We start from the raw sequence: 124,327 nt of genomic DNA, 5'->3' as shown, positions 1-124,327 counted from the left end.
TTAAAATATAGGTGTTGCATCCCATACCCTAGAATAAAGGACACACCTAAAGGCTGTTAGATGAGATTATTCATTGGCAATCTCATTCAAATGAGATTATAAGGTACTCAGCAAGGTGCTGGTCTTCTTAATGTGGTAGTTGTAAATGTCACTAAGCTTTATGTCCAAGCTTGGGGGCAGATGCCTTTAATCCCAGTATTCAGGAGGCAGAAAGAATATATCTGTGAGTTTGAGGCCAGCCCGGTGTACATAGCTCCAGGACAGCTCTGACACAGGGAGACCCTATGTCAAGAAAAAAAAAACAAAAACAAAAAACCCAGTGTAAGATTTTAGATTAAAGCCGGGCGTGGTGGCGCACGCCTTTAATCCCAGCACTCAGGAGGCAGAGGCAGGCGGATTTCTGAGTTCAAGGCCAGCCTGGTCTACAAAGTGAGCTCCAGGACAGCCAGGGCTATACAGAGAAACCCTGTCTCGAAAAACCAAAAACCAAAACAAAACAAAAAAATATTTTAGATTAAAAGTCTAAAATTGTTTGGTTTTGTTTTTTTCCAGACAGGGTTTCTCTGTGTAGCCCTGGCTGTCCTACAATCCCCTGGGCGTGCACCGCCACTGCCCAACCAAGTCTAAAATTGTTAACTCTGACCTATTTGGGAGGCTGAGAAAGAGTTCAAGACCATGTTGGAGGGAAGATGTAAAAGTAATTGATTCGCCTGCTGTAATTGTCATCTCTGACTGAGGCTTACTGCCCCAGTCTGCTAACCTAGGCCTAGACCTGGAAGCCTCTAGTCTCTGGACAACCTTATCTAGGCCTAGAATGAATGTTTTCAGCCTCTGAGATTTACTGCTGAATAAGCTCATTCTTTCTAGTTCTTCCCAAGTTTCTTCCAAGTTTCAGGCTAGTCAACTCAGCTGTTTGGGCTCAAATCTGATTCAATCTGGATTGTTTCTGAGCCTTTGAATTGCTCTGCTTAGCCTCATACTAACTTTGACAATATGTTCTAATTTTCTGGCTCCTTCTCATTGTCTGGCTTGTTCCATCTTTACCCATGCCTAGCCTTTTCTTTCTCTGCAACCTGCTTCTGTCCAACTGTTCTGGTAAATCTGCCTCCTCCCACTTTGTGCTGCTCCCTCTCATGTTGCCTCTTTCCTCTCCTCTGAGAGATGGGCAGATCCTGTTCTGTCAAATCTTTCTCTGATTCATCACTTTGTCTCCCACTCAACTAGACATCACTTTCAAACATGGGTCCTTTTTTTTTTTCCTTGTTTTTCGAGACAGGGTTTCTCTGTGTAGCCCTGGCTGTCCTGGAACTCACTCTGTAGACCAGGCTGGCCTCGAACTCAGAAATCCGCCTGCCTCTGCTCCGAAGTGCTGGGATTAAAGGCGTGTGCCACCACCGCCTGACGGGTCCTTTCTTCTACAAACTAACTTTATCTTCATTGTTTGGGAATTAAAGAAATGTACTAAGGGTGTGTCTGTATTCCAGCCAGAGGGATTAAAGGTGTATACTAAAGGCTGAGCCACACCACAACTAGAAGCAGTTTTCTTTCAGTGAATAACACAATCTGAAGTTTGACAGTGTGATCAAATCTGCAAAATTTCCTTCTCTATGAGTAAGCAAAAATTGTACACAGTTCAACTTTCTACAACATAAACAATTATCAGTCCCACAAACAGCAGCCCCAGCGTCCTTATGAAGCTCCATGGATATGATGATCCTTCATAACTGCAGCCCTGATCATCTGTCCTTCAGCAAATGTGAATTTCAGCAGCAAGGTTTTCAGCCTGCCAGTCAGAGAAACTATCTGTCCTTCAGCTGGTTCGTTGACCTGTCTCCACGTGTGGGGCGCAGGGAGGGTCAGCTTTCTGTGTCACCTGCGTTGCTGTCTTTTTGAGCCTCTTGAATCCTGCCTTTCTCCTGGAAGCCTCTCTTGCTCAGATCTTTATCAATTTTGATGGCATCCATAGTCTTTCATAGGCAACTTAACACGTTCCCAGAGTTCCATTCTGATGTTAAAATATCAATACAGGTTGATCAAATTGTTAAAACATCATCAATACAGGTTGATCTAATGGAGCATTTTTTTTTCCCCAACAGTCCAGTGTCTTTCAGCAAATCTTACTGGCCCTATTTATCAAGTTATGATTAGATTTTTATGAATTCACACATGAACTAGACATTTAGGCAGTCTCATTCCATGCCCAGCTCCATACCAGTGAGCTGGGCCTCTTACCCATTGTCAATTGGCTGTCTGTCTTGATCCTCAATTTCATTAGGTACCATAGGTTCACAATTAAGCACTTAACTTTTTAATGTTCTCTTAATTTTTGCCTCTTGTCTCAAGCCTTTGTATTATCATGGCTAATTTTTCTTGTACAGCATTTTTCAGTACTTTTCACATTGGGTTTTTTTTCAAATCTGATCGTTCTCAGTTTGTCTACAGCTGGAGTGATTTCTCTGACCTGTGCGGTTGTGCCACAAGTTGGAGTACCAAAATATTGTTTTTAAAACAAAATCCCAGTCATTTGATTTTACCAAATGAAGACTAAGGAGCTGAATGCTGGGTGAAAGCCTACTAGCTCAGAAAGGCAGAGAAAATACCCAGCTGGCTGCCTTCCTCAACTCATGTCCCAGAGGAAAACTCCTCACTTCCTTTTACTCTTTATAATTTTTGATATGTTCATTTCCTGTCAACTGGTTGCATGCTCTGCCTCTTGACCTATGATTGACTTTATTTGATCTTCATTACAAGCTCTTGGATTAATTTAATTAATTAAACTGTGTTAAGGGCTGAGCCAAACCATAACTAAACCACATTGGCTTGGGTCTTTCTTTTACTTCTTTTCTTTCTTTTTAAAGATTTATTTATTTTATGTATATGAGTACACTATAGCTGTACAGATGGTTGTGAGCCATCTGCTCACTCCAGCCTGGCATGCTCCAGCATATGTAAGTACACTGTTGCTATCTTCAGACACACCAGAAGAGGGCATCAGATCTCATTACAGATGGTTGTGAGCCACCATGTGGTTGCTGGGATTTGAACTCAGAACCTTCAGAAGAGCAGTACCGTGCTTTTAACCGCTGAGCCATCTCTCCAGCCCCTTGTTTGTTTTTTAAGACAGGTTTCTCTATGTAGCCTTGGCTGTCCTGGAACTAACTCTGGAACAGGCTGGTCTCCAACTCACAGAGATCCTCCTGTCTCTGCCTCCAAGTGCTGAGATTAAAGGTGTGCACCCCTACTGCCCAGCTAAAGTTTTTGAGGGGAAGCTGGGAGAGGGTCAAGACAGTGTCTCTGTAGTTCAGTCTGGTTTCAAACTCCATATGTAGTTGAGGGTGAACATTTAAAGGGCTGAGATTATAGACTTGTGCCATCACTCCTCAGAATTGTCCTGGTTGCTTTAATTGACGTGAAAAGACCCACTCCCACCCATTTTAAAGGGTGTGGCAGTTACTCTGCTCACTGGGCCTTCCCACTTGTTGCTGGGTTGGTTTATCCTGCTGCTGCTGCCGATTGCTTTGCTGGTGTCAGACTCAGCATTACCAGGCTTCTGTCACTGATTAAGGATCAATGGCTCTCCAGGAACCTTTCAGGTTTTCTATGCTAGGTTGAAACTGCTGAGACACTCATCCTTGACTAATCAGCTATCAACCTCTCTAGCCTGAGAGAGCCCCAGAGCGGCAACTCCAATGGCAAAGGCCACCAGCCCCAAAGACCAAGCAACTTTCCTGTTCTCAGCCTCTCAAGTGTGAGCCAACTGTTGCTACTTTTTAAAAAATGTTAACTAATTTAATACATTTTCTTAATGTATTATGTATATATTAAATTATATATACATTTCCCTTATTCTGCCTCTCTATAGAACCCTATTAAATGTAACTAAAGCCTGAGGCATAGGGTTGAATGTGTAAACTGCGGTATGCTGTGGTGTGGTGGCACACATCTGTAAGCCCAGCAATTGGGGATGGGAGCAAAGGGATCAGGATGCAGCTACTAGGGACTTCAGTATCATCCTGGGCTATAGGAGTTTGTCTCCAAATTACTATTTTGCTTATATGTAGCAAAATGTCCTGCTATATAGACCAGAATGGTCTCAGACTTACAGAGATCCTCCTGCTGAAAGACCCACAACGTGAGGACTCCCCCACGTTCTGACTCAGGAGAGGCGACACCCCAAAATCACCAACGAGAAACGGTCTTGCTGCAAATTGCAAGAGGATTTTTATTCAAGAGCGCTCTCGGGCCCATGGTCATACACCACGCAGGGGTAGAGGACCGTGGCGCCCCGAGTAGCTGAGTAAGGGGGTATTTAAAGGAAAAAACCACAACTCAAGGAGGTGGGAAGGGCGTTGTTGGAAAATACCAAAAATACCAGTTAAGAGTCACAAGGAAGTACAAAGTCACAGGTGTCACAAGGAATACCTGGTAATAGTTAACTCTCAAGACAGTTTCTAAGAGCCCCTAACAATAGCACATTTGCATTGCAGGTTCCAGTATTGGTCAGGGTGAGTTTCTTTGAATTAACACTCTTTGAACCCAGGAAGCGGGTGGGTGGAGGAAGGAATGTGCTATCTGCTTTATGATTAGCATACCTTGGAGCACTGAGTTTACTCTTTCATTGCCTCTACCTCCCAGTTGTGGGATGCCTAGCTCACTTTGCTTTTTTGAGATAGGGTTTCTTGAGGCACAGAATGGCCTTTAATTCACTATGCAGCCAAGGTTGGCCCTTCTCTTCTGATCCCATTCTTTCACTTTCCAAATGCTGAGATTAAAGGGACGGGTCCCTCACTATGCTAAGCTCACTGATTTGTATTATGTTTTTGTATTAGTCAGGGTTTTATTGCTGTGAACAGACACCATGACCAAGGCAAGTCTTATAAAAAAACAACATTTAATTGGGACTGGCTTACAGGTTCAGTGGTTCAGTCCATTATCATCAAAGTGGGAGCATGTCAGTATCCAGGCAGGAGGAGCTGAGAGTTCTATGTCTTCATCCAAAGGCTGCTAGTGGAAGACTGACTTCCAGGCAACTAGGGTGAGGATCTTATACCCATACCCACAGTGACACACCTATTCCAACCAGGTCACACCTATTCCAACAAGGCCACACCTTAAGATGGTGCCACTCCCTGGTCTAAGGATATACAAACCATCACATTCCACTCCCTGGTCCCCATAGACTTGTTAAAAAACATGACTCTATGGGGGCCATACTTAAACACAGCATGATGCAAAATGCATTTAGTTCAACTTTCAAAGTCCTCATAGTCTATAGCAGTTGCAACAATGTTGAAGTCCAAAGTTCAAGGTCTCTTCTGAGATTCATTCAACTTAATTAACTGTAATCCCCAAAGCAAGGCAGGAAACCAGCTGGGCAAACTCCAAACTCTGCATCTCCATGGCTGATGTCAAAGCGGTCTTCAGATCTCCACTCCTTTTTCATCTTTGTTGACTGCAACAAACTGCTTTCTCCTGGGCTGTTTCCACTCCCTGTTAGCAGCTTTCCTCAGCATGTATCCCATGGCTCTAGCATCTTTTTTTTTTTTTTTAAGATGTATTTATTTATTATATGTAAGTACACTGTAGCTGTCTTTAGACACTCCAGAAGAGGGAGTCAGATCTTGTTACAGATGGTTGTGAGCCACCATGTGGTTGCTGGGATTTGAACTCCGGACCTTCGGAAGAGCAGTCGGGGTGCTCTTATCCACTGAGCCATCTCACCAGCCCCCGGCTCTAGCATCTTTAACATCTTTGAGTCTCCAAGGCAATTTCAATGTTACAGCTTCTTGTTTCAGTGTCTGGGATTCCACTTCATCTTTTAGATTCCTCCTAAGAGCTGGCATCACTTCTCCAGCTCTGCCCTCTGTAGCACTCTAAGCTCAGGTTGATCCACTCTACTATGGCTGCAGTTCTTGGTGATCACTCCATGGTACTGACATCTCCAATACACTGGGGTATTCCACTCCAACTAGGCTTCACCAATAGCCTCCTTTGCATGACCCCTTCAGTCCTCGACCATCAACTACAGCTGAGGCTACACCTTCTCCGGTGGTCTCCATGATCTCACAGTGCTAAGCCTCAGCTGTTCTTCATGACACCTTCATGCTTTCAAAACCAGTACCACCTGGGTGATTCTTACACATTACCAAGTCCAGCTGCAGCACGAGATAGCTACAACCTTAGCTATCTCTGGAACACAGCTTCATTGTGCTCCCAGAAAACAATTCCCATAAAATTTCACCTCAGTGATGCTGGTCTCTTCTTTTTTTTTTTTTTTTTCTTTTTTGGTTTTTCGAGACAGGGTTTCTCTGTATATCCCTGGCTGTCCTGGAGCTCACTTTGTAGACCAGGCTGGCCTCGAACTCAGAAATCCGCCTGCCTCTGCCTCCCAAGTGCTAGGATTAAAGGCGTGCACCACCACGCCCGGCTGCTGGTCTCTTCTTAATCACTGCTAATTCCTTAGCTCCAGCTAACCAGCTTCAATTGTCCCAGTAGTTCCTTCCATTCTTAACTCTAGAGCCAGAGCCGCATGGCTGAAGCTGCCAAGTTCTGCTGCTTACAAGATCTAGAACATGATCCCCTTGTACTATTACATTAACACTGGCTTTATGTTTTCTAAATCCTTCACTGCCTAAGCTTGGCTATCCTGGTTCTTGCTCTGTAGATTGACCTTAAATGCAGAGATCAGCATTCGATTAAAGGTGTGTACCAGGAGTTACAGAGACAAAGTTTGGAGCTGTGACAAAAGGATGGACCATCTAGAGACTGCCATATCAGGATATCCATCCCATAATCAGCTTCCAAACACTGACACCATTGCACACACTAGCAAGATTTTGCTGAAAGGACCCAGATATAGCTCTTTCTTGTGAGACTATGCTGGGACCTAGCAAACACAGAAGTGGATGCTCACAGTCAGCTATTGGATGGATCACAGGGCCCCCAATGGTGGAGCTAGAGAAAGTACCCAAGGAGCTAAAGGGATCTGCAACCCTATAGGTGGGACAACATTATGAACTAACCAGTACCCCGGAGCTCTTGACTCTAGCTGCATATGTATCAAAAGATGGCCTAGTCGGCCATCACTGGAAAGAGAGGCCCATTGGACTTGCAAACTTTATATGCCCCAGTACAGGGGAATGCCAGGGCCAAAAAGTGGGAGTGGGTGGGTAGGGGAGTGAGGTGGAAGGGTATGGGGGACTTTTGGGATAGCATTGGAAATGTAAATGAGGAATATACCTAATAAAAATATTTTAAAAAAAGAAATGTAAAATACATTAAAAACTTTAATTGCAAAAAAAAAAAAAAAAGTGTGTACCACCATGCATGGATCTAATAAAGCTGGGTAGAATCTTGTCCCAAGGTCCCACTCCCTTAATCTGTTATCTCCTAGAACACAAGATTTTGCTCCATTTTACTTCCTGGTACTCCTTTAATACTCGAACCATATATTTTATATTTTTCCTTTCTAAGCTTGCTATGCCTGTTCAAACTTCTCTTCATAAGACTTAACCAGAGAACAAAGTCTCTGCTGGGCTTTTTTGAAACTTCCTTTGACAATGCAATTAATCTGAGTCTCTTCACCTTAGCCTCAGGCAGACTTTTCAGACAAGGGCAAAAAGTAGCCACATTCTTCATCAAAATACCACAAAAACAGTCTTCATGCCACATTCTGAAATTCTTCTCCTTTGAAATCTCTTGGGCCAGGTCAATACAGTTCAAATCACTCCCAGCAACAAAGTCTTTCATATTCCTACTGGGATGACCCATTAAGCCCCATTCAAAGCATTCCACTGCTTTCCAAACCCAAAGTCCCAAAATCCACATTCTTTCAAATAAAAGCATGGTCAGGCCTATCACAGCAATACCCCACTTCTGGTACCAACTTCTGTATTAGTCAGGGTTTTACTGCTGTGAACAGACACCATGACCAAGGCAAGTCTTATAAAAAACAACATTTAATTGGGACTGGCTTACAGGTTCAGAGGTTCAGTCCATTATCATCAAGGTGGGAGCATGTCAGTATCCAGGCAGGCATGGCGCAGGAGGAGCTGAGAGTTCTATGTCTTCATTCAAAGGCTGCTAGTGGAAAACTGACTTCCAGGCAACTAGGGTGAGGATCTTATACCCACACCCACAGTGACACACCCATTCCAACCAGGTCACACTTATCCCAACAAGGCCACACCTTAAGATGGTGCCACTCCCTGGTCCAAGGATATACAAACCATCACAGTTTTCCATGTATTTGAGTGCTTTGTCTGCAAGCATGTTTGTATACCAGAAGAGGACACCAGATCTCATCATAGACAGTTGCAAGCTATCATGTAGGTGCTGGAACTCTGGAAAGGCATCCAGTGCTCTTAACTGCTGATCTCTCCAGCTCCTCTTCATTTTTTAAAAAATGTATTCTTAAATAGGTTTAAATTGTATGTGTGAATATTTTTTATTGGAAACAGGATTTTACTGTGTAGCTCTTGGAATTAACTATGCAGGCGAGGCTGAACTCAAACTGCCTCTGCTTCCTGAATACTGAAATTATAAGCATGCACACCACCACCCACAGCCCTAGTCACTTCTTAAAGTTATATTTTTACTGCTTTTACATTATATGTGGCTGTGTATTATTTACGTTATCTGGTATGTGCCTATGGGTGTAGGTGACTGAGTTCTGAAAAGGGTAACAGATTCCTAAGAGGTGGAGTCACAGGCAGTTGGGATCTGGCCATTGTGGCTGCTAATAACTATCTCAGCTCTGTTGGAAGAACAACAAGAGTACTTAACACTGAGCCATCTTCCCCAGACACCTTAGCTAGTTTTGTTGTTTTGTTAACTGAACACTGTAAGTAGGAATATTACTGAGACTCTGGATTCTGTTCCCATCTCTGAAAAGTGCCAATTCTTGTTTCAGCAGCTTTCCAATGAGCCTGCATTTGTGTCTGGTGTGTGTGGAGTGCAGAAGAGGACACTGGAGCCTATAGAACTGGAATTGTGTGAACCAACATGTAGGTGCTGGGCACTGATGCTGGGTCCTCTGCAAAAGCAGCGCGTGCTCTGAGCCACTGAGTCATCTCTAGCTCCTGACCTTGGCTCTTTTGAGGATGCTGTGGCTCCAAACTTGTGGAGCAGGCACTTTGCTGACTCAGCCAATCTCCCTAACTCTCAGTGTTAATTCTTCTGTGTTTGGTTTGTATTCTTAGCTGGCTTTGAACTCTCTATATTGCCTAGAATAACTCTGAATTCCTGATCGTCCTGCTCCACTTCCCAAGTGCTGATCTTACAAATCATGTCTGGTTTATGAAGTAAAGGGGTAGGGGTGGGGGTTAGGGAGAGGCAAGGCCCCATGCATGCTAGACATATACTACCAAATGAGCTACCTTCTCTACTTTTATCTACAGAGTTCCAAGAGTTTTTCAAGTCCTAACTTGGTAGGATTTAATCTCCCTAGTGTTTCCTCTGACAATATTACCAAGGGCTTGATGTCTGGTTGTATCAGAGCAAGGAGAATAGATACTCCCAAAAAGACATGCTGTTAGCTCCCATCCTTCCTTCCTTCCACTTTCTTCCCTTTCTCCATTTTATTTGTTTCCTTTTGAGACAGGGTCTCTCTAAATGCCACTTGGTCCTGGAACTTACTGTGTAAACCAGGCTGGCCTTGAACTTGGAGATCTGCCTATCCCCTGCCTCCCAAGTGCCAGGACTAAAGGCATGTAGCACCACTCCCTGATGAATACATTTCTTTGTTGCCTTCCAGCATTACGTTTTCCAAGGCCAGACCCAATTTGTTGGGAATTCTCCAAAGTCCACCTCCTTGGAGCCACAGGACCAGCTGAGGAACAGAAGTTTCCAGTGTCAGCCATCCTGGAAGTAACACCTTCCCTCACAAGTTTTATTTGGTTAAGACAAGGTCTTACTCTATGTCTGGATGGCCTGAAACTATATAACCCAGTTGGCCTGGACCTTGAGTTTCCCTTACCTCAGCCTCCCAAATGCTGGGACTACAGGTATGTATTCTCTGTTCTCATAGCAAATTTTGTTACATGAACATACAAATGAGCAGGTGGATACACATATCTATTCTTCTTTTGGAGAAATACTTTTCCTTTTCTCCTTTGGAGACAGGTCCCATGTACACCAAGTTAGCCTTGAATTCACTATGTAGTGAACCTGAACTCCTGATTCTCTAGCTTCTACCTCCCAAGTGCTGGGATTTCAAGTATGTAGCACCACGGCCAGTTTATATGGTGCTGGGAAAGGAAACTATGGCTTCCTGGAGTTCTCTAATCTTGGATGAGTACTATGCAAGCATTCTACCTACACATGTTCCCTGTCCCACATATGTTCTACACATGTTCCCAGCCCCACATAACAATCTTTTTAAAAAGAGATAAGATGATATACTTCACAAATTATTTAGTTATGTTTGCATTTTACTGAAAATATGTTGTTGATGTTCTACATTTATTTATGGGCCATTTTCTTCCCCTGCTCATTACACTCCAGCTATGCTGGCTAGTTTTATGTCAACTTGACACAATCTATAGTCACCTGAGAGGCAGGAGCCTCAATTGAGAAAATGCCTGGAGAAGACCAGGCTGTAAGCAGGCTAGCCTGTGGGGCATTTTTTTGTTTTTTGTTTTTCGAGACAGGGTTTCTCTGTGTAGCCCTGGCTGTCCTGGAACTCACTTTGTAGACCAGGCTGGCCTCCAACTCAGAAATCCGCCTGCCTCTGCCTCCCAAGTGCTAGGATTAAAGGCGTGAGCCACCGTGCCCAGCTCTGTGGGGCATTTTCTTACTGATTGATATGGAGAGCCTAGTCCCTAATCAAGACACCAGTCACAGGAGTGGACTGTTCTGAATAAAAGCTTTGGAATCTTGAAATTATGGAACCTGACCCGATGTGTGTATACTTATGTTGGGTGTATACACAAATGTGTGCATGTAAAGGTCAGAGGTCAATATCCAGGGTCGTCTTTAATCACTTCCCATCTTATTTTCAGCACAGTGTCCCTCACTTAACCTGTCATTCCTAGATTCCGCATGGCTGACTGGCCAGTGAGCTCTAGAGTCTGTCTTTCCTTCCCCAGGGCTGGGATTTCAGACAGGAGCTACCGCACTTGGCATTTACATGTGGGCACTGAGAATGAATCTGCATTCTGGTCCTCATGCATGCACATAAATAACTTTACAGCCATCTCTTCAGACCTGCTGAACTTTTAAGAATAAATTTTAAAACTTGTGTGTTTGATGCCAGAGAACAAATCTGTGGTTACTTCTTCCACTTTTACATGGTTTTCAGAGGTGAAATTCTAATGTTAGACTGGCGCTGCAAACACCTTCCCCTGCCTAAGCCATCTTTTGGCCTTTTTTTTCTTTTTCTTTTTGTTTTGTTGTTTTGAGGTATATCTCTCTATATAGCCCTGGCTCTCCTGGAACTTACTATGTAGACCAGGTTGGCCTCAAACTCACAGAGATTGACCTGCCTCTCCTGAGTGCTGGCCTGACTTTTAGTAACTTTTTAAATCTATCTTTATTTTACAATTTTTTAAAAGATTTATTTATTTTTATTATATGTAAGTACACTGTAGCTGTCTTCAGACTCTCCAGAAGAGGGAGTCAGATCTCATTACCAATGGTTGTGAGCCACCATGTGGTTGCTGGGATTTGAACTTCGGACCTTCGGAAGAGCAGTCGGGTGCTCTTACCCACTGAGCCATCTCACCAGTCCTACTTTACAATTTTTAATTAAAGTATACTTACATCATTCCTCCCTTCCATCCCTACCATATTCCCTCCCAAATCCACAGGGCCTCCTCTTGTTTAACCATTATTGTTATATGGAAATACAAGTGAATACACATATAAAAACTGCCTACAGATTCAGTTCAGTGTTGCCTGCTCATGTCTCTGGGATTGACCATTTAGTGTTGGGTAGTGTCTTAGTCAGGGTTTCTATTCCTGCACAAACATCATGACCAAGAAACAAGTTGGGGAGGAAAGGGTTTATTCGGCTTACACTTCCATGCTGCTGTTCATCACCAAGGAAGTCAGGACTGGAACTCAAGCAGGTCAGGAAGCAGGAGCTGATGCAGAGGCCATGGAGGGATGTTCTTTACTGGCTTGCCTCATCTGGCTTGCTCGGCTTGCTCTCTTATAGAACCCAAGACTACCAGCCCAGAGATGGTCCCACCCACAAGGGGCCTTTCCCCCTTGGTCACTAATTGAGAAAATGCCTTACAGTTGGATCTCATGGAGGCATTTCCTCAACTGAAGCTCCTTTCTCTGTGGTAACTCCAGCTGTGTCAAGTTGACACAAAACTAGCCAGTACAATTGACCCCTTGTCAACTTGACACACAAACACATCACTAGTAAGCCTCAACCCTTACAATCTTATTCATCCCCAATATCTAAATAACTTTAAAAGTCCCACAGTCTTTACATATTCTTAAAATTTCAAACTCTTTAAAATGTCCATCTCTTTTAAAATCCAAAGTCTTTTTACAATTAAAAGTCTCTTAACTGTGGGCTCCACTAAAACAGTTTCTTCCTTCAAGAGGGAAAATATCAGGGCACAGTCACAATCAAAAGCAAAAGTCAATCTCTAACCGTCCAATGTCTGGGATCCAACTCACGATCTTCTGGGCTCCTCCAAGGGCTTGGGTCACTTCTCCAGCCAGGCCCTTTGTAGCACACACGTCATCCTCTAGGCTCCAGATGCCTGTACTCCACTGCTGCTGCTGCTCTTGGTGGTCATCTCATGGTACTGGCATCTCCAAAACACTGCATGACCCCTTCAGTCCTGGGCCTTCAATTGCAACTGAGGCTGCACCTTCACCAATGGCCTTCCATGGCCTCTCACAGTGCCGAGCCTCAGCTGCTTTGCGTGACCCCTTCATGCCTTCAAAACCAGTACCACCTGGGTGACCCTTACATATTACCAAGTCCCGCTGCAGGAGGAGTACAACCTTGGCCATCTCTGGAACACAGCCTCTTTGTGCTTTCAGAAAACACTTCCCAGAAGATGTCACCTCAATGATGCTGGTCTCTTCTTAATCATCGCTAATTTCTTAGCTCCAGCTAACCAGCATCAATAGTCCCAGTAATGCAAAGTTTTTGCTTTGGTAGTTCTGGTATCTTGTTAATCACAGCTGATTCTTCAGCCCCAGCTAACCAGAACTACAGAATCTTCACAATCAAAACAGCAATGGCCCTGAAAAGAGTCTTTAATTTTCCCTCTGAAATTTCACAAACCAGAGCTCCATCTTCTGTGGTGTTCTCAACATTATCTTCCAAGCTCCTACACGACATCCGACAGAGCTCTTAACAATGGATGGATCTTCAAGCCCAAATTTCCAAAGTCCTTCCACAGTCCTCACCAAAACATGGTCAGATTGTCACAGGAATACCCCACTCTGCTGGTACCAATTTGTCTTAGTCAGGGTTTCTATTCCTGCACAAACATCATGACCAAGAAACAAGTTGGGGAGGAAAGGGTTTATTCGGCTTACACTTCCATGCTGCTGTTCATCACCAAGGAAGTCAGGACTGGAACTCAAGCAGGTCAGGAAGCAGGAGCTGATGCAGAGGCCATGGAGGGATGTTCTTTACTGGCTTGCCTCATCTGGCTTGCTCGGCTTGCTCTCTTATAGAACCCAAGACTACCAGCCCAGAGATGGTCCCACCCACAAGGGGCCTTTCCCCCTTGGTCACTAATTGAGAAAATGCCTTACAGTTGGATCTCATGGAGGCATTTCCTCAACTGAAGCTCCTTTCTCTGTGGTAACTCCAGCTGTGTCAAGTTGACACAAAACTAGCCAGTACAGGTAGTTACCAGGGTGACCATTCCTAGGGACACTATTTCTCCCATTCATAGCAGTTGTTAACTGCTTATAGTTCTTTATCTAGGGTTGGCATCCCATGAGATTGCTCCCATCTGCATTAGGCTATCAATTATTACTATTCAGGTCTCTTTTGTTGTTGTTGTTGTGTTGGTTGGTTTTGGTTTTTCAAGATAGGGTTTCTGTGAGCAGCCCTGGCTGTCCTGGAACTCACTCTGTAGACCAGGCTGGCCTCGAACTCAGAAATCCACCTGCCTCTGCCTCCCAAATGCTGGGATTAAAGGTGTGTGCCACCACTGCCCGGCTCTATTCAGGTCTTAAAAAAAAAAAAAAAAACCTCTCATATATTACCTGGTCACAGTTTCCCCTACCTCCCCTCTCGCCCAGATCCACCCCCTACTACCCTGCCTGAGAAAAAAAGAAAAAGAGTAGGCCCCAGGGGCATCAACCAAACACGGCACAAGAAGCTACAATGAGACTAGGCACATACTATCACATCAAGGCAGCCCAGTAGGAAGAAAACGGTCCCACAAGTAGACAAAACTTAGGGCAGCACCCCTTCCCACTGGTAGGATTCCCATATGAACACTAAGCTATTCAGCTATAGCATATATTCAGAGGACCTAGGTCAAAACCATACAGGTTCCCTGATCTCTGCAAGTCCCTCCGAGTCCCAGTCCGTTGATTCTGTGTGCAGTGTTCTAGAGATGTGTCCCTGAGCCCTGTGGTTCCTCTGATCCTTCCTCCTGGTTTTCCACTGCACAACCTGACCTCCACCTAGTGTTTGTCTGTGGGTCTCTGCATCTGATTTCATCAGTTGCTGGATGAAGTCTCACTGGTCACTTTGATGACAGTCCTTCTAGCATCTGGTCCCAGAACACTCTGCAGCAGGACAAACTGAAGGTGGAAAGTGTGGAAAGTTTTATGGCTGAGTTGGTATTCCTATCCCCCACTTGAAGCCTTGCCTATTCAAGTCTTGTCTAGGCAGCCATGTGGTTGAGATTTCAAGGGTGTGGCTCCCTGACATAGCTACAATCTCAGAGCAGACTTCCTGGTCCTCTGACTTTTTTTTTTTTTAAAGATTTACTTATTATTATACATAAGTACACTGTAGCTGTCTTCAGACGTACCAGAAGAGGGCGTCAGATCTCATTACAGATGGTTGTGAGCCACCATGTGGTTGCTGGGACTTGACCTAAAGCCTTTGGAAGAGTAGTCAGTGCTCTTACCTGCTGAGCCATCTGGTCCTCTGACTCTTATGTCTTTCTGTTCTCTCTTCAGAGATATTACCTGAACTTCCAATGCAGTTGTGCTGTGATGTCTCCATTGTGACTGCGTCTTGTTCTCTGCAATTGACTAGTTGTGACTTTCTGTAATGGTCTCCTGCTGCAAACAGAAGCTCCTTTTGATGATAGCTAAACTCATCTGTGGGTGTAAGGGTAAGTATTTGGAGTGCAATTACGAATTATAGTGTTGCTTTTTTAAAAGATTTCTTTATTATTATATCTAAGTACACTGTAGCTGTCTTCAGTCACCCAGAAGAGGGCATCAGATCTCATTACGGATAGTTGAGAGCCACCATGTGGTTGCTGGGATTTGAACTCTAGACCTTCAGAAGAGCAGTCAGTGCTCTTAACTGGAATTACAGTGTTTTAGGTTTTCCTCAGGCCTGTGACCTCGCACAGGTAGATGACTAGATTTACAGGACCTGGAATGATTTCTGTCCTGTTGAGCAAGCCTTCAATATTAGAAAGCTGATGGTAAACCCCAAGATATCTGTTATTATTTTACCAATGTAGATCTGTTGCTGGCCCAGTGCCTGCTGTGGTTCATAGGTTTTACAGCTGGGTAGGACTACCCAATGCTGCCCTTCCTTGACAGCTTGCATAGCACAGATCCTATGAGAGCAACTCTTCAGAGAAACTTCCAGATCAGCTCCAGTTGGATTACTCCAAGTTCTGTCTGAAATGTATCATGTCTTCAGCAATGAGAGACAACCAGGGAAAACAGCCACAGCTTATATTGTTTTGCGTCTCTTGAAGTCTGTTACCCAACAACTTGAGAGGGTGGTTTCTCAGGCATGATATTAGAGTTTTTGTTAGGTAGTCAATGGTTTTTTCAGGAAGCATTATTGCCCACAGTAGTATAAGTTCTTTTTAACAATCTCTGCCTCTGTTACTACCTAACTCTTTGCATGTGTACATACACATACATCTACGTGGTGGTTTGAATGAGAATGGCCTCCACAGGCTCATAGATTTGAATCCTTGGTCACCATAGAGTGTACTTATTTAGGATGTGTGGCTCTGTTGAAGGAGGGATGTCACTAAGGGTAGGCTTTGAGGTTTCAAAAACCTAAATCAGGCCCAGGGTCTGTCTGTCTGTCTGATGTGTACTTAGTAATATTTAACTCTCCTCCCCAGGGTTAGGTCACCCCACACCCACTTTCCCATTTCTCCACTTTATCTCTATTTTATCCATTTCATGCTGACTGCTTCCACATTAATGTAACCTCTAGAAAAGACCTTGTCTATTTTATTTACAATCTCACTACCACCAACTAATTCTAAGGACACAAAAGACTTTCAACCTTTACAGAATAAGTTGGTTCTACAGTAAACAACCCTAGTCTTTTTTTTTTTTTTTAAAGATTTATTTATTTATTATATGTAAGTACACTGTAGCTGTCTTCAGACACACCAGAAGAGGGCATCAGATCTCATTACGGATGGTTGTGAGCCACCATGTGGTTGCTGGGATTTGAACTCTGGACCTTTGGAAGAGCAGTCGGGTGCTCTTACCCACTGAGCCATCTCACCAGCCCAACCCTAGTCTTTTAGTCCAATTTACCTTAAAATAAATGATAACATTTATTCAAGTTTTAATGTCAAGATGTAAATGTTTATATTCATGTAATTATATATATATAATCAAAACTGTGAAACAAGTTTAACTTTTAATTTATTAGAACCCAGAAAGTGATGATTTTTTTAAAAGCAGAGTTCCCATCAAATTAACACTTAATTCAGGGCAAAATATATTAAAATATAACAAAATAAAAAAAAAACCCTAAATCTTAAGGCAGAAGTAAAACACTGTAAACAGAACAAAATAGCATGTCTAATACAGACTGTAGAATGTCACAATTTAAAGAGATTCACATAGTATTTTATAGCACTAAAATGTTAATACAGTCAGAAATATTATCAATTGGTCCAAGATTCCTCAGTTTATAAAATGTCTAGGCTGCTAATTGAAGTTTTTTTCCATATAAAGATAGATAGGTACCATAAAATCAAGTGACTGCTTTTATAACAGAGGAACCAACAGGCATCTTTATGATTTTGTCTGTACAGTTCTACAGTATCAAGTATGGAGTATCACTAGGCATTTGTAGGTTCAGCTCCCCTTTCTAATGCCCATGGTTGTATGTCACTCCCCTTTGACTGTATTTTAATGTGAACCATACTTTTTACTACAGAGGCCTAGCTTTACTGATAACAAAATCATGAACTGTTTAGTTTCTTGGTGTGTGGGTATGTGCGTGTGCAGTTACATGTGTGCACATGTAGGTACAGGTGTTTATGAGTGTATGTGGAAGCCAGAGGGTCAACTTGTTTATATATGCGTGTGTGTGTGTGTGTGTGTGTGTGTGTGTGTGTGTGTGTGTGTAGATGTTCCTCAGGAACAACTGTCCCTTACAGGGACCTGGAACTTGCTAATTAGGCCAGGATGGCTATTCAGTGAGCCTCAGGGACACACCTGTTTCTGTTTCCTCAACACTAGGATTGCAGTTGTGATACATGCCCAGTGGTATATAATCTGAGATAGCAGAAAAAACAAATTTTAATAAATTATTCCATCTTTTCCTGGCCATTAAATAACTTTGGACTGAACTATAAGGACTTCAGATGTCAGCAGGTGAACAATACTTCTGTTAGTATTTGGATTAGAGCCTTAGTGTGGGGACTTTTCATGTCTACTTACTTGTCTGCTGTTTTTAGTGTTTGAATCAAACCCAGGCCTCTGCACATCTGAGCTACAGTCACTCTCTAGTAGTTCATGCTTATGTGTAATTAATAGCAGCCCTTCTTAAAAAAAAAAAAAGGAATAATAGCCTTGGGATTAACAGCCTTATGATCAACACCTTTAATTTTTAGGGAACACAAAAAAATTAAAAGTGCTTGAAATCAGTAAACAAGGATTAGCTAGCTTATATATCCTAATGAATAATGCCAAAAGACACAATGCACTGAAAATAATTCTGTAAGTCTAGCAAATGAGCTTGGTGGGTTCTTAACTAACATTAATTACAAATACTCATTTTTTATTACAAAGTTTTCAGCTATTTCAATAAAATAGCTGCAGACTTCACGGTACTTCTACTCATCTGTTCATTAATAAAAACCTGTTAAAATCCCTTACTTAGTAGTTCTGGAAAAGTCTAATCAAATACGATCATTAAAACTACCAGCAAAGCTTTGCTGTACTGATTGCAGACTCATTTCAAAGTGGATTCAGTCTCTCTCAGGGTCTGACTCTTAACTGGTGAATGTATTCACCAGCTTGAGCTCTGAAAATAGAAAGAATTTTAGCCAGTGCTGACCAGAGTTAAACAGTTCTGGTATTACTTGAAAAATAAAAATACACTGTCAACCATGCATTCCACAACTTCAAGAACCAAGTAAGGAACTACTGATAGATATGGTAAGGATGTAACGGTGACCTAGGCTTTTCATCAGGCCTCAGCACACTCACATCAGGGCCCATGTAAGATAAAGGAGTAGAAGGCCATTCTGTACATTTGCCCACTGTCTGGCATCCAGCCTCCCCACTTCTGTGTAACTATTCAGAACTTCTTCAAGAGTGTTAACTGAGGGGTAGTAGAGGACACCTATGGGGGAACAAAAATGTAGTAATGTGGACTTTTCAGCCGAATAAGTTCTCATTGTGGTTATACTATGTGCAGCATATAACCTGTACAACCATTTGTTCCTGTTTGTCTCTTTGTGAAAAAAAAATTAGGCTCAATAAAATGTGAAATTTACATTAGTTTGCTTTAAAATGCAAAGATTAACTGTTTTTGGCCCAGCTGTGTAGTAACCAAAAAAAGTATCTGCTTTGATAATATAATATGAAAAAGTTCACATATGTACATTGGTACATTCCTTCATTAAAATTTCCTTAAATCTATCTCAATGTATCTTTACAACTGATACAACTGATCTTTACAGCAAAAGTCAAAATTGACAAGTAGAGATGATCTGTTGCACAGCACTTTGGGTTTCGGGAATCCCTTAGACTTAAAGGACATCACTGAAGCGCTGTTTGCCATAGTCTGCAGGATCCATCTGAAGCTCTCGTTCTTCATCATCTGCAAGCAAAATAATATGTATCAAGAATAGAGTTCCAAAGTTGCTGCAAAGAGCCAGCTTCAAAGTGTCTCCAGTTTTTCAGCAATCTTTTCTCATTATCCCATATGTGCTTGTTATCTTAAACAGTGCTCTGTTCCTTAGCCACATGGCTGAAGTGTAAATAGTCTATCATTACTTTGTAAGATTTAATTTTAACAAATATTCTTAGCTGGACATAGTGGCTCACACCTGTAATCCCAGCTCTAGGGAGCCTGAGGCAAAAGGATTAGAAGTTCAAGACCAGCCTGGACCACATAGAAAACTTGAGGTCTACCTGGGCTACATGAAACCCCATCTCAAAGAAACACCAATCATCTCCAACTTTCAAACAGAACAGAGTCACTTCTGACAGGTACCGGGGAAATAGACAGACAGAGCTAGCAAAATGTTAGGAACTCACAGCACTGAAGAGCTAGTGCTGTGCATTATCTTATGGACTGGAGAGATGGCTCAGCAGTTAAGAGCACTGACTGCTCTTCCAGAGGTCCTGAGTTCAATTCCCAGCAACCACATGGTGGCTCACAATCATATGTAATGGGATCCAATGCACTCTTCTAGTGTGTGTCTAAAGACAGCTACAGTGTACTCATATAAATAAAAATAAATAAGTCTTATAAAAACAAAGACAAAAACCCTCATCTTAGCTGGTCTTATGGGGTTTTATGTGCCTGTGAGGTCCTAGTTTAAGGTCATTCCTATCTCCATAGTTTCAAAACAGCCTAAGCTACAGGTGACACTCTTAAAAACCACCATCATCTTTTCAAACTATAAAGGTAATCTACACTCATCATGAAAAAAATTAGAAAATAAGAGAGAATATAAATTCTCCCCAATCTCAATATGCATTTCCAGGAAGTTCTCTACAAATAGCTTACTCATAACTTTCTAATCAGAGCACATGTACCAAAAGTTAGAGCTTTCTTCACCAAAAAAGAAATTATAGCTGCGAGACCCCAAGAGCCTTTTGAGCAGCTGTAGTGAGTGACTCTAGTGAGTGCCTTGCAGTCTGCTCTGCCTACAGTCTCATCTGTCAGCTGCCATTTTGCAAGTTCTGTTTATTTCTCAATAGCCCTCTCCCTGCCCCCCAAATTTTGATATACAACTGTTCAAAATAATTAAGATTATGTTAGAATAAGAATGAAGGGGAGGGGGTGTTAGAGAGCTGGCTCAGCAGTTAAGAGCACCACTACTCTTCTGGAGAATTCAGAGGACTGGGTTTGCTTCTCAGCACCCACATGGCAGCTCACAACTGTCTGTAACTCCAGTTCCAGATGATTGGACACCCTTACAGAGACACACATGTAGGCAAAACATCAATCAATATACATGAAACAAAAAATTAGTAAAATTTTTTTTAAAAAAATGAACGGAAGTTTAATTAGGAGATGGCTTTGTGCATTGCTTCCTTTTGTTACTTATTTCTTAGTATCACTCATAATTTACTGACTACCATCTGAAAATGAAAAGCAGGGTGGCTCTATGGATATGCTTTTGTATGTACTACTGGACTATTATAAATTAGGGACCATCTTTGAATTGGAATCATATTGAATTAACATTTTTCATTAATTCCTGGAGAATTTCATACAGTGGATGAACCATATTGACTCTGACTCCTCCCCTGAGATCCAAGGTGCCCTATAACAGTAAGTTTTTGAGACAACTTCATTATGTAGCTCAGGCTTGAACTCACAATCCTATTTCAACCCTCCACATGCTATTTTGGGCTTTCTAAAATGACCAAACAACCCAACTTTCTTTTTCCTTTCAACAACTTCCCTGTTAAAATCATAGAATTGTGAATTCAAACCACCATTTTGTAATACAATCTGAATATTGATCACTTCTTTTGTCACAGGGGGTGCTAGGGTCTGAACTCTGTCTGCATACTTGTCAAGTGTTGTCCCACAGGGCTCCATCCTCAGCCAGTTTATACTTGTTAGCTCACTTGCTGTTTCATCTGTTTTATGTGGTGCTGTGGGCTCTGACTACCTGCTTACTGAGCCACATCCGTAGATTGCTTTTATTTTATTTTTTTAAGATTTATTTATTTTATTTGTATGAGTACACTGTAGCTGTCTTCAGACACACCAGAAGAGGGCGTCATATCTCACTACGGGTGGTTGTGAGCCACCATGTAGTTGCTGGGAATTGAACTTGGGATCTCTAAAAGAGCAGTCAGTGCTCTCACCTGCTGAGCCATCTCTCCAGCCCCTGCTTTTATTTTTTATTTTGAGATAGCATCTCACTAAAACAAAAAACCAAACACCTCACCAAAAATCACACTTAAAAGAAAAAAAAATTTTGATTTTAAAGGGAGCACTTTTGTAGAATGCTCTCTGGAGAACCTGAGTTACGAAGCTTCAATTTATGCCCATGAGTACATCTTTTAAAACAATCACTTTTAAGACAATCACTATAAAGCAATGGAACATTCTGAGAAATTCAACACAAAATTTAGTGCAGGAAAAATGTTATTACTTTTGTGAATTTTTACATGAATAAATACAAAGACAGGCTGAGATAAAAAACGAAGGTTCTAGGGATAGGGAACACTGGGATCTGTCCCTGGATCAAACGCTACTGCAGGAGCTAGTTCCACCCCTTGGACCTGCCCTGCGCCTTCTCAGTCCAGAACAACTGTCTTACCTCAAAGTGAAACGATGGAACTGCAGTCTCTGGTTGCAAAGTCCTCTATAAATAGAAGGGAGGTTTGGCAACTTCTGTCTACGTTCTTTACTGTGCACATACATGTGTGCTTGTGTGAGCATGCAGCTAAAGACTGATCTCAGGAGCGGCACGTGCTGGACAAGCACTCTACCACTGAGCTATCCAGCCCCAGTCTTCTTTCTTTAGCACAATTTTAATACAATGCTGATATACTGTTTTCAAACATTCCAGAGGACTTTTGGAATACTGCAGTGAGCATCATTCATTTATCTATCTATCTATCTATCTATCTATCTATCTATCTATCTATCTATCTATCTATCTATTTATTTATTTTGGTTTTTGGAATTTGGAGACAGGATTTCTTTGTATAGCCCTGGCTGTCCTGGAACTCACTTTGTAGACCAGGCTGGCTTCGAACACAGAAATCCGCCTGCCTCTGCCTCCCAAGTGCTGGGATTAAAGGCGTGCACCACCACGCCCGGGGCAGTGAGCACCTTTTTAACTAACTATAGTCTGTTTTCAGTGTAGTGATTTTACCCAGATTTCTAGTTTCTATCAACAACTTCTTTATACTTAACTATAAGCCTATACAATTACCTGACAGAATACAACTGACACTCTGACAATAAATACAGAAACTGAGTGTTTAATTTCTACAGAAAGTAGCAGAACCTGTAAGTAGCTAGCCATGAGGAAACAGCCAAAGAAATACAACCAGAGAAATAAGCATAATTTGTGACATCAGTGCTAAGCTTACTGTTAATGTAAGAAAGGACTAGCAACTAAAGAGCTCCTAATACAGAAAGGTTCCCAGAGTCACAAATTACCCTCAGGACACAAGGCATTATCCTTCAAAGGAGGCAATCCAAAGAGAAAATTCTAAAGTTTTCTTTACTTAAAAAAATTATTGAGCAAACACTTAAACAGTGCTTTATAGAATGACATGGTCTGTTTTAAGCGTGGACTGATACCAAATCATGTAGTCCATATAACTTCTGTTAGGTAAGTACATATATGTCTGCCTTATAGTTGTGGGAATTATGGTACAAACCATAGTATTTACAAGCTCACAGTGTCAGCAAGTGAAGGAGAGACAATTCAAATCCAGGCTTTTAGCACTGGGTTGCAGGCTGAACTTCCATTTGCAGACAGTGCCTAATGTTTATTAATATTTAGCAAATAAATGGGGAATTTCTTTGATTTTAAAGAGTAAAGGAAACTTACACATTTCTACCATCTTTTTAAAGAGACTGTTAATTTGGGACTGGGGAGATGGCTCACCAGGTAAGAACATTCGCTGCTCTTCCAGAGGACCTGAGTGGTCAGTTCCCAGCACCCACAATTATCTGTAACTTTAGTTCCAGGGATCTGATACCGACACACACACACACACACACACACACACACACACACACACACGGGGTGGCAGAGACAGACAGGCAGACAGACAGAAAATTAAAAATAACAAATCTCTAAAAAGTTTTAAAGATTTTATGCATATGAGTGTTTTGTCTGTGTACCATCCACATGGGCTGGAGGCAAAAAGAGGGTATTGACTTCCCAGGAACTAGAGTTACAGACCGTTATGGACTACCATGTATATAGCGGGCATCAAATCGAGATCCTCAAGAACAGCTGAGCCATCTCTCCAGCTCCAAGTTTTTACCTTCTTATAACAGTAAAGAACATGTCTATCATGCTTTCAGATTTATTCTTTTCAAATTTTTATATCAACACAAATTATTTCCTTTAGAATACTCTATGAGTTTGAAATAAAACTAAGTCATTATAAACACAGGAAAAAGAAGTCTTATTTAATTTTATAAGCAAACACTGGAGGTAACAGTGTTGAGTCCAAAGTCACAGGGAGCAGAATACGGCCTAATGGCCAGAGCTGCCACTTCACAGTCCTGATAGAGTGTATTTAACTAACAGAATCTTAGCCTTTAGCTGGAGTCTCTAATCCTGTATATTCCACATCTCAAAAAATTGCTTCCACAATCAGCAGAGCAGAGCCTGTGCTTACAGCTTTATTAATGCTTTGAGGTCCTTCCTTCCCCTTTTCTTTCTCTCAAGGTTTTGCTGCTGCAAGATGGTTTAGCAGGGACAGTACTGGCTGCTCTTCTAGAGGACCCAAGTTCAATTCCTTGCACCTACATGTTAACTCCCAGTTTCAGGAGATATAACACTACTTCTGTCTTCCGGCATCAGACACACATGCATCCAAAAGACACACAAAATAATAGGGAAGAATTGTAAAGGAAAGAAAAGGTGTGGCTCTGTAGTTCAGAATAGCCTAGTGCTCCCTCTGTCACCTACCTCAGCTTCCTGAGTGCTGGGATGACATGTGGAGGCTATTATGCCTAGCCACACTTCAGGGTTGTTTGTATGTGTGTTTGTTTGTTTTTATTATTGGTCAAAAGGTCCCAACCAGGAAAAAAAATCATTTTTTCTTTCCTGAGGGTAGATGTGCCTCAGGCATTTTGAAATAAAAATTGTATTTTCCTATAGTATTTAAGTTATACACAGCAATTCCACTGAAATTTCTCGATGAAAAAGTGCACACAGACTTTCTTTTAACTCTAACTCCAATATGTGGCTTTGTTGTCATTCCCGCCCCTATTTGTCAGTTCTAAGGCCTGCTTGGGTTGTGAGAGCATTGTAATTATGTGGGCACAATGACAAAATGATCTCAACTCTGAATTCTGACCCTGCAATAACACCTGAATCTAACTTATTAATTTAGGGCTAGGTCTATCTCCCCACTCTTTGGACAGTTAATAATGGATCTTAAAAAATCTTACAAGTATGTTTGAAATTATTTTAGGTCTTTAAATACTCCTGTTAAAGTCAGTATATCCAATCTATTCCACTTTACTGGGTCTGCTGTCCTTGTTTCTTTCTGTTCTGTGTGAGTATCGTTGTAGTGGTGTACTTCCTGAAACTATTACTAATGGATACCAAAATAAGATAAACACTAAAGAACAACTCTCAACCCAAGCAAGATTTACTTGCAAATACTGAAGTAAAAATTTAGACCTGGGGATGTACCTTATTTATGAGCATGCTCACCCATCACATGTGAGGTCTGGGTTTCTTCCCCAGCACCACATAAAACTGGATGTGGTGGCGTGTTTTTAATTCCAGCACGTGGGAGGTGAAGGCAAGAGGATCAAGAGTTCAAGGTTGCCTTCAGCTATGTATCAAATGTGAGGATAGACTGGGCTATAATAGATCCTAAGGCTCTTATATTCCTTATAACCAATGAATTTATTATTTGTTTTGCAAAAGGAAAAGCAAAGTGGTAATGAGAAATGGCTGTGGGGAGGATACAAGAAAAGGAGACAAGTCACTGAAGATAAACCACTCACTGTGCATAAACTCATACAAATATTAAATGAAATTCTTTAAATAAAAATTAAAAATTCAGGCTTAACACAGGCAAAATGTAAGGATTATTAACACTTGAAATAAGAGCAGTGCGTGGTGGCACACGCCTTTAATCCCAGCACTAGAGAGGCAGAGGCAGGCGATCTGAGTTTGAGACCAGCCTGGTCTACAAAGTGAGTTCCAGGACATCCAGGGCTACACAGAGAAACCCTGTCTTGAAACCCCATGCCCCCCTCAAAAAATACTTGAAATAAACTACTCTAATAAAAACCTCAAAATTATCTAATGATCCTTAGTGCAGGGAGGGGAGACTCTTCAAAGTGCAAGCAAGCAAGCTGTGACAGAGTTACAGAGCATTCACCATGCTCAGTTGTGAGGATAGAGCCAAGGAAAAAGCATGGTATTAATAGCTAATAGCATTGTTTGGGTCCTGAGTCCAAATACTATGGGAGAGTGGACAAAAAAAAGAACACGAATTAAATACAAGGTAAAATAAATGAAAATTCCTGCTCTTCAAGAGCTTACAATCTAACTGGTGATGTGACAGCCATGAATGAGAGGGCCATAAAGTAGTGCAGATAGTGGCGAACAAACGTAGCTCAATAAAATCATAAAAGCAATGAGGAAAGGAAAATTGATGAGAAAAGATGATGTCCTTAGAGAACTCCCAGTATTTATTAATCTTTTCATCAATAACTATATTTATCCTTAAACTAGGGTGGACCACAAGGTGATGCCTAAGAAGTGCGACTGCTGGTTTTCCCTTTTATCCTGACTCTATAGTATTTAAGGGCAGTTTTATTATTCTCTAAGTTAAAAAATATATAACTCTTGTCCTGAACCTAAGTAAATTTTTAATAACTATAAAAAGTAATAAGAAATCAAACTGGTTATAGCAGAAAACTCATGTACTAATATAAAAATCTTACATTTTTCCCTAAGACCTTAAGTAACTTTTAAAGATTCCAAAAATACTACTGAAAACAAGGAGGCAAAAAAGAAACCCGAAGCCCCACTATAGCACAGCAGTGTGGTCTGAGGTGTGTACACAGTTAAGAGTCTGAACTTCTACCAAGTTAAAAGTTCAGAAGCAACAGTTAAAAAATGTGTTGAATCTGTGTATTAAACATGAAGACAAATCTTATAAACCCTTCACGAAATATAAATGTTTAGGTTCTCAGAACATTTGGCCTTCTAGTGTTCCACCAGCAGCAGAGCACATTTCTGTTCATTATGGAGGCCATATTTCAATTGTGGCTTCACTTTAACAACAAGCCTGTCAAGCCAATATCTATACATACTTGTGATAGTAAATGTTTTCCATTGAGATTAAAAAGGATGTTCCCTGAAGGTGTTTGCCTCAAGTGACACCTACGTTCATTTCAAACAATTTAATTCTAAAAATTTTGAGGACTTGGCATTTCATATTATCACATCGATAATATATGTAAGATAATCTAAAAATGGAAAAAACTTAACTTGTACTTATCATAAAATAGTTCTCAAAGCTAAAAAATGACACAGAACCTCTTGAGTTAAGATTAAGATACTACTATGATTACAAGTGGGGAAAATTCTACACAAATTCAACCAAAACCTAAGAGGTGAGTTTCACGGTCACAGCATGGAAGCCAGGCCAGGCTCACCTTGGACGTCTTCCTCTCCACCATCACCATCTTCTTCCTCATTGTAAGCCAGCTCAGCCTGCTTGTCTGCCTCATACTCACCTACGTTACCATCATCCCCATTATAATCCGCCAGTTTAGAGCCATGCTGCGGATCAACAGGGGATTCATTCTCATCAAAGAACCGGCCTGTGAAGTAGGCAGAGGATTAATTCAAGTAAAGAGCAGAAAAGAAGGGACCTAAACTGAAGACAGATGAGAAAGCAGGCAACAGAAACCCAGCAACTTTCAGGGTACTGGTCACAAAAGAACACATTTTATGAAAGTTACATAAGACAAAAGTAATTAAGAATGAAGAATCAAAATACCTTTAAAAAAAGCTTATTCATCATACTACAAAAGAGTAGTGGCCTGAGCAGCAACTCCATCTCTGCTTATACCCCAAAATAAAATTTATTCTAAATTTTCTCTTTTGTGTTTAGTATTTCCTATTGAGATCTAATGTTTTCTGCCAGCCATGGTAATACACGTTAATCCCAGCACTTGGGAGGAAGAGGCAGGTAGATATTTGAGTTCGAGGCCAGCCTGGTCTACAGAGTGAGTTAAGTCAAAAAAAAAAAAAAGTTACTGCTGTCTGTCTTTTTGTTCAAACAAAGTCTTACAACTATGTAGCTAAGGCTGGTTTCCCCAGTGCTCGAGATTTGAAGGCGTTCTTAAAGAAATGGTTTCTTGTTTAGAATCCCTTTTCTACTGACCTACAATTTCTTTAATGTAAGTACTGGTTGATAGTGACACTTTGGGCTGGAGAGATGGCTCAGTAGTTAAGAACACTGACTGAGCCAGGTGTGGTGGCACACGCCTTTAATCGCAGAACTTAGGAGTCAGAGGCAGGCGAATTTCTAGTTTGAGGCCAGCCTGGTCTACAGAGTGAGTTACAGGACAGCCAGGACTACACAGAGAAACCCTGTCTTGAAAAACCAAAAACCAAACCAAAACAAAACAAAACACTGACTGCTCTTCCAGAAGTCCTGAGATCAATTCCCAGCAACCACATGGTGGCTCACAACCATCTGTAATGAGATCTGATGCCCTTTTCTGGTGTGTCTGAAGACAGCTACACTGTACTCATATAAATAAAATATGTTAATTATTCTTTGGGGGGAAAAAAAAAGAACAAGCAAGCTTTTTTTTAAAAAAAAGGAAGTAACACTTTAAAGAGATAAATTATTGTATTATATAGAATATACACTTATATATATAGTCATTTACGGCTATATGAAATACCATTCATGAATAATTTGAAAATTATTTTTAAAGTAATCAAGAGTTAGTTCTATGCAGACAAACTACCACCATCTGAAGGCTACTTCACATTTCTTTAGTAATACTGACTCGCCATAGTCATGAGTTTCTATAGAGGCTTTAGCAGATAGCACAAACTAGAATCCCTACTAGTGTTTGCCTTGAAAAAAATCCTAACTTATCCTTCCTGTCTCCTAGTTCATGGTTTTTAAATGTTAATGGAAGCTTAAAGAAGTTGCTCTATGTCAAACCATTATATACTTTTTATAACAATCAAGAAGGGTAATAAAACTAATACCTAACATAAAAAGGTGTTCAATACCTGCACATTTAAAAGCAAAAATAGGGCCAGTGAGGTGGCTCAGCAGGTAATGGTGAGTATGTCTCTCTGACACACATATTCCAAACTGAAATATATGTGCATCTTAGGTGCACTAAGATCTAATGCACAAAACAAACACTCCTAGCTCTCATTAGCCGGGAACTAAGCTCAGTGGTAGATCACATGTCTAGAATGTGACTATATGCTATGTGCTCAACTCCTACAACTATGACAAACAGAGCAATAAAAATGCCACACAACTACTTTAACATTAAATTTAACCATAATTAACGTTAAGGACGGGAGAGATATTCAGCTGGTAAAAGTGCTTGCTGCGAAAGTCTGATGACCTGAGTCAATCTGGGAACCCACAGTAAAGGTGAAAGGAGCCGGGCAGTGGTGACGCATGCCTTTAATCCCAGCACTTGGGAGGCAGAGGCAGGTGGATTTCTGAGTTTGAGGCCAGCCTGGTCTACAGAGTGAGTTCCAGGACAGCCAGGGCTACACAGAGAAGCCCTGTCTCGAAAAAACAAACAAAACAAAACAAAAACAAAATGTGAAAGGAGAAGCACCACTCCCACAGTTACCCTCTGATCTCTGATTCTCACCACAGCACTGGACAGGGTTTCTCTGTAGAGCCCTGTCTGTCCTGGAACTCTTTGTGTAAACCAGACTGGCCTCAAACTCTCTTTGAGTGCTGGGATTAAAGGTGTGCACTACTACATCCAGCTATGATTTTGTTAATTATTTTCTTCTAACTATATTCCAAATAGGTGAAGGTATATTTGGGATTGAAGTTGAAAGTTAAGCCTACCTGTTTACTTAGAGATTATAATTTATAGGAATACCAGACTTGAATTAAATTTTGCAATTTATGTTTTATTGCACTCTATCTATATGTTCATAAAATTTTGTCAAATCTCTTGCAGAGATAGAAAGCTTATGACCAGTGGCCATATTCACCTAACATGGAGTTGTGGATCTACATGATTTTTTTTAAAATTGGAAATGATTCCCAATATTTTTTGGGAGAAGGAGGTTGTGTTTTTTCAAAACAGGTTTCTTTGTGCAGTCCTGGCTATACTTGAACTGTGTAGATCAGGCTAGTCTCAAACCTCACAGAGATCAACTGTCTCTGCTTTTCAAGTGCTGGGATTAAAGGAGTATGCCACCACCATCCAACAATCCCCTATATTCATTACATTTATTTAGTGTGTGTGTTCACACACCTGCTTCAGTGTGTACGTGTTGGTCAAAGTACAGCTTGGCCCTCTCTACCCCTACCATGTGCCTTTTAGGGATGGAATTCAGGTCCTCAATAAATTCGCCTATTTCATTTCTATTTCTAATTCATTTCTACTTGGGAATTATAACAATCTTTTTTCTGTTTCTGTCTCTGTCTCTCTCTGTGTAGTATGTGTGTGAATGTTTGTGCAGGTGTGTCTTGGTACTCACAGAGCACATAGGAGTGGGAATCCTCTGAAGCCAGAGTTCCATATAGGCAGTTGTAAGTTACTGATGTGGGTTCTATATAGGCAGAGTTCCATATAGGCAGTTGTAAGTTACTGATGTGGGGACTGTAAACCAAATTCAGATTCTCTTCAAAGGGGATATGTACTCTTAAATGCTGAGACATCTCTCCCCTGCCCCTTTTAGATTTGTTTGTTTATTTATTGTGTTTGTTGTGTTTGTGATGTGTGTGTCTGTATGTGTGTGTGGTGAGTGTGATGTGTACAGGATGCCTGTGTAGGTCAGAAGATGTTGGATTCTTTGGAGCTGGAGATATAGGTGGCTGTGAAACATAGGTGCTGGAAAACCAACTCAGGTCTTCTGCAAAAGTGTAGGCACTCTTAACCTCAGAGCTCATCCCTAGCTGTCCCCAAACCCCTCCCACCTTAAGATAAAAGAATCCCCTAACTGCATCTGGAGTTCTTCATTTCAGTTAGGCTAGTCCACTAGTGAGCCCCTCTACCCTACTGATTAAAACACACACACACACACACACACACACACACACACACACACTCATTTATTTTCTTGAGACAGGTTATCTATCTATCACTTTGTAGCTCTGACTGGTCTAGAGCTCACTTGTAAATCAGACTGTTCGGGAACTGTCTGGGCCTCAGGAGTTTCAAGATTAAAGGAGTGTGGGCCTTATAATTTTTAAGTATAAGAGAATACAAAAAGTTCAGGATTAAGAATCTTTATAAAACATATAAAATGAAGACATTAACTATACATTAAGTATGATTATGTTAATAATTTCATTGTTTATCTAAAGAAATAAAGTTAAAATACTGATAGGACATCTTTATGAGTGCTTAAATGCTTGCTAGGCTGGGAAAACAAGAAGTGAGGCACTAATGCTATCAGAGTCACTATTGTAGTGAGAAGACAAAGTAAACAGAGACTTACAGAACAACGTGACAAGCTGTATATACTAATTAAGTATGCTCTATGGCTTGAAGTAGTATGAGAAGAGAAACTGACATGGACAGATAATGTAGACATGAGTTAGGGCTGTACCAAATTCGTGATCATAGAGTGGCAGTTCAAAATATGGTAAAGGCTTGCTAAAAACATAATAAGCACTATTAAAGAGTATTTCCACTTCCAAATGACAGTCTTGGGCTTATGAACTGGGTGGTAGAGCACATGCCTACTATGTGCATGCCCTGGACTCTGTTCCCAGCACCTGAGCAGCAGTCCAAGGTTTAACATGTACGGAAATGAGGTGTAAGTCAAGACCTGCAATCCTCATAGCAGTCTGATGTGGAAGCTTTATCGCTACTGGCTAGCTTGCACAGAGCAGGAAGGTGCTATGCACACTACTGGAGCAGACAAGTCATCACTGGTCTCATCCAGCTGTGAACCCTGTGATCATCAGTCTTATCCAGCCGTGAACCCCGAGAGCTACCATAAGGAATGGTCTGGCAAGACAAGCCCACAGAAGGAGCAGTGACATCAACATCATAGAAGTAACTATTTTCTGATCAGATGTAAGGCCTGTTCCACAAAATGAAACCCATACCTTGCACTATTACTGGAGACAAGAACCTGTGGCTGCACAGGTCATAGGCCCGACAGGAAAAACCATTATTCTCCAAAACAGACATAGTGCTGGACCAACTCCCAGTGGCTTATCATTATATAGGCAGATGATCTGTCTCTCAGCCCTCATCAGTGAAGTACTAAATCCTACGAGATTATGATGAATGCAGATACTCACGATTGGTCAAGGCACAAAGAGTAAGACTGCAGAATGTCTAACCCTAAATGAGGCAATGTATATCAGACCTCCTCATCCTCTCACAGCTCTGGAATCATTGTGGAAAATGGGGAAAAAAGGATGTAAGAGGAGGTGGAGGATGACTGTAAGGACACAGTGTCTTATGAACTAACAGGGCAGCTATATATAAACCTATGAACTCAAACAGTTGTTGACAGCAGAAACAAATCCCAACAAGGAGAGCTGAGACAGGCACCAAGTCACATCCACAGCTAAGGAACTACTGGCAACTGAGAACTGCTGGGGAAGGGAGAAGTCAGGTGTTGTTTGTTTGTTTGTTTGTTTGTTTTGTTTTGTTTTTTTCCTTTTATGGTTTAGGGTTTCTCTGTATAGCCCTGGCTGTCCTGGAACTCCCTTTGTAGACCAGGCTGGCCTCAAACTCTGAGATCCACCTGCTTCTACCCAAAGGCATGTACCACCACTGCCTGGCAGGAGAAGTCAAAGTTTTAAGAGTGTAGTTCTCTACCAAGTAAACCACACTAAAGTGGAAGGCCACACAAAGAATACATAGGCAACATGAAAGACAAAACTGGGTGGTCAGGAAGTGGCATGAATCTGAAGATTTAGGGCAGGGGTCAATGATCCAAACACATTGTATGAAATTCTCAAAAATATTGAAATTTGTTTTTTTTTACTTATGTATTTATTTAAACAAGGTCTCATTGTTTAGCCTTATTTATTTGTTTATTGATTGGTTGATCGATTGATTGGAACAGGGTCTTACAGTGTAGCCTTGGCAGGCCTAGAACTCACTTTGAAAACTAGGCTGGCTTTGAAACCACAAGATCATTCTATCCCTGTCTCTAAAATGCTGGGATTAAAGGTATGTGCCACTACCCCTGGTTCAAAAAAAGTAAAAAATAAAAAAATAAAAAGCTTTATGTGATAATTTAATTTGACTATTAGACCACAAGCACTATCCCCTTCCTGGCTGCTCTTTGCCAACTTGACAGTTAGCTAGGAAAGGTGAAACACAACTGCTAAAATGTCTCCATTAGATAAAAACGATTTTCTTGGAAAGACCCAGCCCACTGTGAATAGTGCCAATTGTGGGCAAGTGGTCCTGGGGTGTCTGAGAAAACAGGCTGAGCAAGCTAGAGAGAATAAGCCAGTAAGCAGCACACCTCCATGGCCTTTGTTCTAGTTCTGTTCTGACTTCCCTTCAGAAGGACTTGTAAGCTGTTAGGTGGAATAAGCCCTCTCCTTACTCTAAATACAACCATATTTCATCAAAATAAAGTAACTGTTACTAACAATTTCCAAGGCAAAATGAAATTTATTAAGAATGGAGAAATAAACAAATATAGGGTTAGAGACAAAGAGAATCATGGTAAACTTAAGGGGAGAAAAAAGGAAAATCATCTAAGTATGACAATGCACAGCTGTAATACAACCCAGCACTGAGGAAGAAGGCGGGGAGAAGGAGAATCTGAAGTTCAAGGGTCTTTCAGCTAGTGAGGAGTTCTAATCCAGCTTGGGGAAGAGATTTTGTCTCAAAACAAAACAAACACAAACAAAAAACTATTTTAGGGCAATAAGAAGATGGTTCAATGGGTAAAGGAACTTCCCACCGAATTTGACAATTCAATCCTTGGAAGAAGAGAACTGGCTTTGCAAAGTCAGCTTCCGACCCTCATATACAAACTGTGGCACATATGTACACATATACACACTAGATTAAAAAAATGTAAAAATGTGTTCAAGTGTTGCATATTGTGGCTGATGCTTCTGATTCTAATGTGCAGGAGGCTTAGGGACTGCTTTGTAGTCAAGTTAAAGCTACACAGCAACAACATCTCCAACATCAACAATGAGGAGCTGAAATGTCTCAGTGGTTAAGAGCACTTGATACTCTTGGAGAGGACCTGTTCTGCAATCTATCTACTTGAGAGGTTCTGTATCCAGCATCTAAGCAGGCAACTTACAAATGCCTGTAACTCCAGTTTCAGGGGCTCTAACACCCTCTTCTGCAGTCCATGGACAGCTACATTTATATGGTACATATACATACATTCACATATACACACATAAAGTAAATGAATCTTTAAGAAATAAAAAAACTAGAAGACAAAACTGAAAAACAAAACAAACCTCCCAAACAAACAATAACAACAAAATGAAGAAGTGAATTTCTCCAAACAAAAACATAAAAACCTTTTGTATCAAATTCAGCAAAGCAGCAAGAGACAAAATAGACACATAAAACCGCACTGGTTCTAAGTGCAAGCACTGAAGAATATGAAAATTAATACTAACATATGCAGAATAAGATAGGGATAATTTAAACAGAGGTAGCACAAAATTTGTATACAAACACTGCTGAAAGAAATTAAAGATGATGTAAATAAATGAAAAGGCATGATTACTGTGAAGATGGCAATATTCTCAGATAGGGTCAACAGTCAATGCAATTCACTGCTGGGGCTAGGAATACAGTTCACCAGGAAAGATGCTTGTTGCATAACCACAAGAACCCAAAGTGATCCCTAGAACTCAAATTAAAAAGAAACAGAAAAACTGGGCAAGGAGACACATTCCTAGACCATGCCGAGGAGTGGGGATAGGGCCTGGGGTGAGTTAACTGGTCATCCAGTTGTGCCACAGGAGTGCTCCAGGTTCAGTGAGAGACCTGGTCTCAGAAAATAAGGGAGAACAATTACAGAAGACATTAATCTCTGACCTCTACACACGTGTGCACAAACAAACATGTATATACATATACTCCCTAACACACACACACACACACACACACACACACACACACACACACACACACACACACACACACTGAGATAACCAACTGCCTTTAGAGCAGAACAGATCCTTTAAAAACAACCTCACAGAACTGCAATGGATTGTGAATAGCTGAAATAACAGCAAAAGGATTTTATGCTTTTGTTTGGAGAAGTACACTTCTTCATTTTGTTGCTGTTACTGTTTGTTTGGGAGGTTTGTTTTATTTTGTTTTTTTGTTTTTGTTCTAAGGAACAAAAACACTGCTGAATGATTCTCAAGTCACAGTCTCTAAACTACTTTGATGGATTATGATAATCATAACAGTCTGATCTTGACATTAAGGACAGACATGCATACTACAGAACATAATTCATAATCCAGAATTAAACCTATACATTAGCGGTCAATTGATTTTTGGTAAGAATGCTAAGAACATTCAATGGAGTCTCTCCCCCCACCCCCTTTTGTGATGCTAGGGTTTGAAACTGGAGGGATAGTAAGAAAGCAGCCCATAGAAATCAGAAAAATGCTATATGGTGGTAGCCCATGCCTTTAATCCCAGCACTCAGAAGGCAGACAAAAGTGAATCTCTGAGTTCAAGGCCAGCCTGATCTGCAGAATAAGTTCCAGCAGGACAGTGAGGACTATATAAAGAAACCCTGTCTCAAAACACACAGACACAGAGACACACACATACACAGTGGCTCTTGCATCCAATAAACACAGAAAAATAATAGATATAGTATCCCCAATATAAAAACTCTTACAACAACAAATCCAATTTTAAAACTGGGCTAAGGACTTTTTAAATGGACATTTCTCCCAGAGTATATCCAAATAGAACACCAAAAGGAGCTTAGTCTTTAGAGACACAAATCAAAACCAAAAGGACTGAAGAAGCCTAGGATGCCAGTGCAAGGCCTGGGTCTGACCCCCAGGACTGAAAAACACAGAGAATGAGAAATGAAATACCCCATTACATCCAGTAGGTTGGCAGCACAAAGGGATAAAGCCAGTGGATGGAAAAAAGTAAGCATTGCAGGCAGGGCGGAGAAGCTGCAACATTAAAAAACAAACAAACAAACAAACAAACAAAACAAAACAAAACAAGACAGGAACTCAATGTAGCCGAGGCTGGCCTCAAACTCACTATGGAAGCTGAGATTACAAATATGTCTGTTTTTATGTAGTGCTGGTACTCAAAGACAGGACAGGGATTCCTGCATGCTAGGCAAGCATTCTACCAACTGAGTCATATCCCCTGCCTTGGAACTCTTCCATATTTTGGGAAGGAATGTATTAATAAAATGGTGCAGCTGTTATGGAAAACAGCCTGGCAGTTCCTCAAAAAGCTAAACATAGAATTATTATGTGACTCAGCAATTCCACATCTAGGTACATATTCAAAAAGCTTTAGACAGGTGTTAGCAAGAAATCTGTGCATGAATCTTCATGGCAGTACTCCTTAAAATACTCAAAAAGGAGAAGTCAAGTGCCCACCAATAGTTGAATAAACAAATGCATCCATACACTGATTATAAAGGAATAAAACAGTAATACACAAAAAACAAACAAACAAAAAAACCAAACCAGTAATACACTCTATACCACTCTCAGAGCTAAAGCCTTTAAGACGCCTGGAACTACAGGGCAGCTTGAACCTTGCACCCTCCTGCCTTTACCCTCAGATGCTGAGCTCATCGGAGTGTACAACCACATTTGGTCTAAGGCCACATATTTTATGAAACAACTGGAAGAGCAGACTGATGGTTGCCAGGGCTCTAAGAAGAGAACAGAGAAATGACAATTTAATGGGTTCCGGGTTCTTCCAGGGGATGAGACTTCAACTCCCAGCACCCACGTGGGCTCACAACTGTCTGTAACTCTAGTTTCAGGGAACCCAGAGTCCACTTCTTATCTTCTGTGGGGACCTGCACATGCTTCATTCCCAAAATACACATAAATTTAAAAATTTAAAGAAAATACAAAAATAAATAAATAAAGCCCTCTACCAGGAAAGACACTAGAGTAGGATAAACATTTTAAAAGTCATTTATTAAAGACTAATATCTGAACTTTTCTAAAAGATCTAAGTATATACAAACAATTTATAAAAATTTCAGGGTTAGCCAGGCGGTGGCGGTGGCGTACGTATGCCTTTGATCCCAGCACTTGGGAGGCAGAGGCAGGCGGATTTCTGAGTTCAAGGCCAGCCTGGTCTACAAAGTGAGTTTCAGGACAGCCAGGGCTATACAGAGAAACCCTGTCTCGAAAAACTAAAAAAAAAAAACCTAAAAAAACAAACAAACAAACAAAAACTTAAAAAAAAATTCAGGGTAATTTATTTAAAAAACCAATATACAGATTACATACCAGGAAATCATTAAAATAAAATTCCTCATATAAAACAATATAAGTGGTTAGGCTAAAGAGGAGGATCTCTTGAGCCCAGTGAACTGAACTCCTGTTCAGGTCAGCCTGGGCAACATAGTGAGATCTTGCCTCACAAACAATAAAATACTATTTTTAAAAACCAAGGCTATCAGCAAGGCTAGCTCTGAACCCAGGACCCTGTACATGTTAGAAGTGTACTACCACTGAGCTTCACATCCACAGCGACTAATATACCCCGAAGGAACTCTTATATCCTAAATATCCTATAAGAGATTAAAAATGAATGCGGGCAGATCGCAGGGCAGTGGCCCTGAGAGCTACTCTAAGGATGCATGAGCTGCAAGGCTGATTGAGCATTTGACTCAGTAACTTCTTTGATCTACACTTGAATTTAAAGTAGAAGGAATAAATAATCTGGAAAAAAGCATGACAATTAAAAGGAGAAAAATGAAATGATCTAAATAGTAAGAGTAAAAAGCACAATGGAATATAGATATTAAAAATATGTGAGCTGGGCAGATGGCTCAGTGGGTAAATGTATGCTCAAATATGAAGGCCCAAGCTCAAAACCAGGATTCCTGTAACTGCCAGACCCTAGACTATATTCCTATGGGTAGATGGGAGGCAGAGACAGGAACAGCTGGCCTGGCGAACACTGTAGAGAACAACCAATGAGCACCTGTCCTTACCAAGGCAAAGGCAAGAGCCACAGTGAAAGTGAGGCTGTCCTGAAGCTGTCCTCTGACCATGTAAGCACTGTGGCACAGGGCCCACACTCACACACAGATGCACACATACAAACAATGTATGTATTTTGTGTGCATGTGTGTGTATTTTAACGACAAATACAAAATTATTGGAGAGATGGCTCAGCCTTACAATGGTCACTTTTCCAGAGGACCTGGGTTCAATTCCTAGTACCAACATGGTGGTTCACAACTGCCTATAACTCCTATTCCATGAATCTGACACCCTCTTCTGGTTTCCACAAACACCAGGCACATAGGTAGTACAAAGACATACATGCAGACAAAACACCCATACACATAAAATAAAATTAAAAATAAAATCAAAAGGTATATAAGAGAGCTGGTGTAGTAGTATATGCCTGTAACATCAACGCTTAAGAAGCTGAGTGGGCGAAGACCACAAGTTCTAGGTGATCCTGGGCTATAGAGCAAGATCTTGCTCCCATCAGCCTACAAAGGGCATCTAACAAATAATGTCAATTGAAATGAATTTAAAAACAGTACTTTGGGGGCTGGAGAGACATTCAGTGGTTTAGAGCACTTGCTATTCTTGCAGAGAACAAGATTCAGCTCTCAGTACCCAAATAGTGACTCATGACTGCCTGTAACTCCAGTTCTAGGAGGCCCAACACTGTCTCCTGGCTTCCAAAGGTACTGCATGTACACGGTACATATACATATATGTAGGCAAAATACATACAAAAGCATACATGCACCGATGTTTCAGTTCTTTATGTTCACTAATGATAATACATGGAACATAATTTAAGGCTCAGAAGGGGTCCTTCCAAAATAACTTATAGAGAGTAATTTCCCAGCATTATTTACAGACATTCTGTACCAACAAATTAATCTATGTATACTAAAATATAAATCAACACTAGCAAAAAATTCTGTAAAATCAATGCTATGAGAATCTAGGTGACAAACTAAGAGCTTTATTATAATTTTAAACTGCTTTTTAAACATTTGTTTGTGTGTACACATGTGCCTGAGTGCATGTGTGATGTTGCACATGCATGTGGAGGGCAAAGGAAAGTTTGCAAAAGCCATTTGTCTCTTTTTCTTCCACTCTGTTGGTCCTGGGGATCGAACTTGGAACATCACTGTCAGCAAGTGCCTTGCCTCGCTGAGCCATCCTACCAGCCCTATATTAATATTTTTTTCCTTTTTCTTTCCTGTTTTATTTTTTTAAAGAATTGCATATACCCCAAACACAACATGTACCAAGGATGACCTTGAACTCATACTCCTGCTTCTACCTCCTAAAGGCTGGGATTACAAGTGTGCACTATCCCTTCAATCCAGGGCTTCATTCATGGTAGGCAAACACTCTATCAACTGAGATGCATCCTCAGGACACCCCCCCCCCCACTTTTTTGTGTGAGACAAGGTTTCACTATACAGTCCAGGCTGGTCTTGAACTCACTAACCCTGGTTGGCTTCAAATTTGTGATCCCCCTGTCTCAGACTTCAAAGTGCCAAGGACTATAGGTGTGAGCCACTAGGACCAATTCATTTAAACCTCTTGTTTAATGTCCCCAGTCCTTGTTGAGAGAAAAGTTCTCAGTCTGTGATGGTTACTGTCAACTTGAAAAGACCTCGACTCATTGAAGACACTAGCCTCTGGCGTGTAGGTGAAAGATATCCAGGTTAGGCTAATTTAAGTTTTGAGATCCACTCTAACTGTGGGTGGGCTGAGATCCCAGACTGAATACAAAGGAGAGTGTCTTACCTGAGGAGGACTGTGTCAGCTGCCTCAAACTCCTGCTGACAAACCTTCCCCTACTAGATGGGCTGTACTGTGATCCAAAACAAACACACCCTTCCTTAACTTGTTTTCCTCAGGTGCTTTGTTACAGCAATGAAACAGGTAACTAGCACGCAAGCCAATTCCACAGTGGGACTTTAGAAAAAAAAAATTTCCCAACATTTTAAAAAGTGAGCTACATTCTTACAAATAAAACATTATGTAGCATTTTAATCAAGGTGCACAAATACACTTTAAAATATCATGGAAGGAAAGACAATTAATGTCCAAATTATATATACAGATATAAATATATATATAAGTAACTGCTAGAAAACAATAGAAATCTTTGAATAAATGAAATATGCTGTCCAATTCTCAACCTATAATCAACCTGTGTGCAAACAGTACCATGTCTCTGGGAAAGTTGCTGCCCTACCTGGAGCTTTTGAACATTGTCTGCTTAGAACTGAAGGAGAGAAGAAGCCATGAGGAGAAAATGGAATGGAAAGCAGTTTAAGGAGCTGACTTAAGGGAAAGTGCCAACAGCAAATTCTCTCTGCTACCACAGGTTTTCCTTACAGGTTATCCCATTACACAGATTCAGAGAGCTAACTTACCAGAATCAGTGTCTCTGAAGTAACTAAACAACAAACTTCCTTCCACAGTGCTCTGAGTGTTCACACCCACATGGGGCAGAGACAACTGGAAGGGAGGGAGGAGGAGGAAGCACACTGGGCCTCCCTCCCTCCCACTACAGCAGCCTCACCAGGCGCTTGCTCTCCCTCACCCACCCACTTTTCAAAACGACTTTTCACCCTCCTAATCAAAGTCTCTGTCATTAGACTCGCAAACTGTATCTACTGTTTCTCCAAAAAGTTTCAATGCCTAAGAACTAAGCATTTTTTTAGAAATCAACTCACCTGAAATGAATTAACAAGGTGACCATAATAACCTTTTACAGTTTCTTTAGACCATTTTCTGTCCATTTAAAAATGATTTTCTTTTAAATTGTAACAGAACTATACTTTCTCTTACACATCTGTTAGAGCATAACAATGAAGTCACAATTCAGCCTCGCACAGAAATATATGTAAAGAACCCCTGTTAGCATAGCATTCCTGTTAGCATAGCATTCATAGCATTCATCAACCGGTCCTTACTTTGCTTCAACTTGTGGAAATCATTGGCTCTGTCCCTGGTGGCCTGCTTTAACGTGTCTGTTTGAATTCTGGGTTCCCGATCCAAGTTTGGGCCTGGAATTATGTGCTGAAGAGGATTTGAAGGGTTCTGTTTTGAAGTACTGGGATTTTCATTCTGGTTTAGATGTGAACCTGTGGCATAAAATCGAAATAAGAAGAACGTAATTTTTTTTAAATTTTTTTTATTTTTGAGACAGGGTTCTATGTGTAGTCCTGGCTATCCTAAAACTGACTATAGGCCATGCTGGCCTCAAACGCAGAGATCCACCTGCCTCTTCCTCCTGAGCACTAAAATTCAAGGCCTGTGCTGCCACCACCACCTGGCTAAGAATGTAACTTCCCACCCTTCTTGTAGTCAAGTACCAAATCCAGGGCCTGACACTTGCTGAGCAAGCACCCCACTGAACTAGATCTCCAGCCCAAGCACGGAATTCTTTAACAGAACAATTGCATATAACCTGCTTAACAAAAGCAAAAGCTCATGGCCATCTGACATCAGAGGTCACAGAGCTGGCTTGTTACTAAGCTTTACTGTTTTATGAAAGACACTCCATCTGTAGCTAACTATCTCCACCACTGACTACAAGCTTGTCCAACTTCCCTTGTCTTAGGTGTCTACAAGGAGAACTGACACTCACTTCTCCTTCCAAACTCCAAACAGCTGCTAGAGATCTCTAAGCTCTACCAGGGTTTGACACGTTTAATATCTATGTCATCTTCAGCTATGCAATGATTCACAGCTGTTATTTTCTAACTTTTTCATCACTGTGTCTTTATCTCATCAATATCTTGGCTTTATTTTTTCCAGTTGAGAAGAGAAACTACACTTTTAATACAAGCTAAAGGACCGCTCTATTACTACGCTACATCCTGAGCCCACTGGACTCTAAATGGCTAAACATTTGGAAACCAGAAAGTTCCTCAGCCAGCCATCTCCACATTTTTTATGTGTGCATGTGTTATATGCCAATCATTTAAAAAATATATTCATTTCCAGAACAAATGCTATTTCACCACACTGCTAAATGGCATGTTCTACTTACTCTATAGTAACACCTGAACAATAAGTTGGTTCTCAAATGGAATGCTAAGTGAGACTTTATACCTGGAGCCATGTTTGGTGAGAGAGGCTGTCCAGTTGGAAGATGGGAGATTGTCTGATGACTTTCATGTTGAGAAGCTAACACAGGGGGCTTCTTTAAAGCTATAAGAAAAAAATAGATTCACATTATTGCCATTGAAAATACTGTGATTCTGGGCTGGTGAGATGGCTCAGTGAGTAAGAGCAATGACTGCTCTTCTGAAGGTCCTGAGTTCAAATCCCAGCAACCACTCATAATGAGATCTGACCCCCTCTTTTGGTGTGTCTGAAGACAGCTACAGTGTACTTACATGTAATAAATAAATAAATCTTTTTTTTTTTAAAGAAAATACTGTGATTTCTAAAAAACACTATGAATCAGTTTATACTGCAGAAATACTATGTGTATCCTAATTTTTTAATCTTTATCCTTGGCATATTAAAAATTCTTGTATGATTATTAAGTTATACATTGTACTATCTATTCTGTCTTGCTGGCTATCATAATCAAACAGTTCCTGGCACAAAACAGGCACTTAAGCAAAGAATTTATGAATAAACAAGGTAGTCTCTTCAAATATGACTTACAACCATGAGATTCTTTTCTATAAATAACTGCAAGCAAAAATGAGTACTTGCTGGCGAGGCGATTAAGAACAGAGCTCTAGGCTGCTCAATGCCGTCTTTTATGGCATTGGGACTTACTAATTTTGTGTAATGAGTGTGTTGGAAGCAGGTGAGCCAGGCTACCACAAGGTGGCTCATGGGGACATAACTACAATCATAAGGTTTGGTGGCAGGTGCTTTTACCCACTGAGTCCATTGCTGAACCCTCAATTTAAAATAACAAAACAAATCACAACTATTGTGACAATTCTGGAATTTTGATTTCTTTAAAAAAACACAGAAACATCATAAGAATATGTTTTTGTTTTAACCTCAGGTGTGGGATATGGGCTGCTTCAGACGGCCCACAGCAGCTGACTATGATTTGCCTCATGCACTAGCAGACGCATGGTTTTGCCAACTGCAGATAGTTCCTGAGACTGTGTGATGTTTGGAATTCTGGGTACTTTTCAGAGGGTATATAAATGCTAGAGCCTGGCAGGTGTGGGTGGTGGTTGTTCAGGAGGGTTGGTTGCAGTTTGTTAGTAGTCATTCTCAAAGAAGAGACAAAAGGAAAGAAAAAGATTCAGGTATCTCTCACTTTCTCTCCTCTATCATCCTTTCTCTCCTATCTAGTGATGGTGGGTGAAACTAGAAGGATAAAGGGATAAAGAACCCACAAAGTAGCAAAGGCCAGCTACGTATGTTTTATTGTATGTTTAGAACAACTACATACCAGTTTTATTCAGTAGCTTGTGTGGGCTTGAAATTCAGTATTCAGCCCAAAACATGGCTATACCTACAGTTCTCAAACATGGCTATACCTACACTCCTCATGCTGAGATTACAGGCATGAACCACTCCGTTTGGCTCTGGAACATTTACTTTCTATGTCTTAAACATTTATTTAGTTTTGGGTGTACATGTTTACGTGTGCAGCCTGTGTAGTTCAGAAGAGGGGTCAGTTTTCTGGAACTGAGCTTGCAGATGGTTGTGAGCTGCCATGTGGATGTTGGAATCTGAACCTGGGTCCTTTGCAAGAGTAGTAAGTAAGTATTCTTAACCACTGAACCATTTCTCCAGCTCCTGGAATTTTTATTTTTTAAAATGGGAAATGTTATTTGTACAAAGAGCATTACCAACAAGAAGGTTAGAGTTAGAAGTTTCTTCTCTCTTAAGAAACAAAGATCAACAGGAAAGATTACATTTTACACATCAGCACTCACCCCAATAGATCCCTGCACAGAAGGAGACTATGGCAGGAAAGCAGACAGCTCACAGGAAAACTAAGAGAAAAGGAAACCAAGAGGGGAAGAAAAAAACCAGAAGCTCCTACATACAAATATGGGCACATTTTACTTCCTAAAGATTGGTGTGGTAAACTTGATGGAATATGATCCTATTTATTTTTGCTGGATACACAACCAGCTTTCCCTTGTGGTTAGGGGACAAGGGCCTTTAATTCTGACATTGAAGATATAGATGAAACTGAGTATGTCACTTTGTTTGTTTGTTTGTTTGTTTGTTTGTTTGTTTTTGAGACAGGGTTTCTCTGTAGCTCTGGCTGTCCTGGAACTTGCTTTGTATATCAAGCTGGCCTCAAACTCCAGAGATCTGCCTGCCTCTGCCTCCTGAGTGCTAGGGTTAAAGGCATGGGCCTCCATGCCTGGCTTGAATAAGTCACATCTTATTTGGGTCATCAAATACATTCCAATCATACATAACCTCTTTCCCTTCTTGTACAACAACATAGGAAGCTAATATGAACATGTGGAATATGAACATAGGAAGCTAATATGAACACGTGGAGTCATGACAGAAGCCACTCTTCAGATCTGCAAAAGGATCATCAGGCTTAAGATGGAAATAAAGAAACTTTCGTCACTGCTGGATGTTGTAATTTGAAGATGTCTAGTAGGAATTACTTCCTAGTCTATCCTAACTAGCACATTTTACTTGGGTCACTTTTACAGTTTACTTAAATGATTTTATGTCACTTATTACATAGTGTTAAGTATACAAGAAGTCTGGCATTTACTCTGAGAAAAACACTCAAGCACACAGAGCTGTTCTCCGCAGACTTTGTCACCATTACATCTTGTCTCCACTGCCATCTGCAATAGCCAACACACACAACTACACACAAAGCCTTCAATGAATAGCACTTCACTAGAATCAACAGCTTAACTGTGACTTGTTAATGGACGGGGGCAGCTTAGTCTATAGCTCTGCTGGTCAGTGCTGTCCTTAGCACAAGTCATAAGATGGAGGGAGAGTGCTTCTTCACCTTTTGACTAAGATCAAGTGCAGAAGACAAGAGTATCTCCATTACTAAATAATAATCAGTCATGTTAAGATTTATATTATAATGTCTCTTGCTTAAGAACAAGGTGACTTTAAAAATAAATTTGGCTTAGATCAGTGTTTCTCAATCTGTGGGTTGTGGCCCCTTTGAGGGTTGAATGACCATTTCAAAGGGGTCACCTAAGATCATCAGAAAACACAGATATTTATAATTCATAACAGTAGCAAAATTAAAGTTATGAAGTAGCAAGAATAATTTTAAAGTTCCGGGGCGGGGGGGGGGTCACCACAACAGGAGGAACTGTATTAGAGTCACAGCACTAGGAAGGTTCAGAACCAGTGGTTTAGATAGGTAAAACAAGGTTGGGTTAAACAAACAAACCTTTAAAAAATTCCCAGAGAAAGTTGGAAATATAACAACAGAGGAGCAAGGTATGCTCATAGAGCTCTCTCTCTCTCTCTCTCTCTCTCTCTCTCTCTCTCTCTCTCTCTCTCTCTCTCTCTCTCTCTCCTGATTGTATACTTAGCAAAAACTTCATAAAAACTCCATTGAAAAAGAAATCCTGGGGCCCTGGAGGGATAGTGCAGCCGTTAAGAGCACTGACTTCTTTCCAGAGGTATTGAGTTCAATTCCCAGCAACCACATGGTGGCTCACAACCATCTATAATAAGGGCTGATACCCTCTTCGGGCATGCAGGTATACATGCAGATAGAGCACTCATATACATTAAATAAATAAAAATAAATCTTAAAAAAGAAAAAAGGAAATGCTGGCATTGACCAGAGAAGTGGTCCAGTGGGTTAAGGCAGCAGCCACAAAGACTAACAACCTGAGTGTGATTCTTCTCCCAATCCCCACAAGTTGTCCTCTGACCTTCACACATATGCCATGGCATGCACTTAATCTCCACGCACACACACACACAGACACCCCAAATAAAAGCAATAAAAGGTTTGTTTTAAATTCTGGCAATTAATGAGCTGCACCAAACACACATACATCTATAGGTTTTCTAGATTCTACAAAAACTAAAACAAAACAAAACTAAACTAATGGAGAACAGAGAATGGTGGTGCTCCTGTCACTTAGAAAGCTGAGCAGGAAAAGTCGAAGGCCAGCTCGGGCTATACACAGCTGAGGTCTCTCTCAAAACAACAACATCAAAGAGAATGTGGCCACATAAAAACAGTGTCATTAACCTTAGCTCAGTTCTCCAGTAAGCCTCACTTACCAGCAGGAAGCTCGTCTACTTTTGCTAGGTCATTCTCTTCTACTCCAGGCATCCCTGCATCACCAACTCGTTTGAGTTGTTCTGCCCAAGGAACAAAATAAGGTACAACTATGTTTATGCAAATATAAATCAAAAAAGATTTGAAGGAAAGTAAAAATCAGTTTCTAATGTCACAGATTGTAAGTGAACACCTTGCTTGAAACTTAGTTTTGTTTTTTTCTTTTAATATTTTAAAAAACGTACTTTCTTCAGCGTGTATGTGCCTGCACGTGTGCATAACGTGGCAGTCAAGGGAGTCAGCTCTTTCCTTCCACTGCTGAGGTAGGGGCCTCTGTTGTGTGTGCTTTGCTTCACAGACAAGGCTAGCTGGCCTGATCACCTCCAGAAAAATATGTTTCCATCTCCTACCTCACTGTAGTTCTGGGGTTGCGGATATGTGCCACTACATTAACTTGTGAATGTAGATGTGAGGACCTGAACTCTGGTTGTCATTGGTGCACAGCAAGTGACTTTACCATCTGAGCCTACTTCCTGGCCCTGATTTTTAACTAAAATACTTTTTTCTCTTTTGTCACAGGACCAAAAATTTAAACAATACAGACATTAAATCAAATCATCTCAGAACTAGTATCAAACAAGTTTTTAATGATTTGAATATATTTCAAAACAGGAAAAAATGGTGAATCTCATATAAACACAAAACTTACCTTTCCCATGGGGAAGATGATTGCTTGAGGGGTCTTCATTCTTATTTGCATCATTTTCAGGCACATTTGGAATATTTTTAGGTGCTCCATGATCGTTTCTACCCAATTCTTTTCCATCATTTGATTGAATCTTATGAGTCTCCTGTTGTTGGATAAAGATTTGGTAACAATAAGTATTTTTCAGTTTTGAATCATTAAGCCACTGATAAAACAATTAATGTGTGTGTGTCTGTGTGTCTATATGTGTGTTCATGGGCGCAAGCAAGTACAGTTATCCACAAGTTTCTTTCCTTCTACCATGTGGGGAGTGAGGATCAAACTCAGGTCATCATGCTTACTGACAAGTGCCCTTACTTACTGAACCATCTAAGGGCTAAAAAAATACAGTAAAAACAACACAAAACAAACAAGTTAACAAAGATGTTTTCCTTTTAATGCTATCACCTTTGTGCGAATGGGTAACACCACCTCTTTCTTCTCTTAAGAAACAAGGTCAGAGTTTTTATGCTGCCTAGAACTTCCTAGATAAAATAGACCAGGTTAGCTTCAAATGTGTGGTGATTTTCCTGCCTCTGCTTCCCAAGTGCTGGAATTATAGGAATAAGACACCATGTAATCTTAAATATAAAGCATCTTTCTTAAAACAATATTTCTGTAATTTAGTGAGGGGACTTCTTGTTGTGCTTAAGGAGAGTTTTTATTATGAAAAAAATCTATCTATCTATCTATCTATCTATCTTGATTTTCTTTTTTTTTTTTTTAAGATTTATTTATTATTATATGTAAGTACACTGTAGCTGTCTTCAGACACACCAGAAGAGGGAGTCAGATCTTGTTACAGGTGGTTGTGAGCCACCATGTGGTTGCTGGGATTTGAACTCTGGACCTTCGAAAGAGCAGTCGTGTGCTCTTACCCACTGAGCCATCTCACCAGCCCATCTTGATTTTCAAGATGTAGTCTCTCTGTGCAGCCCTGGCTATCCTGGAACTCACTCTGTAAATCAGACTGGCATTGAACTCAGAGACCTGCCTGCCTCTGCCTCTTCCTCCTGCGTGCAGGGATTAAAAGCTTGTACCACCACTGCCCAGCATGAAATAATTTTAGATTTGGAGAAAATTAGCTCTGTGTACCCAGGTTCCCCTAATGTTAGAACTGATACTACTATGATAGACTTATAAAACAAAGACAACAGTTGTTACTGGACTGGAGCGCTGGCTCAGATGGAGGATTGCTTCCCTACCATCCATAAAGGCCCGGCTGGCTTCCCAGAAGCACATAAGCTGGGCAGGTGCCATACATCTCTAATAAGAGCACACAGGAGACAAAGGCAGAAAAATCCAAAGTCTAAGGCCACCCTTGGCTACATAGGAAATTTAAGTCCAGTCTGAGCTACACAAGACCTTGTCTCAAAAGGAAAAGAAAGGAAAAAAATATAATTATTAACTAAACTTTCAGACCTCATGTAGATCTTTTAAACCAGTTTTTCTACTATATCTTTTTTCTGTTCCAAGATTTAACCTAGTATATAAGTATATAACCTAGTATAAGGAGTTTTGGTCTTCAAGTTTTCTTATTCTCCTCTGATCTGTAGTCTTTCTGTCCTTGTATCACAAAAACAATACAAAATGTTATTTATGGATACTAGCCTGTGAATTTTTAATAATATCTCCATGTCATAATATCATATTATTTTGAGTTTTCTGCTATAAATTGTTTTGTCAGCTATTTTTGTCAAAACCATGAAAAATAATAAAGGCTTTCAGTGAATAACACAGCACTACAGCAAGCCTCTCTCCTTCCTTTTCCACACTATTGTACTCCTCTGAACTTTCGGTGTCTTAATACTACCTCTAACTACACTCAGTACCTTCACAGTGGCTGATCATTCAAGCTTTCCACTAGTCCATTCTCACACTCTTCAAAGCAGACCCAGATAAACTGCAGCTGTTTCAAACTGTAGACTGAAAACTGGAGAGATATAACACCCTCAATATCCTGCTGTAAAGCTAAGGAAGAGCTAAGGACAAAAACCAGACAGCCTTGACTTCTAGTCCTTAGAATGTTACCAAAGAACAAAAGAAATGCTCTTTATTACTGAGTCACTCTTTACTTTTAATTACAAATTTTATACAAATCACATTTAACCAAACTAAGATTAAAGAGTATAAAAAATAACTCCTGTCCATAATGGTTAGTGAGCTTTAAAAAAAATTCTATTTCTACAATGGCCTTTATGATAACTCAACTCAAAATAAATAAATCATTTGCTGACCCAAGATGTATCAGGCAGAGTTGGTCATCTAGCTCAACAGAACATATAACTGCACATATGAAGCCACAGATCTGACCCACAGTACTTTAAGAAAGTATGAATCAAAATTACTTATTTAGTATCTAGACATGTTATTTCTGTTTTAAGACAGGTCATCAGACTACTAGAGACTAATAAGAAAAAGCTTGACAATTCTGTTTTCTCAACAGACTAAAATAAAAAAATGAAGCTGGGTGTGGATATTATTCACCTGTTAACACCAGCACTTGAAAAGCTCAGGCAAGGGGGTTGGAAATTCAATGGTATTTGAGCTATATACTAAGAGAATGGGATACAGAAAAGGAAGGAGGAGGGAAAAAGGAAGGCTTTTCGGTAGAAAGTCGTCCACCTTAGAATCTGACATTGACAGCAATAACCACCATAATAACAATTTGCCTAGCCTGTGCAAAGCCCTAGGTTTGATTCTTAACCATAAGAAACAGTAAGTTGATATATTTTTACACACATCCATTTTACTCAACAAATACACATCCTCTTTTAAATCAGGCAGACTAGAATTCTTAATGTGTTATGACAACCATCTACTTCTAAATTAAATGAATTATAACCAAAGCATACATTATTTAAATACTTAGTTTTAATTTACCTTTTGTTCCTGCAAAAACTGATCTGCTAATTTTTTAATATTTTCTTCATGTTGTGCTCTTAACTCCTTGATCTGCTGTCCACACTGAAAACTAAATTAGAAAGTCATTCTTTAGATGCTATTAGACTGAGTGCTCCAAGTCTGTCCAGAAGCAGCACATGTATCTAGGAAGACACAACATCATTCAGTAGGGAAACAGTGAAATGCAGTCAATATCATAAATGTTTGACTCTTTATCGGGGGCAGCTGGAGATACTGCTAAAGTTAACAGAAAAAACAGAAAGCAGGTAGATGCAAGCAAGCCTTCCTCAAGTGTTTTACAAATTATACCTATAAAGAAACAATTGTCAAGGCCAATTTCAATCACAGCAGAGAAAAATGCTGTGATAAAAGGAAAAAATAACAAACAACCTCTAGGTTCTCATCAAACAGATGAAAAATGCTAGAAGTAGGAGCCAATAAAGAATGACAGCTATTCATGTCTTCAACCGAACTTTAAATACCATAATACAAGTGTATACCAAGGAATAAAGGAAAGAAAGAAACAGTATAGTGTCAGGAAAAAAAGTCAAAACATGTAAAAATGGTGACTTTCTGCTGGGGAAGTAGTCAAAGATACAAACAGACATTCTTGAAAATAGAAACAAGAACTTAATACACATATGCTAATGTCACATTATTATTGCAATTAAACTTAATGAATACATAGACACATCTTAATGTTCACATTATTATCACAAATTAAACTTCCTATCTTGATATCATTGTACTATCTTATTCCTACATCTTGAGACCAAATTAAAGTTAAACTAAAACAATGTGGTAGGGCTATGAGGAAACATCTCTGTTATAAGTAAACACAATTATTTAGGAAGCAATCTTTGATTCACATTATACAGGCAGCTAACTGATAAAACATTTTCAGTAAATGTATGTTTATGAATATATACTAGTGAAATATTAAGAGGGAAAAATCTCAAAAAATTACATAAAATAAAAATGATACCATCTACAATTATTTATTTTACTTTAGCATTATTGTTACTATGACATAGCTGTATATATGATGTGTGCATTTATGTATCTACTTGTAGCCATGTGAGTGGCACAGTGTTCCATGGCATACGTGTAGATGTTAGAAGTTAGGTCTGTTTTCCATGGCAGGATCCAGAGGCCACCCTCAGGTAATCAGAGTTGCACAGAAAGTGTCTTTTACCCACTGAGCCATCTTGTTGGTCCAAATAATACTGAGAAAAGAAAATTTCTACAGTGGTCCCACAAGTTGGTAGAATCTAAGTTTTAACAAATTGATATGCTAGAAAAAACACTGAATACTGGCAGGTTAAAAATACTCATATAGTAAGTAGTTATACATAGATAACTAAGAAACAGAAAAACTGTTGAGCCTAACTTCTGGTGTACAAACCTAAAAAGACTCAACCCTTTACCATAAACCTGATTAGACCCTAAGAAGTTCCCCACCTCCTCCCTCTGTAGAAGTGTGAGGGAGGGACAGATCAAGAGCAGGAACACAGTCCTTAGCAATGCTGAGGGCATGCCCAGAGTTGTTTTCATCTTCTGGAAGTCCCTCAGAAAGGAAGTCTGGTTTTAGTTCTTACTGTATCCCATTCAACAAAACTTGTTGTTATAAGATCTTTCTGTTTGACAATCTAGATCATGTAAGAGATGTTTTCATAGTGTTTAAAATATTAAAATAAAAGATTATACTTTTACAACAACCTTTGAAAGATAAAATAAGATGAAGAAAATGAAGAGCAAGAGTAGAGGGCAGATGGGAAGAAGTGCGTTAGTTACAAAGCCTGGACAACAGCTGGAGGCTCACAGAGCTGCTGCGTGTGGCACCTTACCTCTCGTATTCTAGCCGCTTGACAAGGTAGGTATTATTTTTCCTGTAGTCTTGAAGCTGATCTTCCTGTCGAAGAAACTCCTGACGAAGCTCAGCCAGTTGCTCTAGGCAGACAAGGGAAGGAGCCAAAGAAGAATCAATTTACTTACTGCATGACTTTCTTTTGAGAATCTATAGAATGATCTTTTAATTATGTACATTTTCAATTTTTCTACTAAGATTCTCAGGAAGTTAGATAACATGTGTAGTCAGAGGTCAACCTTGAGTGTAGCTCCTTAAAATACTCCACCTTGGTTGTTTTTGTTATTTTTGTGTGCCTGAATGTTTATCTGTGCCCCACATGTGGAGGAGCCTTGGGAGGTCAGAAGAGGCGTTAGGTCTCCTGCATCTGGAGTTACATATGGCTGTAAGCCATCATGTGTGTCCTAGAACCAAACCTGGATCCTTTACAAGAGCATTAAGTACTCGTAAGTGCCACGCCATCTCTCCAGCCTTTTCTCATGAGGTTTTGAGCCAAGGTCTTTCACTGAGCTCTGGGCTTACTGAGCAGGCTCAGCTGGCTGGCCAGCAAGCTCCAGGGATTATTAACACCTTTTGCGTTGTTCAGACTATGGCTCATGTAAGGAACACTGAGATGACTCCAGTTCTCAAAATCAAACTTGTTCTGCCAACCTAGGACCCCGTATTCATACACACTGTAGAAACACACTTTTACTGCTTGTCTATCAGAATACCTCCCATTTGGCTCTACCACAGCTTTAGCTGCTGTTCAACTTCTCAATTTCTAGAAATACCTACACTGCTTCATCACTGGAGCACCAGAAATCTCAAACATCATTTATTTTCCAACTTTGTCATTTTTTTTTTAACATTATTTCTTGGCTTCAGTTTTGAAGTCTGTATTTCCTTCTCCTTTACTAACCGTGTTCTGAGGCAGCCCCACGTTAACAGAACACTTGAGTATGTAGGTAGGGTTAGATGCATCTTGCATTGCACTACAATGGTACTGCGCTCCCACTTTTTTTCTTTTCTTTCTCCCCCCCCCCCCACCTCCTTTCTTTTCTTTTTTTCTTTCTTGGTTTGGGGCGGGAGGCGGGGTTCTCTCCATGTAACTCTGGAGGCCTGGAACTCACACTCACAGAGATCTACCAGCTTCTGCCCTGAGTGCTGGACTGTAGACTTGCACCAAGATGCCTGGTTACACTGTATCTTCTTTTTTTCTTTCTTGTTTTGTTTTTTGAGGTAAGATTTCTCTGTATAGCCCTAGCTGTTCTGGAACTGGCTCTGTAGACTAAAGGTATGGGTCACCACTGCCCATCTGTGTTGTATTTTCTTAGTATGAGCTCAAAGATAATGTTCAATGAAACCGCTCCTATAAGAGTCACTGTAAGTCTGAAGGTAGCCTTGGCTACACAGGAAGACCTTAACTAAAAATCCTATGGAATAGTGACACTCACATTCAGGGTAAGTTTTAGCTCCTCCATTATCATTTCTCTGAAAACACTCTTACAGACACGACCAGAGTTGTTTCCCTCAGGTGATTATAAATCCAGTCAAGATGACAATAAAGATTAAGCCATTACATGCCCCAAAGCTGACAGAGGAAGTGATGTAATCTAAGCGAGGAGCTTACTCTCTTTGCCTATTCTTTTCTGTAAAAGCTTAATCCTTCATGAAAAACAACATGGAAGGTGGTCCTGACCCATGGGAAGCAAGCAAACTGATGTCCTCTTCATCAGTCCCTGCCTTGACGTCCCTGGATAACAGACTATAATCTACAACAGGAAACAAACCCTCTCCTCCCCAGGCTGCTTTTGGTCACGGTGTTTTATCACAGAAATAGAAAACTAACTAATATTTTTAAAGTTAGAGCTTTAAATTTATTTATTATTTCTCTACATTCCAGGTTTCTTTCTATCTCAAGAGAACTTCACCAAAGCATCCTCCAATCTGAATACACAATACAGAATAAGAACCCCATCTTTTTATCCCCCTAGAAACGTAATGGCCACATAATCTACAGTTCAACTTTCTTTGAGAATTTTTTATATGTGTTTATGTGCTTGTACACATGTATACATATGCATTCGGAGTACAGAGATCTACTTGCTTCTGCCTCCTGAATGGTGGGACTAAAGGCATGTGCCACCACCACCTGGCTCAGCCAACTACTATTTAATTCTTGAAGATTTCAGACATAAAGTAGTCCTTACCTTTACTCTATAATTAAAAGTCTCTTGGAGGCTAGAGAGATGGCTCAGAAGTTAAGAGCACTAACTGTTCTTCCAGAGGTCCTGAGTTCAATTCCCAGCAACCACATGGTGGCTCATAAATATCTATAATGAGATCTGGTGTCCTTTTCTGGCCTGCAAGTCTATGTGCAGGCAGAACACTGCGTACATAGTAAATAAATCTAAAAGAAAAATTTCTTACCCTTTAAATGATGTATGTCTGCCATCTGATATGATATGTTGTTTTGTAGCTTAACCTAAAAAAGAAATTGTTTTCATTTTAATAATTATATATATATTTTCTTAACACAATGTCCTATGTAGCTCAAACTATCCTTGAACTCCCTATGTTATTTTTGTTGTTGCTGTTTGTTTGGTGTGTGTTTTTCTTTTTGAGACAAGGTCTTTTTATATAGCCTTGGTGAGTCTGGAACTGCTATGTAGAGCAGGCTGGCCTTAAACTCATATATCTGCCTGCCTCTGCTTTCAGTGCTGGAACTAAAGACGTCTGCCGCCGCCACCTAGCTCTCCTCTGTAAAGTCAAGGACAACCTTGAACCCCTGATTTCCATGCTTCCACCTCTAGTGCTTATATGTGTGCACCATTTTACCCACCAAGAATACGTCATTTCATTCATAGTTACTCATATTCACTTTGAACGTGATCATAAATGTAAACAAAAACTCTATACATCAAAAATAATTAAGAGGTAAATTCTGATTCTGTATGTAATGTTAATTTTCCATGTTTTAGAGTTTGAATTGTACATCATTTATTACTTCCCTACCCCAGATCTTACAGAAGATCTCTCACTAACTCAATATTAGAATAAGATTAACTCTTTGAAACATTTACTATCAAATCAAAAGTGATTCCTGCTTATCAGGCTTTTCCATGGCAACACAGTATCTGTGTTCAGGCATGTGCTCAAGATTCAAAGCCAAGGTCACTGTCCTTTAAAAGTCAGTACACAAGAATGCTAAGAGCATAGATGTACAAAACCTGACTGAAGCTAAGGCTTACCACTGAAAGTAAAAGTAAAAACATGTACTTGAACAATATAATATTTGTTATGTTTTAAATTTTTTTCATTTTCCCCCTTTATACTCTTATTTTTTTCACAAAGATGTTCTTGCTGTAGACAATTTTGCCACTACAAATGGGTATCCTTACCCCAAAGTAGGCCAGATTCACAATGATCCAAAGCAATCATATAAGAGGCAAATGATAAATACCAATACAATTTCTAAATAATATTTTTAAAAAGTACAGACTATTGCACAGATATCTCATTTAACTCTCACATAATTTCTCCCAGTGTGTATAACTATTAGTTCAACTTCAAAATTAGGGCAATAACATAACAACTATGAATAATTTTATGTCATTTCATCATGTGTCTTGGGCTGTGAAACCACAATAATAGTCAAGACACAGAAGGTATTCCATCACCACAAAGACTTCTCTTATACTACATTTTATTTTGTTTTATAATATTTGTGCGTGTGTGTGTGTGTGTGTGCATGTGTGTATGTGTTCACATAAAGTACACAGAGGTCAGAGGACAATTCCAGGAAAAGAACTTTTTCTTCAACCACATGAATCCAGGAGGTGAAACGCAGGCCCATCAGGCTTACAGCCATCCTACCAGATCTTACACTACCTTTATAGTCAAGACTCATTTCCTTTCTCCTACCATCTAGTGCCAACATATTGGCAAGAATATGAAACAACAGAGAAAACATAAGAACAGTGTCAAGGATAGATAGGGTAGTACCTAAAAAGTATAATTCCTATGATAATTCAAAGATGTTACAGGAAGGATTCTGTCTGAAACAGGAATTTAAGGTTGAGAATTTAAACTTGAAGTAAGTAGAAAAGAGCCTTTCAGAAAGAGAGAATAACCAAGAAAATGTATAGAGTCCAGAAGGCCTGAGGTATGTAAGAACAGTCCAAAGTACTATCTGGTGATTCACAAGAAAGACGAATAGGAAAAGGAGCTTGGGCAGGAAAGGCAAGGAATCAAGCAGGGTCTACCCTTTACCTGAGTCCTGATGGCTTAGTTAGTAAGGTGAAAGTCCATCCAGAAACAAAGAGCAGATGAAAGCAGGACTGTTCCAAGAGCAGGAATCTAGCAGTCTCACTGAAGTCTTGGGGGCTTTGAAGAAGGAAGTTTAAATAAGGCCAATGCATAGTTATGAAAAGGGATGAAACACTACTGGTACATAGCATAACACAGGTACTCTTCGAGAACACTACACAGGCAAGTTCGAGAAGACACTCACAAAAAGGCCAAACAATTCTGATCCCACCCACATGAAATGCACAGAAAGACAACGGCTACCATCTGGGGAGCAGAGGTTACTGAAGTCTCTAAGGATAAACCCAGTGTCTTTCACAAGTTCATGTTCTACATCTTAACAGTCCCTAGCCATAAGAGGGACTTCTTAATGTGTACAGGATTTCTTTTTGAGCAATGAAAATGTTTTAGAATTAGACAGTAACAACAGCTCTATGACACTATAAATTTACTTTTTTGTTTGTTTGGTTTTTTGTTTTTGTTTTTTTGAGACACGATTTCTCTGTGTAGCCCTGGCTATCCTGGAACTCACTCTGTAGACCAGGCTGGCCTTGAACTCAGAAATCTGCCTGCCTCTGCCTCCCAAGTGTTGGGATAAATTTACTTTTAAAAAAACCCAATGAATTATATACTTTAGAAGAGTTAATTTTATATCAATTACATCTACATTTTTTACACCATTTTCAATGCACAAAGAAAAGGACCATACGAATGCTGAGTGTGCTCTGGACAGCACACAGACAAATACAGACAGAACAATAAACAAACACTGTGTGCTTGAGGACCTCATTAGTCAAAAGAGACACTGAAGAAAACAGGCAATTATAGAATGGCAAGACAAATGATAAGAGTTTTATACAGGCAAACACAGTAGAAACAGCCTAGAAATCCAGCCTCAGGAGAGAACAGGAGGCTTCTGGAGACGACAGTAATGTCTGACTAACTCCTACAGAAGAGTGACTCTCACCCATGTGGAAGGAGGGTAGATAAAGAGGAAAGAAGACATTTAACGATGCACCAAATCTTGGAAGTAAAAAAAAAAAAAGAAAGAAAGAAAGAAAGAAAATTCACTCAACATTCTAGCATCTGCCAAAAGTCCCAAGGAGCTGGAAAATGCCGCAGAGCCTTTTTGGTCCCTGTCTGCGTAGAACGGGTTTCTAGTTGCAGGTGGGCAAGGAGTTGGCAAATGACAAACAGAAGCGACAGGAGAGATTGTGTAGAATCTGAATGTAATTTTTCAAGTCGAGCATCAACTTTTTATACAGAAGAGCAACAAGAAACCAGGCGAGATACATCCGAGAGTTACAGTGACACAATAGAAAAGGAATGTATACATCAAAAGAAGGTGGGGACGAGGCCACTGACACTAAGAAGGGAGCCAGGTGTAAAGCTAGTCTATTGTTAAGCCCACCACCAGGGGTCCTTAGTAAATGCCTGATTATGCTGTTTCTTTGGGCCTAGGGAAGAAACCTGTCTCAGGGGGATTCTCTAATTCTTTCATGGTAAACCCACCTATATGCCAGGCCATTGTAAATTCCCTTGTCTGAGTAAGACTGCCTATGTCCCAAGTAAACACTCTGCAGACCAGCCCTAAGCTATTCTGGCTCCGCTCTTTGTAATGCCTAATTAGTTTCACAGTCTGTACTAGAAGTAAATTTGAATGTTGAATAGATAACCTTCTTACTGAATTACAAGTTTGTGGGCTTCAAGGATTTTCTAGGATGTTGGAACACTGGCGAAGGCTTAGCTATGTCACAATTCAATCTTTAAAGGCACTTATAATAAAACAATACTGAAAGAGAGCACTTGGATCCATACACCAGACTAATGCGGGGATAGGGTTATGAGAATGCCTGGTTCCAGGAGGTTGAGTTTCCTTGAAACTCCCTGCCTCGTGAGTGCTTCCAGGCCTCTCGGCCTGCCAAGCAGACTTCACTGGAGTGTGAGTAGCAGGAAAATAATGAATTAAGGGGAAATAGTAAGATATATCTCTTTAAAAACAATCAAGGTAGCGGGTGTGGTGGCGCACGCCTTTAATCCTAGCACTCGGGAGGCAGAGGCAGGCAGATTTCTGAGTTCAAGGCCAGCCTGGTCTACAAAGTGAGTTCCAGGACAGCCAGGGCTACACAGAGAAACCCTGTCTCAAACCGCCCCCACCAAAAAAAAAAAAAAAAAAAACAACAAAAAACCAATCAAGGTCTATAGCACAAGGGTCTTACCAAAGATGACAGGCATTTTCATGGATTCTTTACAAGGCTTGCAAACAAGATTATGATATCCAATTTGCAATTTTGAAGTAAATTTGGCTACAGTATGATGGGCAGACCAGAAAGGACAAAATTATACAAAATGAAATCAGATCATTTTATATGTGAGAAAAAAATCTCTCTCAACCAGGCCTGTTTGTACAGGGATGACAAGCTGAGGATTACTGGTTACACTTTATTGGTTGGAGGAAATTTTCCAAGGAATAATATATCATAAAACTCAACTTCCAATGTCTCTAAATAGTTTTGTGGGAAATGAGCTATAATGCCTGTGTTTATGCTTGTGTGATAGCTATGGCCATAGTGACAGAAATTATATGGCCTCAAGAACTTGCTCTCTGGCCTTCTATAAAAAAGGTCCGATTACTCCTAAACTATCAGAATAAGAATAGAAAGGCAGCTCCTTGTGATAGATAAGAGGTTGAAGGTGTTTGCCACCAAGTCTGATCCCTAGAACCCACAAGGTAGGAGAGAAATGACTCCAAAGGTTGTCTTCTGACCTCTATATAAGTATAGTGACACGAGCATGTTCCCCATTCCCAATAAATAAATATAAATGAGATACACACACAAATGGTATGGGCAGGGAGAGGGCAAAAAGGCACACAGACAAGCTGGCCAAGCAATAATCTGCGGTGTAGTAAGATATGAAAAGCTAACTGAAAATCACTGGAGCTAGAGTTACAGGCAGTCATCAGCAACTCAACATGAGTGCTGGGAATTGAACTCCGGTCCTATAATAGAGAACAAGGTGCACTTAACCACTGAGCCCTCTGCTCAGCCCCTGGTTTTGGTTCTTACTACTGATTAATTATAAATTAATTAGTAAATAATTTAGGTTCATCACATTTCCACACTCACTGTTAAATAGGCAATGCTCTAGAAAGTTCTAAAATTACTTAGCTTTTCTTCAAAATATTTTCTAGACAGGATATAGCACAAAACCTCAAAAGTATTATTTACCACTTATCTCACAAAGGGATTCTCATTCTCTGGGTTCTGTGTCACCTCTCTCTCTCCTTACTTACCAGCTTTTGCAGTGATCTTCTTGTTTTTTTCTGGCACTGGGAATTAAATCCAGGGCCACAAATCAGGGAAGTGTTCTACCACTAAACTATAGCTATATCCCTGGTCCTACTTTCAGGCCTTTTACTTAAAATAGGCAAGATATTGTTACTTAAAAGTATACAAGAAAGATAATGTACATGTTTCTTTGCAAGTGAGTGGTGTTGAAGGGTGGCCAGACAGTTAACAGTCACCAACAGCACACCTCTTGCCCAATCACATCTACAATCAGATACTGTGGTGGTTTGAATAAGAATGACCCAAATAGTTGAATGTGTAGTCACCAGGGAGTAGAACTGCTTGAAAGAATTTAAAGGATTAGAAGGATTAGGAGGTGTAGCCCTATGGGAGGAAGTGTGTCACTGGGGGTGGGCTTTGAGGTTTCAAAAATCCATGCCAAGCCCAGAAGTTTCTCTTTCTACCTACAGATTATGATGTAGCTCTCTGCTACTGCTCCAGCACCTGCCTGCATGCTGCCATGCTCCCTGACATGATGATGATGAAGAACTAAACCTCTGAAATTATAAGCAAGTCCTAATTAGATGCTTCGTAACAGTTGCCTTAGTCATGGTATCTCTTCCCAGTAACAGAACAGTAACTAAGAGAGTCACCAATCCAGATTTCAAAAATCTAAAATGGTGGCTGGGAATATTGGCCTTCAGTTATATACTCCTAGCTACTGGACAGACAATAGAAAGACTGCTTGAGCTCAGGAGCACAAGGCCAATGTGAAAAATATAGTAAGACACTATGAAGTAAGGAAGAAGGAAAGAAGGAAGGGAAGGGAAGGGAAGGGAAGGGAAGGGAAGGGAAGGGAAGGGAAGGGAAGGGAAGGGAAGGGAAGGGAAGGGAAGGGAAGGGAAGGGAAGGGAAGGGAAGGGAAGGGAAGGGAAGGGAAGGGAAGGGAAGGGAAGGGAAGGGAAGGGAGGGGAGAAAGAAAGGAAGAAAGAAAGAAACTTTTACAGTGTTGGAAACAACTTGCCTGGGCTCAGATTCTACTAGTAATATCCTCATAAGCAGTTCTTAAAAACAAAACTTTCTTGAAAAGTTATCTAGTCTGTTTCCAATGCTAATGCTACTTCAGAATTTTTTTTTAAACTCTCAATGTTTATCAGAATCAAGAATTCTGAGTATAAGAATTATGTCTCAGCTAGTGGACTGTGACATAAAAGAAATTACATCTTTATTCTTATCCCCAAGTGTTCAACATCTGGCACTTGTAGAACACCGAATGTATGCTTGCTGAGACTCTCTAGATTTGTATGCCCCATGCTCTTTGTACTTTGTACTCTTCCCTACTTGAATTATCTTCATTCATGCTTGAATATTTTTAATTAGCTTTCCAGATTTTTTTTTCAGGGGGGCAGTGGGGAGAAGGGTCTAGTATCCTATCTGGCTTCAAACTAGACATTGTAGGTAGGAATGACCTTGAAACTTTTTTTTGAGGATTTTTTTGTTTGTTTGTTTTTCAAGTAGCCCTGGCTGTCAAGGAACTTTCTCTGTAGACCAGGATGGCCTCAAATTCACAGGATCTGCCTGCCTCTGCCTCCCAGGGGTTGGGATTAAAGGTCTGCACAACCACCAGCCAGTTAACCTTGAAACTATTAACCATCCTGCCTCCACCTCCCAAGTGCTGGGATTACAGGTTATCCTTCATACTCAGTTTATGCAGTGCTAGGATTGAACCTGGAGCCTACAAACTAGTCCAGCACTATACTAAGCTATACTACTTACCCCTCACAGACTTTTGAACTTCCTCACATAATTCCCATCAACACTTTCGTTGTCTTAGGAGTTTATTTCTCCTCTACTTTTCCAGAATACTGATCCCTAGGATTTGGAGTCTCTCTAAAAACTAGGCCAATTCACTGTACTTTCTGGCCTCTGCCCTGTCGATGTCTTTTCCCCCCCCACTGGTTACTTTTCTCACTGCTGTGACAAAACATCAACCTAAGGGAATCTATAGTTATACAGCCCTGAGTGCACAGGATCTCATCTGATCTTGGACACTAAACAAAGTGGGGCCTACTTAGTACTTTCGCTGGAGAAGCAAACTACAAGGACCATGGATTAATGTGACTGTAGTCTAGTTACCTGGCTTTATGTATTTGAGCAGAACATCGTGGCTGCGGGACTCTGTGGAGGGATAGAGCTATTCCAAGGTTGACCCCTTCCTGTCTTCCTCTTTGAAATATCTCTATGGATGCACCCTCCAGACACCTACTTCCTTCAGTCAGGCTCCATCTCCTCAAGTTTCCAGACCTCCCAAAGTAACACCATACCTGGGTACTAAGCCCTAAGCACAGAGCCTTTTCTGAGGACACTTCATGACCAAACAGTAAAGCTGTTCTTCTTATGCCCTCTTTTTTGAAGTACAGGTTCCTGTCTCTTCTTCTCAGGAAGAATTATCTCCTTATATTTTCCAGCATACTTCTTATTCCAAGGATTTCATATACTTTAATTTTTCTTCCTCTACTACCTAAAACTTTGCCTATATTTTCCTTACCAGCCCTTTCTGAAATTCTTTTAATGCTTTCTCCAGCATCTGGTTTGTCTAGATTAATTCTGGCAGCTGTACCAGCTCAGTCGCTCTGCTTTCCTTTTCATCTGGGGGACCCTGAAAATGGCTCAGCTGTGTCTGCTTCATTTTCATTATGGCTTGCTCTTGGGCAATTAGCACAGCTATGACCGACTACTACAGAGGTTACATACACTTAGCACTTAGCTTTTAATAAGCTATTGCCATTTCTTTCTCCTTTGTCTCAAACACCAAAAAGATGACAGTCTTCTGTCTGCCTCCCATACTCACCACACATTTTAAAACTATTTAATGTTTCAGAAAATATTAAAAATAGCAGCAAGTTCCCGCGATATGCAGGGCACTGGGGGCCACATGGCTCCAGCTGGGTGTTCTCATCTCAGAAGACTCTCTGGCCCAGAGCTCCAAAATCTCTCCACCCAGCTCACTAAGTTCCTACTGGCGGGTTACTACCATGCCAGCCCCATATTTCAAAACCCCCAAAAAAGCCTTTGTGTGGTGTACATCTGGCAAACCCACACTTAGCCACCATACCTTTCTCTCTTGAACCCAGTTGAACAGGTGCGTGAAGGAAAACACCTCACAAACTTAGTTCAGAAACAATGGTAACTCAATTGCTGGGCACAACAACTAGAATCCAGTTAATCCTAGCCTGGGAGGCAGAGGCAGAGAGGCAGAGAGGCAGAGAGGCAGAGAGGCAGAGAGGCAGAGAGGCAGAGAGGCAGAGAGGCAGAGGCAGAGGCAGGCGGATTTCTGTGTTTGTGGCCAGCCTGGTCTACAAAGTGAGTTCCAGGACAGCCAGGGCTACACAGAGAAACCCTGTCTCAAAAAACCAACAAAACAAAATCCTCCAGCTCAAGGAGACACTAGCTGGGAGACACAAGTAGCTATATCTTTCCCTCTCTCTATCCCAGTCCAAAAGGCCCTAACCCTCTCCTGCTTCCTCTCTTCCTCTGTCCAACCAGGAAGTCCCACCTACTCACTCAGTAATTGATTCTTTGTTCCAAACAACCCCTCCTGGGAAAAACAGAATTAACATAAAAATATAACAGCACCAGGGCCTTCCACAACAATTTCACACTCAAATGACTTCTACAAAATTCTATCTTCTTTAATATATTTTTTAGTTAATATATTTAATATATTTAGTAGTTTTATGTGTGTGTACGTGTGTATTTTTGGTTGTTTAATTTAAAAAAAATATTTATTTATTTATTATATGTAAGTACACTGTAGTTGTCTTCAGACACTCCAGAAGAGGGCGACAGATCTCATTACAGATGGTTGTGTGCCACCATGTGGTTGCTGGGACTTGAACTCAGGACCTTTGGAAGAGCAGTCGGCACTCTTAACCGCAGAGCCATCTCACCAGCCCTGGTTGTTTAATTTTTTTTTTTTAAAGATTTTTTATTTATTATTATAGTAAGTACACTGTAGCTATCTTCAGACACACCAGAAGAGGGAGTCAGATCTTGTTACGGATGGTTGTGAGCCACCATGTGGTTGCTGGGATTTGAACTCTGGACCTTCGAAAGAGCAGTCGGGTGCTCTTACCCACTGAGCCATCTCACCAGCCCGGTTGTTTAATTTTTTAATTTGGCTGGTGAGATGGTTCAGTGGGTTAAGGAACTTGCCACTAAGTTTAACAACCCAAGTCTGATTCCCAAGAACCCTCATGGTGGATAGAAGGAGAGAAGGATTCCAAGATAACCTCTGACCCTTAATAATGTGCTTTGGCTCACATATGCACACAAAATAAATAAAAGTAATAAAAATGCATTTTTGAAGCCAAGAGGCAAAGGCAGGAGAATCAAAAGTTCAAGCCAGCTTACACTATAAATAAAGCAAGTTCCAGACTTCAAAATTCACAAAGAAACCAACAACAAAAAGTCCAGAGTCTTTCCCTGTCACCACTCACCATGATTTAGCATCCTTGGGATGATACAGGAACTCAAGAGATTCTGATAAATAAGTTCAGCAATTACTCATCTATACTGTTTCTGGCCTGAAAGCCAGCTGTATGAAAACAAAGCATCATTAATAACTGTAATGTCACTGATAATCAACTTACAAAAATTTAAGATTTATTTAGGCTTTCCTTTCAAAAATTTCAGTTCATAGCTACTGGGTCCCTTTGTCCTTTGGGCCCGTGGCAAGACAGCACAATGTGACAGGGGACACAGAGCAAAGGTCTGTTTGTCTCTTTGCTGGGAAGCAAAAACAGTGGAAGCAAATGGGCTGGGATATCAACATCACCCTTGAGGGCACGTTCCCAATGACTTCACTTGCTTCCACCAGGCTTTACCCCTAGTTCCATCACCTGTGGACTGGAGACAAAACCTTCAACACATGGACCTTTCCACAATGTTCAAGCTCTAATTACGAGCTAGAGAGATAGCTCAGCACTCAAGAGCACTGGCTGATTTTCCAGAGGACCTTTTTCAGTTCCTAGCACCCACATGGCAGCTCACAACTGTCAAACTCCAACTTACAGAGGATCTGACAGTCTCTTCTGGCATCCAAGGACAATAGACACTCACATGGTACACATACATACATTCAGACAAAACTTATACGCATAAAGAAAGAGCTAAGCTATAGCATAATGAATACATATTAAATGCTTGTTTTACACCAGATCCCTTATTTAATGCTTACAACCACCCTACAAAGTAGACATAGCAATATTCTCCATTTCACAGATGAGAACCCTGTTCCCTAAGTCACAGGTACAGATTGTGGACTCTTCCAAACAATACCAATCCAAAGATGTGCCTGTAACCTCTGCACATGTATTAAATCTGATAGAGATTAACCTTGATCTCTCACAACTTACATTGCACTTACACCTGTAGTATCTGATCTGTTTCTCTTGAAATAGTAGTAGACATCATGCCTTCTTACATGGGGAGTGGGGTGTATAAGTCAAAGTCTTCTTCTACAGCTCTGGGTGGCCTGGAGCTCACCACCAGGCTGCACTTGAACTTACAACAATCTTCTTGTCCCTGCTTCCTGAGTGCTTGGTTTAAAAGCATGCAGCATACAGGTCTTGTTACATACTTTTAAAACTAATTTTATTATAGTATTTATTTACATGTGTGCTTGTTTATGTCCATGTGTGATAGGCAGAGGAAAACCTGCAGGAGTTGGTTCTTTCCTTTACCATATGGGATCCAGAGATTGAACTCAAGTCATCAGGCTTGACATCAACTGCATTTACCTGCTGGACCATCTCATTGGCCCTATTAGTTACCTATTTTAAATGAGCAAAGTCCTTGGTCATGGTTGGCTACAATGAACCACATTTTTTTTTCACTTACTCATTAATTGTGTTTTAAAGTTGTATTACATTGTGGTACACATTCATAATTCATTCAATCAATAATTTATAAAGTACTTTCTGAGTGCACTATATTCTAGAACTGGAGATACAAAGTATTTGGTTGGTCCGTTAAATCACTGAAATCATTCATTCCATTAGCCAGGAAATACTGGGCACCCAATAGGTAGAGGATACTGTAAAGATTAGAGATATAGAAATATACAAGAAACAGAAGGGAGTTTTGATTAAATGATACAAATTTTGGAGTCATAGGCATGCACAAGTGAAGTTTTGTGAGTAAATATGCCTACTTAGGAAAAGAATAAAAAAAGAGGATTCAAACTAAAAGTTCGGAGCAGTACAAAACAGTGGTAAACAGAGCGGGAAAGCCGGCAAAGGAGAGTAAGAAACAGGAAAACCTGGCATCATGGGAGCCAAGAGCATGAGGACTGGAGAAAAGATGCTGAGACATGGGGAGTAGGAAAAGAAAATGCAGGCATGAGAAAAAACAATTCTCTTCAAGAATATTTGACTGCAAAGGGGGAATTCAAGTATTTTTCAAATGCTAGGGAACAAATTTATAGAGAGATTTGTTAAAGGTCTCTGAGATGGTAGAGGAATTAGATCCAAAGAACAAGTAGGAAGATTGAAAGACAGAAAGAAGGACTTTGCTTTAACTAAAAAGTAAAACAGCGCAGATGTCAAAACGCTTGCAGATTTGGTAGAGTAAGTTTTACCATACATTTCTGAGACAGTATCTCTCTGCATAGCCCTGGCTGTCCTGAAACTCACTCTGTAGACCAGGCTGGCCTCAAACTCAGAGATGTGCCTGCCTCTGCCTCCCAAGTGCTGGGATTTAAGGCATGTGACACCACCTCCTGGCCTTACCATATAATTCTTAAAACAGGCAGGTAACAAAGGAATTTAAATGTGGGAAAAGTAAGAAAAGAGGATGAGTTAGTTGGAACAGGAAAGAGATATGAAAAGTATCCTAAAGTGCATACTGCCCAGAGAAATTTACTTAAAGCGTGACTGTTCATCAGTATGGTTATATGACTTTCTCCAACTATGCTTGAAATAAGCACATGAAACAGAGTACAGCCAAGTGTAGTGTTGCACATGAATAATTCCAGCATTTCAGAGGCAGGGGAGCAGGGGAGCAGAGGAGAAGACAGGCAGGAGGAAGGGGGCAGAGGGGCAGAGGGCAAAGGGCAGAGAGAGTTAGAGGGGAAGAGGGTAGGGGACAGAGAGTGAGATGGGAAGGGAGGCAGAGGGGCAGGGGTCTGGGGGGACAGGGGTAGGAAGACTTTTGACTGTTCTTTTATATTTTTATACAATTTCCCCTAATTTTGTGAAACATGTCACTGAAATTTTGATAGGATTGTATTGCATGTGTAGGTCACGTTTGGCAATATATAAACTTTACAATACAAAATCTGCCAAAAACCATGAACATGGGAGATTTCTACTTTTTTTTTTTGGTTTTGTTTTTTGTTTGGTTGTTTGGTTTGGTTTTTTGCGAAACAAGGTTTCTCTGTGTAGCCCTGGCTGTCCTGGAACTCACTCTGTAGTCCAGGCTGGCCTTGAACTCAGAAATTCTCCTGCCTCTGCCTCCCAAGTGCTGGGATTAAAGGCGTGCACCACCACAAGATTTCTACTTTTGAATGTCTTCTTCAGTATCTTCCACATTTTAAAGTTTATTATGGAAGTCTTTCACATCCTTGGTTAGGCTTATTTTTAGTCTTTGTTGTTTGTGTGTTTGTTACATATTTTAAAGTTTATTTCAGTTTTTCATTATGTGCATTTATATGAATGTAAGTGGGTATGTACATATGAGTCAGAATAGGTTATCAGGTTGAAGGAGAGTTAGGGACAGTTAGATAAGGAAAGTGGGCTCTGTAACAGAGAAGCTTCTTGTTTCCAGAAGACACTTGGAGAAGAAATGTCCAGAAGGCACAGAAGGTGGGGAGTTTCCAAAAAGGTCCAGTAGGGGAAAGGACCCAGTGGCCCTATAAAATACCTAAGCCAGTGTCCACTTTGTAGACTCCAAGCCTTAAAAACCCTTCAGCTCAAAATGCTAATGCTGTTATTTTCTCTTCCTCCCTGGCCCAAACGCCTTTTTTTTTTTTTTTTTTTTTTGAGGAAAGTTTATTTCCTCTTTTATCTTACAGTACATTATGAATGATAGTCAGGACAGGAAATCAAACATGAACTGGGAGGCAGGTACTAAAGAAGAGGTCATGAAGGAATAGAATTAGTATCTTGTGCAGATTGATTTCTTATTCCAGCTGTTCAGGGATGGCGCTTGCAATAGTAAATCATTAATCAAGAAAATACTCAATGATCTTTCGCCTACTAGACAATCTGATGGAGGCATTTTAACTGAAGTTTCCTTTTTCAGTTTGACTCCTGTTAAACTATAATGATAAAAAAACAAAGAACAAAAGAAAGAAGGAACAAAAAAAGAAGAGAAAGGAAGGAAGGAAGGAAGGAAGGAAGGAAGGAAGGAAGGAAGGAAGGAAGGAAGGAAGGGAAAGGAAGGAAAGAAGGAAGGAAAGATTTTCTCAAAGAACCAGCTCCTGGTTTTGTTGATTCTTTGTACAGTTCTTTTTGTTTCTACTTGGTTGATTCAGCTCTGAGTTTGTCTACTCTTCTTGGGTGTATTTGCTTTTTTTGTTCTAGAGCTTTTAGGTGTGCTCTCTCCAGTTTCTTTTTGGAGGCACTCAGAGCTGAGTTTTCCTCTTAGCACTGCTTTCATTGTGTCTCATAAGTTTGGGTACGTTGTGCCCTCATTTACATTAAATTCTAAAAAGTCTTTAATTCCTTTATTTCTTCCTTGACCATGTTGTCATTGAGTAGGGTGTTGTTCAGCTTCCATGTGTATTTGGGCTTTCTGTTATTTTTGTTGCTATTGAAGACCAGCCTTAGTCCATGGTGATCTGATAGGATGCATGGGATTATTTCAGTCTTTTGTATCTGTTGAGACCTGTTTTGTGACTGATTATATGGCCAATTTTGGAGAAGGTACCTTGAGGTGCTGAGAAGAAGGTATATTCTTTTGTTTTGGATGAAATGTTCTATAGATATCTGTTAAATCCATTTGGTTCATAACTTCTGTTAGTTTTACTATGCCTCTGTTTAGTTTCTGTTTCCATCATCTGTTCATTGATGAGAGTGGGGTGTTGAAGTCTCCCACTATTATTGTGTGTGGTGCAATGTGTGCTTTGAGCTATAGTAGTTTCTTTTTTAAATTTGGGTACCCTTGCATTTGGAGCACAGATGTTCAGAGTTGAGAATTCTTCTTGGTAGATTTTTCCTTTGATGAGTATGAAGTGTCCTTCCTTATCTTTTTTGATAACTTTTGGCTGAAAGTTGATTTTATTTGATATTAGATGGCTACTCCAGCTTGTTTCTTGGGACCATTTGCTTGGAAAATTGTTTTCCAGCCCTTTACCTGACATAGTGTCTGTAGTTGACATTGAGGTGCATTTCCTGTATGTAACGAAATGTTGTGTCCTGTTTACATATCCAGTCTGTTAGTCTATGTCTTTTTATTGGGGAATTGAGTCCATTGAGGTTAAGAGATATTAAGAAATAGTGATTGTTGCTTCCTGTTATTTTTGTTGTTAGAGGTGGAATTATGTTTGTGTGGCTATCTTCTTTTAGGTTTCTTTCTTTGTCTAGGGTGTAGTTTCCCTCCTTGTGTTGGAGTTTTTCATATATTATCCATTGTAGGGCTGGATTTGTGGAACTATATTGTGTAAATTTGGTTTTGTTATTCAATATCTTGGTTTCTCTATCTATTGTAATTGAGAGTTTTGCTAGGTATAGTAACCTGGGCTGGCATTTGTGTTCTCTTAAAGTCTGTATGACATTTGCCCAGGATATTCTAGCTTTCATAGCCTCTGGTGAGAAGTCTTATGTAATTCTGATAGGTCTGCCTCTATATGTTACTTGACCTTTTTCCCTTACTGCTTTTTTATAGATTTATTTATTTATTTATTTATTTATTTATTTTATGTGTATGGTGAGTACACTGTAGCTGTACAGATAGATGGATGTGAGCCTTCATGTGGTTGTTGGGAATTGAATTTTAGGACCTCTGTTTGCTCCAGTCAACTTCACTCTCTCAGTCCCTGCTTGCTCTGGCCCAAAGATTTATTTATTATTAATTAAGTATACTGTAGCTGTCTTCAGATACACAAGAAGAGACCGTCAGAAATCATTATGGGTGGTTGTGAGCCACCATGTGGTTGCTGGGATTTGAACTCAGGACCTTCAGAAGAGCAGTCAGTGCTCTTACCTGCTGAGCCATCTTGCCAGCCCCTTCCCTTACTGCTTTTAATATTTTTTGTTTTGTGCATTTGGTGTTTTGATTATTATGTGACAGGAGGAATTTCTTCTCTGGTCCAGTCTATCTGGAGTTCTATAAGCTTCTTATATGTTTATGGGCATCTCTATCTTTAGGTTAGGGAAGTTTTCTTCTACAATTTTTTTTCAATTTTTTATCAGGTATTTTCTTCATTTACATTTCAAATGCTATCCCCGAAAGTCCCCTATACCCTCCCCCCACCCTCCTCCCCTACCCACCCACTCCCACTTCTTGGCCCCAGCATTTCCCTGTACTGGGGCATATAAAGTTTGCAAGACCAAGGGGCTTCTATTCCCAATAATGGCCGACTAGGCCATCATCTGCTACATATGCAGCTAGAGACACGAGCTCTGGGGGTACTGGTTAGTTCATATTGTTGCTCCACCTATAGGGTTGCAGACCCCTTCAGCTCCTTAGGTACTTTCTCTAGCTCCTCCATCAGGGGCCCTGTTTTCTATCCAATAGCTGACTATGAGCATCCACTTCTGTATTTGTCAGGCACTGGCATAGCCTCCCACTTCTTCTACATTTTTGTTGAAGATATTTACTGGCCCTTTAAGTTGGAATCTTTGCTCTCTTTTATACCTATTATTTTTAAGTTTGGTTTTCTCATTGTGTCCTGGATTTCCTGGATGTTTTGAGTTAGGAGCTTTTTGCGTTTTGCATTTTCTTTGACTGTTATGTCAATGTTTTCTATGGTATCTTCTGCACCTGAGATTCTCTCTTCTATCTCTTATATTCTGTTTGTGATACTGTCATCTATGACTCTTAATCTCTTTCCTAGGTTTTCTATCTCCAAAGGTTGTCTCGCTTTGTGATTTCTTTATTGATTCTAGTTTCGTTTTTAGATCCTGGATGGTTTTGTTCAATTCCTTCACCTGTTTGTTTGTGTTTTCCTGTAATTCTTTAAGAAACTTTTGTGTTTCCTCTTTAAGGACTTCTGTTTACCTGTGTTCTCCTGTATTTCTTTAAGGGAGTTATTTATGATCTTCCTAACGTCCTCTATCATCATCATGAGATGTGACTTTAAATCAGAGTCTTGCTTTTCTGGTGTATTGGGGTATCCAGGGCTCATTGTGGTGGGAGAACTGGGTTCTGATGATGTTAAGTAGCCTTAGTTTCTGTTGCTTATGTTCTTGCCCTTGCCTCTTACCATCTGGATATCTCTGGTGTTAGCTGGCCTTGCTGTCTCTGACTGTGGCTTGTTACTCCTGCAAGCCTGTGTCAGTACACCTGGGAGACCAGTTCTCTCCAGGATGAATTTGGGTATGGAGAGCTGTGGCACAGGGTCAGCTCCAGGGTCGTACCAATATTTTAATAGTATCCCTTCTTCCAATCAATAAACAGGAGACATCTTTCCATTTATTTTTGTACTCTTCCATTTCCTTCATCAGTGTTTTAATTTTCAGTGTAGGAGGATTTGTAAAATCCCAAGTGTTTTGTTTGTTTTGTTAATGAGAACAGAGTTGTTAATGATATGCTCTAACAAGCCACTGCCTGTGAACAGCAGCGTAACTGGTTTTTGTGTCCTGGTTCTGTAACCTGAGCTGTACCAGATTTGTTAGCTCTACCCTTTTTTTCTGTTTGGTTTGTTTTGGAGGGTTTTTTTGGGGGGGGGGTATTCCCAATTCTTTGTTTTGAGATAGGGTCTTACTGCATATCTCTGGCTGGCCTGGAACTCATTAAACACCCCAGGCTAGTCTCAAGCTTACAAACATCCATTTGCCTCTGTCTCCCAAGTGCTGGGATTAAAGGCATATGCAGCCACACTCAACCAATTTTCAACTCTTTTTTAGTAGTTCTGAATTAATTATACTACAAAGAAGTACTTTGGATTATCTTCTAATTACTTCAATCCTTCACTCCAAATATATAGTTAATGATTTTCCTGTGGCTTATTATCTCCTTCAAGAGGATCAACTATGAGCTGGAAATGGCAGTGCAAACCTTAAATCCCAACACTCAGGAGGCAGATGAATCTCTGCGTTTGAGGCCAGCCTGTTCTACAGAGTAAGTTCCAAGTCATCAGAGTTACACGGAGAGACACTGTATCAACAAAACAAACTACGAGTCAGTGAGGTGGCTAAGTGGGTAAGGGCACTTGTCCTCCAGCCTGACAATCTGAATTTGATCCCAGAAAATCACATAGTGGAAGGAGAGGACTACCTCCTACAAGTAGTTCTCTAACTTCTACATGTACCCCACCATGTCTTAAGTTAGGGTTCTACTGCTGTGAAGAGGCACCATGACCAAGGCAACTCTTATACAGGAAAACATTTAATTGGTGTTGGCTTATTGTTTCAGAGGTTTAACCCATTGTCATGGTGGGAAGCATGGCAGCATGCAGGCAGACATGATGTTGGAGGAGACAAGAGTTCTACATCTTGATCCCCAGGCAGCAGAAGGAGACTTCTTGCCACATCAGGCATAGCTTGAACATATATGAGACCCCAAAGCCCATCTCCACAATGACTTACTTCCTCCTACAAGGCCACATCTCCCTACTACTCAGTGCTACTTCTCCCTATTGGCCAAGCATTCAAACACATGAGCCTATGGGGGCCGTTTCTATTCAAACCACCACATTATGAGACACATCTGTCAGTAGAATTTCTTCCCAGAAGGAGATATAAACAATGCCTATACCTTCTCCAAAGGTCCCAACAAAAGGCAGAGACATGACTGCATCAACTCTAGGGAGTCAATGAGTTTATTGGGCTTCTCTATAAAATATAGATAAGGGGTTACTTATGGGGACAGGGGTGAATGCTGGTGCTCCTCCCTCAACAGACCACACCAAACAGAGATGTGCAACTGTATAGATGGAGCCCTTCTCCCTTAGTCTACAGCAGCCTACATACTCTAGTGCTTCCCACCCCTCTTTTATGTGGTTCTGAGACCAAACTTAGGTCCTCATGCTTGCAAGGCAAATACTTTACTGAATATCAGAAAATTATCTCAATAGGAACATTCTTTTTTCTCCTTTTCTTTCTTTCTTGTTTATTTGTTTTTCAGGACACAGTTTCTCTGTATAACCCTGGCTTTCCTAGAACTCACTTCAGACTGACCTCAAACTCAGATAGATCATCTGCCTCTGCTTCCCAAATGTGGGGATTAGTCAGGTGTGTGCACCATCACCACCTGACTAAACATTATTTCTAAATGCTTCCATTTCCTGGGATTACAGGTATGTGCCACCATGCCCAGCTCTTATCTTTTCAAAATAAAAACTGTATTATAGTATTCCCCTTATCTTTGAGGATAAACTAAAAATCCTTAGTATAACATTTAAGACTGTTAAGTGTCTGGCCCTAAGAGGCCCAAAACAAACCAACATGTATTCATACAATCAACTGATTTCTACATAGATGCCAAGACAGTTAATGGAAAATGAAGAGACCTGTGTTTTCTACAGTGACAACATAGCTGTTATAAATTTAAGGAGTAGGACTTATTTGGGTTAGTTTCAATACAGTTAGCTTCAATGCTTCTGGGCTTAGCTAAGAGCAAAATATTTTAACACAGGAGCTTGTTTATCTTATAGTGGGAAGCAAAGAACAGTACATAAATGGACCAGGGTCAAGATTTATCTTCTAAAGGCTTCCAATGGCCCGCTTCCTCCTCCCCCAACAGTCTGTTCAAATACTGAATCTATTGTTTAGGTTAAAGCCCTTATTAAGATCTCTGGATGCAACTACAGACATGCTTTACTAATCCCCTAGGTCACCCCAAATTGACAAGATTAGCCATGACAAGGTTCTTCAACATGCTGGGACAGATGAGTAAAAGCACATGCAAAGCAAGGGTATATCATATGATATGAGAAATTAACTCAGACAGACCAAAGGCTCTGGAAGTAGACCTGTCTAACTTTTAGAACAGGAAAAAGATCAATCATTGATTCATTGCTTATAATAGATCTGTATAAACTATTTTTATCTTCTGGCTTTAATTTTGGTTAATATGCATTTATATGCTTCCTTTCAAGAAATCTCCATTAAGGCTACTTCTCTATAGTGTATACATTCATGTATGTAAGTAAGAAATATATATGTGAGTATAATGAGATATTTAGAAAACATAACAAGAAAAGGTTATAAAAAATGGTCCTTGCTAGAATTCAGCATTGGGTGTCTTCCTAATCACTCTCCATGTTATTTCTGAGACAGGGTTTGCCATTGAATTTCGCTAATTTATTAAGTTAAGAGTGGCTGATTAGCAAGCCCCAGAGATCTCTCTGTCTCTGTTTCTCAGTGCTGGGATCACTTGAGTGTACTGCTCCACTTACTTTGGTGACTGAACCATCTCCCTAGACAACCCTTCCCCCATGGTGAGGGCAGTCATGGTGTAGATGCATAGGTTAGAGGTCAACCTTGGGCGTCATTACTCCAGAGTCATCCACCTTTATTTTCGAGATAGCATTGCTCACTGGGATCTGCAATTTGCAGAGTAGGTTGGGTGCGCTGCTGGTTGGCTGACAAGTCCCAAGGATATATTTTTGTTTTCTCAGTGCTGAGATTACAAGGTTGTAAGACCACACCAATCTTCTCACTGGGTTCTAGGGATTGCACCTAAGTCCTAAGGCCTTGTGGGAATGCACTCTACTGACTGAACTAGCTCCTCATTTTGACTACCTTTTAACAGGTACTCGTGTGTTTACCTTTATCAATTTAGTTCTTTCTAATAAGAGTTTTAATTTCTTGCTGTACTTGACTTATTCCTTTGGTTTGGGGTTTGTTGTTGTTGTTTGGTTTGATTTCTTTTTGTTTTGTTTTTAGGCCTCCTACTCTGGCCTTCAGCTCAAGCTTAGTCTTCTTCAGATTCTTGAGTATGCGGGAATTATAGGCCTCTGTTACCCATGGTCATCATCCATGGGTTGTATTAGCTTCAGTCTGTTGCTGTAATCCAACACTGACCAAAAACACTTGGGAAGAAAGGGTTTATTTGGTTTACATTTCTAATTCATAATCCATCACTGAGGGAAATCAAGGCAGGACCTTAGGCAGGCACTGAAAGCAGAACCCATGGAGAGATACTGCTTACAGGCTCACACTCTGGCTGCATTATTCACACTGCTTACAGGCTCACACTCTGGCTGCCTTGCATTATTCACACTTAGCTTTTTTTTTCTTTTTAATTTACTTACTTTTATTTTCTGTATATGAGCATTTTACCTGAATGTGTGTCTATGTACCACATGTGTGCCTGGTGCTCAGGGGGGCCAGAGGTCCTGGATTTGGAGTAACAGATGGTTCTGAGCCAGAGTGCTCAGAATTGAAATGGGTCATCTGAGAGAGCAGCAACTACTGTAACTGTGAGTTACCTCTTGGCTTTTTTTTTTTTTAAATACAATTCAGTATTACCTCCAAGGAATTAGGTATCATACACAGCAGGCTGGGCCCTTGTACATCAATTAAAAATCAAGATATCTCACAGACATGTCTCTAGAGCAGCCTGATGCAGGCAATTCCTCTAGTGACCCTTCTCTCAGATCACTCTAAGCGGTATCAAGTTGACAATTATGGCTAACCAGGGTCTAAATTTATTTCTGCTTTTAAAATGATCTTTTACTTTATTTAAATTTGTTTTTTATACTTGTCAAGATGAATATTAGCTCACTAAAAATCAAGAAAAAATTTTCCTTCTTTCTTTCTTTTTTTTTTTTTGTCTTTCGAGATCGGGTTTCTCTGTATAGCTCTGGCTGTCCTGGAACTTACTCTGTAGACCAGGCTGGCCTCGAACTCAGAAATCCACCTACCTGCCTCTGCCTCCCAAGTGCTGGGATTAAAGACGTGCGCCACCACTGCCTGGCTTTAAGCATTTTTTTTTTTTCTAAAGAAAGTATGTATGGTCATAAATACCTCAAATTATTGTTTTAAATGTATCCCACATTTTCTGATGAGTATTTTATTTACTAAGTTTTACATGTATTCAAACCTCCATCCTGATTTCTCCTGTGTTATATGAATTACTAAGTAGCATTATATTCCATTTCCAAATATCTGACCTTGTATGTAGGTTAGCCAAATACAGTGATTCTCAACCTTCCTAATGCTGTAACCCTTTAATACAGTTCCTCTTGAAAGGGCTATTCAATCCCCAAAGGGGTCACAACCCACAGGTTGAAAATGGTCTAATACATGCATCAAGTTTGATAAGTCTATGCTAATGAAACCTACTTATTCTCTAGATATTGTGATCAAGATACCACATGCTGCCTAAATCTTAAGACCCTTAGTAAATTTTTTAACCTTTTGTCTATTAATTATTGGAATAAGAATTACTGTAAATGGAATTTTTTATTTTTTAGATTATGCTTTGTGTACTTTGAGGCTGTAAGATTTTAAATTGTGTTTTTCTTGTGAGTTAGTGAACATGGGGTCTTATTTTAATAAAAAATATTCATAAATAAATAAATAAATCTAAAAAAAAAAGTACATAGTCATGGGAAAGTCTCTAAATGTAGAAGCCTTGCTTTTGGGTTTTTGTGGTTCTGCTTCTAGCTAACTGTTCTTGTTAACTGAAGTATGTTAACCCAGAACATGGCTTCTGTACTTAAAAGCCCTCTCTGAGAAAGGCTCAGGCTACACTGGGATCCCAACCACTCAGTTTAGTCACTGTCCCACTAATAAAGACTTTCTATCGGCTTAAACATGTGTCAGAGTAGTCTTCTCTGGTGGCCCAACAACAGTAGCCCTAGATGCCCTGGAACTCATTTTGTAGACCAGGCTAGCCTCAAACTCAAGAGATCTGCCTGCCTCTGCCTCTGGATTTCTGGGACACATTTAAACATCATAAAGCATCTTATCAATGTAAGACTTTATTTCTTGTTTATAAAACAAGTCCCTGAGGCAAGACAGATGAGATGGCTCAGTGGTTAAGAGCACTAGCTACTCTTGTAGAGAACCCAGAACCCAACATGGTAGCTCACAATCATTAGTAACTCCAACTCCAGGGGATCCATTACACTCTTCTGACCTCTGCAGGCACCAGGCACAAACACAGCACACATATATACATACAGGCAAAATATTCATGCACATAAAAATAAATCTAAGAGGCTACAGAGATGGCTCAGTGGTTAAGAGCACTGACTGTTCTTCCGAAGGTCCTAAGTTCAAATCCCAGCAACTACATGGTGGCTCACAACCATCTGTACAGCTATAGTGTACTCACAGACATAAAATAAATAAATAAAAATAAAAAAATAAATCTAAAAGAAAAAAGTAGTTAAGAAACTGTTTCTGACAGCAACATATAAGATGACTGAAAATGTTTTCATGATACTCCATGAACTAACCCCTAAACTTTCTTCTCTTTATTAAATATTAAACTGAAACAAAGATATTTTAGGGTTTTGAAATGAAAACCAGCCCTGGGAACCTAAGGTCCCAGCTACATGGGAGGCTAAGATTTTAAGCAAGATTTTAAGACCAGCCTGGGTATCATAGCAAGACTCCATCTCAAAACTAATACAGGAGGATGTGTAGGGGAAAAACATGAAGAAAACAAAAACAATATTCTCCCCATGCTAGGAAGACAATGAGTGGCTTTACATTAGAATATTCTGATCATATCTTCCAGAGGTAGTGTATTCAGATAAGTGGGTAATCTGTGTTGGGTAGCCCAGCACATATTTATACATGCTTTGGTTCTAAAACCAGGGCAAACTGTATCGCCTCAAGTGCTTTTCATTTCTTGCTGAAAAACCACTTAAAATCCTTACCATTTATCTTAAAATGTACAATGCATTCCTGTTCCCTGCAGTCAGCTGACTGTGCAAGAGAACATCAGAATTTATTCATCCTGTTAGCTAACATGGCATCTTCTGCTCACCTTTCCCAGCTGCCTGCGCCCTACCAGACTGGAGTTGGTTTTGTTTTTGCAGTGCTAAGGACCAAACTCAGGGCTTCTGCTGGGGATGCATCTCAGTAGTAGCATGCTTGCCTACATGTGTAAGAACCTGGGTTGGACCCCTTACAACTCAAACTCAAACTCACACACACACACACCTTACAACTCCAACTCAAACACACACACACACACACACACACACACACACACACACACACACACACAGCCCTTGCATTCCTGCATGCTAGGCAGGCATTCTGCTACACATCCTCCCCATACAGTATATATTTAGGAAAAAAGAAAAATGTAGTCCAAACCAGGAATGGTGCACATCTGCAATGTAACAGAACCAGATGAATACAACACACGAACTCTACTAGACATTCCTCAAAATGTTCCATAAAAAAAAGAAAGTAACATTGCTATATTCTTTTAGCAAAGTCGCATTACTCTAATAACAAAGCCAGACATGGGCTAGAGAGATGGCTCAGCAGTTAAGAGCACTGACTGCTCTTCCGGAGGTCCTGAGTTCAAATCCCAGCAACCATGTGGTGGCTCACAACCATTTTTAATGAGATCTGATGCGCTCTTCTGGTATGTCTGAAGATAGCTACAGTGTACTTATATAATTAATTAATTAATAAATAAACAAATAAATCTTTAAAAAAAAAGCCAGACAAAGATCTAACAGAAAAAGAAAATTATAGAGTGCAAAAATTCTCAACGAAGTTTTTTTAAGAGCACTGACTGCTCTTCCAGAGGAGACAGGTTCTATTCCTAGCACCTGCATGGCAGCTTACAACCATCTGGAACTCCAATTCCAGGGGATGCAACACTGCCATCTGGCTGGGTTAGACATCAGACACGCATGTGGTGTACAGACATATGTACAGCAAAACACTCAAACACATAAAATGAAAACAGAACAAATTAAAAAATAAATTCTAAAACTTTTTTAAAAGTTACTTTTCATGCCAAAGTGGGGTGAAAACACATCAAAACGATTATCCTATCCTTTTCCAAGATCTAGCCAGGTAAATGGACAGAAAGAGAAAAATCCATATTGAGTTAAGTAACCCAGGCCCAGAAAGACAACAGTTGCATGTTCTCTCTCATCTGAGGCGCCTAGCTCCAAATATTCAGCCATGAGTACATATCTTGGAGTAGCTAAAGAAACCAAGAAAGTAAAAGGGGACCAGTGGGGGGTTGTTAGAGGGGGCACAAGAGAGGAAGGATAGCAGGGCACAGATGATCTGAAGGAGGAAATGGGAAAACAGGGGAGCTCTAATTAGGGAGGGATAGATAAGTACAGAAGGGATGTCTGAAAAAAGTTGTAAGAAATCACATTATTAAATGTCCACCTAAAAATACCTGTAACACACATAAGTAGGTGTACAAATACACATATAGTTTAATGGAATTTTCCTATCTGTTTACAATGCTCCATCCAAGAGCCAAAGACCATTTAACAAGAACCCCAATACCAGTTACAAGAAGCCCTGTCTTGAGTTGTTGGCCAAAGTTGTCCAACAGACTCCAAAATGCTATAGGCTCTTGTTACTGCCCATGGCTAAACCCCTAGAGGTGGACGGTAAGTTCCTATTGCTGAAGACACCTACCTTTCAGACACAGAACCGAGGCTCCTGGCCTAGAACTGACCTGAAAATCCCTCCCTGAGAACTAGCTTTCAGAGAGCCAGAAGGCATAATGTTAAGCTTACAAAGAAGGAAAGAAACCTACAATCCCAGAACCACAACCACCACCAGAACCCTATGAGCACACATACCTTGCCAGTAACCAATAGTTCTCTAATTGACTTATCACATTCAATGCGAGAGAAATGATGTCTGGTACTGGAAACCCAGTCAACTACCCAGGACTAGTGAAGTCACATTCCTTGAAGGAGAACCTACAGTCACTACTTTACTAAACCATCATAATCCCCAACTATACTTTAAATATTTGTCCTTACAACCACAAATTAAGTGAAGTCCTCGCCTTCATAAGGAAACTTCTCCTTGCAACAGATGGATATCATACAAAGAAAAAAAAAAAAACCAAAAAACTACAACCAATCAAAATGTGGAGCTATGGAGCCCAGTCCCAACTGATACATCCATAACACATCTCCTTGCACCTAAGACTAAGACATCATTGCAGAAGAGAGACCAGAAATATTTTAAGAGCTAGAGGAACAAGGAGCTTGCTGTGAGATTGTATATCCTAGGAATGTCAAAAGCTACATCCATTTCCAAAAGTGACATTGCAGTAACAGGGATTAAATCTTTAACAGAATTTGTAAAAGAGGTATATACGAGATACACCAATTGACTTTTTGTTTTGTTTGCTTGCTTTTTTAATTGGCTATTTGCTTTATTTACATTTCAAATGTTATTCCCTTTCCTGGTTTCTCCTCTGAAAAACACCCTCCCCCTATCCCGCCCTCCTTCCCCCTGCTTACCAACTCACCCACTTCGGCCTCCTGGCCCTGGCATTCCCTTACACTGGGGCATAGAGTCTTCATAAGACAAAGGGCCTCTTCTCCCACTGATGTTTGACCAGGCATATGCAGCTGGAGCCATGAGTCCCACCATGTGTGCTCTTTGGTTGGTGGTTTAGTCCCTGGGAGCTCTGTAGGTACTGGCTAGTTCATATTGTTGTTCTTCCTATGGGGCTGCAAACCCCTTCAGCTCCTTAGGTTCTTCAGAAACACTACAGGGAATTTCAAGCAGTCTGTCCTCAGAGAACTTACAATGTTGAGAAGAGGTTAGCACACAGGAAGCTATTAGCTAAACAAATAAACTAGTGTAGCTCAAATAATAAGGTAAATTACACTTAAAAAAGGAAACACATGATCTAGGTAAGAAGTCCTAGGAGCTACAGAGTGAGTGCAGATGGATTAGAGGGAAAGACAAAAAAAGAAGCAAAAGGATGAGTCAAGGAGGAAGAATGACACACACTCAGTTCTAATGACATAGAACTGTAAACGGAGCTAGAACTCAGCAGACCACCAGACTGGAACAGTCTGAATCAGGAGCTAACGGAAGACACAGATAGTTGGAGACACTCTACACGATTAAACAACACTCTGCTTCATAAAGTAACTCATGAAGCCACTCTGAAAGTAAGGTCTGAGGATGCTTGGGTTTGTTTATGGGGGAGAATTGTTTAGGGAGAGCCCAAAATTCTAACCTGCTTTATTAATAGTTACATATCATACACAGGACTAATATCATAGGATAGGAAACTCAGAATGAAGGTACCAATTTTTCATGATTTTGAGTTACATGAAGTAGCAATTAAATTGCAGTTATACAGTAGCCAGATTTTGGCAGGTGAGTCAGAGGAAAGGCACAAGTGGAAGCATTTAGAATGATGAAAGGCTGATTCCTAAAGTACAGAGAAACCATCAAACACCAGAGTCAGGGAAGGCAACTACAGACGGAACCAACTAAAGTTAATTGACAATGGACCAGGAAGTGGGGAAGGAAAGAAAAAGTCAAACAGGACACTGGAGCTAGAACCGGATCTTGGGCAGGAACACAAACAGAGCTCCGTCCTGGAAAGAAGGCAGTCAGTCTGTCATAGGGAGCAGAAAAGGAATAATAGCTAAGATGGCATTTAAGATTCTCTTTTTAAGATTTATTTATTTTATGTATATAAAAGTTTTGTCTGCATGCATGCCTGTGTGCCCTGTATGTGCCTCATGCTTGTGGAAGTCAGAACACTTTAGATCCTGTGGAACTGGAGTTACAGATGGCTGTGAGCACCACATGGATTCTGTGAATCAAACCCACACCCTCTAGAAAAGCAGCCAGTGCTTTTAACCGATGAACCGTCTCTCCAGCCCTCTTTTAGGGATTTTCACGGATTTGTTAATGTCAACTTCCAGAGAGGAAGAAACGTCATCCTCCTCCTTTTCTAGATGAGGACACCTGAGGCACAGAGGAGTGGTTTGTCTGACTTGTACTGACGCCATGTAGCACAGCAAAGGTGCATCGTAGTGTGGCAAAGGGCACACCTACTGCCCAGACCTGCTTCTAAGTGAGTAGCTGTTGTGTGCTAAAGCTTTTATATACACACACTTTGTGTGTGTATGTGTGTTTGTGTGTGTATGTGTTAAATACTTATACATTGTGGTGTACATACAGTGAAGATAACTTTGGAAGGAAAAATATAATATGCCCCATTCTCCTTTCTTCATTCAACTAAAGCTATTTATTTATAATTTTTTACATATTTTATGTATCCTTTTTAATATACTCTCAGTCAGGATTATGTCAGTTAACAGAAAAACAAGTCATTTATTGTTCAGCTTCAAATATCAAAATTGATTTTTTTTCTTTTTTCAAGACAGGGTTTCATTATGTAATCCAGATTGGCCTTGAACTCATGCTGGCCTCCATCTCCCCATGCTGTGAGTACAAGCCTATGCCACCACACCTAGCTTCAAAACTGGACCTTTGTGTATGTGTATTTATAACAGAAATAGCAGCTTTGAGGAAGATACTGTCTACACTCAAATAGTTCCTTTCCCTGGGCTAGACCATTTCCTGCAGTGCATGAGACACAGTAACAGGCATCCAAGTTCAAGCTGGTTGAGGGCACACACACAAATACCAGCACTTGGAACCAGCCTTGGACACAGTGAGACTCCTGTCTACTATAGAAAGAAAAGGAAGGGCTGGAGAGATGGCTCAGCAGTTAAGAGCACTGGCTGTTCTTCCAGAGGTCTTGAGTTCAATTCCCAGCAGCCATCTGTAATAAGATCTGTAATAGAAGCCCTCCTCTGGTGTGTCTGCTGAACTCACATATATGAAAATAAATATATCTTAAAGAAAAAGAAAAATACAGTTTATGTAACAAACAGTCTTTTTGGTAGAAAGAAGAGAAAAAAAAGGACTACATTGTGTATATGATAGTAAACTGTACTACTCAAACTCATACGTTGAGGTTTCAACCTCAAGGATCTCAAAATACAGTTATATTTGGAGTTTAAAGCAGTGATTAAATAAGGCTATTAGTGTGGGGCTGTTGCAAAAATGCATCCCCAGGGGAATCCCAAGAAACATCTACCCCTGGGAAACCAATGAGTTTATTGGATTTCCTTATAGCACATAGGTAAAGGGCTACCTAGAAGGAATAAAAGCTTTCCCACAGCCACAGAATCAAAGCCCTTCACCAGTCTCTACACTCTAGTCCCTCCCTGCAACCCTGAACAATTAGTGCAGACTTGCATAGCATAGCTCGTATGCTGTGGCTGAACACACAGGAGAAGATTCTGTGACCTTGCTCATCACAAAAGCAGGGGAAGTAAACAGTGCAGCAAGCCCAGCAGGCACAAGTGAGTTCCTGAAGATACCATAACAAGTCATGTATAAGAGGGACCACAATCCAAAAAGGAGATGAGGCACTGGGATGCATCCATCAGGGAATACCATGACAAGATAGAGCAGCAAGAAGGCAGCCATCTGCAACCACGGGGAGAGGTCTCAGAGAAACCCAACCCTTTCCTGTACCTTGACCTGGAACTCCAAGCCTCCAGGTCTGTGGAGAAATAAAGTTTTATATCTCGTGTGTGGTATCTTGGATCTGTTATACCTGCCCTAGCAAACTAATATACACCTCCAAGTTAAAATCCTTTACAGACGGAATAAAATATAGTAAGTTTGAGAGAATCTAGAGAAATGGGTCTGATTTCTCACTTTCATGGACAGTGATGAGAACACTGTCTCTTGCTCTCATCCTGGAAATGACAGAACTGGCACAATGAACTGGAAGAAGGAAATATCACCTTTTTGGTTCCAGAACTGGGGTTCCTCTATCTATGTGGTGGCTTGAATAATAGCCCTAATAGGCTCATGTTTGAACACTTGGTCTCCAGTTGGTGGAACTGTTTGGGAAAGATTAGGAGGTGTGACCTTGTTAAAGGAGGTGTGTCACTGGGGGCAGGCTTTGAGGTTTCAAAGGAGTTACTTCATTCCCAGTGTTCTTCTATGACTTTTGCAAAGGACTTGGCTTCAATTTCCAGGACCCACATGGTGGCTCAAAACCACCTGTAACTCCAGTTCCAGGGGAATCCAAAACTTCTGGCCTCCTCAGGAACCAGATACTTATCTGTTGCACAAATTAAAAAAAACATGCAGACAAAACACCCATACATATAAAATAATAAAAATGTAAGCCACAAATAAAATGCTATCTTTTGTAAGTTGCCTTGGTCAGGGTGTTCCGCCATGGCAACAGAAAACTAAAATACTTAAGAGTTTTACAGGGTCGGGCTGGCGAGATGGCTCAGCAGGTAAGAGCACTCACTGACTGCTCTTCCCCAGGTCCTGAGTCCAAATCCCAGCAACCACATGGTGGCTCACAACCATCTATAATGAGATCTGACACCTCTTCTGGCATGGCTGAAGGCTGAAGACAGCTACAGTGCACTTATGTATAATAAATAATTTTTTAAAAAAAAAAGAGTTTTACAGGGTCAAAGTCCATCAGATGACAGAGAAAAGAAACAGTCGAGAGCTCACTTTTTGAGGCACAACCACAAGACAAAGAATGCTAGATCAAAACGGTCCATCTTGAAGATCTTATTTTAATACTCCAAGCTCTTACGGGTCTCTACCTACTGTATCCATGTTTTACAGTTCAGTGTATAGAAGGTACATCTGTCTGCTGATCTCTAGCCTTCTCAGAGGATGTGCATACTGTATAAAGAAGAAAAGGGAACAAGAAAACAACTGAGAGGCTCAGTTTTCGATAAGTAAGAAAGTAGAGGCCAATGAGGGTAGGAAGGTTGGAAGCTCATTAAAAATCTCATAGAACTTGAGTTCCATCCCCAGGACCTGCTTGGTAGAAGGAGAAATCTGACTGCTATCCTCTGACATCCACATGTGCATTAGGGTGAATACACACACAAATGAAATTCAATTTAAGGGTCGGCTCAGCAGCTAAAAGCACTTGCTGCCAAGACAGATAAACAGAAGTCAGCTCCACAGGATGGATGGAAAGAACTTGACTCCAGATCTCGGATCTCCACACATGTGTATGCACATGCACACACACACTAGATAAAGAAAGAAGAAATTTAATCTTAAAAGATTTAAGAGTGTAGAAAAGAAGTCATCTACTATAGTACCTATCTAGAAGTCTTCAGAATTCTGATATACCAACTGAAGTTGCCTAAGTTATAAACTGTCAATAAAATAGTGAAAACAGATCCTATTAAGTAGGACATGATCATAGTCCAGACTTAAGATTTTTAAATTTAAAATTTTGTATTTTCTATCTGCATTAAGCAGCAGCCCTAAGAGCTATTTAAGCACACACAATTTTATTTTCTTTCAAGAATTATAACGACAGACATAAGATTCTGTTCCTAAGAACTTATTTTTAGATTCTACCATTTCGGCTAATTTCATTAACAATTCAAATTGAGAAGATAATGGATTAACCGCACTCAAGTCACAAGTGTGGCTCATATACGGGTTCCTGACTCATCTATAACAACACTTTCAACACAAAATTCATTTTTTAAAAATCTACTTAGCAAAATACATCAATTTATAGAGATTTCTAAAAAGCCATACTGTTGACAAATACATGTTGAGCACCAGAAGGGAAGAAGGCCGCATTCTGAAATAAATTAATATTGATCAGTCTGCACAGGAGGTGGATGAGACAATGCCCATACATATACCTGGCAGCCTGTGTGCCGGGAACGAAGGCGGCCACACAGGCCAGATGATAACCACTGCCAGCTCAGCAGCTGAGCTTGGAGGAAAGGTGGTATCCACACATAGGCCACTCTAGAGAACCAGAACTTACAGTCTCTGCAAGCGAACAGAGAATGTGGCGCTGACACCGGGAAAGTCTGACAACAAACAGGGTTGCTGGGGGTCTGGGGAGCTTCCAGGGCTACCACGCTGACGGCATACAGCAATCGCCGGCGGGCGAATATTAATACCCCACCCAGAAGTGAAAAGAAAAAGTCTAGGAGGGCCGAGGAAAGGGCTCGACCTTACCTTGTCATCCTCGCATCTCTTCCCCAGGCCTTCCTTGGCCTGCAGCCGGCTGCTGAGGCGACCGTAATCGGCCTCCTTCTGGTCGATCTGCTTCTTATGCGTGTCCACCAAGAGCAAGAGGTCCGAATTGCGCTTCTCCAAGCGCCCGCGGGCCACCTCGGTGCGCTGGACCTGGCCCTGCAGCTCGGCCACCTCCTCCTGAAGCAGAACGTGGCGGGAGGAGATGCTCCAGTAGTTGAAGGCAAGGACGACGATGACTACCAGTAGCACCACCAGCACGAAGGACGGCAGGCGGCCGGCCCGCCGGTTGGCCCCGAAACCCACCATGAGGCCGGTGGCTCCGCCGCTGCCGCCGACACCTGCGGGCAGCGCCGGCCTGCTGTCTCAGCGGCCTCGGGACCCGGACCCCAAGGGACGGGCCGAGCCGCCAGAGCGCGGAGGGGGGCGGGGCGTCGCGGGTCCTCCCCGCCCCCTCTGCGCCCCCGCCGCGCCCCCTCCGAGAGTCGAAGGCCAGCGGGCTCCCGCCGCAGGGAAGCGGGAGAAGCCGGCGCTGGTACTCGCGACCCGATGCCTCAAGGCTGGGGGCGGGGACGCGAGCCGGAAGGGGGCGGGTTTCCTCGGTCCACGCCCACCGGCTGGGGCCGGGGCGCCCAGGGGGGCATTAGCTCGTTTCCGCCGACGCCCCCTCTTCTCGCGAGATAGTGGGCTTCTTCTCGTCCCCTTGCGGTCTTGTCTCGCGAGGGTTCTCTGGAGGCTGGGGCGCGGGGTCGGGGTCGCGCGGCGTACCTGGGTGGGTGTGCGTGGTGCTGTTACCTGGTGGTGTCCCCTGAGGCCAGGTTTAGGGAGGTCCTGCTATCAGCGGGCCCCTTGGCAGAGTGTCCTCTGTCAGGACCAATTCTGAGACTGCCACCAAGTAGGGAAGGCTCTAGGTAAGATGGGACCTGATGGGTGTCTAGCAAGGTTTTATGCTAGGTGTTGTTTGTGCCACCGAGGTGGAAAAAAACAAAAACAGTTGACATTAGCCCCCAGAATAGCGGTGCCCAGACAATACAGCAAGAGAAGCTAAGCTTGAGGATGCTCTGCGATTGAGATGTGTTAGCAGCCTGGTTTCCAAGGTTACTGCTGTCACGGACAGGAAGAATTCCAAAATGCGGTGCTCCTATTTTAAAACGCTCTGCTGCTTTTCCCTCGACTTAGCTGAGGAGAAAGCCCAGAAGCTGCCCTCGGTGAATGGCAGCTAATGCGCCGTTACTGACGGCTGACACATTCCGAATTAGCAATAGCAGCCCTTACAAGTTGTTTCTGCACGCCTAGTTTTACATCCCTCCTATCCCAACAACGCTTTACACAGGAGAAAGCCCGGAAACAAAGATGTGCGGAAACGTCAGAGTCCTGTATCTTCTGAACTGGGCTTAAAGCCAAGTAACAGAACTCGTAATACTGTTCCTCTCTCTGCTTTGTAGCAGGTGTTGTTCTACGTTTAGCGTCATGTTCAGTGCTACAGAGAATCCCCTGCTCGTTCCCTCTGCGTGCTGCTTGTGTAGTTGTTTAAACAAACAATAAAAAGTTACTGGTTTTCACCTGTGTAACCAGAGGATGGATTTGTAGTTATTTTTCAGACTCCGGGTCAAGAACACAAACTTAAGTGTTTATTCAAACCGGCCTATAGTTCTGAGACATGAAGATTTTACAACAGTGAAAAATTGTTCCATGTGTCCTGTGCATTTCAAAAATAAAGTTCATCTGCTTCCAAAAAAAAAAAAATACCTTCACAGAAGGATGTTTCTCTTTTTTATACTATACAAACAACAACAACGACATAAACGTACCAGAATTTACTAGCTGGTTTACATCAAAGTTGAAGATTAACTCTCTTCAATTACAGCATTTGGGGTGTTGAGGCAGAAGCTGGAAGCCAGCGTGTGCTGCATACAAAATTCTTGTCTTCAAAAGTTGAGCTCTGACTTCAGGAGCTCTGAGAAGTCATCTCCACTCTCAGATATCAACCAAGCAGCTTTGGCAAAAGGAAGCCAGGTCAAAAAGGAATTTAAAGTAATTATTACATTTGCTTATTGGAGTGGGGCATGCATGCCATGGCACATGAGCGGAGGCCAGAAGACAACTTGCAAGAGCAGGTTTCCTTCTCCCATGTGGGTTATCCAGCCTGGCAAGTACCCGTTCCCACTGAGCCCTCTCACAGGCTCCCAAACTGGAAATCTTAACCATTTATCCTACTAATGTATTATCTCAGTCAGTAGTTGAAAAATCCATTAAATGGTATTAACTTTCTAAAATGTTATTCTTCCCAAGGACGTTGTATTTTAAAACAGGATTCTGACAGATGTACCTCTTACAAAACACAAGCACAAACTTTTTGTTAACAAGGGCTTTAAAGCCCTATTTGACCATTAGGGCTTTAAAGGTTTATATTTATAGGTTGCCACATAACTTTTCTAGAGTTATATGCTAGAGATTGCAGAGCTGAGACTTGAAAGCCTCTTTTCCTCTCCTTCTGGAGATTACACACACAGACACACAGACACACACACAATTACCTCCTCAACCTATCCCCTTATTAAGGTCTAATCTAGAAATCTGAAAGAGCGTGTAAGTGCATCCATATAGCCAGTTATGAGTGAGGGATTAACCACATAAAGGCAAAGACCAGTTCTTTAAGCCAGGTGAGCAAGATGAGCCCCAACAGTGGAAAATGCTGACTGCGTGTGTCCTCCATGGGATATGAGCCACCACTGCCCAGCTTCAGAGTTGATTTCTTAAAAACTGTCTTTAGCCGGGTGTGGTGACACATGCCTTTAATCCCAGCACTTGGGAGGCAGAGGCAGGCGGATCTCTGAGTTCGAGGCCAGCCTGGTCTACAGAGTGAGTTCCAGGACAGCCAGGGCTACACAGAGAAACCCTGTCTCGAAAACCAAAAAATAAAATAAAATAAATAGAAGTCAACTCTGACAGCCCTAGTGGTGTGTGCTGAAGCGGTGATCCAGTGATTAAGAACTCTTGCTTCTCTTGATAAAAAACTGAGTTCAGATCTCACTATTCACTTTATGGCTCATAACCATCCTTAACTCTGGTTCCAGGAGATCTGATGCCCCATTTTGATCTCTGCAGGCACAAGGCATGCATATAGTATAAATACAGGCAAAAAAAGAAAAGAAAAGAGAAAAAAAGGAAAAAAAGAAAACAGAAATAACTCTAAAACTATTTTAAAAAAAAAAAGAAGAAGAAGTCAATTCTTCTAGCACTTGGGAGGCAAAGACAGCAGATCTTTGAGTTTGAGGCTAGCCTGGTCTACAGAGTAAGTTCCAAGACAGCCAGGGCTATACAGAGAAACCCTGTCTTGAAAAACCAAACAAACAAACAAACAAACAAACAAAGTCAAATACTATCTTTTGGGATATTTTTAGAATTGTCAAGTATAGATGCTTATATTTTTATATGACTAGAAACAAAGGCTATGGGCATATATCCAGAAGATGTTCCAACTAGTAAGAAAGAAACATGCTCCACTATGTTCATAGCAGCCTTATTTATAATAGCCAGAAGCTGGAAAGAACCCAAATGCAACAGAGGAATGGATACAGAAAATGTGGTACATTTACACAATGGAGTACTACTCAGCTATTAAAAAGAATGAATTTATGAAATTCCTAGGCAAATGGTTGGACCTGGAGGACATTATCCTGAGTGAGGTAACCCAATCACAAAAGAACTCAAATGATATGTACTCACTGATAAGTGGATATTAGCCCAGAAACTTAGAATACCCAAGATATAGTTACAATTTGCAAAACACATGAAACTCAAGAAGAACAAAGACCAAAGTGTGGACACTTTGCCCCTTCTTAGAATTGGGAACAAAACACCCATGGAAGGAGTTAAAGAGACAAAGTTTGGAGCTGAGACAAAATGATGGACCATCTAGAGACTGCCATATCCAGGGATCCATCCCATAATCAACCTCCAAACGCTGACAACATTGCATACACTAGCAAGATTTTGCTGAAAGGACCCTGATATAGCTGTCTCTTGTGAGACTACGCCGGGGCCTAGCAAACACATAAGTGGATGCTCACAGTCAGCTATTGGATGGATCACAGGGCCCCCAATGGAGGAGCTAGAGAAAATACCCAAGGAGCTAAAGGGATCTGCAACCCTATAGGTGGAACAACATTATGAACTAACCAGTACCCCGGAGCTCTTGACTCTAGCTGCATATGTATCAAAAGATGGCCTAGTCGGCCATCACTGGAAAGAGAGGCCCATTGGACTTGCAAACTTTATATGCCCCAGTACAGGGGAACACCAGGGCCAAAAAGTGGGAGTGGAGGGGTAGGGGAGTGGGGGGGAGGGTATGGGGGACTTTTGGGATAGCATTGGAAATGTAAATGAGGAAAATACCTAATTTAAAAAAAAATCTGTATTTAACTTAACTCATAGGTAATAAAATATATTCAAAAAAAAAAAGAAACACAGGCTAGTCATAGATAATCTTTTAAGAATTAGTAGGGGGAATAGAAGATATTATAGGAGCTGCAGAGGTGGCTCAGTAAGTAAACTACTTGCCATTCAAGCATGAAGACTTGAGTTTAGATCTGTGTCAACCAATGGAAAAGCTGAGCACAGCAGATATGTCTGTGAGGGTAGGAGTAGGATGCTGGACACAGATGGGTCCCTAGTGCTTGCTGACCAGTCAGTCTAGCCAATCTGGCCAGTTCCAGTTTCAGTGAGAGACCCTGTCTCAAAAAGACACAATGGAGAGCCACTGAGATGTCTATTCAACATTGACCTATGACCTTCACACCACTTGCATACCAGACATGTGTGTAGTGCACAGACATACATACAGGGAAAACACCCGCACACATAAAATAATTTTTCTAAAAGCTGCTCATAAAGACAGTTGAGAAAACTGCAAGGGTGAATAACTGCCCAAGGAGAAAGCTACAGAGGAGAACCAGGCCCTCCAATAACAATCTTTTCAACAGGGTGTACAGTCTACCATTTGCTTCTATTTGGCAGCTAAATTTTTAAAAATCTTTTTTTTATTTATTTACACTCCAGATTTTATTCCTCTCCCAGTCTACCCTCTGACTGTTCCACATCCAATACTTCCTCCCTACCCCCCAAGCCCATCTCCATGAGGATGTCCCTACTCCCCAGCCCCCACCCCACCTGACCTCTAAACTCCCTAGGACCTCCAGTCTCTTGAGGGTTAGGTGCATCTTTTCTGACTGAACCCAGACCTGGTAGTCTTCTGCTGTATATGTGTTGGGGGCCTCATATCAGCTGGTATATGCTGGTTAGTTGAGACTGCTGGTCCTCCTACAGGGTCACTCTCCTCCTCAGCTTCCAGCTTTTCCCTAATTCAACCACAGGGGTCAGCAGCTTCTGTCCATTGGTTGGGTGCAACTATCTGCCTCTGATTCTTTCAGTTGCTTGTTGGGTCTTTCAGAGGGCAGTCATGCTAGGTCCCTTTTTGTGAGCTCTCCATAACCTCAGTAATAGTGTCAAGCGTTGGAGTCTCCCCTTTAGCTGGATCCCACTTTGGGCCTGTAGCTGGACCTCCTTTTTCTCAGGCTCCTCTCCATTTCCATTCCTGCAGTTCTTTCAGACAGGAATAATTATGGGTCAGAGTCTTTCTGCTGAATGTGTGCTCTATAAGTCCCTCTTCCCAATGTAGGGCATTTCATTTACAGTCCCTCCCTTTGAGTCCTGAAAGTCTCTCACCTCCCATGTCTCTGGTACATTCTGGAGGGTCCCCCCAACCTCCTACCTCCAGAGGTTGCCTGTTTCCATTCTTTCTGCTGTCCCTCAGAGCTTCTGTCCTTTTCCCTTACCCAATACCAGATCAGGTTCCCCTTTACCCCCCACTACCTCACCCCGTCCACTTTTAAAAAGATTTCTTCAAGTATACATGCGTGTCCCTTTACTTCTTGTTGACCCAAAGTTAGTCATACATAGTCCTAGAGACCAAGAGGGCAAGGACACCCAGCCACATTATACTCACAGTTGAAAGTAAGAGTCTCCCAAACTCCCTTCTTTAAGCCATACAGTTTCCCTATATAGTCCAGCTTGGCCTCGAATTCACAATCCTCCTGCTTCAGCCTTCGGAGTTGTTGGAATTATAGGTATATTACTAACATACTGAAGGAGACCACAGCTTTGATTTCTTTCATTTTGGTTTTTTTTTTTTTTTTTTGAGATAGGGTCTTGGTGTATGCACAAAACTGGAACTCACCGCAGTGCCCACGCTGCTCTCAAGCTCACAATTCTCCTGCCTCAGCCTACTAAGTGCTGATATTGCAAGCATGGCCCACTATGTCTCACTCTTACAATATTTGAGGTTGAGGATGCTTGGAATTGAGACCAATTGCCTCACAGATGATAGGCAAGCACTCTATCACTGAGCCCCATCCCCAGCCACATTTTTGTATGATGATAATGCAGACTCCACTAAACTTCTTAGCTCTGAATTTGATGTCCTGGTATACACACACACACACACACACACACACACACACACACACCTGCTTAAAAATAAAACAATTAAAAAAAAAAAGTAAAGAAAGGTTCCTCTGAAGACCCAAGCTTCCAGTCTAGGAACAATTCAGTTCCTTTCTAGAAAACAATTTTGACACCCCTCACTCCCTGCTGCACAGTAGAAATGACCACGGTTTTATTGTGCTTCTATAGAATGGCATCTCAAGATATAACACAGTAAAGAAGATTTCCTCTGTGTGTGTGTGTGTGTGTGTGTGTGTGTGTGTGTGTGTGTGTGTGTGTGACATATCTGCCTCCAGAAAGATCATAGTGTTTTCCCTCAGGACTACTCACTCCTTTCTAATGTCTGTAGACTTAGGAGTGTGCGTGTGTACACTAGGGCATCAAACCCAGAGCTTTGCACATGCTACTAGCCAACCACTCTACCACTGAGCTATATTGCCAGTTCTGAAGTCTGCTTAAAAGATTCTTAAACAGGACAGGAAGGGAATTTACAGGTTACTTAGTCTAAAACTTCCACATGATAACTGGAAATCTCGAGGCATAATATGACTGCTAAACATTTTTCTGTTTTCCTACTCAAAGGCAGGTGCAAGGTCAGGACATAAGCTTCCTCACAGAATGGCGATGTTTTGGGAGTACTCATAGAGAAGAGTACAATGTTCTTGTTTCTCCACACTCATGCATCCACTGAGTCTTCATTTAGCTACAAATTCCAGAAGGCACCAATTAAGTCACTTTTCTCCTATCTCTCCCTTAGTAGGTAGCTCACAGAGTAACCTGTGATGTTGTGGCACATAGTAGGGGCTAAATGAGTATTTTTAACTGGTTAGTCATGAGTTTTCAGCTTTCTTTTAAAAAACATAATGGTGGTCCTAGAGCGAGAGATAGATGCTCAGTGATTAGAGAGATTGCTGCTCTCCGGGGGACCTGAACTCAGTTCTCAGCATCCAGGCCAGGCAGCTCACAACCTCCTGTAACTCCAACCCCAGGGGTCCCCAGCATCCCATTCCAGCCTCCTTGGGCACAGCATCCATTTGTACATCCTCACAGGCAGACACACAAACACATGCATATAATTTCAAACACAAAATATATCCCTTAAAAAAATAATAGTCTGTGTTCTTTAACATTTGCCTCTCTTCCTTTACAGCTTTTTAAAAACCAGACTTAGGATCTTGGCAACCAATGAAAAGGCAGCCATGCCTCTGCACAGTCTGCTGCAATGTATTTTTTTTTTTCTGGACTTGGCAGAAAACCCAAGGTTTCTGCCCTATTTTTTGTTCTATGCACTGCAGTTCATCTAATCTTCTCATGGTGGCTTTCTCTGTGAGACATTGTTTTGTAGAGTGACCCAATTAAACATGTCCCCGTTGAATGCGATGAGACTTTACGTGGACTTAGTTCCAAACAATTAGCCCATGAGTTTCCTAACCACTTTTACTTCCCACCCCCACCCCCTTTACTCCCTGTTAGTGTGCTTGCTGCAGAAGCCTTACATTAAATCCTCCCCATTAGCCTTCAGGTGGCAGAAACAGCTGCCAGCGAAGCTGTGCAAGTGTCACAGTGCACTCCATAAGCAGAGCCTCATTTACCCGGTATCTGAGCTTTAAGTAGAAGCTAGAAGCTTTTATTTAACCTACATTGTTTTTCACTAAATTGATGAATTTCAGCATGCAGCTCTCAACCATGAGATTCCCATGATGTACCGCAAAGAGACACAATGATGGATTGAGCCCACTTCATGGCTCCTGTTCAGATGCTGTGTTTTGATTTGTCAGTATCCTAGAGAATCAGCCTGTCGCATCTCAAGTCAGAGCACCAGCCAGAGATCAGGGAGAAGGCTCTTGGAATCCAGTGATAATAGTGTCTTGAAAATAGTCACCCTTATTCACATAATGCTGGAACACACGGTGTTCTTTCTTCTGTTAGCTGGGTTCCATTGGAGTCATTTAACATATATTAACAATTAATGGTATTTTAAGGAAGTCCTTGTAATATACACAGACAAATAAGTTGGGCCGCACTATAGATTACCAGATGGCATTGTCTGTGTGCTGTGTGATTCCCTGCTCTGTGCCTTGTTACACTGTTTTCTTTTGTTGCATATGTTCCCTTTGCATTCTCCAAACCCTTTCACTCACATTTAAATGCCTCTCCTAGACTCATCTTACACATGGGACACTACACATTTTGTAGCTACAACACAGCTATAGTTTACTTCCTTATCCTGGTTATATACTGTGGTTATACATCTCTCCTCACCTACCCATCACTCCGCATGGTGGCTGGAAGTTTAGGATGTTCACAGATGATGTGCCTCTTTGGGGTGTGAATTGCTCATCCTTGATCTTTCTACCTCATAGGAAAGTCCTGACAAGATTAATTTTTCCTGTGTTTTTAAAAATCAAAACAATTCCATAGCTTCTAATGCTTCTGAAAGGAATGAATGTTCATCTAAAGAATCAACGCTGGCCCAATCCCAAACGATTTGTCTACAACAGAACTCTTGGTCCTAAGGCTCAGGGATCATTACAGAGGCGCAGACAGGAAGAATGCAAGAGCCAGAGGACCAGGAAGTCAGCTGTGAGCTTGTATCTCCTAGGATTGTTAGAAGCTACATCCATAAAGTCCCACAACAGGAGCTGGACAACACCATCACCAATAGGCACACTAACACAATGAGTGAAAGCTGGGGTGGGGTGGGGATGGGGGTGGGGGGCTCAACCCTAAACTGCAGGCAATCAAGGAATGCTGAGAGCTAGAGAGATCATGTTCCCTAGAGAAAAGCACAACAATTGGATATCCAATACCAAATGGTCAGCCATAAAACATATATACACAGGTAACATTACACGGACAGAACAGGTGTAGTATATGTGTATTATATATAAACAATGAAAAAAGAGAGTGTGAATTTGAAAGAGGCAGGAGGAATATATATATATGAAATGGAGGGAGGAAAGGGAAGGAGGAAATGATAAAATCATGTAAGTTAAAAATAATAATAATTAAACATTTTTAAATCAACTTTGGTGGCTTGTCCCTCAGTTTACTAGTTCACTCCTGCTCTTGGGAATGATTTTTTCTTTTCTTAACAAATGTCTTTATTTCTAGTTCTAAAAAAGCAATCCAGGTAAGAGGATAGTTCAGCTGCAAGCATGAATACGTGGGCTCATCCCTAGAAGTCAGGTAAACACACTGGGTGTAGTGGTGCACGCCTGTGACCCTCCTGCTGGAAGCAGAGACTGGAGGACCCCAGGGACCACTGCTCAGCCTGTCTAGCGTGATTGGTGAGTTCCAGCCCAAAAAGAGATCCTGTCTCAAAGGAGATCAATGGTGTTTCAGAGCATGATACCTGAGGTTGTCCTCTCCTCTAAATACACACACACAACATGTGCCTGCATATACATATATGCATATGTACATGTACCCATTTAGAAATCGAATAATCTGAAAGGGAAAACCACAGTACACTCATCAGAGCAGAACTGCTTACGTTTTAGTATCGCTCCCTCCAAACTTTTTCCTACCCACCCCCCCTCCATAAACACATTCATATGTTTACCATAATGAAGTAGAAATTTCTGGTTTCTTTGGAGACTCTGTTGTGTCACATGATTTTTTTTTTTTAAACTGTCTCATGAGAGAATGCTTTTTGTTGAAGCAGACACATAGGGAATGTTTTGCTAAGAACGGACACCTGCTGCTTTTCTGGAAGCTGCCTGGGGCATGTGATGTTTTGTTAGAACGGAGGCTTGAGGGAACTCGTGATGTTTGGAAAGGGTATAAATAAAACCCAACAGTGGACAGTGCTGTCTGGCATTGGTTTGCCTTGCCACTCTTCGCTGGTCTTCATTGGGCTTTGCTGGCGCTGATCTTCCCTAACACTGATAGCCTTGTCCTCTTCACTGATCATTGTTTGCTGTGTCTTCATAGAGAGAAATGCACCAAAGAGCTTCTCATGGTATTCCAGCAGCTTCTTGATGCTTCCACAGACTTGGGCCAATTAGCAGAGCCTTGCGGTTTCTTCTGGATTGACCTGTTGTTGCTGATTTGTGAATAGTGTTTGTGAGTGGATGGAGCTATGCTGCTGATTCACGTGAGCTGAACTGCTGATATCATGTCAATGGAAGATTGGAATCACCCAAAAGAACTATATCTAAACAGGCCACATCCCCCTTTACCCTATTAACCTGTCCTTTCTACTACCACTGGTGGGTGGTGGGGTAGAAGTGGGGTTAACGCATTTAAGAACCCTTATTAAAGTAGGTTTTGAAAAATCTAAGCCTACACCATAAATTTTTTTATGAATACTAAAAATACTATACATATTTTTCTGACTTTTTCATTTACTTCTTATAGGTAACATCTATGTCAATAAATTTAAGCACTATCTAGATTAACTTTTGGTTAATGCATAGAAAGATATGCTATATTTAAACAGCCCCTTAAAGAGAGACACTAAGTATTTAGATACTTGTTTATGGTGGTGGTGGTGGAATAATTTAGGCCCATCTGCCTGCTAGGCAAGCACTTGACCTCTGAGCTACATTACCAGCCCATTATATAGACATATGATAGCATGAAACAAAAATGTCTTTCATAATGCCTTAAAAATGCAAAAAAAGCTGATGACTGGAGGCATATGTCTTTAATCCCTGCATTTGAGAGGCAGAGGCAAGAAGATTTCTGTGAATTCAAGGCCAGCCTGGGCTACATAGCAAGCTTCAGGCCAGCAAGAGCTAATTAGTGAGATCCTGTAAGAAAAGAAAAGAAAAGAAAAGAAAAGAAAAGAAAAGAAAAGGAAAGGAAAGGAAAGGAAAGGAAAGGAAAGGAAAGGAAAGGAAAGGAAAGGAAAGGAAAGGAAAGGAAAGAAAAGAAAAGAAAAGAAAAGAAAAGAAAAGAAAAGAAAAGAAAAGAAAAGAGAAAACCTATTCAGATTGCCTCAAGGAAAAGGGGCATATATTCTACAAATGTTAACAGGTTGAAACTTGATCCAGGAGTCTATCATGATCAAAGCTCTGAAAATCAGCCATTTCTCCCGGTGCCCCTCTTTCTCTGTGTTCCTCAGATTCTCCCTTCTTCCTCAGAGTTCTTGCCTCCTCTTAACTTTTGCATAACTTACTCTGGGCCTTTAAATATTCTGTTTGTCTCTTACTCTTGGTTAGTAGAAGTTTACATCCGTGTTCAGAGGATGATCTTGTACATCGTACACATTGCTTGGGACCCCCTGGCACAGGGACTAGAGAGAGGCTGTCAAGGGGATGGATGGAGTGAGAGAAAAGTGAGGCCCAGAGAAGAAATCCCAGACTTGTTGGAGGTGTCTGGACTTCCGCTCAAGAGTAATAAGAAACCACAGTGGATCTTGAGGAAGGGGAAGTATAACCAGATTTCTGCTTTCAGGGTATTTTTTCTAGATAATTCTGATGATGTCTAAAGTCTGAGGCTGTCACGAAGAGTCATGAGGAGACTATGGCAGTGCAAATGAAAGAGTCATTGAAGGAGCCTCTTCTCCAGACAACTGGATCAATGTTGGGACCACTCACTGCAACACAGAATCTTGGAGAATTCTGAATTAAAACTTCCTTTACCAATGAACTTAGTCATTTCTACAACCTGCTGATTAGTTAGACATCTTTAAGTCTGCAAGATCTTCATCTGACATTACATTCTGCTATCTTGCTAGAATTTTGACAAGGCCTCTGGGATGATGTAGTTGTCTTGAGTGGTTTTGTCTGTTAACATTCACTCCTCTAGTATTATTCTACCATATTGAAATGAACCCTGGTGGTGGGATGCCAAATGTACCCTGTAGGTTATTGCTGAAGGTCAAACGCAGGACCTTCTACATGTTAGATAAGTGCTCTATCACAGAGCTACATCCCTGCCTCCAAGAAAAAAGAAATTGTAATCATATTTTCACTACCAATCTTCTTTGTTAAAATATAATGTGGCAGGTCACCTGAGGAGAGAGGACAATAACCAGATCATGTTTTATGGAGAAGGACACAGTTGAATCGCTGATAGTTCTGGGAATAGTGACAAAATTCTAAGACCAAGATTACCTGAAGATGACCAATAAGGTAATAACCAGAAATCACTTAATGTTCTATTGAATGAACACATATAATGATGATGATGATAATAATAATAGTAATTGAATGAACATATAATAATGTTATATTGAATTCAACATGGGTGCTTGGAGAGGATCCGTGTTCAATTCCCAGAGCTCACACAATAGCTCCTAAGCATCTGTTACTCCAGTTCCAGGCTGTCTGATGTCCTCTTCTAGCCTCTTAGATACCAGGTACTCAGATGGTACATGTACATACATGCAGGCAAACATTCGTACTCATAAAATTAAATAAATAAATATTTTTAAAAGTTCTAATTAATGTCTGCCTCTTGGAACACTGCTGTTTTCCATCAGTAAACCTATTAATTAGTTTGATCCTAGTTTTAATGCTCGTTCTCCTGCCAGGTGTGGTGGCACATGCCTCCCAACACTCCGGAGGCAAAGGCAGGAGGATTCCTGCAAGTTCAAGGCTAGCCTGTCCTACACACTGAATACCAGGCTAATCAAATTACACAATAAGACCTTGCCCCCAAATAAAGTTAATTAAGTAAAATTAAAAATCCCTCTTTAAATTACAAAGATTCTTTGAGGGAGAGGCTTGGAGTGGCAAGATGGAGCATCAGACATACATTCTGGGTGTCACTCCTGAAACTCTGAGTTCACTTCCTGGAAACTCATGGTGTACGGAGAGAACTCACTCCCACAATCTGCCCTCTGACCCCTGTGGCACAGGTCTACCTCCCCCTCAAAAAAAATGTTGAAAAACCTGTTTGCCTCAACACACTTGCTGACATGCTTGGTGTTAAGGTCCCAAGGAGTGTGTCTCAGGAAACGCCCATTCTAAGGCCTCTGCTGGTAACATCACTCTAGAATCATGGCACTTCGCTCTGGGTCAAAAATCATGATCTTCTCCTAGCTGTAATCCTTTCAGTCACCATAAAACATAAAAGAAGAACCTGGCCATTTATTTCCCCACATTTGGTTCTGAGAACATCTCTTTTAATTCCTACTCAAGGTCAAAATAATTTATGGCAGTATATCCTTTTTGTTGTTTTTGTGAGTCAGGATTTCATTATGTAGACCAGGCTGGCCTAGAATTTGCTATGCAAACCAGATTGGCCTTGAACCCACAGTGATCCACCATCTTCTGGCTCCCAATGGCTAGGATTAAAAATGTGCACCACTATGCCTGGCTATAAATAGTATTCTCTATTTTAATGATTTATTTTTATTTTATGTGCATTGGTGTATATGTCTGGGTGACGTCGTCTGATTCCCTGGAACCAGAGTTGCAGACAGTTGTGAGCTGCCATATGGGTGATGGGAATTGGACCCAGGTCCTCGGGAAGAGCAGCCTGTGTTCTTAACTGCTGACCCATCTCTTCAGGACCTAAATAATATTCTTTATTCAAATAGTCCCTGTGTTTTGTTTTTGGATAAAAAGTCCCCTTATCTTGTGAAAAGAGACCATCCTATTGCTGATGTAAGTCTTTTAGTCTCATTCAATCAGATCTTCTTGATGTCTTGAGGTAATTCTCTTATGCAGAAGTGGCCCAATATAGGTAGCCAAAGGACCATTAAATCTGACATATACATCACATGAAACAGCAATCTGTAAGAATATCTAATATTTCATAGTGTGTTATCAGCTAGATGGTTGATTTATTTTTAAGATTTATTGATGTCTGTATTTTGCCTGCATGAATGCATATGCTCCATGTGCATGCTTGATGCCTTTGGAGGCTAGAGGAGTTCATCAGATCTCCTGGAACTGGGGTTAAGCCTGACTGTGAGCCACCATGTGGGTGCAAGGTACATAAACTTGGGTCCTCTGTGAAAGCAGCAAGTGCTCTTGGCCACTGAGCCATCTCTCCTTAAAAATCAGGTTGAAAAACTTAAAGTTATATATAAGCAATATCTACCCCTATTTCTAAGGTCCCAACAACAAACTGATGTGTAATTCCACCAAAATTCACTCAGGGGAACCAAGGACTTTATTGGGCTTACTTACAAGGCCCCGGTTGGGATTACCTTCTGGAGTGTAGATACTCCTCCCCATTCCTAAGCCCCATGAGAAAGTCTTTACTCAACAGGAATGCTGGCTTTCCCATAGCTGTATTCATGGAATGCCCCTCCAGAGGCTACACTCAGGCAGGACAGTCACCTACAATAGATAGTAGGGAGCCGTTAGAAATTCAGGTGAGGGTTTGGTGACATTCCCCACTCTTCTACAAAGGGTTGTAATACAGTCAACAAGCCAAACTGGGATAATGGATTGCAAGCCAGACCAACTGAATGCCTCGTTCAGGTCAGAGGACAGCCCTGTCCAGGGCCCCGACCCCTTCCTCTGGCGCTTCCTCTTTCCGTTCCCTTCCTCTGAAAGGGTCCCCAAGCCTTGGAGAGGGTGCATACATGGCTGACTGTTCTCTTCCAATTCCAGTGATGTCTGACTTATTTTCCTCCAACTCCAGTGAGGTACCAGATCCTCATGTCCTTTCACCATGCATGCATTTCCAGAATGCAGCACAGCTGTCAGGATGTCTTTCTGCTATCTCTCCTACTACAAAACACAATTGAGGAATGAGCAAAAAACAGGAATCAGAAAAATGTCCAAATGGCTGTAGTGATAACCTCTGATTGTAAACACAGACGAGGGGAGCTTTTTATCTGGCACACCATCTAATCAGCTGATAGCAGTTGCTTCTCCCCTGGAGCCTGGGACTTCCGTGTCTACTGGTTTTGTTCCAGTACCAGTTCCTGCACCAGCTGTGAGCTGAAGCAGGCCTTAAGTCTCATGAGAAAGTGAATCCTATCCATAACTACTCAAAGCACTGCTACACAAACTGGCTTGTCTTGCCTCACACTTCCACTGTGAAGCAAGCAGAATCTATGACTAAATGGGACTTTTGATCATTATTCCTCTCGGTATCCTTAGAGGCAACTCCTATTATTACAAAGCTATCTCCCAGGGAGGGAGCATAATCCAGCCCCAACAAGTTCATTATGGGTGGGCAAATGATGGGGAATTCCATGGAAGAGGAGTGGGTGTGGGAGTGGAGTGGCTATTCCCTCCTCCCAGGGAGGGAGATAGCTTTGGGCCCAGTCTTAGCTTTCTTTCTCCAAGTTTGACAACTAAAACCCGCAACCTCTTCGGCAAAAGGGTCTTCCAATTCAGTTCTTGAATGCAACAAACAACAGTGGCAATAGCCTTTATAGTTTTAGAAGCCTCTATGGCCAACAACCCCTAGGGAGGTAACTCTCTCCTGACACTGGGATTCCCAGTGACCTGTCTATGGCATCTAAGAGCAACTCTTCTTACTTTTTGTTTACTTACAAACGTTTACAGGCTATCGTCAACTTTCCCTAATCGTCATGTGAGTATCACTACCTTACCTGACCATAAAACTCCCCAGAATTCCACAACAATTCCTGGCCTTTGCATCCTTTGACCTAATTGGCCACCTACTTTCAGGTGCATTCACATGTCCTTAACACTCTTCAGCAATAACAAACCTTTTATACAGAAGATGGCTGGAACAGTGATCCAGAACCCTGAGCCACCATCCCGTAATGATTGCTGGGACTTTAGAGATAGTCTTGGCAAAGCACTTGGAAACTCAGTTGAATCAGATGATCATGGAAGTCCATAAGGAAGTTAAATATAAGCAAAGTCTCTTATGTTAGCCTCAATTGTTTCTTCCATAGAACAATGTTGGCTACAGTGCTAGGAAATGAAGCACTATCATAGAGCTTCACCAATCCTCAGTCATTCTCTCTGAGCCATTCCACTCCCACACCCACTCCTCTTCCATGGAGTTCCCATCATTTGCCCACCCATAACGAACTTGCTGGGGCTGGCTCATGCTGTGCAGCCCTGCCCAGGGCCAACGAGGAGTAATTCCCCTCTTTCCCTCTGCCCTGCTGCTCAGGCTGGTTCCTTGGGTCAAATTTGTTCTGGGTTGGCACTGTTGTCTCTCTGTCTGCCACACCTCGCTGCTTAGAGAGGCTTTGAATGGGCAAGCAGTTCCCACTCCTGACATATCCTTTCATAGGAGAGAAAGGTCTGGAGGGATAATTGTCCACTCCTGGGGCAGGTTTGAACTTCTGCTCCTTTATCATGGATGCTTTTATAAATTTCTCGGCAGGCTTTAAAGCCTTCCAGATGTTCATTAGCACAGAATTTAGCTTTTTGTTAATTTTTTCCTTAGGAACTTGGGCTTGATGCAAAACTTGCCACATTTGCTTTTTAGTAAACCAGATAGACCTTTTCCTCTGTTTTGCTTTCCTCTTCCCTCTAGGTTGCTCTCCCACTTTAAGGACATTGCTATTTGTAGACATGTTGGTCTAAGCCATTTACAACCTCCAAAGCCTTTTCTACTTCATAAAGATTGTCCCACCAAAGGGCTCAGCAAAGCTGCTAAGCTCCCATGCCAGTCTTGCTGTCCTTACTGAATCCAGCTCTTTGTCTCTGGTGAAACTGCCCTCTCGGGCCCTGTGAACTGGACATCTTCATTGCCTCCCTCAAACCCAGTTCCCTCAGTCTATGATCTGTCCCTACTCTATGGTCCTCTAGCCCCTGATACGCATGGGACTTCTGCTGGTGATGACCAAGTGAACCACTCCATCGGGGCCGGGTTCCCCCCATAGTGCCTCAGGCTATGCAGCTGTGTGCCAAGGATGGGCATGTGGTTATGGTGCTCAGTGTCTCTGCTATCCCACAGCCTCTCGAGCCAGGTGTGGGGGTGCCTTCATTGCTGGTTTCAAGCTTTTCCTAATTCCTGCAATTCTGGTGCAGAATATTCTTTGATTACCATGGCCTCTCACCTCTGACCATTGCTAAGACTCCTGTCTGTTGGACCATGGATTTTCGATTTCTTTGTATCGGACGGAGGTAAGCCTCTCAGGATCTTTTGTTGCTTTCAGGTCATTCTCTTCCCCATCCATACTTGATTCCTTCCATAGGCTCCGGGTTTGTGGGGGTCCAGGATTGGCTCTTTGCTACTGGTCTAATCTGGGCCCTCTTCCTCTTTGGGCTTCATAGCTGCAGAAACCTGCAAGCCAGCACTTCCATTTCTCTTTTATCTAGTTAATCCTCTAAGTCAAAGGCCAATAAAGAAGCCACCAGCTAGTGCTGGAGATATTAAGAGCACTGACTGCTCTTTCAGAGGGCCTAAGTTCAATTCCCAGAAACCACATGATGACTCACAATTATCTGATGTCCTCTTCTGGTGTGTCTGAAGACAGCCACAGTGTACCCATATTCACAAAGTAAATAAATATATCTGAAAAAAAAAAAGAAGCCATCAGCCTCATATCCCTTCCTTGCTATCAATCACTCACATCTAAGATCTTTCTCTAGAATGCCACCTGTCTTAGTCAGGGTTTCTATTTCTGCACAAACATCATAACCAAGAAGCAAGTTGGGGAGGAAAGGATTTATTCAGCTTACACTTTGCACATTGCAGTTCATCACTAAAGGAAGTCAGGACTGGAACTCAGGCAGGTCAGGAAGCAGGAGCTGATGCAGAGGCCATGGAGGGATGTGACTTACTGGCTTGCTTCCCTTGACTTGTTCTGCCTGCTTTCTTATAGAACCCAACACTGCCAGCCCAGGGATGGCACTACCCACAATTGGCCCTCCCTCCTTGATCACTAGTTGAGGAAATGCCTTACAGCTGGATCTCATGGAGGTATTTCCTCAAGGGAGTCTCCTTTCCCTGTGATAACTCAAGCTTGTGTCAAGTTGACACTCAAAATCAGCCAGTACACCACCCCAATCTTTAGACCTTTAATGATTTTTTTTATTACCCATAGCAGTGGCTGGGCCACCTCTGTAGATACTTGGTAATACCTCTGTAGATACTTGGTAATACCTCTGTAGATACTTGGTAATACCTCTGTAGATACTTGGTAATACCTCTGTAGATACTTGGTAATACCTCTGTAGATACTTGGTAATACCTCTGTAGATACTTGGTAATACCTCTGTCCTGAAGTGCTACTTCCAAGGTTTGCAAAATCTGCTCTAGACTTCAGGGTATTCTCAAAGGCTCTTTATACTCATGGGGTAGACTCCATTCATTGACCAAGCCTGCTCAGTAAGCCAACAGGTTCTCCAGCACAGGAATGAGGATTAAAAAGAAAAAAAAAGACAATTATACAACATTGTAGTATGACTCCAGCCAGTTCTGAAGCTGAGGCAGGCTTATTTTTTTCCCAATCTGCTTTTATACCACTTTAATTGCTTGCAAGTATTAAGGGCGAGCAGTACAAAAAGGAACAAGCAAGGCAGTAAGCAAAGTCACATGATTACTCCCATGACAGTTGTTTCCAAGGGCTCCTCAGAATGACCAAAATACCTGAGCCCACTTCCTTGTCCAAGCCCAAAATCTGATTCTTGCCTGAAGCCCTACCACTTTTGTTCCACCCTAAGATTAAGATTCCTGCCTGAATTTACTTCCCAGTTATAGCCTAAGATTAGATTCTTGCCTGAGCTTACTTCCTTATCATGGCCTAATGTCAGATTCCTGCCTGAAACCCATTTCCTTGTCCTTGGCCAATGTCAGATTCCTGCCAAGTGGCCCCCCAAAGGCTCTCCACAATTCACTAAGCAGGAGTGTCACTCCATACCTTCTAGAAGACCTCCATCCTCAGAATTCCCTACAGAGAGCCCTGTCCAAGTGGCCTCTCTTGATCACGTGACTCACTACCTTCTGCAATGCCCATGTTCCTGCCATTACCTCCTATGAGCCCTATAGGGACATGTCCAAACCAATTCTATAAATACCCTTGCCTTTCGGATGCTTGTATTCCCATATTAGGGACAACATTATTGCTTTTCCAAAATTCATCCTTGGCTTTGTCATATTCTGCCAACTATAGAAAGTTATAATTCTTTCCCTGGGGAATACATTTGTTATTTTGAGACAGAGTGTCACTGTGAATTCCTGACCAGCCTGAAACTCACTATGTAGACCTGGCTGATCTTAATCTAATATTGATCCATCTTCCCCTACCTCCTGACTGCTGGGCTTAAAGGTATGCACCATCATGCCTGTTTAGCTGTTCAGTTTTCCAGCCACAAGTTAGTTAATTTCCCTAAATTCAGTTGTGCAGTGGTTATAAAAATATCCACTTTATGAGGAATAAACTTTTGTAAATGGGATAAGCATAGAAAAGAAACGATATTAACAGCTCTCTCTCTCTCTCTCTCTCTCTCTCTCTCTCTGTGTGTGTGTGTGTGTGTGTGTCCCATGTGGATAGTCCAGCATGTTTTCCTATGCCTCTCTCAGTTATCTGAGCAGAAACAGGTCTAAGCTTCTACAAAGTTTTGCAGAGCCTGGCATTGTGGATGGTACATTTCAGAATGTTTAGGAGGCAGAAGTGAAGGGGTCACAAGTGTGAGGGCAGTGTGGGTTACGTGAGGAGCCCCAGGCAAACCAGGAAGACAGCAAGACCCTGCCACAAAAAGCAAAGACTAGAGAGATGGCTCCATCAATGAAGTTCAGATCTCCAGGACCCTTGGAAACAGCTGGGCATGATGGTGCACATCTGTAAGTCCAGTCTGGAGAGGCAGAGACAGGCAGATTGCTGAAGCTTCTGGACCACCGGTTTTGCAGATCGGCTCCAGGCAGTGGAGGCTCTGACTCCAAAAATAAGACTGAAAAGTGATCAAGGAAGTCACCAGCACATACACACAGCTATGCATGTACATACGTGTACACACACACACACACACACACACACACACACACACACACACACACACACACACGCTTCAGGTCTAAGATCCTCCTGCCTCAGCCTCCTGAGTGTTGAGAGTACCATATCTGTCTTAGAAACATATATTTTGAAACTTGTAAAACATACACGCTATATATTTAACTCTAAAGTCATAATGAAAACTCCCAAATCTAACATCCAACCTCCAAAGTGCATTTTTTCTTTTCTCATGCTTGCTGGTATTTTGTTTTGTTTTGGTTGTTTTTGTTTTTTGTTTTTGTTTTTGTTTTTCAAGACAGGGTTCCAAGAACATCTTCTGTAGACCAGGCCTTGAACACACAGAGATCCCCCTGCCTCTGCCTCCGTAGCGCTGGGATTAAAGGCATTCATCACCACTACTGGGCTGTTTGCTTCTTTTTTACTGAAGCACCTTAGAGAATTTGACATTCATTATTTGTTTAATATTTGGCTAAAACATTTTAAGCTTAGCACAGACAGCTGTATTTTGCTTCAATATGCAGTTATTTTGCAGTTCATTAATGGTATGGAATTTTTGAACATATATATTTAGGAGAACTGGCAAGCAGGCATTTCTGTCTCAATTCTATCTGCACTTCCACAGATAACTGTGTGCAAGTAACTGTAAGAGGCAGATGATCTCTTACACGCATTTGGAAATGAATTCTAGTCTTTCCCTCTGTCTCTACACACACACACACACACACACACACACACACACACACACACACACACACACACACACACACACACACACATCTCCGTGAAGAAGAGGATACAGGCAAGAAAACATAAAGACAGCTCTCATCCGATTCTCTCCCATTTGTCCTTTCCTGCCCATTATTCTGCAAGTGTGAGCACATTGCTCTCTGTGGTACTCAACTCTCTCCCATTCCCTGCTCTCGAAGTGGGAGTGCGAAAGGCAGGTTGCTATTTCCTGCTACCACACTTCCCTTTCCGTCACTCCATGACTGCGTCAGTTCTCATGAGCTAACGGGTGGATGCTCTTTTTGGGGCACATGAGGCACTGGTATTGAATACTTGGGGGAAGGTGCAGCTTGGGAGGGAAGCGAACTCCTCTGTCACTGTGGTGTTACCTCAGTTCTGTCATCAGGTGGCAAAGACAAATGTTCTCTGTCAAATGGCCCCAAAGTTCATCAGAGAAGAAAGAAACCAAAGGGTTTTTTTTTAATTAATGTCTTTATTCTCTCATATATTAGAAATGGAAGGTTTTACAGCATCTGAGCTCATACACCATGCTTACTTCTCCCATGAGGTTTGTCATTTCTGCACTTGGCACTTCAGTCTTAAGAATATATATACTTGTATACTTATAGTCTGTGACAATTTTTTTAAAATTTTGATTTGTTTTGTTTGTTTGTTTGAGACAGTGTCTTAGAAGGTAGCACAGGGAGACCTTGAACTAGCTATCTAGCCAAGGCTGGCTTAGAACTCCTCTGATCTTCCTGCCTTTGCCTTTCAAGTGCTAGGATTGCAGGTGTGCACCATACCTGGTTATTAAAGTGACAATTTTATTTTTAAATTATTTTTAGGTGGGTATATGTGTGCATATGAGCTCAGGTGCCCACAGAGGCCAAAGCTGTCAGATCCCTTTGAAGCTGGAGTTATAGGTGGTTGCGAACTAGATAATGTATGTGCTGGGAATTGAACTCAGATCCTCTGAGCAGAGCCCTCTGGTCCAACCTGAAAATGACAATTTTTTTTCTTTTGGTTTTTCGAGACAGTGTTTCTCTGTATAGCCCTGGCTGTCCTGGAACTCACTTTGTAGACCAGGCTGGCCTCGAACTCAGAAATCCGCCTGCTTCTGCCTCCCAAGCACTGGGATTAAAGGTGTGTGCCACCACGCCCGGCTCTGAAAATGACAATTTTATACATAGGGTCTATGAATACTAAAACCTAGTAGGGGACTGGAGAGATGGCTCAGTGGCTAAAGAGTATTGGCTACTCTTCCAGAGGACCTAGGTTCAAGTCTCAGCATCTACATGTCAGCTCACAACCATCTGAAGCACCAGACCTAAGGGGTCCAGTAACCTCTTTTGGCTTGCTTGGGACCAGGCACACAAAATGGTACACAGATATACAGGCAAGCAAAACACCCATACATACAAAATAAATAAACCAGACTTAGAAAACAGAAGAAGCACAATTTTGTATTATTTACATACAATTTTAATTTTAATGAATTCTATTACTTTTAGAACACTTTTAGAATTATGAAGCAGTTCCAAAGATAATAGAAGAGCTCTTACACATTCTTTCCATCGTTACCGCAATGGTAATGTCACACTTGATTAACCATAGCATATTTAATCAAAACTAGGAAATTAACATTAGGAAAATCCTAAGACACAGACTTGGTTTGGATATCATAATTTTTCAAAAAATATTTTTTTGTTGTAGGATCTGAGGTAGGATCTTATATTACATTTGGTCTTCACGTTTCTTCTATTTTGTTTTACACATAATTAATCAATTTGGGGAGATGTGCATGCCACAGATATCAGAGGACAACTCACAGACATAGTTCTCCCATTTCTGCCATGTAGACTCTGGGGATTGAACTCAGGTCATCAAGCTTGGCAGCAAGTGCCTTTACCCACTAAGCCATCTCACTGACCCTTTGGATTTAAAGATTTATTTTTATTTATGTGTCTGTATATATGAGTGTGTTTTATGTGTGTGGGGGTGGCTGAGGAGACCAGATCTCTGGCACTGGTGTTGTGAGCCACCTGATGTGGGTTCTGGGAACTAAATTTAGGTCCTCCAATAGAGCAGCAAGTGTTCTTTCTGCTGAGCCATCTCTCCAGCTTCTGGGAGTTTCATTTGTTTTATTTTGTTTTGCCTTTTGTTGTTCTTAAGACAGGTGGTTGATTGACAGCCTGGAGCTGGAACTCGTTCTGTAGACTGCAATGGCATTGAACTTTCTTTGAACCTCCAGCCTGTGTTCCTCAAGTATCACACCCAGCTAGTTTTCTTGCGTCTTTATGCTCCTGTATCTCTAACAGTTCTCCATCATGTTTGTCTTTCACAGTCTTGACACTCTTCAATTACAGTAACTAGGAAACCAGCAGATGTACTTCAGTTTGGGTTTATCTGTTTTTTCATTAGACTGAAATCACAGATTTTTGTTTGATTTTTTTGGTATTTTACCTAAAAAGAAAGGTAGTGTTCCATTCTCAGTGTTTCCAACTAAAGGAACATGATAGTGGCATGTCTAATTTCTAATTATTTTTATCCATGATCGTTTGGTTAACATGGTATTGTTATTAACTTACTAGGACTCTAGCAGCCCTAAAAAGCTGGGTTTGTTCTATATTATTAATTAGGATTCTTCTGTGAGTAGTAATTGCCCCTTCCCTTCCATTTATTTGTTTACTTAATTGCTTTTTATGTCAGAATAAACTCATAAACATTTATTATATCCTTGGGTTATGATATAATCCTATCCTCACATATTTGTGGATTAGATAATTAACTCTTCCCTCACTGTGAGCTGTTTTAGGCCGACCTCTGACTGTAAGCCCTCTGGGAGAGAAAGCAATAGTTTAAAGACAGGCACTGTGTCCCATCCTTTTGACTACGAAACTGTTAAAAACATTGGACCCCGAAGAATTTAAATTGGCCCAGGAATCCCATGTTCGGCATGGAAAGACACCAGCCAGAGGTGGTGCTTACTTCCCAGAGAGAGATTTTACACAGTTCTGTCAATGTAAATAAACATATGTGTGTTTCCTGCTTACATTTTTTTCTATGAAATTATAGCACAGGGTGAACATGAAAAGCCCTTTCCCAGAGGGATCACAACAGTCCAACAGAACTAACAAGAAATCTGACACCCACTTCTGGGCTCTCTGGATACCCACATGCACGTGCACATTCTCTCTCTCTCTCTCTCTCTCTCTCTCTCTCTCTCTCTCTCTCTCTCACACACACACACACACACACACACACACACACACACACACACACACACACACACAGAGAATTGGGCAACTCTGCTACAGAATAGTGGAAGTTGGAGTTCTCATCCAGTGAGACCCAACTGAAAGTAACTCCACTGACCTTTGTTGGTTTGTCTGCTATTTTCTTTCTTACTTTTTTCTTTTTTTTTTAAGAGTAAGTTTTTTTCTTAATTTATTTATTATTATATGTAAGTACAGTGTAGCTGTCTTCAGACACACCAGAAGAGGGCATCCAATCTCATTACAGATGGTTGTGAGCCACCATGCGGTTGCTGGGATTTGAATTTAGGACCTCTGGAAGAGCAGTCAGTGCTCTAAACCACTGAGCCATCTCTCCAGCCCTGCCTGCTATTTTCCTAATAAACAGCAGGATTATAAAGCTTAGACACCCCCAACATGACCTCTGACTTCTTCTGATGTGTTTATTCATTTCTCTTTCTTTCTCCCTTTTTCTTCCTCCCTTCATCCTCTCCCTTTCTCTCTCTTCTCATCGTGGAGGTTTCTAGCTAAATGTTTATTGGTTATTTAGTTGATATTTTGACTTTTTTCTTTCCTTATTTTATTATGCAAGCACTACTATTTTCCACAATTACCCTGAAAGGTCAAAGCATGACGAATATACTGGAGAGAGGGAGAGAGAAAAGCATAGCCAATGGCATTTATTTTCTGGTTCCTTGCTTTTTGTTGTTTTGTTTTTAAAGCTTAGGGAAACTTATCCAAGCACTCACAGTCTCCTTAGTCTCCTGAAAGTGATAACAACACTTATATCAGGGAGCCAATGAAGACTAGATAAGCTTTTAGCAGAAGAGGAGTTAAGTGTCTGTTGCTTTTCTGTTGCTATGATAAAAAACCATGACAGTTTATAGGAGGAAGGTTTATTTTAGCTTATATTTTCGGAGTCTTTAATAGTGGGGAAGACATCGAAGCAGGAAAGCATGATGGTAAAAGTAGGTAGCTTGCTGATCACATTGCACACATATTCAGGAAGCAAAGAGAACAAGCAGGAAGTAGAGCAAAGTTATAAACTCCCAGCGATGTACTGGGTGGCTAAAATTATGTTTTAAGTTGAAAATACTGTGTTTAAGAGATCTGTAAAAGCAAAAATGATTCTAACCTATAGGACATATAACTTTTTGGAATGCTGGGGCATGTTGCTCATGTAAGATAACAAGCCACATGTTTTCCCTTTGGTAAACACGGTTGGTTGCCCAATTGCACAGGGTGTGCTTGATCACACATAGATGGGAGATACATAGGCAGGAAGTATCTCAAGGTGTGTATTTGCCCTCATTGGACAAAGGTGGGAAGTACGAAAGTAGCCTTGTGGATTTTGCCTCTATAAGCACTGGACTAATGTAATTCAGGACCATTCTCTGGGAATCCCAAGTATGGACCTTGGCAGTGTCCACTGTCCTAGCCAGGACAATTTAATAAATCTTGCCTCAAATTTGGCTTAAAAATTGTGGTAGTGGTCTTATTCTTACTTGGTGAGATTAACAATATTTCTTTGAGCAAGACTGTACTTCCTAAAGGTTCCATAACCTTGCTAAACAGCACCACTTAGTGGAGACCAACTGTTCAAATATATAAGATATGAGGGACATTTCTTTTTTGTTTGTTGGTTTTTTTGGTTTTTGTTTGTTTTGGCTATCCTGGCACTCACTTTGTAGACCAGGCTGGCCTCTAACTCAGAAATCCTCTTGTCTCTGCCTCTCAAGTGTTGGGATTAAAGGCATGCGCTACCACCGCCCGGCCGACATTTCTTATTCAAACACTACATTTGGACCCCTGGTTCCTTAGGCTCATGGTCCTCTCCTGATATAAGTGCATTTAGTCCAATTTCAAAAGTCCCCATAGTTTTTAACAGTTTCAACACTGTTCACAAATCTAAAATTTCATCTGAAACTCAAGACAATCTCTTAACTATGACCCCCTATAAAATCAAAATATAAATTATATGGTTATATGTTGCCAGTGTATAATGTCACAGGATATACATTTCCATTTTTAAGTGGAAGAATGGGGACACAGTGACAAAAGGTTGGATCAAAGCAAGATGAAAACCCAGCAGGGAAATGTTCAAATCCTGTTGTTCTGTGCCCGGTATCTGGGCCACCCTCCAGCTTTGTTGTGTGTGGTATTTCTACTCCCCCTCTCCTCCCCCTCCTGCTCCCCCCTCCTGCCCCCCCCCCACCGTGTGACGCTCTCCACTATGATGTCTCACTGCTCTAACATTTCTGACATCTCTGCCACAACCCAGGCGTTATCTTTACGTCTTTATACGTTGATTTCTCAGGACTTTTTTTTTTTTTTTTTTTGCAGTAAGTCAGCCCTAGTGCATGAACCTTTCATGTTCCTAAAGCCAGTTCTATGTGGATGATACTGCTGAGTTTGGTTGTTAGTTTAGGATGGACCCTTGCCCCCTTGGATCATATGAACAGCAACTTTTGCATGCTGTTGATTTCTAGAAACAGGGAAATCCTTAGGCCATCTTAGCTGGGTGGGGTCTTGTCTTGGAGGCACCCTTCCCTTTGATCCAGTGAAGAGAAGGAGGTCTCTTTAATCACACAAATCTCATTAACACCTACAGCCAATCAACACACATCTTGACCACAACATTAGGCTTCCTAGTACTCGTCTCTCCAAACTATACATTTTGTATTTCTTTATTCTCCAGTTGCTCTTTTTCACTGTAGACCTACATAATCATTATTCTTAATAACCACATCATAGATTCAATTTTTTTTGTTTGTTTTGTTTTTTGTTTTTTGAGACAGGGTTTCTCTGTATAGCCCTGGCTGTCCTGTAACTCACTTTGTAGACCAGGCTGGCCTCGAACTCAGAAATCTGCCTGCCTCTGCCTCCCAAGTGCTGGGATTAAAGGCGTGTGCCACCAAATCTCTTCCACCAAAGAAACTGTGCCTTTACTTTTAAATTTAGCTGCAGGCATGTTTTTGGGACATGGGCAGAAGGCTGCTAGAGACCTTGTCAAAATATCACGGTCTCTAGCCCAATGGATAGTATTGTTCCCTTCTGAAACTTCTTGAGTCAGACTTCCACAGTCTGCATTGCTATCAGCATTACTGTCTTCCAGGTTTCTACTAGAACGGCTCTTTAAATCCTGCTTACAACATCCAAGCACTTTTCTAGTCCAAACTTTCCACATTCTTCCAAAACAAACCAACACCCGACTGGTTGGAGTCTTCACAGCAACACCCTCAACCCAGGCCCTGCCTAGTACCAACCTCTGTATCAATTACTATTCTGTTACTGTAATTAGACACCATGACCAGTAGTAGGTTATAGAATGAGAATCTATTGGAGCTTCGGGTTCCTGAGAAGAGTCCATAATGGCCAGGGAGGCACGGCAGCAGAGAGCTGGAGCAGAAAGCTGAGAGATTATTATTTCCACCAACACATAGGGAGCAGAGAGAATAAATTAGAAGTGGAGCAAGGCTATGTATGGGCTTTCAACCCTCCTCACCACCAGTAACATACTTCCTTCAGTAAGGCTATGCCTACCCAGAACTGTCCTAAACAGTGCCATGAGTATTCAAATATATAAGCCTACAGGAGCAGGGACATTTCTTACTCAAGCCACTACAGGCTGTTCTGAACTTTCCTTCACTAAAGAAATTAGTCCATTACTTTAAAATTTTATTCTCAAGCAAGTCTTTAGGGCGTAGGCAGATGCAATGACATCCTTTACTAAAATATCACATGTCTGTCTTCTAGGCTCTTGTTGATGGAGTATCTGCTCTTCTTTGAAACCTCTTGAATGAGCGAGCTCTCGACATTGGGTATTACTCTCAGCGCTACTCTCTCCCAGGCTCTGCTAATCCTGCCAGGTGAGAATAAAACCACTACAGGTTTGAGCCAAATCTGAAGAATGCGTTTTTTTTCAAAGCCAGGACCATTCTGGGGTTCCCAGAAAATGGCAGTGAGTCACCTTGTGCAGAGGCTTATAAAGGCAAACTCATAAAGCTATGTATGTCCCATCAGGCCCAATCAGGGCAAGCATACATCCTGACATACCTCCTGCCTACTTGTGACCAAGGACATCTGATGCAGTTGGGTCAAATGTACTTGTTTAGGGGAGCAAAAACTTGTGACTTGTTATCTTTCATAAGCAATAGCCTCCAGACTTTCAGGAAGTATCTGTTGGACAAGGGGCTTACAGGTTACAGGCATTTTGTTTTAAGTATCTCTTAGACACAGTAATTAAAACTTAAAATGTAGCATTAGCTCTCACAGCTCTAGCGAGACTAGCCTGTTAAAGCTGTCTAAGCTCTGTTCGGGGCAGTCATCCTCCAAAACCGAAATGGCCACGGTCTTCAGAACTGCTGTTGACTTCTGACTTAGTTAGGTTTTTGCTCCTGTGATACAACACTATGATCAACTTACAGAAGGGAGGGTTTATTTTAGTTTACTGTTCCTGAGGCGGAGTTCATAATGACGGGGAAGGCAAAGCAACAAGCAGGCATTGTGGGAGGAACAAGAGGCTTGCTAATCACATCTTAGTTATACACAGGGAGCAGAGGAGGCAGAAAGGAAGTGGGGTGTGAAAGTGCGAACTTCTGGTTTTGTTGCAGACTCAGTTGTGTCAAGTGATGTTTTTTTTTCTGGAAGCTGTATTATAAGAGGATGTTTTATTGAGGTAGACACATGAGAGGGTGTTTTGCTGAGCACAGACATGTGGTGTTTTCTGGAAGCTGTCTGGTGAAAGAGCCTGAGATATTTTGCTTGATATTTAGAAAGAGCATAAGTAGAACCCAGCAGAGAGTGGGTGATACTCTGGCATTGGTTCGCCTTGCTGGTTTTCATTGGGCTTTGCTGATGCTCTGCTTCACTGACAACCGTCTTGCATTGGTTCACCTTGCTTTCTTTGCCGATCTTGTGGTGGCTTTGTACAGAGAAACACATCAAAGAACTTCTGTGATGTTCTGGCTGATTCTTGCTGCTTCAGTGGACTCCTGCTAATTGGTGGAGACTTACAATTACTTCTGGTTTGAGCAGCTGCTGCTGATCCATGTTTGGTGTTTTGCTAGTGGACTGGACTGTTAACAATGAAGATTAGAATCACTCCAAGGATACTTCTACAGATCCAGTCCTTGTGTCCCATTAGCCATCTTCCTCCCCTACCTTTGGTCAGTGGAGGTTGAAGCTTTTAAGAATTCTTTTTAACGTAGGTTTTTAAAAAACAAACAAACAAACAAACAAACAAAAAACCTAAGTCTACAGGGTAAGGCAACAAGCTCTCCAAGCCCCATCCCAAGTGGCATACTTTCTTCAGCAAGGCTCCACATCCTGTTTTAGGGTTTTTATTGTTGGGAAGAGACACCATGACCACAGCAACCCTTATAATGGAAAACATTTAAATGGGGTTGGTTTATGGTTCAGAGGGAAGTATGGCAGCATGTAGGCAGACATGGTGCTAGAGAGATAACTGAGAATACTGCATTTAGATCTTCAGACAGGAAGAAAAGAGAGCCATTCCTGCTTGACTTGAACTTCTCAAGCCCTCCCCTCAGTAACACACTTCCTCCAACAAGGCCACACCTACCCCAACAGGGCCACACCTCCTAAAAGTTTCACTCCCTACAAGCCTATGGGGTCCATATTCACTCAAACTACCATACCTCCTAAAAGTCCCATAACCTTGCAAAACATCACCAACTGGAGACCAAGTGCTTGACTGTGAACCTGAGGCAGGGGTAATTTTTTTATTCAAACCACCACAGTGTCATAAAATGAAAAAGGTTCTAGTTAATAATAAAGTTGTACACAAATGGAATAATAGATAGAGCCATTTCTGCATCGTAGCAAAAGAGTTCTTTATCCTTTCCTTGTATTTGATAATGGTTTCTAAGAAAATGTTTTTATGACTACATAGAAAGGCCTATGCAAAGAAGAACAATGGACAATTGAAGTATACAAGTCCAAAAAAAAAAAAGCCCACAACCAGATTAATGTATTTCCTTAGATACAATCTTGTTTCTAAAACTCCATTCACTTAGGAAACTTAAGTATTGTATTGGTATAAGCATGGCCTCTTTGTTTTGTTTTTCTGTCACAAAATGAAAGCCTTGTCTCTATTAAAACAAAGATTTGGCAGAATCAAATTATTTTTCTTGAAAGCCATGCAATCTGTTTGCTAAAGTACCATAAACTATCAGCCAGTAGCAATCCAAGCTATGGAGTCTGGTTGTTAGTTACAGGAGTTATTTGTCCTTTCGTCAACGGGATTAACAGCATACTTGTCAGGCAAGGGACCCACAAGAGCAGCGATGAGATCTGTCTCATCCCTCCAGAAAATTCTTTCTTCCTAAAGAAGGGAGTAAGCTTTGAAATGACTTTCTCAGATCCGACTGGAATCTAAGGTTTCAGTAAAGCGTGTAGTATTAAAGAAAAATGTGTCCAGGATCAATGAAAATGCAGGGTGTATGAACCCCAGTTCTTTGGAGGAACAGCCAATGCTGTGAATGGCTGAGCCATCTCTCCAGCCCCTTACTCACTTCTTATCCACAAACATTCACAGAGCTCTATCAGTTTTGCATTAGCCTGGATTGGAGCCTAGTATATGGCATTCAATTTTTAAAATGTGAAATAGTGCATGAAATACAATAAGAAGTATGGGGTGGTGTACAGCTCAATGGTAGAGCATGCATTAGCATACACGAGGCCTGAGAGTTTGTTCCTCTTAAAGTCCTTTGAGAATGATATCTCAGCCACTTACAGCATCTGAGGCTCCTTTTCAAGATCATCCAGTTTGGTCTCTGTGCATCCAGTATTCTAAGTAACACTTCTCAGAAAATCTGTGTTCCACTCAAATTTCTTATACATCTTTCACATATACTCCAGTTCTCATCTCATGCCCTGTTTTAATAATAGCCTCAATCACCAAATAGCCACATCTTCTTCATTTCAGGGTGTTCCCAGTATAAAATACTGGAGACTGCTGTAAGCTTTCAGTTATCTTCTTTTATAGCTCTGCACAGCCCTCTACATACAAAACCTTAGCATTCCAGTTAGCACATGTCTTAATTAGGTTTCTATTCCTGTGATAGCACAACACTGACCAAAAACAATATGGGGAGAAGGTTTGTCCCATTTACAGTTAGTTGTAATCCATCCTGGAGGGGCAGGGTCTCAGAGGACAGGACTGATCCAGAGAGCAGCCATGAGGGGTGCAGTTTACTGGCTTGCTCCTCATTCCTTGTTCTGCCTGTGTTATTATAGCACCCACAACCACCTGCCCAGGAGTGCCACTGACCCCAGTGGGCTGGCCCCTCCTCTATCAATTAGCAATCAAGAAAATATCTCACAAGCTTGCCTAAGGCAATATAACAGGGGAATTTCTCCAATTGAGGTTCTTCTTTGACTCGAACTGTGTCAAGTTGACAAAAATTAGCTGGGATAGTATGTATTTACTCCAGTCATTATGTCTAATTATCTCACGTGAGTTCATTAGTCTAGTCTAGTCTCTAGTCATATACAAGTAAAGGGAACAGTCCACGCATAAGATGCAATTCTTCGCCTAGCCTTCAGTATGTGGAAACTGAGGACCACTGATTGGCCTTGTCACTTTAAATTATGCTCCAACGGTTCTGACATCCTGTCCATGGATACCAGAATGCAAGAGATGCACAGATGTATGTTTGGGGGAAACCACTTATACACATAAAAATTTTTAAATCCTATTAACACAGAATAACTATGGGATTGGAATGAACCGACCTTGCTTTTTAAAAATACTGTTATTAATTCTTATAGATTTCATACAATTTATTTTGAACATATTTATCCTCGACTGCTCTCCATAACTCTTCCCAGAGTTATGCCCCAGCCTCCTCTTCTCCTTCTTCTTCTCCTTCCCTCCTCCTCTTCCTCTCCCTCCTCCTCCTCTACCTTCTCCTCCTCTTCTTCTCCCATTGAGTTTAATTTGAGTTACTCATACTCTTGTGTGCGGACAACCACTGGAGCAGATGGACCACTTCCTTAAATAAAATTGACTCTCCCTCTCCCAGGAGCCATTGGCAGTCAGAAGCTCCTCAGGGAATGTGTTTCACGATCCCTCCCCTCTCCATGCTAGAATGTCGACTGGCTTGGCATTGTGCAGTGTTGTGGGTTTGGTCAGGTGCTGCTTGTATTATGTTAATCTGGGTCCCCAAAGTTGCACTGAGAATCTGCACTTCCAGAGTGAGACTCAGGGAGAAAAAAGGTGGGACTTTTAGGATTTCCATGCAAGGGACAGAGGAAGGATCCATCAGGAGGGAAGGGGAGGGGAGGGGAGGGGAGGGGAGGGGAGGGGAGGGGAGGGGAGGGGAGGGGAGAGACGCCATGCCTGAGAGGTGCGGGACAGAGAGAATAGCCGCCAAATAGGAGCTGAGGATCGAAGCCCATAACGGCTGCACATCTGGGTCTAGGGCAGCAAAGATGGAATATAGATTTTAGTAAGTAATTGTTGCAGGAAATATTTTAGAAAACCGAACCGCGATGGCTCTCCGAGGGTGCCACTGCTGGCAACTCTCTCCAGCTAGCCTCCACTGTGCCTGATAGCTGTGTTCTCAGCTCTTGTTCGCTTGTCCCTGGCATCCCTAGTTCTTCCTCAGCCATAAACCCATGTAGTCGGCGATCCCACATTCCAGTAACTAAATGGAACCGCCAACCTCGAGGCTGCTTATCACAATACCCAGTAACTGGTAGAATCAAGACACTTAAAGCTTAATTAACCAATCAGATTTATGTATCAATAATATTACAATTTACAAGATGCCAATACAATAATTTCAGAGCCAATTGATGATAGAAGCTTTATTCCAATTAATCTAACCGTACGATACCACAACTATTTGTGGCTGGTAAATGCCACATGGGTTCACATCCCCAGCCATCATCTTCCTCCTCCTCCTCCACCTTCTATCCTGAGATGCTCTCTCTCTCTCTCTCTCTCCCCTCTTCCCCCCTCCTCCTCCTCTTCTTTCTCTCTCTCTCTTCCCTCTCCCCCTCCTCTCCTCCTCCTCCTCCTCCTTCTTCTTTTCTCTCTCTCTCTCTCTCTCTCTCTCTCTCTCTCTCTCTCTCTCTCTCTCTCTCTCTCTCTCTCTCTCTCTCTCTCTCCCCAACTCTTAGCCCCGCCTCCCTTTTCCCTGTCCAATCACAGACCCCATTCTGCACTAATGTAATTGGACAGGGAAAATCCTGCAGCAAGTAATAACTTGAGAATATGGGGGGTGGTGGATTAGGCACATGGAGGTTAGGAAGTAGCCCAGTCATTGAGCTGTTTAAGGCATATAAAAATATAAGCCCGGCGGTGGTGGCGCACACCTTTAATCCCAGCACTTGGGAGGCAGAGGCAGGCGGATTTCTGACTTCAAGACCAGCCTGGTCTACAGAGTGAGATCCAGGACAGCCAGGGGCTACACAGAGAAACCCTGTCTCAAAAAAACAAAAACAAAAACAAAACAAAAACAAAAAACCAAACCAAAACAAAAATATATATGTATATGTATATAGGCTCTGTATATGTGTCTTTCATTCTGGAACCCAGAACATTGGAGTGGTTAGCAAGAAAAGCCCTCCAGGATCAATTTGAGTAGATTTAATTGGATATTGCTACAGTGTAGATCTTTAACATTTTTGAAAATTGGGTTTATTTAGTTTTTAATTTTATGTGTTTGTTGCCTGTTGTCTGGACCATGTGTGTGCCTGATGCCACCACAGATGTCAGAGAGGCTATTCATCTCCTGGAACTGGACTTATATCTGAGAGCCACCATGTGCTGAGAATCGACATGGGCTTCTGGGAAAGTAATAAGGGCCCTTAATCACTAATCCATTTCCCCAACTTTTGTGCAGGCAAGAACAGCCACTGTGAGTTCATGACTGCATCTGTCCTGTTGTGTCCGGAGGACACCACTATGCTCTGCAACCCTGCCTCACTTCACTGACTAAAGCTCCCCATTTACTTTCTGTTGTGTGGTTATCTATATAAGAGATGAATGAGAGTTCCTATAGCCGATAAAGGTTTGGTAAATTCAATAGAAAGATAATAGAGGAAGAATTACCATTTAAGTATCATCATAGCCCACATTTTACCTACAAGAAAACAAATTTGAATTATGAAAATTATTCAGCTAGTTCCTGGTAGAGAGCCATGACAAATGTTAATATAATCAGATGTCTTAAATACCTTGAGTGTGTGGGGGGTGTTCTCTTTCAGATTTAATTTATTAGTGGAATAAACTTATTTAAAATGAGATCCACTCTTAAAAGTTACAGAAAGTCAAACCACACAAGTTACATGATAAGTAAATTTCAGGGCCCTACTGCAATCCTTACTCCTTGAAGTTCTTTTTTTTTTTTTTTTTTTAGCCATTTTTTGTTAGTCATTGTTAGCCATGACCTCCTCAAAGAACTTAACTCCTGTCTTCCACAAGATGGCAGCATTGCTCATTCCTCGGCAACCTCTCCCCAAGGCCCTCGCTGTCCTTGATTGTTGGGGTCACAGATGAAGATTTAAGCTGTCATCCTGGCGTCACAATCAGTTCCTGGTATTGAAATGCCAGGCCAAAGCCAGACGCCTAACTCATGAAGGGAAACAGGACCGCAGAGCTGTGTCTATGGAGAGAGACTTTAGGAAACAGGTCAAGGACAGAGTCATGGAAGCAGTGGGATGAGCAACCCTGAGACCCATCCATCACCTGTCTCCCTGGAAGTCCTGAAAGACCTGAGGCCTGGCTTTGTGAAAATGTGTATCCGTCTGTCACATAGTCACAACAAACTGGTCCCCTGCTAAAGAATGTCTGCTTTCTCTCTCCTCCTTTTTCCTTTTCTTTTTCCCCTCTTCCTTTCATTTCCTTCCCCCCTCCTCCCTTTCTTCCTATAGGATCTTGTTTGATTGATTGTGGTCCTGGACCTGACCTGGTGCATGCTCAGCACGTGTTCTACCACTGGTGTGGTAGATGCAGGGCAGGCAGCAAAGGCCTTCCCTTTCCATATTGTCCTTTCCTGGAGGAGCTGTGAGACCATGATTGGATCTCCCACATATGTCCATGTCCATGCATATATGTGTGTGTGTGTGTGTGTGTGTGTGTGGTGTGTCTAAGTCATCTTCCTAGTTCCTCAACACAGTTTTTGTAATAAATTAACACAAGAATCTAAAAAAATCATATTGAATATTTTGAGTCATATCAATTTATGCTAAAATACTTATTTTTCTTTAAATTTATTCTATGTCTTAAAGTTCCTTTCCTGACTTATTTCTTTAAACAAAACAAAAATTCTGGGCTGGAGAGATAGATGGCTTAGTGGTTAAGAGTGTATGCTTCTCTTGCAACAAACTGGAGTTTGGTTCCCAGCACACACATCAGAAAATTCCAGCTTCAGAGGACCCAACTCTGTCTTCTAGCTTCCAAAGTCACCTGCACACACACAACACGTCTGTATAAGTGTACACTCATGCACATGAGTGCAGGTTTTCTCAGAAGCCAGTTGGAGCCTCAGTAGGAGGAAGTTGTGAATCAGCTGATATAGGTATCAGAATATGAACTCAGGACCTCTGCAGAGCAATACTGCTCTTAGCCACTGATATTATGTCTCTTAAAATCACAGTGCACACACGTGAGAAGATTGCCGATTCTTTAGACTGTTCACTAATGACTAGAACAGTTGCTCTCAACCTGTGGGTCACAACCCTTTCGGAGGTGAAATGACCCTTCACAGGGGTTGCCTAAGACCGTAGGAAAAAACAGATATTTATGTTATGATTCATAACAGTAGAAAGATTACAGTTATGAATAGCAATGAAAATAATTTTAGGGTTGGGGGGCCACCACACCACGAGGAACTATTTTGGAAAACCCTGTTACTACTAAGGTCATAGTGGACCATGACTGTGCAGTTCCCTGGGCTAGGTGCAAAATGGAGGACTTCTTTTTTGTTTTAAGATTTAGTTATTTATTTTATATGACTACACTGTAGCTCTCTTCAGACACACCAGAAGAGGGCATCAGATCCCATTACAGATGGTTATGAGCCACATGTGGCTGCTGGGAACTGAACTCAGGACCTCTGGAAGAGCAGTCAGTGCTCTTAACCACTGAGCCATCTCTCCAGCCCAGGGGTCTTCTTTTTCTAGTAGGGCTCCCTCTTCTCCATCTGACCTTATCTGGGGAGCCCAACCCCCACATCTTCTACTTGAGGAGTGCCAAGTAGTCCTTGGCAAAATTGCAGGTTCAACTCCCTTTCTCCCAATAAGAACCTGCCTGGCAAGCACCTGGGGTGCCTCTCCATGCAAATAAGGCATTCCCAGTACCTTAAGCCTCAGTCAGTGTATGTTCACCAAAAATCCCTTCCCACTCTCCAAGGTTCATATAGTCCTTGTTCACCCCAAGTAAAATACATGCACATGAATGTTGTCTGAGAGAGTTGTAACACTGAAATCCTCAGAGAATGCTCGCCATTCTGCACAGGTGGACCAAGATCCTGCCCATTCATTCATCCACCCCCCTACCCCCACCCCCGCTCGGCTTCATCCTTTCCTTCCCATTGTGCAGCAGCAGCGCCTGGACACCCTGAGGGAGGAAGCCCAGGGCAGAACCACAGAACTGTAGTAAAAGGCCAGAGTATTAGAAAGGTTGAAAATCACTGGTCTAGAAACTGATACCCATCTTATTAAGCTCTGCTTGTATCATGTGACTTGTTTTGTTCCTTGAAAGGTAGGTGGCACCTCTGGAGGGCCTTGAGGCAGAAGCTGGAGAGGAAGGGTCCTCTCTTGTGGGTTGTTTGTTTTTTGAGTCAGTGTTTGGCTATCCAGTCCAAGCTTGCCCCTGCCATTTCCCTGGCCCCCACTCCCTCCCCTCTGTTCTTTCCGTCTAGGTAATGACCCAGCTGTCTAGAAGATGACTCAGAATAACTCTGCTGATCAGTGCAGATGCTGTGCAGGTGAAATGTAAACTTCTGTGTTCTAAACTGCTGATGTGGGGGTTGTCAGTGCAGTTCAAGCAGACATTCATTGTAAGTGGGCTTGCTAGAACTCCCGTGGGGAAAAATTGCTCCAGAGAGGGTGAAAGCCATATCTTTATATATGTGTAAAACACAGTTATTTGTACCCTACATAACCAGATACACATCTGCATTCAACTCTTGGGGTGGGGAGAGGAAGGACCAAAGTCTAAACAGGCTCCTTTATGGGATAATAGTGAAATAGAGATCAGCATTGATCTAGATGATCAGGTTATCTTTAAGTCTAATCTGGTATTAGGGGGTGTTGAAAGAACCTAGTGGGGAAACCCCCACTCAGCTCCCGATTCGGCGTGCACCCAAGAATCACGAATAGAACACAACACCTTGATGTAACAACACAAGGTTTTTTTAATGGCGGAGCTCCGGGTCGAAACGTATCTCACACAGGAGACAGTGGATTCGACCACGAGGCTTGGAAGCTAGGGGTGGGCATGTCCTGGTCTGTTCTGCTATGTTCTCAGCCCCAGGTTTCAAAGCTCACAAACAACTCTTATGAATCACAGGTCTCAAGTTTTATTTCCTTTCAGTATTACCTCTGGTATTTCACTTAGGTCTCCTAGGAGGTTTTATAAATGAGTGATATCCAACTCTACCTCTTAGATCCTAAGTTAATTGGTAGAATCTACATGCCTTTAAAAAATATTATTTTTTATAGGAATGAAGAGATGCTTCAATGTTTAAGAGCACTTGCTGTTCTTTAAAAGGACCAAAGTTAGGTTCCCAGCACCCACATTTGACGCTCCTAACCCCCATAATGCCTGCTCTGGAGGATCCAACATCTCCTTCTGGCCTCCGTGGGTACCTGTTCATATGTGGCATACATTCATACAGAGACACATTAAAGATATAAATAAGGAAAGATTTATATAAATATACCTTTTCTTTTTAAAGATTTATTTATTTATTATATGTGAGTACGCTGTAGCTGTCTTCAGACACCCAAGATCTCATTACGGATGGTTGTGAGCCACCATGTGGTTGTTGGGATTTGAATTCAGGACCTTCAGAAGAGCAGTCAGTGCTCTTAACCACTGAACCATCTCTCCAGCCCCTAAAAATACCTTATGTACAGGAGCTTGCAGAGGCCAGAAGAGGCTGTTGAATCCCCTGGAACTGGAGTTATAGACCGTTGTGAGCCAGCATGCAGTTGCTGGGAATCAAACCTTCAAGAGTAGTAAATGCTCTTAATTGTTGAGCCATCTCTCCAGCCCCAACACAGTTTTTGTTTTTGTTTTTAAAGCCCCTGGGTGATTCTAATCTAAAGGGAGGGCTAAAAAGCATTGCGTCCGACATTCTCAAAGGCCAGCAGCATGGGTGAGGATCCACGTGAAGAGCAGAGACATGGCACAGAGCTCCAGAAGTGGCTGGCCTGGAGTCTTCTCATGTCTGTTTCCTGTAAGTTATTCTACCCTCACGAATGACACCAAAAAGCCGGATTCATCAAGAAGACAGCAATGTCCATTTTCCATCTCTCATGGCTCCATTTCATGGCACACTACTGGAATATACAGCATCTTTTATGACTCATTTGGAAAACATAGGAAGGGAAAAATAAATGGCTGTGGCTATTCCTGGCCTGGAACTCAGAATCAGCATTTTCTGCACAGATGCAATTAGAAAGCCATTTCTCTCTTCAGCTGCTAAGTTCTGAGTTCTCACTGAATGAGCTTAAGAGCTATGCAGCAGCATTCTTCATCTTCTGTACCCAGAGACCCTAGAGATGCCCGAGGGAGACTTTCACATGCATTGTAAAGGTGAAAAACTGGAGGACTAGAGAGTTAGCTCAGCAGTTAAGAACCCTGGCTGCTGTTCCGTAGGTTCA

The 124,327-nt window shown here is 41.3% G+C and overlaps 1 protein-coding gene and 1 long non-coding RNA gene across 6 annotated transcripts; one reads left to right on the top strand and one right to left on the bottom strand.

The window, feature by feature from the left end:
• The first annotated feature begins 8,745 nt into the window (after positions 1-8,745).
• Gm39916 lies at positions 8,746-15,287 on the top strand. Its single transcript, XR_866673.2, has 3 exons — positions 8,746-9,005; positions 9,755-10,004; positions 15,121-15,287. It is a non-coding gene; the product is annotated as a predicted gene, 39916 (long non-coding RNA).
• Positions 15,288-16,470: 1,183 nt separating this feature from the next.
• Golm2 (golgi membrane protein 2) lies at positions 16,471-85,721 on the bottom strand. Of its 5 annotated transcripts, none has more exons than NM_001205369.1 (10): positions 85,160-85,721; positions 53,839-53,893; positions 51,407-51,509; positions 49,539-49,629; positions 46,620-46,761; positions 45,913-45,993; positions 41,794-41,892; positions 40,650-40,820; positions 26,963-27,130; positions 16,471-19,213 (listed from the first exon to the last, which is right to left on the bottom strand). In NM_001205369.1, the coding sequence occupies exons 1-10, from the start codon at positions 85,484-85,486 to the stop codon at positions 19,143-19,145; spliced, it is 1,308 nt and encodes a 435-aa protein (NP_001192298.1). In that variant the 5' UTR covers positions 85,487-85,721; the 3' UTR covers positions 16,471-19,142. The 5 variants fall into 5 exon arrangements, with proteins under 5 accessions (NP_001192298.1, NP_001192300.1, NP_001192299.1 ...); NM_001205371.1 differs by lacking the exon at positions 85,160-85,721 and adding an exon at positions 84,835-84,986; NM_001205370.1 differs by lacking the exon at positions 26,963-27,130.
• Between the last annotated feature and the right edge of the window lie 38,606 nt (positions 85,722-124,327).

The sequence above is a fragment of the Mus musculus genome, chromosome 2, assembly GCF_000001635.26.
Source record: "Mus musculus strain C57BL/6J chromosome 2, GRCm38.p6 C57BL/6J".
Lineage (NCBI taxonomy): Eukaryota > Metazoa > Chordata > Mammalia > Rodentia > Muridae > Mus > Mus musculus.
Note: the sequence above shows the minus strand (reverse complement) of the source record. Positions and strands in the feature narration are given on the sequence as shown.

Coding starts and splice junctions, on each gene's coding strand:
- Golm2 (NM_001205369.1), bottom strand. CDS start 85,486: ATGGTGGGTTTCGGGGCCAACCGGCGGGCCGGCCGCCTGCCGTCCTTC. Junction 49,630..51,406: donor AAGCGGCTAGAATACGAGAG/GTAAGGTGCCAC, acceptor TTTCTAATTTAG/TTTTCAGTGTGGACAGCAGA. Junction 40,821..41,793: donor CTCACCAAACATGGCTCCAG/GTATAAAGTCTC, acceptor TTTATGCCACAG/GTTCACATCTAAACCAGAAT.